At 48.2% G+C, this 140,388-nt stretch overlaps 2 protein-coding genes across 7 annotated transcripts in view; both read left to right on the top strand.

The window, feature by feature from the left end:
• Window positions 1–45,378, top strand: part of STK10 (serine/threonine kinase 10) — a 59,728-nt gene extending 14,350 nt beyond the window's left edge. The window contains exons 2-19 of one of the 2 annotated variants that reach the window (XM_062587141.1): window positions 1,066–1,230; window positions 21,698–21,746; window positions 24,296–24,445; window positions 26,692–26,764; window positions 27,489–27,683; window positions 28,922–29,003; window positions 30,314–30,448; window positions 31,921–32,466; window positions 35,854–35,984; window positions 37,928–38,051; window positions 39,301–39,480; window positions 39,722–39,814; window positions 39,990–40,119; window positions 40,530–40,654; window positions 41,215–41,403; window positions 41,735–41,860; window positions 42,180–42,293; window positions 42,408–45,378. In XM_062587141.1, the coding sequence (XP_062443125.1) occupies window positions 1,066–1,230; window positions 21,698–21,746; window positions 24,296–24,445; window positions 26,692–26,764; window positions 27,489–27,683; window positions 28,922–29,003; window positions 30,314–30,448; window positions 31,921–32,466; window positions 35,854–35,984; window positions 37,928–38,051; window positions 39,301–39,480; window positions 39,722–39,814; window positions 39,990–40,119; window positions 40,530–40,654; window positions 41,215–41,403; window positions 41,735–41,860; window positions 42,180–42,293; window positions 42,408–42,548 (2,748 nt within the window). In that variant the 3' untranslated portion in view covers window positions 42,549–45,378. Of the gene's footprint in view, window positions 1–1,065; window positions 1,231–21,255; window positions 21,324–21,697; window positions 21,747–24,295; window positions 24,446–26,691; window positions 26,765–27,488; window positions 27,684–28,921; window positions 29,004–30,313; window positions 30,449–31,920; window positions 32,467–35,853; window positions 35,985–37,927; window positions 38,052–39,300; window positions 39,481–39,721; window positions 39,815–39,989; window positions 40,120–40,529; window positions 40,655–41,214; window positions 41,404–41,734; window positions 41,861–42,179; window positions 42,294–42,407 lie in introns of those variants that run through there. The other variant, XM_062587142.1, reaches the window with a different exon arrangement.
• Window positions 45,379–52,854: 7,476 nt separating this feature from the next.
• Window positions 52,855–137,334, top strand: SH3PXD2B (SH3 and PX domains 2B). Of its 5 annotated transcripts, XM_062587121.1 has the most exons (15): window positions 52,855–52,977; window positions 66,905–66,985; window positions 90,684–90,759; window positions 103,742–103,818; window positions 106,806–106,897; window positions 118,259–118,284; window positions 118,950–118,985; window positions 123,635–123,769; window positions 125,337–125,441; window positions 126,161–126,244; window positions 128,055–128,172; window positions 129,499–129,725; window positions 130,366–130,415; window positions 131,067–131,192; window positions 132,215–137,334. In XM_062587121.1, the coding sequence occupies exons 1-15, from the start codon at window positions 52,906–52,908 to the stop codon at window positions 133,736–133,738; spliced, it is 2,829 nt and encodes a 942-aa protein (XP_062443105.1). In that variant the 5' UTR covers window positions 52,855–52,905; the 3' UTR covers window positions 133,739–137,334. The 5 variants fall into 5 exon arrangements, with proteins under 5 accessions (XP_062443105.1, XP_062443106.1, XP_062443107.1 ...); XM_062587122.1 differs by lacking the exon at window positions 118,950–118,985; XM_062587123.1 differs by lacking the exon at window positions 126,161–126,244.
• The last annotated feature ends 3,054 nt before the right edge of the window (window positions 137,335–140,388 follow it).

The raw sequence follows: 140,388 nt of genomic DNA, 5'->3' as shown, positions 1-140,388 counted from the left end.
GAAAACATGGAGAACTATCTAGTCTGGGCTGAGAAGGGTCTCTCATGATACTGCCAGTGCTTTCTACAACTCTTTTGAAGCCTCATCTGAAATACCGAGCCTGTTTCTGGTCACTGGTGCTCAAGGGAGAGGAACCGGGTGCTGGAGGTGTGAGGACAGGAGAGCACCCGAGGTTAAGGGCAGATGAGACCTGTTCACTGTAGCAAGACAGGAAGATGCTACAACGCTCTAGCGGTGCTGCTGGCATGAGCATGCTGGCAGAGAATGAGGAGGCATAAACTTTCCACTAGAGCTTTAAGATGGGACACCACAAAAAGTTTCCTATCCACTAGAACAGAGAGGTTTTGACAGGTTTCTAGTTACCTAGTGAAAGAGGCTGCGATAAGCAGCAAGGAAGGGGCAGCCAGGAGAGCGTATGTAGTATTTTTCCTCTTGTGATCCGAGGAGCTCGCTAAAGCACACCACCAGGAGGGCTGGGCAGCCCTGGAAACCACCGTGTGCCCTGTCGCCCTTCGTACCTCATTACCGGCCAAGGAGGAGATCCCTCTGTTCCTCTCGCATGTTGCAGAAAGCTGCCATGGTAGAGACCCTGGTGAAGAAGGGGCCCATAGGGACATTCAGGGGCGATGATGGCTTGCGGTTGTACTGTGAATTTGGTTGGATTTTCTGTGTACTCAGTACCTCTGTAAGATTGAGCTGTCACTTACAGTATTATTGGAGAACCCCTAAAGCGTGAGGCTTTCTGAGCTACCATGTTTTTTCATGCTGCAAGCGATAGGATGAGTCTCCTTTTCTGAAAGCTTCATTCTCCCAGTGGGAGAGTGGGAAGTGGTGCGGGCATGAGGGACTAGGGGGAGGAAGAAGGATGCTTTGGGCCCACAGTGTTCATCCTATATGCAAAGCTTCAGGCAGGTTTATAAAGCACAAATGGAGCTGCAAGTTTTCCGCACTAGTGCCGTATGCGGTAATAGCGGAGCTGAGCATGAACTGGAGTAACTGGAACTGTGCAAATGCTGTGTACTCCCAGCTCCTTGCCTTTGCACTTAACCTGTTTTTGTCTTGCAGGCTAAGAATAAAGAAACTGGAGCTTTAGCTGCTGCCAAGGTCATCGAAACGAAGAGTGAAGATGAACTGGAGGATTATATGGTGGAGATCGAAATACTGGCAACCTGCAATCATCGACACATTGTCAAGCTGCTGGGAGCATTTTACTGGAATGGCAAGCTCTGGGTAAGAGCCTCTCGCTGTGTGTACAGCTGCACATTTCTTGCTTTGCAGAGGAAATGGCTAGTTTATGGTAAAGCAGCACCTCTGGAGCAGTTAGAAGCCTCAGTGTGGGTTAGAAATATGTCACAAGCTGTGCTCTACTCACTGCTTCAATAGTTCCCGGATTTTTCCTACTTTCTCTGATGGGCACAAACTCTTCTAAATCAAGCTGCTTATAAACAGCCCAGGGGAGCTCTTAAGATCCTCATTGTGCAGAGAAAACTGGAGTTGTTGGATTCTTGACCACTTGGAACTTATAAAATTGGAAAGTGCTGCACCTATAAGGTGCATCTATTATTTTTGATTCGGTGTCTTTTATGCACTAGAAGTAGATACTAAGAGATCGGTGGACTGACTGACTTCACAGATCAATGTCTGTGGAGGCCTTTTCCTAGGCCCCAAGGAAAACTTGTGGGCATTTTGTCACATAAAATGGGATCCGGTGTCTTTCTGCAACAGCTAGTCATGCCAAGGATGGGGACAGCAGATTTGTACAACTCTCCTGGCCCAGCAGCTATTTTTTTTTCCTGCTTACTGTTTTCTTTGTTAATTCCCTAGCACCAGAGGAAGATTAGTGTGAAAGAAACCTTCTTGTGTGCTGCCTTGGGAAGGATGAGGAGGGCTGGAGAGGGTGAGGGCATCTCCTCTTGTATGCTTGCCCTTTGCTAGACTCAAATAACGGTTTGGGTGCTTGTGTGCATGCACACACACCTTTGTCAGGATATTAGAAGTCAGGCAGATATGAGGATTTTCAAACCCACCTTCTCTTTCCTCTCTATTCTTTCAACCTGTTTACCAGCTCCGTCTTGTTACGATACTTGAGTAGACTCAGCAGCCATTGAGGGCATGTTGGCAAGATGAAAGTGTCAAAGTGCACCTTCACCTGTTGTTTTTTTCCCTTCTTCTTTTTAATGCTTCAGATACCTTTGTGGCCTCTCGGGCTAATCCTACTAGAGGGGAAAAAAGAGATTTCAGCTTGTGAGATTTGCACTTGTGTGAGTTGGAGTGTCAGAGCCATAGGTCCTTGCCTGTCACTGGGCCTGGCTGGGGTCTAGGCCACTGAAGGACTGAGCCTCTGGGCTGTGACTGGAATAATACAGTCTGCATCTAATTCTTTTCTCAGTTAAGCAATGCTCTAAAGCTATCATTTTATTGGGCCACATGTGCTTATTCAGCAAGCACCTTTTGCAGTGTCAGCATGCATTCGTGTCCCTTCTTATTTAAAAATACATGGAAAAAGCCCACAACTTCTCTGTGACATCCCATTCAGAAGGGTTACAGTATGCAGTGCTGTGCGTTTCCTTCGTTGAGTGGTCCCATTGCAACAGTGAAGGGTTGCATGTTGTCTGGAGACCTAGTATTTGGATGGCTGCTAATCACGATGTTGGCGTCTGGGTGCATTAAGGAATGAAAGTAAATAGGTGCCAGTCTAAGGAAGTGAAAGGTAAACCTATTTCCTAGGAGGTAATTTGGGGCTTGAACAAATTGTGACTGCAGCAAAGCTAAACTTGACAAAATTAAAAAGCCAAACATGGGGTGAGAGGCGGAGCTGGTGTATATTCCACCCTGTTCTGCTGTTTTTACCGCCCTGCTCTGTGCCTGCTCTGCCTGGATGTTATTTGTCGGCCTGACATGCTCCCCTCTCCCCGTCCACCTCCTCGCTGCGATAGGAAGCTTTGCCTTCCTTCCTGTAGGGAAAATGGACTGCAGATCTCCTCCGCTCTGCTCTTGTCCAGGAAGTGCTTTGTAGTGTCGTACGCTTGCCGCCTTGCTAAAATTAAACAGCCTCTTTGAAGCTGATGGAACAAGAGGCTCCTGTATCGCAGTCTCCCGTGAGGGCAGACGTTACAGCCCCAGCTATTGTTATGGGGGAGGATCATCCTCTTCACTTAATTCTTGGGCTGGCATTTGCATTGCGTTGCTCAGGCTGTTCTTATTAATGCGCTAGTGTTTTACTGGCTTTGAGGGAAGTAAATAAGCTAGTGTTTCTAGTCTCTGCCTTCCAGGTTTTCCCTAAAGTTTAAGGCTTCTGCTTTTAAGTCACCAGCACCTCTGGGGAAAATTTGCGTCCAAATATAAATGCAGTCTTTCATTATCTCATCCACCTTCCCGCTTGTTCCACCTCGGTTTCTATCCATACAGTTATTCTCGACAGCATTTTCCTGAACAAGAATTTGCAAGATGGGTGTAGGGAATCCACGGTGCTTTTGGCTTGAAGTGGCTCAAGCTTTTGGTGCAGGAGCAAAGCCTGGGTGAAGCTGCTGGCTGCGCGTGGCTCGCAGGCAACTCGCTGTGGTTTCCTGGTGTTCAGAGTCTCGCGGGAAAAGGCAATGTTCAAAGTGAGAAATGAGCAGGAAACGCAGTGCGTGGACAAGCTGGCAAGAGGTCTGGATATATCCAGCCTCCTGGACAGCAGGAGCTTTTGGCTCCAGCTAAACTTCTGGCTTGGTCTGTGCCACGAGTAGTCTCAGCTGACGGCACTGAGAGGGACTCGCCGTTGAGAAGCGCTCTGGCTAAAACAGTCTGTTGTCTGGTCTTGAACTAACAAGGAAAATATGTGCGGAAACCTGGCCTTCTGCGGTGTCTGCTGCTGCAGAGACTTCCTTGTCCCCAAGAGCTGCGCGAGGCCCCTGTGGCTCTTGTGTTGGAGGGTGGAGGGGAGCTGGCGTTTCCCTTTAGTAACCAGAACATGACATGCAGTATTTATGGAGCAAAAAATCTTTCTAGGCAAAGGGAAGCAGCTTATCCCAGGGCAGCTTTATTTAAATACGCGGCGTTGAAATGAAAGCATAAAATGCAACAAATTCCTTTTTGCTCTTGTACCTGATCTATATAAAGCTGAAGGAAAAGAAACCCAGTTCTCATGCATCTCAGAGCAGAAGCCCATTGCAAGTCACAGGCGAGCACAGGGCTGAGCTTGGAGGACCCCAGTGAGTCTTCTGGACTATAACTGGCGAGAAGACAGCATCCAGCACGAAATTCCTAAGAGTATAAATACATTGCCGAGATGTTGTGCCCTGAGCCAGCAGTCAATATCTTGTTTCATTTTTTTTCCCCTCATCTTTTCTTCTTTGCTTGTGGTGGTGGCTAAGCTGTCTTGTGCTGGTTGAAAACAGCCCAGCAAGGCTTGCAAAACTGCAGTGTTGGGAGCTCTCATGATTTTATTTTATTTGTATTACAAGCCCTGTGGCATTTGATGTTCTTTTGCATAAATCCTAGCTGCTGGAAATGGGGGCACCAAATGAAAGCTGAGAAACTCATGCTATTATATAAAAAGAAAGAAAGAAAGAAAGAAAAAGATTAAATAAAAGTCTGGTTTAAGCCTTGTGGCTGGGTCACATTTTTAAGTCTTTTTCTGAAGTGTGATGTGGGATTTGGAGGCACAAAGGCAAACTTCCCTCACCCATTATATGTGCAATTTTAAAAATAGACTTCTTAAACCTGATTTATGATTAAGGAATGGTACTAAGGTACAGGTTTTGAATGTTTAGAATCAACAGTGCTGAAATTGTTCTGACAATTGCCGTAAGTGGCAAAGAAACACAGCAGACCCAGAATGTTGTATCCCTCTTGAGATTTATGATTTTTTTTTTCCTTCCAAAAGAACAGGAAAGTGGCTTGGAGCGCCAAAGAAAGGAACTTTTGATCTCTGGCTTCTAAGTATCTCTGCAGCTTTTGAGTATGCTTTCTTGCAGACAGAGAAGAGTGATAAAACGACCCAGGGAGGCGATTCTCATTTGCATTGATGAATTTTGCGCTGGCGGATATTCACAGCATTTGGCTGTTGTCAGCTCTCTCGGGGGCGAGGTCTTTCACTCAACGACCTGACCGTGTTTTTTGCAGTCATAAACTCTGCACCCTTCATAAACTCTTGCGAGCCTCCTCTGGAGTTTGACCTCTCTGCAGGAAATCCCTGCGCCACGGGAGGCAGCGGGTGTCCCGGCAGCCAGCCCTGCCTCGGCCGCCGCGCAGGAAGCCCCGAATCCCCCCCGCCGCGTCTGTACAATTCTTGGGGAAGCTGCTGAAAATATTGGCTAGCCCCAGGTGCTTAACATTTGATTATTCCAGTAGTTGTACAAGTTTTCTAGCTAAGCATTGGGATTTTTTTCTCCTTTTCTGTAAACTTTGGTTGCTATAGCAAACGGTCTTTCGAATAAACAAGCATTTCCTGGAGATCAAAGCAGAAATTGTTGCACCATGCAGGTAACCCTTCCTTGCCAGAGCATTTTGGGGATGGTTAATTTAATCAGCTTAGAGTTTCTTCTTACTGGCCTGCTGTGTGGGTATGTAAGTAACTTGAATAGCTTGCAGAAAGGCACCAGCTTCGTGGCGAAGCTTTGTACCTCCCTTATAAAAGCATTTTGCATTTTCTGTGGGCAGGCCCTGACCTGTTTAACCAGGGACTTTTTGGATTGCTATACCTTTGATATGGATTTTGACTGGAGATTTGGACATTCTTGAAAATCCTGTATCATAAAGAAATGTTCATTATTCCATGTGCTGATTGCTGGGTTATGTAAAGCATCTGCGGCATTTAATTATTTTAAATTGAAATGCTCTTCTTTGAAAACGAACAACAACAAAAAGCTGATAAGTACCAGATTTTCTAGGGTTTGAGGATTTGGGTTTTTTTCTAAGAAAGAGGAGGCTTTTACAACTTCAGATTACAGAGAAATAGCGATGTCTTGTACTCTAAGCAGCCCGAGCCCTGGCTAGAGGTGCTCGGGCTGCATGTGCGTGAATGCTACATCAGAGCAGCTTTCTCCAGGCTTTTCACTCATCTGTCCATGAGGAATCCAAGAGCTATTCACGTGTCTTTAAAATTTCACTTGACAGGAATGTTGCAGTCCGAACTGGTCCTGCGTGCTCAGCCTCATGCTTTGGAAACTTTGTGCCAGACTTCTCCCAGTGGTGCTTGAACAGTTGCTAGCGGCGTGCAGGGGTCAGAGCGTGCGTAGTGTTTGGATGTAGCAGAGGAGAGACCCTGACCTCAGCTCTGCTATTGTGCTCCTCCAGGCTGCCACAAAGCAGTGCTTGTGTCAGCTAAGCTGTATCTCGCTGCAGAAAAACAAAGCGACCCCAAGCCTGAGAACTTTGTTAAATAGCTGGCCAGCCTGACGCAGGAGAAAACCTGCCCTTTCCTTTTCCCTTCCCCCAGCTATGGATGCTTAAATAAATGCCTGATTTAGTTGCTCTGTGCCAGGGTCCCTGGGAGCACAAAGCACGGGGCAGAGCTGTGCCGTGTGTGACCTGCATGGTCGTGCTGCTTGCTGGGCTGCTTTCTAAAGTCCTACCAGTGCCTTAGAACTTGGGAGGATCTGTAAAATGGCCACAGTAATTTTTGCAAGGGATGAGTAGGCAAGGAGTAGATATGTGCAGCCCCCCGCCTTGGCCAGTACCTCCCTGCTGCCTGGGAGACTGGGAGTGCTGCAGGGATATCGCTGTATCCCCTCCCTGCTGTGAGGATCAGCCATATGCTGCGTAACACCGGACACCGAAAAACATAACACCGAGCAGAGGCAGGGACAGCAAAAGCGATCTAGCCTAGTGGCCTTTAGGATACATCTCTGAGTGCTTAGGGTCAAACGATTCACTTAGAGTAGCATAAACTGACCTGAATGAGTGTTTACTCCTGCTCAGTCTGCGTTTACCAAGACCTTCAGATTGTGTCTTCACCAGCTGGGGTGTTGCAAAGCATGGACATCATCCACCTGCCAGGTCTCTGGGAGGCATTCTCACTCCCTTCCTCTGCTACTAGGTATCTCCCCAGAGCTATCTGGAGACATCTGTGTTACATCTGTGCTTCTTTCTTATCCACATTGTTTACTGTCTTAACCTCCACATCTTTGGACAAGGTGGTCTCCTGACTTCCTTGCTCTAGCACAGCTGGTCAGGGGATTCTGCAGCAGTAATGACCATGGGTGCAACCTACCTGCTCTGTCTTGTGAACATGAGCTGTAGCTTCAGACTCCTGGCAAGTCTCTGGAAGTCATGTTCTGGGTAAAATTAGGGCCTTCCCTCAAAGCTAAGAATGTAATTGGGTGATCTTGGTCAACCATCAAGAATGACTTATGCAACAGGCAAATTACTAAAGCAAAGCCAAGTTCGAGTGCTTCTACAGGTAGCAACATGATAATCTAAACTATAAAATAAGCTTGTGTATCATTCTTTAAACAGGATAATGTTACCAAAAAAAGCTTATTGAAGCTGAAGTTTGTGATTATATAACCTTGTTGTCTGTAACCTGTGGAATACTTTTATAAAAGAGATCAAGTCTCATTATCGCAGTTATTAGAGGAGGAGCTGAGGCATAGACAATAATTTGCCTAAATTTACCTAGCAGGTAAATGGTACCTGGGAATTAGCCTTACCCACTGAGTACAGGGTTATAACTATTAGACTATAGTATTATGAATAAAAAGCAGCAGACAACGAGCCTATAGGCAAATTAGTTTTCAAAGCATTAAAAAACTTTTGCAATAAGCCATGTTCCCTCTTGGCTAGCTTAGCAAGGGAAATGCTAAGGAACTATGTTTGCATATAAATAAATATTCATGAACTACCTCTGTATGGGAGACAGAGTTTTCATTTGGGATGGAGGAATGTCACTCTGTGACAGGCTACATGGCCCTGGGGCAGGTCCCATTGACTTCAGAGCACTTTACTGGAACAGCTAACTGGAAATATATTTTTCCTGCATGATGGATCCAGGTGCTGTGTGTTGTAAACTTGAGGATGATCCAAAGGAAAAATTGTTTCCAGAAAAATACCATGCAAAAGTGAGATTGCGACATCCTTTGCTACTCCCTTCAGAGTGTCGGTCACCTGGACAGGCAGCCAGGCAAGGTTTTGAGGCTGAGTTGGCACCACTGGTTATTAATAAGATATCAGAAACTTGTCCCAGCTGGAGCTCCACCTATCATGGTAAGCTCTGCCCTTATGAAATGCATTATCTATTTTAGCTGCTGGCATCTTGGGGTAGTTCAGGTTGGCGAATCTTCCCATTGAAGCAGTGGCTTGTTTATTCTCAGTCCCTTTCCCATGCTTAAATAGACTTTCTGCTTTTTGCTGCCTTTTGAGTGATAAATGCTCATGGTGAATGGTTTCTGAATGCTGATTGACTTGGGAGAAGGGAGACTCTGGTCTCATATGTCCCAATAGCAATAGCTTTGCTCCGTGCCCAGGCAGAGGCCCATTGCCAGGGGGTGTTTCTGGCTGCTGCAGCAAATGGGGGTGCTGGCTGTCAACCCACCCGACCTGGCTCTGCACAGAGCTGAGACCAGCGCGCTTAGAGCCGGTCGCAGTCTCGCAGCACAAGCTGCTGGGACGAGCCGCTCGTTCCTGAAGTGGTAGCTCGCACCAGTGCCTGTGCGCGACTCGCTTAACCCGCCCCAGAGTAGCCCGCATCCCAAATACAGCCCTTTAGCTCTCGCCTTCATGCAGCAAATGAACGACTCCTCTTCTCCCCCGGGTGTGACATGGCACGAACAAGTGCCGGCTTCTTGGAGACGATCGATCGCCTCTCTTGGCTGTGCAGACCCTCTCTACTTGGTACCTCTGCAGCTCTTTGGGTTGGTATCTTCACAGGTTTTCCTCCCTCTAGGAAGCTGATTAGCAAGTCAGGAGTGGTAAATTCAACAGGATCACCTATCACCCTCATCAAAAGAAACTAAATGCTATGCGTGATTCAAACATGGATAAAGGATGTTTTTGCCCCCTCAAATCCATTTGATTAGCTGAAACAGTTTTGATTTGTTCTGCCAAAATTTCAGTAGGAATGGGAATATTTCTGCCAACCTGTGGGCTGTGAGTTCAAGGAAATATTTTGTCACCTCAGAGTGACTTAGGTGTGAAAAGCTCGTTGCCAGCCTCCCTGCGATCCCTGAGGAGCTCTGCATTTGAAGAAGGGTGCGGTGTTGCATGACTTTGTTCTCGATTAAGTTGTCCTGTTCTGAAACTGTGTAAGACTTGATTTCCCTCACTTGCTGTCCTGCATCTTCTTAGGGGGACAAAACTTTTTTTTTATTTGACACATTTTTTTCCTCTGTAGGATATTTTGTTCAGAAGAAGAGAGGAAAAAAAAAGATTTATTATATTTAAAGTCCCTGAATAGAGTCCTTGTCTGTAAGGAAAGTTGGCAAGCTTGGAGTGCTCTCTTACAGAGAGCTAATTATTTCACTTCCACCTACAGAATACTTGCCCTGTCAGACAAGCTGTTGACATTTGTTCTCTCCTTGGGTAGCAGAGAGGGCTTCTGTATTGTTTTGTGGCATAACAAGCCTGCGCTGAGGGCTTGTCACAGCCGTAGAGGAGCGTGGAGCTGCTGGCTTTCAGCAGATGCTGGTTGTTTTTCGGGCCTCACTCTTGCACTGGTGCCACGCTGACCTTGCAGGACTCTAGATAAAGCTGCTCAGGAAGGACCGCGTGGATTCTCGGCAGTACTGACACTAGGGCCGTTATGAGCAGTGTCTGACCTGCTGCCTCTCCAGTGCGGTGCCCTGTCTTCAGTCTCCAGCCTGCAGTCAGAGCGCGTCTTTCAGAGATCCCCAGCCTTGCTTTGAACCACCCCTTCGGTGCTCAGCAACGGCTCAGGAGCTACTTCAGCATAATCTTTTTACCTCTTTCTCCAAGCCCTTTAGCATGTGTTGGTGAAAAGCGTTGAGCAGGAGGGTGACAAGTGCCAAGTTTCGTAGGCGTAGGAATGTGACCCACCTCCTCACTCCGCTTCATAATGTAAACTTAATCCTTGGACTTCAGATGGAGCAGGGCGTGCTGGCCAAGATAACAGGGACACCTCAACACAGTTGCCGACAACGCTTCACTGATCTGCGTGACCCTTGACGTAAAAGAGAGAGTATATCTGACCAAATGATATTTAAAAACCAAGACAGTGCTCTCTAGAGACAGCTCTTGTATTCTGCTCAGTCTTGTCCTGGGGAGGGAAGAGACAAAGTCTAAAGATGAGACACTGATAATAGTTTGCAGCCAGCCTGACTGAGTCAACATGCTCAGTGGTATTCCCTGTTGTGTAAGCCACTTCTGGGAGGGCAAATGTTATATTACGTGTCTTGTCTCTTCTTAGGGCTGACAGAACAGCATAACTTCATAGTTAACCATCAGAGCTTGGGTTCAGCTGTTGAACAGACCAAGTAAAGGACATGTGCCTTGACTGTGACTAAATGCAATTTCTGTGCCTAAATATATTTGTGTTGTTTCCATCAACAGAGAATAGCTCTATCCTAGGGGGTTGTATCAGTCAGAAGGGTAGGCCCCTTTCTCAGGAGTTAGGAGTGTAAATTTGTCCAAAATCTGTGCTGGAACCTGAAAGATAAGCTCAGCAATCCTCAGCTCAGCCCTAAGGATCTGATCAGCTTGGAGAGGCAGGGAGTGCCCAGTGGGAAGGAGTCACAGCCAGGATGACTCTAGATCCCACACTCATGTCAGCTGCTTCCCCTGATGTTGGTGAAAGGGGAATACCTCCAGCCACCTCAGTGCTAGATAGGCTGATGTTATGTCAATCTCTGGCTCTAGTAAGGCTCACTCAGTGCCAGATCTGTCAAAACTGATAGTGTAGCTGGATACAGGCTGTTCTGTTTACTTGCAACACTGAGAGCGCGCCTGGCTCCCTTTCGTGTTCAGGCTGTAACCAGGTTGCAGAGGTTGCGCTGGGAACCTGTGTCACACGTGCAGCTTGCTGCCCAAGGCCTGTGTGGTCTTATGATGGTCTGAGGCCCAGATATGTCACTTTTCTGAGTGGCTTTTGGGCAAGTGGCTGCCTCTGTTCTTTTTGCTCCACTTCATATTCCTTGCAGCACTAGGGACTTGCCCTTTGCCTCTTGAGCAGAATTCAGCCTCCCCTCCAGAAGGCTCTGAATTCTGTTGGTGCTGCAGTAAAATGAAGAATTTGAGAACAGAGCGAGTTGATGCTTCCATCTTTTATTATCTACGTTGGGTCTGTTACTGGGTTGAGGAATGGTGTGCAAAGCCCACTACAACAGCTGCTGAGTGACTGGTATTTAAAAAATAGATCAGAAAGCTGGAATTCACCAGCTCATGGGATGATTCTAGATGGTAATGATGCTGTTATTTTTTTGTTCCTCCTGGACTTTTCACTTCTGTTTCTAGAATATGCTTTCCTAAACTGATTCTGTCTCCTCTGCCTCTGAGTCAGGACCAACAGGCCCCACGGGCTATCTGTGCACTCTGCTTTCTGCCATTCCTAGAGGGCTCGGAAAAGATGCTTTCTTGCCCTTTCTGCATGATCTAATGGGTGGGAAGAGAGACCTGTCTTACCATTCTTTTCCCTTACCTTGATGGAGACAGGCAGGTCTAGACCGTTTCCTCCTGTCCTTCACCCCCACCAGCATCGACGCCTAGAAAGTCATTCTTTGTTCACGAGGTGAAATGATGCCAGTGTTCCCTATGCGAGGAGCCTTCAGGAAATGTGGTCCTTCCCTGGGTTTAGCATGCTGAAGGGAGACTCTATGCCACACCTAAGCCTAAGGAAATGTTTTCAGTGGGTTGGGATGGTTTGCACAGGGGGATACTGTTCCAGAGGCATATTCCTCCTGTCTCGCACGCTGCCGCAGGAGATGATGAGGTCTTGCATGCGGCTGGTGCCCGAGGAGCCAGCTCCAAAGTGTTTACTCTGCAGAGCTTGAGAAGAGGGGGAGGAGGAGATGGCCAAAGGCTGCAGCTCCCTTTCTAAGGGCGGAAGCATGGCACCAGGCTTTGCAGCTGAAGACTTTGCCTTTGGCCTCTCGGCAGCTGTGAGTGCAGCAAGATGAGCTCGCTCCCCTTCAAGCAGGGCTGGGGACTCTGCAGAAGGGACTGACCTGACGTGCATCTGCATGTCTGTCCCTCTCCGCAGGCAGCAGCACAAGAGCTCAGGGGAACTGGGTTTGGTGGGGAGAATGGGAAGGCGCTGCTGGGCGTGGGAGACCAGAGCAGCTGTGGAGGCAGCGGGTGTTACCCAATGCAGCAGCCTGTTGAAATTCAGGCAGTGGTACATGACTTGTGGTTTTTGCCTGAGGTGATCACAGAATCATAGAATGGTAAGGTTGGAAGGGACCTCTGGAGATCATCTAGCCCAACCCTCAGCATAGCCCGTACAGGGATTGAACCTGCAACCCTGGCATTAGCAGCACCATGTTCTAACCAGCTGAGCTAAACCTGCCCCCCGATGCCGCTTAGGAGCATTTCTTGTGCTGTATTTCTAGCCCTCCAGCCGTCAGTTTCGCTGCGGTAGGAGGAGGATGCAGACTTCTCTCTTTGGGCAATCCCCTTACAGCAAACGTGGGGCCCCCTCTCTTAGAGCCTGAAAAGCAGCTTTGTAAAAGTCGGGGTAGTGGGGTTTCTTTCCCTTTCCTTCTCCCACCTCCAATGACAGATAGACTTGGAACATGACTGGGAAATTTAAGTCTCCATTATAAGCAAAACAGGGGTCCAGAGCTATGGCAGTGTGCACGGGGCTCCCTCACTCCCATGCATTGCTCTTTGGTCCTGGGGCAGAGGCCCAGCCAGCCGCAGTGTCACCCTAGTGCTTCCAGCACTAGCACGTGGGGTAGCTCTAGGCAGTGGGGTCGGTCACCCGAATGCACAGGAGGGACGAGTGGGTTTCACCCTTCTTGCAGGAGGAGTCTCTCTAGGAGTTGAAGGGGACGAGGGTGTTCAACACGTATCGCTGCCGGATTGCAGGGAACCTCTGCGCTTTGGGGGGCTGTTATTGGGGGTCACTATTACCTGTTCCAAGCTCTTCTCTTCCTCTGCCTAAGGCAGCTCATCTGCTGCCTGTGCAGCACCAGGAGAGCTTGAGGGCAGCCTGGGCCCCCACCCCCCTTAGTCTCTCTCTCTCTTTTTTTCCCCCCTTTGGTTTGTGTGCATCTCCCTTTGTTGCATTTTTGCTGAGTGTGAAGGATTCCTTCCAGCCTGGCCTGCCCTCCCCTCCTCCTTCACAGCGCTGTCTCTGAATCACAGGACCAGTTGCCATTTGCTGTTACTGCTTCTGCTTTTCCTGTAAGTGGGTGTGAGGTGCCAGGAAACCTCCGCTCTTGCTGAGATCTGCCTGGCAGCATGAGCATTACTAACATGTGCCCATCTGGCCCCCAGCACTTTCCCACATCCCTCTCCTCCCCGGAGGTGTGTGCAGGGCAGCTAGTGACCAGCCACCCTGCTCCTGCTGGCCGTGGCCACCTCCAGCAACAGCTGGCCCATGAACGAGGAAGGAGTGAAAGCTCGAGGCTTGGCTGTGGCTTGCTGTTGGTATGAGGAACCTCCAGTGGGCTCGTGATGCAGCAGCTCACTCACCTGCAGCCTGGGCCAGCAGAAGTCACTGTGCCTGAGCCAACCGGCATTAGCTGTCTGTGCGGGTGATCTTAGCCTGGGCAGAAGAGTGCAAATGCCGATCCTCCAACCTGTGGCCGTGATGGGCTGATGCGATGTTGCCTGCATCTGCTGTGCCCAGGAAAGCTCTGGTGTGCTCAGGGACGGAAGCATGACCAGCCAGCACAGTCCTGGCTCCTGCTCCTCGGAGTAGTGCAAGGAAAGAGCATTAGCTTTGGCGAATGTGCAGGGTGCAGGGGATGAGCTGAGGGTGGGGGTGGGGGGCTGAGCACTCATCATCGGGAGCAGGGATGCTGGCACTGGGAAGCTGTCATAGCCTTTTGTACCACCAGGGCCTTGCAGTTTATCGTGGTCCACGGACCAGGTAGCTGCTCCTGTGACAGCCTCCCTTGGAAGTTTTGCACTGGCTTGGCAGCATGTCCTGCAGAAAGCAGAGATCGAAAGGGTGTAATTGCTGCCAGGAAGGGGACCAGAGAAGCTCTTTGCTTTAGCAGCTGCATCAGTAAGCGAAGCACAGAAAGGGTCACTGCTGTTGGCTGGTATTTCCTCCGTACTCGCTGGAAGCATCAGGTGCGTCCCTGGCTTGCCTCCCTCACCCTCCATCACACGTGGTGGCCCTGCAGCTCGCCCCCCAACAGCAGTGGGCACAGCCTATCTCACTGCATATGCTTTATCTCCTCATGTTCCCCACACCAGCAGAAGTGAGTACAGGCCAGGCCAGGGGGCACAGCATGCGGCGGGTGCTTTCCACTGTGTGCAATATCATAAGCGCCCCCGTGAATGCAGCAAACCTGCTGTAGCAAGTGGCTGCGTGTGGGTGGCCACCAGGCACTGATGTGGCCTCCGAGCCTGCCTCCATGGCCACGTGGGGCAGCAGGATGCTGCAGGTTATTTTTTTCCCTGCAGCAGAGAGCTGAGCAAAAGGCTTCGGGTTAAACAAAGAAAACCCTTTGCTGCAGATCAGGAGGGGAAATTGCAGGAGTGCTTCAGTTGTGAAGCGGGTTCAGGGCTAGGCAGGCAAGGGCGATCTGCGGAGAGGCGGATCCTGGGGACACAGGAAACTTGGATGCCCAGTGGCACTGATGTGTAGGAAATGGTATAGTGGGAGGTGGCCTGGTGTTACAGCTCAGTTGCACACACCTACCGGATGGTGCAAACCGTGCTAACGGCATCAACACTCTGAAGCACCGTGGCGGCTCCAAAGAAGTTGGGTGGCGTGACGTGCCGCTGCAAAGGCCGTGTCACCCAGCGCTAAAGCAGCGTCATGGCAAGAGCCAGCAGGCGCCCGTATGGCAGGAGCGAGCGCGACGCAGTCGCAGCCGAGCACGCCTCCACCCTGGAAGGGCCCGCTGGCCTCCGTGCACAGCCCGACGCGCTCGTGGGAAATGCTTGGCTGCCCACCACCGGCACCGAGATGCGCTGCCCCCAGCTTTCCCAGCTGATTTGCCTTTGGCCGGAGCGCTGCTGCGGAGGGAGCGGTTCGTAGGCCTCTGCCCTCTGAAATGCCGATTGGATGAGTAAAGAGCTGTGCTGGGGGTGTGTCCTCTTTTTTTAAATTGGACTTTAATTACAAATCTCAGTAAAAGTTCAGGGACATCAGCTGTTCCACTCCAGGCAACTGTTCAGTGTTTGGTAAAATACCTTTCCAGATAAGCTTTATATGGATAGATAGATAGATGTACATAATTAATTATTTAAATGTTTTAGAAAATTCTAGGTGTTTGAACACACCCCAGACAAAACCAGTTCTGCCCAGAATGGGAGAAGTGAGCAGGCTCTTAAAGTCCTACCTAGGAGAACTTAAGTAACTTGAGAGGAGATGGCATTCCTTCTTGGTCTGATTCAGAAATTGCATAGAGCTCTAATCAGTTCTGGGTTTGGGGTTTGACCGGGAAGGCATCCCTTCTCCACCTTACACCAGGAGAGGGCTGGAGGGCCCAGCATCTGATCTGCTGTTTGGAGCAGCAATGTCATATAATGCTTTTTTCCATAATGTCATATAATGCTTTTTTCATAATGTGTGGTGCCCCTTTGCTCAGATACAACTTGAAGACCCTTGTCTTTTTATTTATTTATTTATTTATTTATTTTAAAGCGTAGTGGTTTCATGCACATGTATATATCTTCTGAGGAATGCCAGGATCATTGGACCCTGTTTCCTTTTATTGCAGGCAGTCACATAATGCTTGAGTAGTAGTCCAGAAAGTCCACTGAAGGTCGCTCTGCACGCTGTCTCTCCAACTCCGGCCACAAAACGCTTCCCAAGACCTGCTGTGCCAAGAGCCAAAATTAGGATGAGCTGTGGGAAAAATCCAGGTCACTGGCAACGTCCTTTAACTTTTATTGATGTGTTCAGCAGTCTTCTATGTGCCTATGTAGAGCAGGCCTTAAAAGTTTCTTGAAAGGAGAGAGGATTATTTGAGTGCCATCTTCCGTGAGGCTCTTTCACCAAAGCTGTAAGAGAAAAGGGCCCATTTCTTGAAATATCAGCTCTCAAACTGTGGTGGGAAGGTTTGAAAGGGAGAGAGAAAGCGTTTCTTTTTCGGCTATAGACTGGGTGCCGCGATCAGTTCCCACATGTGCACCTCGGGCATCCCTGTCATCCGAAAACTAAACCAGTGCAAAGTCCTGCTCACATCTAAATTACCAGCTGCAACCTGTCACCTTTCCACTGCTCGGGATTTGAACGGGAGTAAATTTGGGGAGCGACCAGGGTGCCTGAGGAGGCACTCTCGCTCGGTTTCTGAAGTGTTTGTTAACCAGGAGCCCTGTTCGCCTGGAGGCTGTGCTTGCGGTGCTTTGCGGCCGGTTTCTCGCTTTTGGTGCTAATGCTGCGATCTGCTGCACTCGAGCCGTGTTTGAAAGGTGGTCGTCAGTTTGTCTCATCCCTGCGGTGGCAGTAGCTGGCGCAGAGCTTTGCATGCATCCGTGAGGTGTGGACGCAACTGGCTCTGGAGTTGAAAATAAAAATGCTAATAGTGCATAATCCACAGGATTTATGACTGCTTTTGACATGGAGGCAGACGGCAGAGCTACTGTTGTCACTAAATTTCCTCTCCAGGAAGTCAGTCCAGTAGATAGGCTAAGCAGGCTTCAGCAAGGAAGTCCTTGGATTTGCTGCCTGGAGGAAATCATTATAAACAGGATGTTTGCCAAAGCTCCGTTCCAAGCCGCGAGCGAGCGAGCGAGCCGGCAGCTGGCTCGCAGGCAGGGCTTGCCGCTCTGCCGAACGCGCGACCCTGGCGGGCAGCGTGGAGGGGGTTGCTCGCCCCGTCTCCAACTGTGCTGCGTAGCATGAAAAGGAGCCGCTTTCGGGGATGTCAGCATCCCCACACGTGTAAGGGCTGGTTCTCTCCCAGGCTACGTAGGTAGTCATGGTGCCAAGCTGAGGGTGCAGAGTCCCTCACGGTCTCCTGTCTCTGCTGTTGAGACTGCAGGAGCTTGCTGAGAATGGACCTGGCCTGCTTATGTCGAGGTCTCCAAGGGACGGTGCTGCTGTAGCCCGGGCGCTAGTCCTGGACCCTGGATCTTGCATGTTGCAGGGAAATTGCTCAGGGCAGCCACAAGAGAGGACTTTCCCCCCCTGCTGCCCATACATCTTACCTGTGTGTGTGGTGGGACAAGGGGTTGCCCTGAGCAATGGGAAAGGAAGGGATGTGCGGAGAGATCTGCCTAGCACAGTGCTGAGAGGCAAAGCAGGGTGCTGAGGCTGAGGTCAACAGACTGGTTAAGGACCCAGCCGTAGCCTGGAGACGCGTAAATAAAGGTGTTGTCACCTCATACATGCAAGTACGTAAAGAACCTAAGCAAAGAGTTAATCTGTTCCCAGAGCCCTGTAATAAATCACAAGCGTAGTCACTGCCCAGATGCACAGGCTCTTGTCAACAGCTCTTTTTTATGATCCTCTAAACTTGTTCCTCCTTTCAGCTAGACCACCAGGGTGCCTGCCCCAGGGGGTGTCAGTGACCGCGGGATCGTTACCCGCCGTCCTCTGAACCCGACCAGAGCGTCTCCATGGCATCCAGCCTTCGCTCTCGGCAGCCTTCCTGCCCCTGCCTCCCCTCCACTCGTGTGCTTGCATGTGGACGGGGGTGTTTGCTGCTGACGTCAGGCCTAGATTCCTACCTGGTTTAATGGTAAAATGTTCTTCAAGATGGCCCTGCTCCTGGAAGAAACAGTGTGTGTATGTGTCTATGTGTGTGGACATCACTTTGCATCCCCCAGCAGCGCTGAATGAGGCCGTGTCTCGAGCACCATCATATTAATGATGAGACTGTCAATTGGATTTATTTAAACCAGGATTTCTGGGCTGAAATGAGCCCACGAGTTTTTCGTGCATTCAGACCATCCAGCCACACCCTTAGTTATTCTTTGGCATCTCTGCCCTTTTTGGAAATGCATATTTTTAAATTTTCCATGTTTTTCCGTATTCCCAGTGCTTGGCTTGCAGCCTGCTGCACACGCAGACAGACACGTTCATGCTGTTTTAGATCTGCTAATTTCCATAATTTTCTCCTTCCTAGACTGCAGAGCAGCATGAAAGTCAACAGAGATGAAATGCATCAAATGTCAATCCAGAGGAGGATTTACTGTGCTCGGCCCCTCCCCATCCCATGCAAAAGCTCAGTTTCCCTGACCAGGGCAAATTTTGGCTGTCACATCTCTGCTCGCAGGGCTGAATAACACGTGTGCCCTCAGCAGGGAGGCATCAGCTTAGCACCTACTCGGGAAGGACTAGGCCCTACCTGCAGATGCTCTGCCAGCAGGGCTTTGCTGCCTTGTCCCTTGTCACTGGGCTGCCTGTCCTGCCTATGCCCCAAAGAATTAAAAGTACGCTCCTGACTATGGAGGCTCTCCAAGAGGAGCTGCATTAAATCCCAAAGGACTTCATTCAGCTGGGACACACAAAGAGGCATGGTGGCTCAGCTATAAAGCTACTTTTGGGGCATTTTTACTAAAAGCACACACGTCCCCCAGATGTAAAGGCTGTGTTAGCAGCTGATTCAGACAGGGCTGTTTGAGGCTTTGGGCCTCCTGAGATTGCTTACGTTTGAGAGCTGAGTGTGGGTGGCTGAGCACAAGGAGGCTGCTGCTTGGAGAGAGAGACTTTCTGCATTTGGGGCAGTAACTCCCTGAGGCACCTGGCTCCAGAAGGAGTGAGAAAGGATCACTCATACGAGATGGGGGGGGGGAAGGCTGTGGTTCAGTGATCAGACAGGCTGATTTGTACTGGTGGGCTTTATGCCAGACAGAGTGGGGCAAAGAGCTGATACTCAGCCTATGTGCTGGATCAGCTCTGCACTGCCTGTCTGTCGCTGGCACAGACCCTGCGCTTCAGGCTTGGGTGCTGCAACAAGCAGGCATTTGCTCTCGGCTCATCAGGCCCTGCTGGTGGATTGGATGGTCTGGCAGAGGGTGGATCTCATGTGCATGATCATGGGACTGCTGTCTGGAGTAGCATCTTCCTTCTTGTTACCAGGTTGACCATGCCTACAGAGCCCATCAGCCTGCAGGAGCAAGGGAAATCTTTGCCCCTGGTGTTGGCAGGTTGGGGTTGGAGTGTGGGTTTTGGGAGTTTTGCTTCTGGCACTTCACTGCTGCATGTTCTGTGGATCCCAAGTTTACACTGGTGGAGGTAGCCTGCCTCTTCTGATGAACATGGTGAGGAGCATCCCAAAAGTAATTGGTTGAAAAGAGCCTTTTAGAGTTGCATTCAGATGGCGATGAGGAAAAAGGGATGTGGTGGTGATCCCTGTGTCTAGGGAAATGGCAGCAGGAAACAATTTCTGTTTTCTAGCAAAGCTGGTGATGCTTTTGTTCAAAGCATAAGCTCAAGAAAGAAAAAGTGTGGTAACAACATTACCCATTGCTGTGCGGGCTTTGCTGTCCCACTCCTTTCCTTCCTGCGAGACTTCTGCTCAGCTCTGAGTCAGCACTGAATTGTTCTCCTGGTTTACGATTTCTTTGAGCATCTTTCCAATTACTTCTCCCTATCTGCCTATTCCCTAGCCTACTTAAAACTCTTCCCCAGTCTTGGCCTCTGGTTATTCTTCTCAGCTTCCTCCAACTGTGCCTGTGTAATGCTACCCAACCTGTCTGGATTTCTCTTCTCAGCATTGTCTTTCCTCTGACTTTTGGACTCGGGCCGATTCTCGCAGAGAGATTCGAGACACGTTGTATCCCAGCAGAGAGTACCTGGTTCTGCTGCCACTTCTCCAGCACAAAGGAATTTTGTCTTCCACCGTGGTCCGGGTCGGGAAACATTGTTTCCCTTGTACACATGTGGAAACTGAAGGACAAAGGGGCGGGATGTGACCTGCCTGGAGCCGCGTGATTAGACCCTGGGAAAGAGGGAACTTGAACCTTCTCCCCTCGGCTCCTAGTCCAGGCTCGAACAAAGCAGCATTGAATAACGTGACCTCCACTCGAAGGGCAATTTTGGCTTAGGGAGCCTCACTAGTAAACATTATCTTCAGTTTGTTCAGTCGCTGTCCTCAAAGTAAACTCTGGCATTTCACCCCTCCAGTATGTTGCCCTGTATCACTTTGACAAGGGGAAAAAAGGGGGGGTTGTCAGGGTATGACCCTGCGAAGTATCTCTGCTCTCTCTTAACCTCTGACTGTTTGAAATCCTAATTTGCTTATCTGAGCAGCCTTTTCTGCCTTGAGCATAAGTAAGGAGCCGGGGCGTCAGGAGGGAGCTGCCCTCGGAGGGGCACTGGATTTGGACAGAGGGGAGAGGAAATGGGGATATGAAGTCTTGGGAAGTCTATAAATGTATTCTGAGAATAAGCAGGCTGGGACCCACATGCATGGACAAGCCTCTCTCACCTCCCCCTGAACAACTCTGCCTTGAGTGTACCACATCTCTGAACGACTAAACGCGAGGCTGCTTCTAGCCTTCTTGGCATCGCCTGAAGGGCAAGGTAGCACCATACCTAACCCTGCAGTGGGCTCAGGAGCCCTCTCAGAACCACGCTGGAGTTGAGTCTTGGAGTCCAAGCCTGCAAAGAGCCTTCTGCTCTTGAACAGGGAGCAAAAGCCAGCACGCCCTAACGCGACAGCAAACTAGACTGCCAGCTCAAGGAGTGTTTTGCATGGACATGTAGTGTCCACCTGGCTGCTGGCTCTCTCTGGAAAGGTCCTGGTGGCCAGAGAAGGGCCCAGCCAGTGGGTGTAACACAGGAGAGCTGTGCTGGAACACATTTCGGACAGGGCGAGGAACATCATGCCATTCAGGTGGACTCAAAGCCGCTGGATGCAAGGGCAGCCCTACCTACGGGAATGCCTCTGGCAGCACCAGAGAGGGGAAAGGGTGCCCATTGGGGGACCGGGAGAGATCAGCAGGGCTCTGCTCATGCTCCTGGGACAGAAGCAGCAACAATCTGGCAAATGCACCTAAGTTCTTTACTGACATATTTTCCCCTTAAGTCACTCAAAATCAAGACAGCAATGAGCTATTGAGCAATGAAAGAAGAGGGGAGGGGAGGGGAGGGGAGGGAAATAAAGGCCCAGCTAGCCCTCCCCATTTTTTATTTTCAAAACAAAATCCTGCTTGAGTTTTCCCCACCACGTCAGCTCCCTGCTATGACAGCTATCTCATCCTGTTGGCAAGGCCGTATCTCTGGAACAGCCCTAGCTCCAAAATGCAATTGAAAAAGTTGAAAACAAACATGAAGACAGAGCTGAAGCTGGCTGCTCCGGCTGGTTTTCCAGGTAGGGCAAGCAAGGCCAGGTTTGATCCTTGGGATGTCTCAGCATGGCCAGTGGTGGGGGTGTTTCCCCCATGGTGCAAGCAGGCACATTTCTGCATCCCGGCACTCAGCAGGGAGCACCTCTGGGACCGCTGTGGGTCTCTGTGCGGGAAGGGTCTGTCACCGTGTGGGTTTGTGGAGCATGTGCTTTTGGTGGTGCTAAAGCCTGCCCAGGCAGGTGCAGGAAAGGTGTAGAGAACTGAATGGTGCCAAGGGGCAGCTTTGCTGCACGATGAAGCAGTAAAGCAAGTGCTTTCATTGCCTCTTTCCTACCCTGTGGGCTTTACACAGTGCCATGTGGACCTGACTTTTCAATTCCTCTCTCTGTTTCCCCAGATCATGATCGAGTTTTGCCCAGGAGGAGCAGTGGATGCCACCATGCTGGGTGAGTGCCCCACACGCAGTACTGTCCTTCAGCAATGGTGGTGGTGGTGGCACCAGCCTGGCCATCCCTCCTGCACTCTGCGTGCTCCTCCTTGCTTGGGGTGGATTCCTGCCAGGTATTTTCCAGGTTGTGGCATGCTTTCAGGTGCATCTTTAACCTGGCAGATGTGTGCGACGCAACCTCTCCAGCCACTGTTTCTCTCCTATAAGTTTGCCTATTTTCTTACCTGAATCACAAGGTGTGGCAATCCTGGGGTGTTTCTTTACCTACTTTGATGCCCTCTTCTGATTTAAATGCAGCCGGGATCAGCAGATCGTAAGGCATGGAGAGGGAAGGGGAGAAGGGAGAGTCTGACTGAAGGGAAAAAGTATCTTTAAATACTTGTCTGCCTGAGGCAAGGGAGCTTGGGATCCTGTTCCCACACTTCCTGGAAGGGGAACGGGGGATGAGATATTTAATCTGGGCATCTGCCTTGATGAACCTTTCAGGATCTTCTTGCTGACTTCTCCGTATGGTAGTCATCTGGTGAAATAGTACAAGTATCCGAATAAACTGCAATTTGCAGTAATTCCAGGAATCTTCCCATTTTAACTCCTCCCTTCCATATAGTGCTGCTGGGACTGGGAGCATATGGATGTTCTCCCAAACCACACCAGTGGCTGGTAGCTGCCCTGGCTGCTGGGACAGCCTCTCTGTGCTGGGGCTGGTGCCACCCCTTCCCCCCCCCCAGGTGAACATAGTGCTCAAACTTCTGCTTGCCTGGAGGCCCTGGGACAGTGTCATGTTTCCATTGGGGGCTGTGCTCTCTCTGGTTTCTCAGATATTTCTGAAGACTTTGCTTTCGTTTAATTTCCAAGAAGAAAAGTAAAGCTGAACTCAAATTTGCCATCTTTGTTCCATCCTCCTAATTGGAGACAGCTTCAGAGAACTTTACAGTGGGATACAAATCACTGCAGCTAGAAGTACTTTTGCTGAACTGCTTGAAGAAATGATGCTTCACCCTTAATAACCCAAATGGTGGTGCCCTGTCTCTTGGAACACCAAACCCGCTCTGAATCATCCTAGGATGCCTTGTGTGCTTGGCAGTCAGCTTCTGGGGGATTTGAGAGCTGGGGGGATGCTTAGAAAACAGTCAGTGAGTGGCCTGGCTGTAGTGCCATCACCTTCCAAATGAGGGGCAGTGTGAGTCGGGGGTTCAAGTTCAGAACTGGTCTCTGTCCACATTGACATATCAGTCCCAGCATTATTAAATTCAAAGTTACTGAATGCTTGAGATGAGGTGATGGAACAGGGAGCAACAACTGACATTTGCCTTTGAAATCTTTTGTACAAAATTTGTGACCTGCCACACAGTTAAAAGCCTTGCTTTTGCCAGACACTCTAGGCAGAGTAAATGGAATCAGCATTTGCATTCAGCAGAAATGAGAGCTCAGTGAGGAAGAGGAGAAGTGGCAGAGGAGGAGGAACAGAATAGCTGACCCGGCATCTCTGATTCTGTGATTAAGATCTTGGCTCTGAAAGAACATCTGTCCTACTTGTTGCGGTCCATCAGTCAGCCCCCATCTTAACCGTACAATAGATGCATTCGGGCAGTTGGAGTTGTGTAAGGCTCATTCTAGTTGTTCAGGCATGATCTACTGTGTGCTCAGCTGGGGGGAGGGCACTCTCTGCAAGTGGCTTGGATGGAGACAATAAAGCTTGGACGATGCTAACCATCTGGAGGTTTGATGGTTTGCAGAGGCACTGCCTTGGAGAGCAGTCAGGGAGAGCAAGTTGGCCTGGCAGAGCTCAGTAAGGAGGTAGCTTCAGTTCTTGCATATCCTTGAAAACTGTAGAAATAGGGATAGACATGAGGCATGAACTGGGTCTGCTGACACCTGGTCCTGCAGGAGAAATTAGCTCAGAGCAGCAGACGGGGATAACACTAGCAGTCATTTCTTGCTTGTCGTTTTGGAAGGTAGATTGTCTCTTCTGACAGAGGGCTTGGCTGCAACCATAGTGATAGGCTGTGTTCCCAGAGCTGGGGGACCTCTCCTGGAGGACAGGATCCCAGGTCGCATGCAGAGCTATGAAGTGTGCCTGCCTGCATTTGATCCAACTGCTCCCTGCAGCTGCGCTCAGCTCCTTCCTCTCTGCACCACCGGTCCTCCTGGCTCCCGCACCAGATGAGCCCCAAGCTGCTCTGTAAGGACTCCAGCAGCGACTAGTTTCCCAAACACTCAGAAAGCTTTCGGCTCAGAAATCCAGTTACAGGTTTCCTGACCCACCCCCCCCACTCCCCTCATCAGCTGTTCCTGGGCCAGATGGCTCACTCGTGCACCCTGGGAGGGAGCTATAAACTACCTGCTCAGAACATGAGGGGTTTGCATTGCTAGCACTGGCTCAGGAAATAAATTACCTTAATAGGCTGATTTACATTGGTCTCCCACTGCTGTGACACATGGACAGTGATTATTGAATGGGCTGCTGGGTTTTGCCAAGCCTCAGCTGTTGCTCGGGTGGAGCTGCAGCTCGAATCCCTGTCTTGTTGAATGGCTCTCTCCTCTCAGAGTTGGACCGAGGCCTGACTGAACCCCAGATTCAAGTGATTTGCCGCCAGATGTTGGAAGCCCTTCATTACCTTCACAGCAAAAAGATCATCCACCGAGACCTGAAGGCAGGCAATGTGCTCCTCACCCAGGATGGTGACATCAAGCTTGGTAAGCCGCTCTGCACAGGGAGGTCGGTGGATGTTTTCCTTGCTGAGCTGCAGGTGTCCGACGTGCGCATGCTGTGGAGAGGAGGTGGGAATGAGTCTGCTGTCTGCTGCATGCACAGAGGGCTGAGCTCATTGCAATACTGGCCATCGATGATATTGAGCCGATGGCAGCTATGTGCTGCTGTTGCAGAAGCTGTATTTTAGTACTTAGCTAGGCACAAGTGCAGTTTGGGATTGATGGATGGTTTCTCCCTCCTGCCATGTGTACGAGAGTGGGGCTGTGGGGAGGTTTCTTGCCTGCAGCTCTACTTCTCAATGAGCCTGGGCAGAAATTTACCATGAAGCTGTGATGGTGCTGTGTTATTTGGGGAGTTCTCTTAATATCTGCTGAAAGTAGAAATGCAGGGATGTTTTCTGTTAACTCCTTGGGGCTGAAAGACTAGACAGGGAAAGAAACAGTTGGAAAGGGTGAAAATATCCCTGCTGAGACAGCGTGAGGAGTCCTAACCAAGAGGTTCTGGTCAGCTCTCAGGAACATGCTGCCCCATGGGTTTCTCTAACCTGCCTTAGCTAGTGGAACCTGAAAATGAGGAAGGGAACCCACTGGGCACCCTCTGACTGAGCCCTCAGACCAGGCCACAGCACCTGCACCCCCCTCACTCCCTTTGGGGAACTGCTGTAGTGGGTTTCCACAAGTGCCTCCGTGGTGTTCAATGAGCTGCCTGGCTGAGCACAGCGACTTGGTTCAGGAAGCAGCTCTGGGCAGCACCTGTGGAGCTCTGTGCTCGTGATGTACCATGAACACTGTATGGGAGAGCCACGGGTCTCTACCAGCGTTCAGCACCTCAGTGCAAGAGGAAGAGAGTAGCTGTACTGCAGCTCTTCCTCCAGAAGTTTTTTTCAGTAGTTACATTACGGTAGTACTTCTATCCAGAGTTATTAATGGCTAGATCTTATATTTCACTTATTTTCCCCCTTGGGTATAGGTTACAAGTGCAAAATCATACCCAAGAGCCATGGTGAACAAAAAACAGCTCCTTTGGGTCCATCCATTGTTGCATCTTGGAGAGGGATGGGGGAGGAAAGTGGAAGGACTCTTCGCCTCTCAGACCCCAGCAATGCAGGACCTGGAAACTTCCCAAGCCAGAGCTGGGTCTTGATGGGCTTTTCTTTCACAAATTTGTTTAATCACTTTTTGAACTCAATTTTTATGCTTTTTGGCCCACTGAGCATCCTGTAAAAGGTGCCAGTTGGCAGGACTGGAAGCTGAAAGAATTCGTCTTATCTCCAAAGCAGGTCTGCTAGTGACAGGACAGGGTTTTGCCAACGAGTTGCTTTGCCAACTTGCTATAGGCTTGAGTTAAATTCACCTCTATTTACCTGCTGAGGGATGAGAAGGTAATTTTGTCTTTGTGGCCTGATCAGAAAAGAGGAAATCTCTTGCTGGACCCTGACAAGGTGGGGTGCAGCAGCTGTGGGGAATTCATAGGATGTGTCTGTGGGTGCTCGATGGAGAGTCTCTCCTGTCTTGTAAAATGGGAAACCATACACAGGCAGCCTAGATGGAAACTTTCATGCAACTGTGGGCCGAGCTCCAACACAGGAAATGCCCTGCCAGCTTATACCAAGGGAGACCCTCTGGCAGCAGCACCCTGAGCCCAGGGGTTCAATGGATAACAGCTCCTCTGAAGGCCATCAGATCCATCGGAGAGAGAGCTGACCTGGAGTGGGCTCAATATCTTCTTCATATCCTACTGATTTAGTTTGGGTTGACTTCAGCAGCTCTCTGTTGGAAGGAAAAGTCAGGGAAAGGCATCACTCAGTGACTGCTGTGTATTGAGTTGAAGGGAGGAGAAAGAATGTAACAGTGTTTTGTTTTTTCTGATGTAAAAATAAGACTTTTTGCTACCAAACAGCAGTACTAAGAGTAATTTGTTGTGGATCTGCTGATATTTTTCTTCTTTGCTGGAAAAGATCTTCCCTCTAGATGTGTAGGATTTCGGCAACAGTAAGGACAGCTTGTAGTATATAGCTGCTGCTATATAGTGGGTGGGAGGGGAAGCTTCCTGGTGCTTGTGTTCACAAAAATAGGTTTAATTTCTGATGCTCAGTTTAGAGGAAGCAGCACATTGTATCATGTTCTTGTTTTAAATATGTTTGCTTTTAAATCTGAGTTTCAGCCAAGTGTGCTAATTCAGAAGGGTCTTTAAGTTTTTCTAATGCTTCTAATGTTACCACTCTTTGTAGCTGACTTTGGAGTGTCTGCCAAAAACATGAAAACCTTGCAGAAGCGAGATTCCTTCATTGGAACCCCTTACTGGTAGGTGACCTGCTTTGTAAGAAATCCAGCATTGAGAAGGTGCCGTGGGACCCCTTCACTTTTCTGAAAGTTAGCCTTGCTTAGAGACATGGATCTGCTAGTATTTGGGATCTGCCAAGCCATGCTGCCTTACTGAGCATGGATGGAAGGATTTTACCGAGGAGTTTGGGCCGGCACTATCAAGTCCAAGGTTTTCCCTTGTCCGGCAGGAGCAATGGGGAGCGTCAGCAGAGTGGTCATGGTGTCGTGAGCCAGCCAAGAGGCTGCAGCTCTCGAAACTTGGAGGAACACGGGACATACGTGTTTGCGTGTGTGCTCTCGCTGCTCTCCCTTCCCTGGGTGGCCGCCTGTGCTTTGAAGCAGCTCAAGTACATGAGAACAACTCCTTGCTGCAGAAATGTAATCTCTAAATCAACCAACTTGATGAAGGAATGGATTCAGCAAGTATTAATTTATTGTCTGAAACAATGTCCATGCCAGATGTGAATGGCCTGAGGGTTTTCACAGGCTATCTCTGCTGGTCAGAGGAAGAAGGAGGAGGTTGGATCATTCCCTTAAGAAAAGATACTACTTCTTCCTAAACCTGGAGCTAGGAAGAAAGGCCATTTTTGTGCCATGCTGCAGATTATTTAAAGTATTTAATCATTGTCATGAGGCTCATAGGCATGGCAACGGCTGTGGTGTAATCCCTTACCATCTCTGCTCCTTGCTCTGCCTCTTGCAGGATGGCCCCAGAGGTGGTGATGTGTGAGACCATGAAAGACACTCCTTATGATTACAAAGCTGACATCTGGTCCCTGGGAATTACACTGATCGAAATGGCCCAGATCGAGCCACCCCATCATGAGCTCAACCCCATGAGAGTCCTGCTGAAGATTGCCAAGTCTGACCCTCCCACTCTCAGCTGCCCTTCCAAATGGTAAGGTGGAGCCTGCTGCCACCCACATAGGGCCTGGTCCTGGGTTCCCAGAAAGATGCACACTGTGATTTATACTGTGGGCTGGAAGGACTCCTCTTGGGGGTAGACCTGGGCAGCAAAGCCAGGAATGTGCATCTCTCTCCAACATTTACATAATATTTGAGGAGAGAAAATTAGACCTTTATAACAGGATTACTCAATTTGACATCCTGATGTAGAATTCTAGTTGTATTTTAGGTCCAGTTTGCGTTAGGGCCCCAAAAGCACTCTTGTCTAAAGGCAGACTCCTCAGCTGGGAAGGGCTGATGGAGAAGGAGCTGCCCAGGGCCATGTCTACGCTGTCAGTCAGGACAGCGTGGAGGGAGCTGCTGTCATGCTCTGCAGGGCTGGGCACCTGCAACCCTGAAGCAAGGACGATCCCCTGATCATTTTCAGGGTAAGGAGAAGCATCCCATTCTTGTATGAAAGGCAAATTTCCCTCTGAACCTGGAGATGACCAAGAGAGAGAATTCCAGAATTCCTTTCCTGGAGTTTGGAAAGCTGCTACAGCATTTAAAACAATCCAATCATTTCACTTTCTCCTTTTTTTTTCCTATCATGACTAAATCCACTGTACAATAGGCAGTAGCAAATTACTGGGAGAGCACTGGAGCCACAAGTGTGGCTACAGGGGCTCCAGTTAGTAGGCAGGAGTCCTGGAAAAGTGAGCCTGCCACAAACAGCCTCCCAAGCAGAGTGAGATGCCTCCTCCAGAGCGGTAAAGGAGCTAGAAGGAGATCTGGGAAAAACTTGGTACCTAGGAGGTGCTCTGGACAGGCCCTCACATGGCTTCTGGGTTTCTTCACAGCTGTCGTTTTACCCCAGTGGTCGGGGTGTAAGGACAGGTCCTGGAGCATCCTTGTCCAGCACAGCTCCACCAATGGGCTCTCTCTGTGAAGGCAGTGGTTGGCATCCTCTCCCCATCTCTCTAGCCTTGGCTGCATGGCACAGTGGCTGCGCTCGGTCCTGCCATTTGTTGTCATCACTATTAAAGGAAATGCTAGTCCCTCAGTTGGCCAAATCACTGATTCTTCTGAAATTAATCACAGTAATCGACCACGGCCTTTAGCATGTTAAGAATCCAAGGGTGATTGTGACCAGACACAAACTGAGGGACAGCTTGCAAAGAGAGCAAGCAAGCCTGCATGGAGTTTGAGGCTTTTCCCTCTTCTGAGCTTCTCACCAATGTGTTTTCAAAGGTCCCTGGAATTCAGAGACTTCTTGAAGATTGCTCTGGACAAGAACCCGGAGACCCGGCCAAGTGCAGCACAGCTGCTGGAGGTAGGGACGAGCACCAGCCCTGAGCTGGATCCATGGCTTGTGTGTGTATCTTCACAGGTCTTTAGGTGTCTGGACCACCCATGTTTGTACATCCTGGTTCTCTTTTTGTTGTTGTTGTTGTGGTTTGGGTTTTTTTTTTTTTTTTTGTTTGGTTGGTTGTTTATTGATCAACCCCAGACTGGTTTAAAATCATTTTGTCCTTGCTTAGAAAGTGCTCAGTGCTCTTCAGCCACTAAAATGCTCCAGGGAGGAGTAGTGATGTTTTCCCGATTGGAGCCAACTGCAGAGCTCCTAGAAATGGAACAGAAATGATCTTCCATTTCTTAAAAAGCCAATGTGGCAGCCAGCTTGCATTATGCCAAGTTTAAATTAAACTCTTTTCCTTTACTTCCATCCTGTCCTCTTCAAAAATAGCAATAAAAATCTGGAAAATGCTTTCCTTCTGCTGATTGCAAATGCTCTGATAAATCTGCAGTGCTGTCACATTTGCATGCTGCATGTCCTGCACATTGGTCATTTGGGCATCTTGTCCGACTTAGCGTCTTCTGGGCCTCACTAATCGGCCTCTGATCTGAAAAGCAGATCTGTCCCAGATGTGCCTGAGGTAGGCAGGAGGGGAGCGCTGCGGCTTGCAGTTGTCACACCGAGGAGTTCAAGGAGGCTGTATGTTACCCGAGTCAACAAGAGGAAGTGTACAATACAGTCCGCAAACCAGAGGGACTCCCTGGCCTCTCGACGAAACTTTACACAAACACATTGCTGTGTGTGCTGAGGGATTCAAGCCCAGTTTCAGCTGAACCTCCCCCCAGCTCTGTTTGCACACGTGCTTCCTGCAGAATCCGCTCTTCCCTCCGCTGCAGGAGGCTCCCTGCAGATTCAGGAGACCTGAACTTTAGGCTCCAGCCCTCCTGTGTCATGGAGAGGACGTCTTTAATAGATGGCTTCTGCAGCAAGAGCCCCTTGTTTAAATGGAGCTGTTGCTTTTGTTTGGTGGATGTTGACATAAAGCAGCCTTGCAGAGCACTGCACTTTGAACATCTGTGTACAGGGCTGGTGCTTAACCTCCGCATCCGTTTCTTTCTCTCTTGCATATGTGCTGGACAACGCTGTAAATTCTTTTACAGGGTTATGTCTAGTAACACTGGTAGGAACCACGTCCCTAGGTCTTTATAATTTTTTATATGGAAGAAAGGCTTCTTGCCTGCCATGGTGATGCCAGCCCTGCAGTTTCTGTCCAGTTGCTCCAGCATGGCCTTGCACAACCCCTTCGTTGCCTTCCTAACGTGCATGTGTCATGCTTGGCTTTCCAGCATCCCTTCGTTAGCAAGATCACCAGCAACCGGGCCCTGCGTGAGCTGGTGGCAGAGGCAAAAGCTGAGGTGATGGAAGAAATCGAAGACAGCCGCGAGGAAGCAGAAGAGGATGAGTCGTCCGAGTCCACCTCTGTGAGCACTTTGCCCTCCTCCCCATCCCTGTGCCGGGGAGGTTGCCACTTCTTTTTGAGGGGTGGTGGGTTCGTGGTACAGAGCGCGGCTGCTGTGCGGGAAGGAGCCCAGCACTTTCCTTGGCTCTAAAAGGCTGATTAATAATGATTTCCACACTCCCCCCAAAGACTCCCCTGGACAGAAGGCTGCTGCAGCGTTAGGTCCATTCAGGTGGACAGGAAAGCGGTTGCTCGGTCAGGGAGGGACTGTTTTTCCATGGCTGCCAAGGGCATGGCGAAACAATGGTGCTGGCTAGTGGCCAAGCTTCCCTTTCGTAGGAGACTTGCAAAAATCTGCTGCCGTGAGCAGGAACTGGGCATTTCGCTGAAGGATGGAGGGTCTGGGTCCTCTGCAGCTGCTGGCTGCCTCCCCACCCCATCTGTGCAGGCAGTGCTGTCAGCGTGGGGTTCATGGGTGACTGGCAGCTGGACTGACAGCCCCGTTATCAATTTGTTTCCAGCTGTTGCAGTGTTGCTGAAAGGAGGTGCCTGTGCAAGGGAGGAAGCAGAGGTGCTGCTGTCTTGAGATAGGTCACCTTTACAAAGGAAAATAGCCAATTCTGACCTAGACCAGGACCTAAAATAGGTTGGCTGACCTGGTGACCCAGCAGTACATGGGCTCTGTGTGGGAAGAGCTCTGAACGCTCTGGCATGGAGATGCATGATGCTTTCTAATTCCACGAGAGGGTAGGAAATGCCACCCGCTTTCCTGGCCACAGAAAGAAACAATGACTAGACCTTAAAAAAAAAAGAAAGAAAGAAAAAAAAGAAAAAAGAAAAGGGCCGAGTGCAGGTTTGAGAAGCTGGAGTGGAAGAAGCAAGGATGTGTGGCCATGGCATGACGGTGAGGTTATTGCCAGCTCTAGGACAGAGCCTGGCAAACCCCCTGTGTCAGGTGTCCTGGAAGGGAGATGGGGCTGCCTGAGCAGCTCTGCTGGCAGAGATGCCAGGACTTCCCTGACCCATGGCAAAGGACAGTGATTAGCCCATGCTACTGTTAGCCAAGAGAAAAGGGGTTCAATATGGAAAATTCTAGCTTGTCTCTGAAGAATTTGTGGTTCTCAGAGTTTCCTCTTTCCTTCCAATAATGTCCATAGTGCTCGGGACTACATACCTGTATAAAGATACAAATATCCCAGGGCAGATGTCTCAAAGAGACAATTTTCTCCTAATAACTCTTTAGCTGTGGGTGGCTTCACTCTGAGATGTGAAAACTTATGGCTCTTGCAGTTGTGTTAAAATGATGTTGAGAGCTCAGCAGGGGACACACAGGTTGTATGTTCCCTTTGCCCAAGAGAAAATGGCCATGACGCTTACTTTAGGGCCTGTGTTTCTGGATCTGTGCTTGCATCTGGATTTCTGCTTCCCCATCCATGACCCTCTCTTCCTGCTTTCTGTGCAAAACCCAACATCTTCCCTTCTGTGTTCTTTCAGCCCTCCGGTAAGCACAAGCGGGATCCCTCCGAAGTGAGTCAGCTGAGTTTTGATGGGGAGCAACCTCCAGACTCTTCCTCACCTATGATAGTTAATGGGTCCATGGAGACTGGAAAGGAGAATGCAGATGGACAGAGTGATAAAATGAAGGGAGATGAAGGGATAAGCAGTGACAACAAAAAACTGGAGAGCAGCCACTCCACGAAAGCTATCACCAGCAATGCTGCCACTGGCACAGAGGGTGGGGAAATCACCTCCAGCACCCAGAGCAAGCTGAGTAGCTCAACCAAAATGAATAAGCAGCCAGAGCCAGCCAGCAAGGAGCAGAAAAGCATTGGGGACCGGCCAGAGAGCTGCCACTTGGAAAACTTCACAGAAGATAAACTTGCCAACGGGAGCTTGGATTCCCCGGCTCCATTTTCTAGCAACCAGTGCAAAAGGGATTCGGATTCTGGCAGCACTTCAGCTTCAGAAAGCATGGACCTCACCATCTCGCTGTCTGCTGACCTGTCCCTCAACAGAGAGAGTGGCTCACTGTCTCTGAAGGTGAGTGGTGGGTAGAGGGTATAGAGACAGAAGGAGGGCAAACTCCTTATTAAAAAGAGGTTTTTTTTTTCTTTTTAGCTAAGTTTATTATCCCTGAAGTTCAGATTCCTTCCTTGGGAGGCTGTGCACATGCATACACCTGCAATAGCCCATTAGACTGTCTCCTGGCTCTGTAAGATTTTTAATCTAGATAATGTTGGTCTTTGACTATATGAGGGAAAAAATGAATTGGCCCTAGTTTGCCATGTTCCTGGAAATCCAGGTGTCCTGGTGAGTGGATAAAGTAGGAGAGCACACAGAGGCTGGAGCAGGATGGATGGTCTAGGAATCTGGCTTTCATTCCCTAAGCATGATGCTGAAGTAGCCAGGTGCCATCCCATAGGGAGTTTTTTTTCAGTGACATAGCCACAGAGACTTGCCACAGTGCCCTTGATTCCAGCTTCCAAGCTTGGAGCTCTGCAAATAACTGTAGAGTCAGAAAGGAGGGAGGAATCCTATCTCCAGGCAAAGCCCTGAATGGTTTGTTTTCATTTTCTATGGGATGCTGGTCCCAGCTGAGCGTGGAAGTAGGCTAGGCTGAGCTCAGGATGGTGAGGCTGCCTGTGGCAGCATGGCACAGAACGCAGCACGAGGTAGAGCTGTGCCACAGGCACGTGGCATGTCCTTGAAGGCAAGAGAAGCACTCAGGGGACCTGTTGCAGCTACATATGTCCTTTGCTGTCCCAGGCCACAGAAATCTAATGAAAATCCAACAGTCTGCAGTTAATTTGGGTCTCTGACAAACCTGAAGTAACTGTCGCTGACCTGGCTTTTGCAGTCATACACAGGCTGAGCAAGCTCAAACGTGGAAATCCAAAATATGATTTCCTAAATTTTATATGTTGTCAATCATTCTACTTCTCTTGCTTAAAACTCTTGGTCCAAGGAGACAGCTTGTTTGGACTGGTGCACTTTTTGATTTTTCCAGCCTGCCATATTCTGGCCTGGTTTGCATCAAACTTGCACTAAGACCTCCCAGGCTTCTTGGCTTCTTTTTTAAGGTTTTCTGGAGACTGGGAATGTTTGTGAGCCTGAACACTCCAGGTCAGCATGGCTTTGACTGAAGATGCAAAATAACTGGAACGTTATTTGCTGAGCTTCAGATGAAGTAATGTGTGTGACTTGAAGAGGCAGAGATATGTGTTGCACAAGATCTTTATCTAATTGCCTGCAAGAGTGAGAGTTTCCTGGCATATAAATATGCCCAAATACCATTCTCAGCAAAACGTTCTCACCTCCTCTCTCCTGCTGCGAGCATGATAGCTGACCTCCCCACCAGGAGCCTACAGTTCATGTGGCGCTGTTAATGGGGGAAGCGTGATGCTCTTCTAGAGTAGCTCACCCCTCTTCACTACCTTTGCTTGCATTTTCTCTTTGCCAGGCACATTGTAGCAAGAGAAGGGACAGCAAAGAGTTAAACCATTTCTGATATGAGCATTAGTTGTAAATGCTTTTTATTACATGCTAAACTGCAAAGTTAAGTTGACTTTTTTATTATCAGACTCCTTTTCCATTTGCTTGTAAGTTTGCTTCCATTTTTTTTTCTTGGAAAGATTAGGGATAAGAAATCTACAGGTGAGTTTGGGAGGCTGCAGCTGGCAGGGAAAGCAATCAGAAATAAGACGCAAGCAGGAGGGACAGATAGGGTTTTGGATAGGCAAACCAAGCTTTCTCGGACACAGCTTACTGATTGTGCAGGAGATCTTGATTTTGAGCATCTAACTTGAATTTTGAATGCCTGATCTGCATGAGTACTGAGTGTTCAGAGCTTCAGCTAAAACCCTTGAGAGCTGGAGGGGACATGCAATGATGTACACTGCAAAATGTGCTCAAAGTGGGCAAACACAGTCAATGTCCCAAGTGACCTGTTTCTCACAGTCAGTTTGCTGTGCTTGGAGTATAATTTATCTCACAGAAGTGTCATGAAAATACATTTACTCGTGTTCAGCAGAGGATCTTGACCCTCTACCAAGGGATGACAGAAAAAGCCAGGAAAAAATGAATAATTCTAGTTGTAGATCTAAGTTTGAATAGCCTCATGAATAATATAGGGAGCCATGTGCTCGGCAGCAGAGGAAGAGCCCTGCAGCACGGCTCGGGGCCCCCGCGCCATCCGGGCTGCTAGAGCTCCACCAACGTGAGCTCACATGGACAGGGTCTGAGTCACCGTGCCAAACGGGCACTGAGGGTGGCTCAGCCATGCTAATACTGGCATTTTCTCATTTCTCAAATGACGGATTTTTAGCCTGCTGTTTGAATGCAATTTGGGGCAGTAAGGGCCTTAGTGACCTGAACTAGTCTCACGCCAAACTTTTTGCCCCTGTTTCGCCATTTTGGTTTAACCACGCATGTACTAGGATGTTGTTCCACAGTTAGGCTTGCCCTCAAGGTTTCTTTGGCTCACTACAGCAAGCTCTTTGGGCTCACTAAGCCTTGGGCTTTCGGGGCCCATGGGAAGCTCTTGTGCCACCTTCTCTGTAGCAGTGATGATAGTAAAAGCAAGAGAAGAGCAAGAAGACTTTGGAGAGTGCTTGCCCATTCCACTGCTGTGCCTTCCCTATAGGGCTGTGTGATTTAAGTCATTCATGTCCTTACTTTTCTGCCAAAGAAACTAACTGTCTGGACCCAGTCCTGCAGCCAGGCTCTATATGTCGATCGGAGAGGAATGCGCACTAGCTGTGGTGTTGCTGAGAGAGAACACTGCTCCTGGCAGTTGTTTCTACCTACCCTAGTGAAAGTGAGCCTGGCTGTGCTTCGTGGAGGTCACTGAGGGGCTTTGAGCTGCTTGTGATTAGCTAAGTACTGTAATGAGAGCCAGAGGGACATACGTTCTGCATCCTTAGGCAAGTTTGGCTTGTTTCCACGCAGCTCTGTCTGGAACTGCAAGCCTGACATAGAGGCCTTGCCTGCCTTGGATCTGCAGGTGTGCTGGGAGGACCTGAGGGTTAGATGGCCCTGGAGGTTTAAAGAGTAGCATTGCAAACTTCACGTTTCGTAGATTCCTAGGCACTGCAATTCCCTGCAGTCCCAGTGTCCTCCATCAGTCTCCACTTCAGTTAGACAAAACAGGGAAGGGTCCTCAGGGTGATGGGTTGTCTCTCTTCCAGATCATGTTTCTGGAGGGTGGAAATTACAATATACTGCATCATGATAGTAAACAAAGAATGTATGCTTTGAACTGGAATTCCAAATCTGCTGATGATTTTTGCTTGATGCAGTTTCCTTGCTTATGCTCTTTATTAGCAACAGCATGAAAGTTGCTCTTAGACTTTCAGCTGTAGCGTCCTGCATGGTAAGCCAGGGAGCTCACTTCACAGCCTCTCCCTTTCTTCCCCTGCTGAATATCAGGATTCTCGGATGCAGAAGAAGACACTGAAGCGGACTCGGAAGTTTGTGGTGGACGGAGTGGAAGTAAGCGTCACCACCTCAAAGATCATCAGTGAGGATGAGAAGAAAGATGAAGAGATGAGATTTCTCAGGTAAGCTGGTCACCAAGGCTGAGGGGAATGCATGTTGGCTAGCTGGGATGGGTGTTTTTTCTCCACAAGCAAACCCCAGGGGCGACCAGAATTCTTTCCACTGTCTGCCTTCTTTGTGAAACGTGGTAACTAAGAGGTCCAGCTCAGACAAGACAACTGTCCAACATGAGCATCACTTTAGGCTTTAGCCTTTTCTTGGCTGCATTTGTGCTGAGCGCAGGGCTCTCTGTACCCACATATCCTGAGTTCTCCATACATGGGAATGAGGGATGCATCTCAGGGATAAAATGTGGCAAGGCTGTGATATGGGAAGCTTGTGCTAGCTGGCTCTATCCTGAGTCTGCTCTGGGAATGATCAAATGCTTGTTTCCAGGGTTGTGGAGGCATTAGCTCGATGGAAGTAAGCATAGAAAATTTCTCAAAATGTTTGTATTCCTTTTGTTCTTGTATCTCCCCCTTCATTAACAAGAAGACCCAAGCGGTTGTAAACTCTTGGAATACCACTTAATATTCACAGCATGTCCTCCCCACTTAAACCTTTTTGATTCCACTGCAGATGCCATTTGAGCCTTCAAACCTCAGTAAACCTTTCTCAGGGAAAGAAAGGACTGTTTCTAGCTCTGTTACTATTTGTAGCAAGAATGAAATGAAGAGGCCCATTAAAGAATTAAAATACAAATTGTTTGGCTTGATTCACTGTTCCAGGCTTCATCTGTGCTGCCTAAAGGATTCCCTGAGAATATAATCTGTCCCAAGCACAGTATGTCACCATAGCACCCTTATTTCTAGTCTCTAACGGAAGTACATGTAGTAGCACACATCTCAGTGTGCAGGGACTTCACAGCCAGGGCGCTCTCCTCTTGCAGGTGTGGTTGCATCCCTGAAAACAGGCTCTTCCTTTTAGTAGTCTGCCTCCTCCTGTGACCTACAAGGTGGAAGAAGGCACAGAGAGGCTTGGGTTGAAAAGCATCAAGTCCCTGAACATCTTTCGGAAGCAGTTATTCTGCTGGGGCTAGCTAGCAGGCATAATGAACTCTCCTGCCATATTGTTTTGCACTTAAGGGTCTTATTTCTGACTTTTTTGGAACACACCAAGATACTGATTTGAAGGCGGGATTACAAGTGAGCATATCATGCTGGGCCAATTGATTTAATGGAACTAGAGTTTGTTTTGATGAAAGAAATTGCTCTAAAATGATTTTCCCAACAGGGCTCCTAGAGAGAGTTGTATTAAGTGTGCAACACTAATGCACAGCAGCAGAGGTCATGGTGGGGATTCTGCATAGGAAAGTTGCTACTGCTTTCCCTCTCGAGGGGCACATCAGTGACTTACAGCTCAGTCAAGCATAGACTTGCCAAATGGGCTCAGACACTGGGCAGAGACTCCTTTTTACTGGATGTAAAGTTGCATGAATACATGAGTGGAGTGATACATACATAAGCCAGAATTTGTGGAAACCACCCTTTTTGCCATCCAGTTATGAGCAAGAATGAATGCTGAGCATGAGGGCCAGGCCAGGGCAACACAAGCTTGTCTTGAGCTGTGTTTTGAAGACCAGTATGCACTAGACTGGACAGCAGGACAGGTGTCTTCGATCTTGGCGGGGAAAGTATTGCCTGCAGCATCACTTTGGGAGATTTCTCAAGGCTTGCTTGAGAAGTTTTAAATAGCAATAGGCTTACCTGCAAAAATTAACAGTTGGCTAACAGTTAATGCAATTAACATCTGGTGTCACAGAGCACGAGAGCACGTCAGTCAGTAGGCATTCACCTTCTGCCTGAGCTCATAGTGAGAGTGGCAGAGTGCTAAGGGATGGCCATGCAATTTGCTTTTACTGCTGTAGTGCTCTGGTTATCAATTCTGCCATTCCTGCTCGGGTGCATAGCTCTGAACTTGTCTGACTGTGTCTTTCTCTCTCCCCCTCCTTTTTAACTCTCTGTAGGCGCCAGGAGTTGCGGGAGCTGCGTCTCCTTCAGAAAGAGGAGCATCGAAACCAGGCCCAGCTCACCAGCAAGCACCAGCTGCAGCTGGAGCAAATGCTCAGGCGCTTTGAACAAGAATTGACGGTACATGGGTAGGGGAAGGGGAAGCTCATAAATAGCAACTGATTTGACTTCTCCTTTGCAAATGCCCTGCAAACCCTCTCACAAGACAGTGCTATCTAGGTTGTAGCAATCCTGGGACACCATGTCCGCAGTGAACTGAAAAACCCTTCCGACATTTGAAGGACTGGATGCATTTGTCAAAGACAGAGCCTTTTGTGGGCATTGATCATGTGCAGCCTGCAGCGTAGGAAGCGCTAACGGCCATTGCCCGGGTGGGAGTAGCAGGGGAAGAAGTGCTCTGGACTTTCCCTCTTTAATGCTTTTTCCTTATATGTCTCTTTGAGGCTACTGTGAGAAACAGATTGTAGTGCTGTTGTATCTCATGGGAAAGGGCCCTGTAAATAAGAAAGCAGTGTGGCCAGCATGTGGGAGCAGAAAAACTGGAAAGTCTTTGGGCACAAATTGAATAAAGATCAACAGGGTTTAAGTACTTAGTCCTTCTTTGGGGAGCTTACGTTGAAGTAAAATAATTCTGTAGGTAAGTCACCTCTTTAAAACTTCCAAGAGCCATCTTTTAAAGACCTCTTTCTTAATTCACCTAACGTGTACGTTTGGTAATCCCATCTTCTCCTGGCAGGGTGAGAGAAGCTTCATTCAGTTCCTATGTTCTCTTACATTTCTAAAGTCTTGACATGCCACATCTGTGAATTCCTGTCTTAGCAAGTCACTTCTTATTTGTAAGATTTGTTCACAGCACTGTGCGATGTGCAAAAACCCTGAATGTGCTTCCTGTACTGTTTCCCTGCGGCACTTAGCAGTCTGCACCCATTAACACTGGTGTGCTCTGCCTCTGCTGCTTGAGAAGAGAAAGAGGCTGGACTTGGATGCAGAGGGGCTGTTGGAGTGCACTGCTCTCACACTTGCAAGTCCGCGTCTGCAGAGCAATAAATGTTGTGCTTGAGCACTGTGTGCTAATATTTTCCCAGAGCAACAGGTCCCAGTGGGATGTTGCAGATCAGGACTCAAGCAAGGAGAGAGGATTGCAAGGCATCAGCATGAGAATTTGAATGCTTCCTGCTCCCACTAGAAGTAGTTCTGTCCTGTATGCTTCATGTGTCATTTTTGGAAATATATCCTGCCTGTAAAGAGCCTCAATTCATGCAGGGATCCCACTCTTTTTTTTTTTTTTTTTTTTTTTTTTTTTTAATCATTTGGAAGGAACTAAAGTACAAAGGAGGCTTAGTCTGACCTGTATTTCCTTCCCATATAGGCAAAGAGGAAATTCTATGACACCGAACTTGAGAACCTTGAACGTCAGCAGAAGCAGCAAATTGAGAAGATGGAACAAGATCACTCACTGCGCCGGCGAGAGGAAGCGAAGCGCATTCGCATGGAGCAGGAACGGGACCATGCCAAATTTCTGGAGCAGCTGAAGCAGATGAAGAAGGAGGTAAATATGGGAAAGGGATGGAGGAAAGATGGTATCCTGCATCTGTTTCTTCCAGGAAAGCATCAGTATTTCTCCACAGTAGATCTTGAGGGGAAAGTGTTTGCTGGTGTTTTAGCACTAAGGTCTTGCTTTTATTTGATATTTTTAAATGACTCCTGAGGTCTAGCTGTTTGGGGACATTAGATGGGGTTCTCTTGGCCTAAAATTACCTGCTGATATATCTCCTTTCCTTACCCTAAAGGTCAAGAACGAGGTTGAAAAACTGCCACGGCAACAGCGGAAAGGAAACATGAAGGTGAAGATGGACGATTTTTCCCAAAAGAAGCAAACCATGGTAAGGCTAAGAGAGGATTGCTCCAGTTCAAAGATTGGAAGGAGTGTAGGAGACAGAGGCATGCATCATTTTGGCCTCCCTCCTTTAGGGATTGGCAGATGTTAAAATTCCACCAGATGCTTGTCACGTTGTAGCAGGAGGGAGGGCTCAAGGTGCTACTGCTGTTTTCTTCTAGGAACAGGAGTTTTTGGCCAAGCAGAAAGAGGATTTGGAGTTGGCCATGAAGAACATAACAGCCCAGAACAAAAAAGAGATTTGTGATAAAGAACGCGAGTGCCTGAACAAAAAGCAGCAGCTCATGAGAGGTGGGTGGCAAAGGCTGAAGGGGAAGAAGGCAGATGCTGTAGCAATAGGTTTATCTGATGCTGGCTCTTCCCACGCAACAGATGCTGTGACAGAGTTGCAAGCTGGCAGGACAGGATTTAGAAAAAACATCCTTGCCAGATCCTGTCTAAATGTTTAACAATAATAATGCTTAGCACTTTAATCTTCAAAGCACTTTCCAAATATGAACCAATTAAGCTTCATAATTGCAAGAAATGATTCTCCGATACGGTTTGCAACCAATTTCTCTTGGAAAACAGGTGGTGAACAATCACCCCCTGTGTCTGCTGTGCTGCCTTTGCATGTAGGGCTTGCTTATGCTTGGGATGCTGTGTGCGACCAAGCCAGGATGCTAGGGAGGGTTTTGTCCTGACTCTTCTGCCTTGCTCAGATCGAGAAGCCTCCATGTGGGATCTTGAAGAGCATCAGCAGCAGGAAAAACACCAGCTTGTCAAGCAGCAGCTGAAGGACCAGTACTTCCTCCAAAGGCATGAGTTGCTCCGGAAGCATGAGAAGGTGAAGAGTTAGCTCCTTCCTCCCCTGGTGCTGTGTGCTGATGGGCACAGTGTGGCTTAGGACACCTTGCATGTCCCTGAAGGGGATTTTTCACTTCCAGGCTTTAAATGGAGGGTGGGTTAGAATTTGAGGGATTTGGTCATTCTTAGTGAAAAGGGACAAGAATAATGCTCAGGTCAGCCTGCTTGCTTTGTATGTATATTCTGTACTGTATAGATATAACTTGCAAGAAGCAACTATGCACTTTGGGGGATTTTTTGGTAACTTTTCACTGTTCAGTATGTGGGATTAGGGATTTCCACAGCAGCAAGTGAAGACTGGCAGATTTCACGGTCATTTCTGCCCCCTTCTCCTCTGCGTCTGCAGCATTTTCATTAGCAGCCCTCTTTTCTCATTCTCCTCTGTCCCCTGGGAGATGTTTGTCTCCAGCTACCTCCATGCAACTCCCAAGTCTTGCGCTTGTGTGGAGAGCTCTCCAGCTCCCTTTGGTTTCCTCAGCAACTTGCTTGTTGGCCTGACTTGTCTCTTCTCCTCTGATGATTTTTATTCTGCTCTTGCAGGAAAGGGAGCAAATGCAGCGATACAACCAACGCATGATAGAGCAGCTGAAAATTCGACAGCAGCAGGAGAAAGCCCGGCTCCCCAAAATCCAGAGGAGCGAAGGAAAGACACGCATGGCTATGTACAAGAAGAGCCTTCACATCCACTCCAGCGGGAGCGCAGCTGAGCAGCGGGAGAAGATAAAACAGGTCAGATTGTGTGAAGGGCATCAGGTTTGAGGCTCAGCTTGAGGGTAAAGTATTTCACTGTCCTGCTGGCAGAATGGAGGTTAGAGAGGAAAAGGCAACAGTTCCCAAATGTCTAGCCCAGCGCAGGGAGTTAGGGCTCTCTGCTTTTGTGGCATCAGGTATGGTTTTTAGTGTTGCTCCCCATGTGAGTAGCATTGGGAAGCATCCTTCCCCCACCCCCGCCCTTTTTTTTTAACTCCTTTTAGATGATAGTGTGAGTTAGTCTCACACTATCAACTTCAAAGATCAGAGCACCGATGTTTATATAAGTACCTGCGTTTTCCTGTTCCAGTTTGCTCAGCAGGAAGAGAAGAGGCAAAAGGCAGAGCGGCTGCACCAGCAGCAGAAGCATGAGACACAGATGAAGGACATGCTTGCCCAGTGCGAGAGCAACACAAATGAGCTCCAGCAGCTGCAGGTAACCTTGTATGGTGGTCTGACCTTTTGCAGATGCCCATGTGCTGTTTCTGCACCAGTGTAGGGAGCACATCTGATCCCCTGCACAGCCTATACAGCAAGGGCCTGGCTAGCATAATAAATGTAGCTGCAGAGAATTGTGAACTAGAACTGATGTCCTCCCGCTCTTCCTTTAGAAGCTTTAGTGGCTATGTCTAAATGTGTCCTGGAGCTCAGAGCTCTGAATGCCTCTGGCTGATGCAGGTCCTTATTGAGCACAGGGTTTACAGTCCCTGATCTGGTATAATTAATGGGTGTTTTATCATGTGATCTGTATTTAGAATGAAAAGTGTCACCTCTTGATTGAACATGAAACCCAGAAGCTAAAATCCCTGGATGAGAACCACAACCAGCACATGAAGGAATGGCGGGACATGCTGAGGCCACGGAAGAAGGTAGTTCCTGCTCTGTGTGAGCAGGGTGTCCTGCTCAGCTGGTTGGGAGGGACAGTGTCCTAGCTCCAGTATAATCACAAATATATCTCTGATGTGTGTTCCTTTTTGCTTAAGGCTCTAGAGGATGAGCTGAACCAAAAGAAGCGTGAGCAGGAGATGTTCTTCAAGCTGAGTGAGGAGGCAGATGGACCGACTCCGGCATCCCCAACCAAACATGCCAAGTTTGTCCCATTCAGCTCTGCAGAAAGTTTGTAACACCTAGCCGCTGGCAGGCAACCAGCTGGTACTTGCTCTGTCCTCCTTGGCTGCAGGTGGGCAACCTGGACTTGGAAGACCCTCTCAGCAACCTCTTCTCAGAACAGCACCATCCTATTCTCTCGCTCCGCCTGGGTTAAACACAACCTCTGTCTTAAAGTGTGGGACACTGACAGGAAGTTTTGGTGGCTTTTCCAGGGGTTGGTTTGCTCAGCAAAGCTCCACACTGAGAAGCCTGGGAGGGACCATATCTGTGATCTTCCTTGCACTGTTAGCTGAATTTGAACGCATCACTTTTTATGTTGAGCCTGGTGCTCACTGGGCTTGTTAGCTCTGACTGAAGCAATAACAGCTCTGAACAGGAGAAATGGGCAGTAGCTCTTGTACTCTGTCCAGTGGTTATTAGCCTCTCGTCACTGTGGCTGCTTGTCCTCCTGGTCCTCAGTGTCAGGGTAAATGACTTGTCTGTGGCAAAGCAGCTTTGGCATTCTCTTAAGCTAACTTTGGCCTCATGGACCCCTAACACTTGCCCTGGAAGGATTATTTTTACATATTGTGGCCCTTCTTTGCTCAAAGGAAACACAATGGTTTGGATTTTTTCTCTTTAGAGGAGAGAAGGTTGTGTTTTCTCTTTCCCCTTCCTCCCAGTATAGACTGTGCAGGAAGGGGACCAGCTGGGCTTGCTTTAGAAGATGCCTCTCCCTCTTTGTTTGCCTTGATTGCTGGTGCACCAGTCCCTCTGGCACCTACCTAACGTTATCTGATCAGAGTTTGGAGTACGGCACTGAAGGCTCAGGCTCTCAGACTCACACCCAGCAATATGCGGATCATAAATGAACTGCTCAGCTGGATGAAGGCTTTTGTGTGTTAACGAAGTATGTGTGTATGTGCAGAGGGAGAAGCTTGTAACGGTGTCCAGTTCTGTGGTGACACAGTAAGGTATCGGTCACAATTATGTGCCTTCCAGTCAAGGCAAGTGAGAGAGAGAAGGATTTTATTTCTAGATCTCTTGCAGTCACATGCACCTGCTTGAGCTTTGCTAAGTGCCATATGCATACGGACCATATAGGTCAGCCAGCCTGGTCGCCCTGCCATCAGGGTTACAGGCTGCAAAGCGCTGTTTGAAAGGAATGAATGAGTCTTGAAGGAAGGAATGCTAGGGAAGAGGAAAGACAGTTCACACTGGCTTGTTACTCTCAGCATGACTTCTTCCACTGATGTCTTATCTTCTTATGATGTGCCACAGTCTATCTCAGATCATTCTTCTTGCTTTCTACTTGCAGCAGAGGAACAGTGGCATGTCCAGCCCTATGCTTGTCTTTCTGCTGCTTGATGATGTGGTTCAGCTGGACTGCCTTTCTCCACCTGCACAAGCCACTGCTTGGCTGAGCTTCTCGGTAGGCCCTAGAGCATTGTCCTGGACTAGGGGACAGTGACCTCACTGGGCAGCAGCCCTTTTTGCACAACCCCAGTGATCCATGGCATATGGTAGCACATAGATTTTTCTCTTTCTGTTGATCTCTGGACCACATTGTTTATTTTATGCCTGCTTCCCTAGCAAGAAAAAAAAAGGCTATCTGTAGTGGAAAAAAAAGTTATCTTAAAATCTCGTGTGTTAATTCGGGGGCACACTAGCATTTCAGGAAAAAGGTTTATGAGGTCTTTTGGACTGTATTGGTAAGTATTGGTACTTAGCCCAAGGGGCTGGCCTCCAAGGTCTGTAACACCTCTTTATCTGAGGAGTGCATTAGAGTTTAGAATACATATCAACAAGCTTCATGCAAACCAGTGGGACTGCATCCATTTGGGCCATCCCAAATTTCTTCTGAATCCACACCATTAATATTGTTATTAATAAACACAGCCTAGATAGTGATCAAAGGGCTGGGACCCTTTGCAAGCAGACTGCAGAGGGGCTTTTAAGTAACTAGTCTGCATTCCTAGACAGACCACCTGTCCAGCATCAGCTGTACCTTTTGGGTATGATGATACTGCCAGGCTGGGAGCTGATATAAGAACATATGAATGCAGAGGGTTGTTTCTGAACTGGGCAATGTGTTGGTCTGAGCTTTCTAATAACATTAGAAAGGTGTGGTGGCAGCCTCAGGGATTTAATTCCCAGTCCCATGGATGTCAAGTCTGGAGCTACTGAATGAAATGGTTGTTGTCACAGAAATCAGAACCTGACGCCTGGCACCTGCGATCTGCAGAAGGATGTCTCACAGCATACTGTTCATAACATACCTCGTCTAGCTGAAACGTTTCGTAGCCTCCCTGAATGCCTTCTTGAAGCAGCCCAGTAAGAGTCAGTTCTCTGGATGTTGTGCAGCCCTGAAGGTGGGGGCTGCTTCTGGAGGCTTTTAAAGAGCTGATGTGATCTCCCCCCCCCCATTGTAAATTGGTTGTTCCTTCCTCTAGTCGAGTTTATTTGCAGCCTGGAACTAGCAGCATAAGTTCCCCTTGTGCTAATAAAGGATGGGAATGGTTTTGGCCCCTGCATTTTGCCCCTTCTCTGTCCCTTTGCCAGGCGTGCCATGGCTCTGCACACCGTACCCCTCTCCTAGAAGAGCGCAGGGGAGCACATCTTGCGATAGAAATGTTTACAAGGTGGTAATTTTTTTCCCTGTAAAAAAGGGTATTTTGTTGTTTGCTGTTCGGAAGTAACCATGAATAAACTCAATTTATTTTTGAAGGAGGAAGGGACACTTTTTTTTTTTTTAAACATGGCTTTGAATAAAAGGTTTTTTAATATTTTGTAAAACATCTTTGGTGGGACCACCAAATGTACTATAATGTAATGAGCATTCTAATAAAGTAACGGATTGAGAAATGTGGGCATGTGGCTGATTTCCTGCGCGATCCGATCCCTGGCGACAGTCTCAGACCAGCACAGTTTTGCTTCTCAAATCTGGCTTTTGCTGAGTTACAGAGTTCTCCAGAGCCTGTTCTGGGGTCTGAACCTTGCAAGGCTGAACTTCCAGTTCTTTAAATATAGCTAGTTGTTTCAAAAACACTTCTGCTGTGAGCTGCAGCTCAGCAGTAGTAACGTTTTGCTACAAAGCTGAAACTTTGGTAGAGATAGGCTGAGCAGTAGTTCCCTGTCTAGCTTTGCTTTGTGTTAGAATAGACCACGGGTGACGCTGCTTGGTGGAGAGGGAGCATTGCAGCCCAGCCGGGCCTGAACCTCTGCCCGTATGGGCGTGTGTGGTCTGAAGAACAAAACCACTTACACATGGGTTTGCTTTGTCTTTTTGCTTAGCTTCCCTGGTTTTAACGAACATCCCTGGGGTCCCATGTTTTGTCAGGACAAAGAGGTCCTAAGGCTGCCCCCCATCTCCTCGCCACTAGGCCATGCTGCCCTTGCTGAGGTGTGCTTGGAGTCTGAGGACAGATTATGGGCCTGGGACCCAAACTGCATCTTTCGTTGTGTCCGTGCCAGGGGGACAGCTCTGTGGCTTCCCTGCTGCTCACCCCCAACCTGCTCAGAAAAGCTCCACCACTCTTCAGTTTCTGCTTGCAGATTTTATTTGAAGGTTTAGTTATGATTTCTTTTATGCAGATGCCTTGCAAGTGGGGCATGGGTTGGCTCAGTGCCTTTTGGGGGGTTGGTGTGGTCTTGCCATCAATTTTGGAAGGTTGCTCCAGAACATGCCACCTTCTACCTTGAATTCAGCACTGCAAATGGCCTTGTGACCTTGTGGCCACTGAACAAAATTGCAAGCTGTGAGCTCAAACACAAGGCGGTGAAAGCAGAGGGGAGCTGCTGCTACAGGCAGAGCTGGTCATGCTGGGTGCAAGCTGAGGTGGGGGCTAGTACCGTAGAAAGGGTGCAATGGTGCTGTGCAGAACAAGGTACATCTAATCGGCCAGGAAAGCAGGTGTGTGCCCACGTTTTAAATAAGCAGCACCGCAGTGAGAGAAGGACAAGGGCAAAGCATGAAATCACATCTCCTTGCTTTGTGAGATGGTAAGAAAGGAAGTAGCTGTGGACATATATCCAGCAATCTCCTACGACTGCTTGTCTCTTGGGATGCACTGGTCAGAAACAGCATTAGTGGAGGATCTCATGGGAGTAGTTTAATTTAATCTGTGTGTCCTTGGAATTGCCTGAGGGGAGCTTCAGCTGTGAAGATGCTTTATTCATAAATATGTGGAAGGTATTGTGTATTCCAGAAATAACTGCTATCTACCATCCTGCCCTACTGCAACATCGAAAACAGAGCAAAGGGAAAAAATCTTTCTTAATTTATAAAAATAGAGATGATTGCCCTAAAAAGTTACAGCTAGGGCAGCGCCAGCACCGTTCTCAGCTCCTCTCATTACCTTCTCCATACTTCATATCCTGGCAGATTGGGGCTCCTTAGCACTGCCAAAAAGCTTTCCTAGCATTCCTCCTGGGCTGGGGAACAGGTAACTCTCTTGGGGAAGCAAAAACCCGCCAGGCAGGGACAGTCACAGAGTCAAGGCTTGTGCCTAACCCACCTTTCCACTAATGCCGCATCTGCTCTCCCTCCTTCACTGTAGGACAGCTGGAGACGACCACTGCTGTAGGCACTTGTGTCTAACATCATCCGCGCTTTGTCATGCTAAGGGCTATCGTGCGTAGTCCTGCTATGCTGGCTGCTGGATTAATTCTCCAAATGCCAAACTACCCAGTGCTCAAGTTGAGCCAAATCTCTGGAGAGGCAGGTGCTTCGGCCACAGCGTGCTTGATGCTTGTTTCCTGGGTGGGCAGGGGCAGGCAGGGTGCAGGGGCAGACGTTCTCGTGACCTGGAGGCCATGCCACTGGTCCCACTGTGCAGGCAGGCACCCACCGTGGCCTGGTTTCATGCTTGCCAGGACAGCCAGGAGGATGTTTGCGCTTCTTCCACTTGTTCACTAGATGGCATGCACACTAAACCAGCGGGCCCGGCACTAGGCTGCATCCTGGCTCCGGAGCACGGACCCGGAGCTGCCTGCTGGCACTAAAATCTTTGGTCACTTTATCTCTTTATGCTTTTCATTAGTGCTTCAGTATTTTTTTTCCAAGGTTGTCCTCACTAGTGGCTCAGGTTTCCCTGTCCACTGTCACAGTGTGCAGACTTGGGGGACTGAGCATCCCCACCGTGGGGGCTGAGCATCCGTGCCATGGGGCTGCACATCTCTGCCATGGGGCTGAGCAGCCCCGCGGTGAGGGGTGAGCAGCCCTGCCGTGTGGGCTGCAATGTCTCCATGCAAGGTGGAAGCAGGCTGCTGCTGTGCTGACCCAGTGGTCAGTGTCATCTGCAGCCTACAGGTCAAAGCAGTGAAAAATCATTCGTGGCAGCTTTGTTTGGATCCCCCTTTCTTCAGACTTAGTTAAGGGACAAGCACCCAGCTGTGCTGACTGAAGAGAGAGGCTGAGGAGCAGGGCGGTCTGGTACATAACTATTGCTTTGCTGTGCCTCAGCTCCAAAAATCTGCCCTCTTCACCACTGTGGTAGGCGTGTTGTTTGTGACTAGTGCTCTGTGAGGGAGCTCAGGGAAGATGAATGCGGGAACATTTAGCCATCTAGAACATACTTGTAATTCTTAAATTAAGCAAGCAGAAGAAATAATGGACTCTCTATGCCAGGATGATCATAGGTACTGTTTCCCCCCTCCCACACACACAGTTTTAAGATGGGTGTGGAGTACTGCTCTCTCATTCCAGTACATTTCTGACACCTGACAGACCTCAGGGACAACCCAGCTGTGACCTAACAGCTGAAGCCTTTGTATAGCCAGGCAGAAATCCACCTGCACTTCCTAGCCAATGACTGACTTATAAAAAATCATTTTAATTTGTTCAATGATCTAAAGATCGAGGGTTGAGATCTTTGCAGTGGAGGAGGTGGTAAGGTCTTCTGTGTAGTTATTTTTCTTAGCTTAACAGCACTCCAGGCTTCCTTCAGGGCATCAGGAGACTCCTTGTTTATCCCTAAACTGCACTCAGATACATTGTACCCTTCTACCACATAAACTCGCTGCGGGAAGTGCTATTCCCACACCTCTGCTGCTCACACAACCGTACAGAGATGAAGGCCAAGCACAAGACACCAAGATCAATCACAAACCCTCATTTGGGTTCCCTCAATGAACATTTGGTGATTTTCTTGATAAATTACCAGTGAGCAGTAGAGACCGGGCTTTACAATCAGCTTCGTGGCTAGTCTCCCTTAGGAGGTGATCAGGTCAGCATGCACAGCAGTGCTCCATTCTTCTCAACAGCTCTCTTCAGAGCAGTTAACTAAACACAGGAGCCATTTTACAGCATTAGCTGCAATTTTCTGTAGCCTCTGCTTTGTTCCTGGGCACTTGTAAGCCATTGGCTTGCAGCAGGTGCCTGGTGCTCTTGGAGTCTCTCTGCAAAGGAGTCGCTTCAACCCCATCTAAGCAGATTAGAGTGGTGGGGAGGGGGTTAATGCTGATACTTAAGTGCTTCCTATTGATTTTGTGTAGTCTTTTGGACCTCTGCCAGCGTTCATAGGCCTAGAGTGGGTTTATGCTAGGAGACACAGATAAAATAACCTCATGTGTGCAACAAGCTGGCAATCTAATACACATGATTTATATCAGATACAGAGGAATGGCCCGACATCCTCAGAGTGTACCCTGTGGATGTATCCAGAACTCTACAAAGAAAGAAATCGGAAAGGTGAAGGCAGGAACTGGGCCTGGTCCCTAGACCAGGTAGGTCCAAGATGGTATGACAGCTCATTCAGATGTTTTCCTTTTGCTTTCAATGTTAAGCATCTCTATGTGGGGATCTTGTGGCATTAAGGAAATGGATTTATTAGCAAAGGAATGCCCAAAGGCTTTGTCCACCCCTAAAAAGGGGAAGGGGGGAAAAAAGCTTTTCAAGGCAAAGTATCATCTGTGTCCCTCTGGGCTGCTTCAAGCTCATAAATGAAGTAGCCTTCACAGTGTCACTCTGTGTTTTTCACTTCATCGCTCCTGGGTTCCCAACAGCAGCTGCAGGATGTTGCCCAGAGTTAAATGAAAGAGGAAGGCCAGTATGAAGATCATTGCTGAAGGTTCATGGCAATAAAGTGTTCCACAATGGCTAGGTATGGGCCTCTTGGAGTGGGAGGGCAGGGAATGAGCTCTGTGACTGTAAAAACAGGCAGAACTTGATCCCCCTTCCCAAATTCACCATCTGCCTCCAGGTTAACGTGAAATTCTGGAGTTAGGCTTTCTGTTCCCTCAAGCCTGTGACCAGTATGAGATGACAGAAGCAGGAGCAGGGATGATGCTCCTTTTCAGAGCTATCTCACACACTTTTTTCCCGTGTTCTCATTCTTTTCTTCTGCTGTTAGTCCTTACAGCACTGGTTGTCAGGACAGATCTTCTGCCTTACTGGTCTGCTGTGTAGGGTATGATGTGGTCAGTGGTATCTAGGAATCGGATAGTTCATCAGTTCCTTGCCTACCACCCCTGCCTCCCCTGCTACCCTAGCACTAGTCCACCGTATCTCTGTGTGGCAGCTGTAACTGCTCCTAAAACTAGAACAAACAAATCTGATGAAAAAACATAGTTTGGCCTGTTCTTGGATGCTGCAGCTATAGGCCAATGTGCTTTTTGAATTGCATGTTCTCTATTTGCTCTCCCCAGCTGATTTTTTTTTTTTGCTAACACGCTTGCTTTTTTTCTGATGACAAAGACAGCAGAAACTGAGAACTCATTGCATATGTAGTTTAAAACTGATGTTTACATTCACTAATGTTCCTAGACATGCACAGACTGATCCTAGGATTCATGTGCAGTGAGTCCAAGGTATTAAGATGCTGGACTTCATGTTAATGTGTAGATAGATTGGGCCATTAAATGACCAGTCTAGATACATTGTTTTCGGTGCATGGGGAATGTAGGGTCAGCCTGTGCACTCCTGTAAAATCAAATTACTGAAATTTATTGGGCTGACATACACAAGATCAATGTCCCAAGCACAGTCACCCTCTCTCTAGATGTCTGGCAATCTAGTCACTCCTAAATAGAATAAACCAGCAGCCAAAGCAACAGGGACAGCAGCAGCCGTAGCATTCTTAACTAAGTTTTCTCACTTAATACTTCTCACCTTGCAGTTTAACAACTATTGAGCAACTATTTTGTTTAACATGTTTCTGTGCTTCTTTCCATATCTATCCAGTTATCTTCTGTTTTCCCTGTGATCGCCTTGACCAGGCTTTCAGTACTCAGCCCTCAGGTTACATCTTCCTCTACATTGTTCAGCAGCAGTGCCTCAGCTGTTCTCTACATTGTTTTTTTTCTTTTCATCTGTAGACCAGCATCTGTTCAGGTATCTGAAGACCAGCAATTGTTCAGTTCCTCTCCTGCTCCCACTTTTTCCACTGTTCCACATCTCTTCAATGTTCATTTCCTCTTTTGTCAGCAATGTGATGCACAGTCATTTTGGATGACTTCCTCATTGTCCTTTGGATAATTCGCCTATCCTTTAGGGTTTTTAAAACCAGCAAAAATTCATCTGCCCATGCTGGGGTGCTCCATGTGACATCAACATAGTGATCAAAAGCAGCAGTTCCACTTTCTGTTAGCTGCCTGTAGTGCTTTCCTAGGCTTCATCTCTTGATTAGCACTTGAAGGTTCAGCCCCGTGGTCCCTCCTGAGCTAAGGGCTTTCCTGATGGGAGTTGCATTCATCTGGGCCTCTCTATGAATCCTTGTCCACCTAGCTTCAACTGCTGCCTGACTGAGTAAGAATTGGGCTGGAAGAGTGAGGGCAGTGATGTGCAGCTGATCTGCAAGAAAGCCAGCCCTGCAGACTACACTTGGGAACACCAGCAAGTGCTGGGGAGGAGGGTCAGCAGCGGTGTGGTGTCCGCTTTGGACAACCTAGAGTCCTCCCTAGAGCCACTTTCTCTGCAGATGTGTAGTGGTTTTGTTCTTTGCTGAGGGGAAGTAGGATGAAGATGAAGCCCTATGGGAGGGCAACAGGGGCAATAAAGCCTTGGCAATCTGCCTGTGCCTTCACAAAATAGAGTGCTTTTCTCCAGAGTGGTTATAGCAGTTAGGAGTATAAAAAAGAACCAAATTTAAGGAGCCAAGGAGTGAGATGAGTTGTTTATGATTAAATTAAATTCATATGAAAACTAATGACCTGCTAGTGCTAGTCTTGGGTAACTTTATAATGTAATTAAAAGCCAATAGGGAAGAGAGCTGTGGTTATGCCACGTGTTAAGGAGCTGCCGGGAACATAGAGGCCGTGGGTGGTGCTGATGCAGAAATGCCCCAGGTCACTACTGCCTTGTCCCCTCTGCCACATGAAGAACAGTGGTGGGGACAGAACAAGGTGTGAGGGCATGGGCCACTCATGATGGAGCAGATGGGGTGCTGGTGGCTGAGCTACCAACTCTGTGCATCACTTGAGCTGTCTGGAGTAAGGTGGTTATAATGTTTCGAACACACTATGAAGCCATCACACTCTCCTTTTTCTGGTCACTAAATTTTCCTTTAGAGATGCTGCTGATGATGACCAAGTTAGCAGAGCTTTGGGTTCTTACTGCAAAACTAACAGTAGATGCTATGGGAGAAGAGCAGGGTCAAAAACCAAAACCTGCTTACGGAACTGCACACAGGCCCACCACGCCAAGCAAGACGTGGACCCCAGCAAAGCACACTGGACTGTCATCCAGCCCCTGTAGCCACTTCCCCTTGAAGGGCAAATAGCCACAGAAAAGACAAACTGCGTCCTCCGAGAGCCCTCCCGGGAGGAACAGCCAAGTGACTAGCCCATCTCACATGCCGGCATCAGCTCCAGATGCTGCTTTTCAGGGCATCTCATGACGGAGGGCTGTGGTGGCCACAGGGAGCCCGTGCTGCCCCGGGCTGTGTTTCTGACGTGTGCTGTTCCCGAGGGCCCCTGCTCCTGGAGGGACGCGATCCGGGGTGGGGGCAGCTGGCAGTGGGCGCGCGACCTTGGCGAGCCACAGGCCGCCCCGCGTGGCTGATTCACGGCCTCCAGCACGCAGCGGGGGTTTGTCCCCGCTCGATTTCGGGGCGGGAGCTTCGCGCAGGCGGCGCCGCCGCCTGGAAGAGGCGGAGGGGGAAGAGGCGCCCGTCCCCACGCGGGAGCCGCCGCCGCGCGTGGGAGCTCCGCCGGCCGCGCGTGGGGAGGCGGGGGCGGCGCCTTTAAGCGCGCGGCGGCGGGGCCGCCCCTCGGCCGGGATAGGCCGGGCCGGGCCGGGGCCGCCCCTCGCCCCGGGCGGGCGGTGCTGCGCGGCGCGGCGCGGCGCGCCAGGCTCCGCGGCGCTGCAGGCTCCGCGTCCCGGCTGCGTGCGCCAGAGCCTCCCCGCAGCGCCGCCGCTTCGCCGCTGGCGCCGGGTCCGCGGAGGGCGGAGGCATGCCCAGGAGGAGCATCGCGGAGGTGAAGGTGCTGGACGTGCAGAAGCGGCGCATCCCCAACAAGCACTATGTGAGTGGCACGGCACGGCACGGCCCGGCCCCCGCGGCGGCGGCGCTGGGCGCTCTGCCGCGCCCGGCCCGGCTCGGCCCGGCCCTGGGCAAACAAAGGGCGGGCGCTGCGGGCGGCGGGGCCCGGCTGCCCGCGGGCGGGGGGGGCCGGGGGCGCCGCGGCCCTCTGCCCGCAGCCGCCGTGGAGGGCGCTGCGCCCGCGGCGGCGTTGCGCAGGGATCGGGCTGCGAGCAGCCGCCGGGCGCGGTGTTGGCGGAGGGGTCCGAGGAGGCACCTTGGCTGCTGCCCGTCGGGCCCCGCAGCAAGTGCCTCTGCTGGTGGGCGGGCCCGAGGGGGCTGCGCGGGGCCGAGGGGCTCGCAGACCTGTTGGCTGCGGCGTGCTGGAGTAAGGGACACCCTGGCTCCTTGCTGCTGTGACTAGGACAGTCTCCCTTCTTGTGTCCCTGTGTTGCATAGGAAACACTTTCCTTCCTATTTCAAAGTATCTTCTGAGCACTTGTAATGTGTATGCTATGGTGTTTTTTTTCCTTATTATTTTTATTTTTATTTTACACTTTGGTACATTTCCAGGTGTCCATAGAGACCTTGCAGGTGAACCTTTCCAAATCCTGAAAAAACATGAAACAAAGATCAAAACCGTCTCCCCATCCCGCTTGCGCGAGGCTGGGATGAGCCAGTGACGCTCTGCTAGCGCTGTGCTTGGGTCGAGCAGGCGCACGGTGTTTCCTCAGGCTGACGTGCGTGGGGCTGGCCAGGGTGGGCACCCGGAGCGCTTGGAAGGACCAGGGCTTCCCCGGGGCACCTGGCCTGTTGCGGCAGTGAGCAACAGCAAGAGGAAAAGGGGACAGGGCCAGCCCAAGCTTGGTAGAGGGTAGAGGGCTTTACCCCCCGCTCACGTCTGGCGAGCTCTGCCATGTGGCTGCAGTCACCCTGCTGTCCTCTCCAGCCCTTCTTGTGACCCTGTCAGGCTCTGGCATAGCCTGGCCCAGGCTTGCTCCCATCTGCCTGCTGTCCCTGTCCCGGATTTACCCATCCTGTTTAGACGATGCACTGGACCTGGAGAACACGTACGCAAGGAGATTTCGTTAGCTGCATGTGCTTCTCTTCCTCTCGGCAGACGCATCTCGCGCGCGGCCGTCGGTAGCGCTCGAACAGCGGGCGCTCCGCGGGCTCGCCTGCACGGGTTCTTCCTCCCCGCTCCCTCCTAGGCCGTCTTGTTTTCTTGCTGGGGCAGGGGATTTCTTGCGGCCCGCTGGGCCGGTTAACCCCCATGAGGTTGGAAAGTTGGGGCAGAAGCGTTTTACAGAAACAGAGGCGCGTCGCCGGGCCGCCGGCGGGGTACTCCGGGAGCAGGAACTCCTGCGGCCGGAGCCCCGGAGCTGGGCAGGCGAAGAAGCCGTCCGTGACAGTCAGCTGCGCAGCCTGGCTGCTCCCCGCTCGAGTACTCTGCCTCTAACCTTTGCCTGGAGCCGTCTTGGACGGAAACTCAGCAGCGCGGCCGGGAGCGGGCACGGGTCCCGGGAAGGGAGGCAGCTCGCAGGCAGCAGCCTCCTCGCGGCAGCGCTGGAGTAAACGGGAGCACTCGCCTTGTCTGAGAGATCGATAGGATCCGAGCAGATTCACAAAGCCAGTTAATTATATAGAATCAAAAGCTTTCTTTTTCTCTCTCTATCTCTCTCTTTTTTTTTTTCCCTTCCTCTCTTCCCGCAAAGAGAGGGAGAAGGGAGCAGCAAATCACGGCTGAGTCATCTTGAGAGTCTATCTGCTGGCAAACTGCAAATCAGAGTCAACCACAAAGTACATGTATTAAGCCTTTGCTCTCTAGCTTCTCATTTCTGAGCATAAATTTGCTTTGCTTGGTCCCCTGAAGGCAGTCGCTTGGTGTCCTCGGAGAGTTTGGAGGAGCTCTTTGGCTTTTCCTGCTGGTGCCTCTGCTCTGGCCTGACCTGTCGGTGACCTGTAGCACTCAGATTTAGCCTCCTCTCTCTGCACAGATCCGAAGCTTTTCTTTGCTGGACGAAGGTGTGGTTGTGTTGGCCGTAGTGAGATCACAAGCAGAAAATCATGAGTTCTGGTTTCCCAGAAAAGGGGGATCAAAGCAGGGTTCGAAGTCCTTGTTGGTTCCCACGGTGGGGAGAGCGAGACTCTGGAAGGGTCTGCTCTATTCCCACTCGAGTGGTTTGCCCATCGCCCTGGTAACTGATAGAAAACCTGTTGTGTAGCCCCAGACAAAAGCTTGCGCTTTTGCAGCTCCGATGTGAAACACGAGATGTAGTATTTCCCCAATAGAGGGCTGGGGGAGGGAGGAGGTTGGGAATATTTGTCTCTCTCCTTGAAAAATGATCAGATGCTGTCTCCGCGCTGGGTGGTAGCGTCCGTTGTTGCTCCCGTGGTGCTGCTCGCCTGTGCCGTGCTGCGAGCCTGGATCTTCCGTGCCACTTCTCAGCGTTTTGTCTGCAGATGCCGTCCGGAGCTTTGCAGCCTGTCACATAAAGCAGTTCCCAGGGTCAGAGGCTTCATAGGGCCTCTGTATTTCCATCCTCCTCTAACCCTTCGTGGCCCTTCTTCCAGCTGAATGATGTTATTTTTTGGCTGTGAGTTCCCCGGAGACCATAGTCTCCAAGAGGAGCGTTGTTCCATGGCATAGGGCACTTCCCAAATGATTGAGACTTTGGCTAGGGTGGGATCAAGCAAGGTGCTAGCAGTCCGGTTTGGGTAGCTGGGTGCAGACTCAAACGTGCACTAAACGAATTGTCAGGCTTTAACTGGGGAGCTGAACACAGCTGCACGCCTCTTCCATGCTAGGCCACTTATATGTGCACATGTGTATACAAAACCAATGAAAATCTTCCTTGGAGAGGTACATCCCAGCCCAGGGGGTCGCTGTCGCCCTGTTTCTCTGTTGATGGCCACTGGTAGGCTAAGCCAGGAACAGCCGTGCACTGAAGGACCCCGTAGGGTCCTATTTGCAATACATACTCTCTTATTTTAGTGACAGCACAGTATCTGACTCCATTGCTGAGGGTGTGAAACACTCAGGCTGTGCAGGGTGCTCAAAATAAACCCAGGTGTGCTTGAAGGAGCATGGGTGATAAGGAGAAATGGCGATGGCCTGATGATTGCGCCTGGAAGGCTTTTACCACTCTAATGTTGGCATGGTGAGATGGACATGTCTGCCTCCTGTTTTTATCAAACTCAAGCCTCACAAGCAGAGAGGCTGACAGGGGGAGGGCAGTGGGACCGAGGTCCTTGCTGCAAGCGATAGGACCTCAGAATTTGCTCTGTGAGCTGTGACACCATACGATGGTGCATTGCACTTATACCTTCTCTCCAGGTCTACTAACCCTGAGTGTTTAAATTGCCACTACTTGTACTACTTGTTACGTCCTTTAAGGTCATCTTTTCATGGATGGGAAGTGGAAAGGGCAATTAGAGAGAGGATTTTTCTTCCAAGTGTTTGTTGCAAAATGGACTGCCCTGCTTCTGTCGTGAGGGAACGACGAAGCTGAAGATCTCTGTAGCTCTCTCTCCAAGTGATGAAGAAAGCAATTCCCCTTCGCTGGTGAAGGGAGGTATGGGGTCACTCTGCAGGGACATTTCCCTTAGAATCATATTTAAATGATTAGAGCTTACGCCTAGGGAGTCTGGCGCTTGGGGACACTGACAACGAGGGTCCCAGGAGCATATTGCAAATCTGGAAAGGTAAAGTCCAAGAGCAAGGTTTAAAAATAATCGTTCTGGGCGACAGAGTAGCAGACTGTCATTTCTGTTGTCTGGCCAAGTCTCAGAATCTGATAAATGAATGTTTATTCAAGAAAGACACAAAACAAAACCATAGTTGAAACAGGATTTTTCTTTAAAATTTTCCTTTAAAGGATTTCACACAGCATCTTTTTATAGTTTTATGTTTGTTATTTCTTAGAGAGTCCCCCAAATAAAACTTTTCCTTACTAAATCTAGATTTTAGGTTGTTTTCTTGCCCTTAGTCAAGCTTCAGGAGTTTTCATTTTAATACGGCTGCTATTAGTGTGTTTTGTTCTATGCATTAATAATAATACAATTGAATCTTATCTTTTCTACAGTTCCTTCCACCAAGAATATTTCCATAAGGCTTATAGTTTTAAATGCTTGCTCTAGAGCTTGAATTAAAACTAGTTATACATCTGACGGGGGTGGGGGGAGAACAGCATGCTGTTTGTTTTTGTTAGCTTATTGGAAAACCTGGACTATGCTTTTGCATGACTTCCTTTCCCAGCCTCAATGCACACATATTGCTTTGAAAAGGAATAGTTTAAACGAAGTGTACAGCATATATTTATTTTGCAAGCTCAGTTAACAAGACTGCAAACTGTACTGAAGGTGAATAACCATGCATATTTAACTAGTTCATTTGTATCTGCAGCTGCCTTGCAAAAGTAGTTAAAAGTGCATGTCAATCTAGTGTCTAGATTATAATATTGATATCTGTTTTTAAACATGTTTGACTAAAAGCGTATTCAAAAAGTAAATGTGTTGTATTTTTAATCTAGAGTTTGTGAAGTGCTAGCATCTCTCTTCTCCAGAGTGTTCGCAGCTTCATTCTTTATGGTCGTCCAGCTATTCGTGTTTCATCTGTCATACAAACCCTCCCTGCATTGCTTATCTGGAATTGGTTATCAAGTATTTAGAGAAGAATGCTTGACTTGCAAGAGGCCTGCTGATCTAAAGAGTCACAGTTATTCCTCAGTGGCTAGTTCATATAAAGCAGAAGATGTCTTCTGGACACGTGGATTTGTGTGTCATAGTCTCCTTGGTCAGTCAGAGATCTGAGGAGACCTGGCTCAAAATCACCATGTACAACAGCATTATATTTAAATATTGTGAATCATATCAGCTGCTTGACTTTAAAAGGGCATGGGGAGATGACTCCCTCCAGTACCATGCTCTCTGTGGAGAGTGGCCGTGCTTATGGTATGGCTGGAATGTCCCGAGAGGAAACTGAAGGAGTTAGATGTATTTGGACCAAAGGAGCAGAAGGTTAAAATGAGTAGTGAAATCTGTCTGAAGGCTATTGAATAAAATAGGAATTTTGTAAGAGAATAAAAGTGAAAATACTCCATGTGAAACAAGACTGAACTCCAGAAGCTGTGTTCTCTGCTGCTTTGGGAAGAGTTACTGAGCCAGCAGCTCGTGGCCCTGTGAGAAGGATGGAGCTGAGACCCTGAAAGCGCTCTCTTTCTCAGCATCCTAGACTTTTGTTTTGCTGCTGTGTCCTGTGGCTCAGCTCTGTCTGGTCCCATTTCCCATCAGCTGGCTGATGCGCTCCCTCTCTTCTGCTTCAGGCAGGCCAAAGGCCCAGGGTTTGGAGTCTTTCTGCAGCTGGAGCCTCCAGTGGGTAGAAATTTGGACCCATCTTTATGTCTGGTCCTGCTCTGTTGCTTAGCGTTAAAGGGCTGATTGAGCCTGCCTTCCTGCTCACTTCTCAAGTAGATTGAGGCTTAAGGGAGCACTTTGGCTTTGTGAAAAGCAACAGTCAAATGCAATCCTTTGTTTTTCTTCCCTAGTTGTGTTACTTAAGGCTGTTGAAAACCTAGAATGCCGTACTTCAGTGGTAGGGCCAAACTCTGCCTGGCAGGTGTCCACTGAGGTTGATGAAAAAGCTCTGCCTGCAGACTGTGGAGAGCAGTGGGGTTGCTGGTGTTTGCAGGCAGTTTCAGTGGTGAACTTCAGCGTAAAGGACATAGCTCTGTCCACTCAGAGGTCTGGTGACCTTGATCCCCACAGCTTTGCTTTGGAGAGTATTTCTGTTTTCTGGCTGTTTTGTGTAGCGGTGGGAAAGAGGAAACAAATGAATCCATATGTTTGACCTTTGCTGTGACTCGGAGCAAAGAAACTGGTGTATATGTTGTGCGACTGAGGAGTGCGCAGCGGTTGAGGAAAGCTCAGCATGTTGTCCTTGGAGGTCTCTGTGCTCCCAGTAACCGTGCACACATGCACTTTTCAGACCAGCAACTTCTTGGCTTTGTGCTTGGGCAGAGTTGTGCCCTAGTGAGTTGTAAAGCAGCAGAACATGAAAAGCTGTTACTCTTTGGGGTTTTAAGGAGGGTACAGTAAAAGGGATGAATCAGGGCTGCAAACAGCAGTTGGTTTGTAGTCCAGCAGGCTACAAACAATTTTTTTTTTTTTTGGTTGTTTGCTGTGGTGGCGAGGATATTCCTGTCCTCACGCCACCTCTCTTGGCCTGCCCACTGCATCCCAGTTAGCTCCCTGCAGCACTGCTCCCCTTGCTTCGGTCTCTTCACCGCTAGCTGGGGGAATCCACGTCAGCCTCGAGGGCTGTGCTGCACTTGCCACCTGGTCATACCTCCTTGTTTTCGATGCTCTCAGAACCAGAACCACCCGTCTGCCGCTCGTCCGGTCTGAGCGGGCGCAGGGGAGCGAACAGCAGGATTCCCGCAGGCAGCCGGTCGCGCTGGAGGGCAGAGCTGGGAGCTGCAGTCCCGCTCCCGATCCGAGCAGCTGCCCCGCTGCGCGAACGGTGCCGAGCTCCACGCTCCCCTCCGCAGCCCTGCACTCCTGCTGTGGAAGCGGCTCATGGAGAGGGGCCAAGCGCAGCAGCACTCGGCCAAGAACTTTCTTTGTTTCCAGTCACCTCCCTCCTTTTTTTCTTTTCCTCTTACAATTTCCCACTCCCTCTTCTATATTAAACACTGCTCTGTTTGGGTTAGTTCCCTCGGCTCGTTTGGTTTCTCTGCCCCTTCCCTGCCGTTGCCGCTGAAGCCAGCGTTCTCCCGCAGTACGGCTCTCGCATTGTTTCCCTGTGTTTTGGGATGTGGGAGAGTGCGGGTGGAATAAAGAGGCTGATGCTTTTTCCCTCTGCTGGTGAAAGATGCTTTAAATATGCGGAGTTTTCCACAGAGGGGGTTATTGTACGTAGTCTCTCTGGACCCAAGACCACACAGGCTCAAACCTACTTGAAGCAACTCTTCAGACAGTTCTCTCTTTGCTGGAGGCTGTTCTGTCTGGCTTTGCGTTGGGAGCGCTGGTGAGCGGCCGTGGGTATACACTGGCGCTCTTGTCAGCGATGGGTCGGCACCACGGCGCGTCTGAGGAGCCCGGCTCAGGAAGCTTCTTTCCAGATGACAGCAGTCTCGCGTTCTGATCCACGGTTGTTACTGTGCCTTGGACGTGGCAGGCGCTGACGCGAGGCAGCCAGTGTGACCCTGTCCCAAAGCCCTGGGTGAACGTGCCTCCTGGCTTTACTCCCTGCCGTCTTCCATTGCCGGGCGGTTTCTCTGCGGCCAAAGAGGGCACAGTTCTTGGTGTTGAACCCCTTGGAGTTGTGTTTGCCTTCGCCATAGGTACCCTTGGCCTCCCCCTTGGGCACTGGATGTGGAGCTGTTTTGGTGCCACGTGCACAGAGGAGCCCTGGAAGGGCAGGGAGAGCTGCACAGGCACCCAGGCTGTAGCTGACTTGCAGCACTATGCCAGAGTCCTGCTGAAAGGTTTCTGGCTGGCTTGTCGCATTGTACGAATATGGGTGTGCTGTTCTTTGGCTCAGGCTGACGCATCTGTGTGGTGCTCTGATGGGTGGACTTGCTGTCTTGGCGTCTGCTTGTTCAGAGACCTAGGAGCTGCATGCTGCTGCATCAGGTAGTGAGCTCAAGGGTCCCCACTGAGTCAGTCTCTGCAGGAAAGGGTGAAATTCTGCTTATGAACTAGCCAGTTCTTTCACACTGGTGCAAAACCCTGAAAGCTGGGACTACACAGAGCATCTGCTATTTGTGATGCTTCGTGGGGAAGGAGGGTGTGTAGGGTAGTGGGAATAGAGGTAACAATTGCTGGGGCTTTGCTAACACTGTGCACCACCTTGGCTGTTCATCTGGCTTCCTTACACCAGAGAGCACTCCTACTGGAGGTAGCTGGCAGGTAACCCTCACCCCTGCTTGCTCCAGAAACCGTCTGCAGCCGGGAGAGCCAGCTGCTGCCCTTTCCCCAGAGACTTGCTTTGGGCTGTACCCCTACGCCCAGGATACTTTCCAAGTATCCTTGGAAGACCTGTGGGGAGAAAGAGGCTGAAACTGTTGCTCTAAGTTTTCCTATAACTTCAGTCTCTCCTTTCCTCTTCAGATTTAAGCAGTCCAAGCTGATTTCTGAGTTGTGTTTTGTATATGTTCTTAGTGTGTTTATATAAGCAGTCCAGAAGTGATTATTTCAGAAGGTCATATGGCCCCATGTTTCAAGTACAGTTCAATATTTCCTTGTGTCTGTTCTTAATCCCATTGCCTCAAGTCAGCCACTTGAATCATCTACTTTTTTAAGCCTTTTTTTTTTTTTTTTTTTTTTTTTTTTTTTTTGTATGGGGACAACATGCATCTTGGGTAAGATGCGAGACTGAACATTTGTGAAAGACTTCAACCTCCTCAGACGGTTTGAGTTATGATAATTATCAAAAGCATTGTTATCTGCAGCACTCAGATTTGTTATCAGTCCCTGAAGGAATACTTCTAGGGTCTGACAGTTCCCAGGGCTTATACTTGCTACTTCATTTGTTTAAGGGGTGGAAAAAAAAAGATCCCTGGCTTGCATTCCAGAGAGAGATAATTTGCACTGAATTCTTCTTCCTTCTGTTCTCAGATATTTCAGTCTCAGGGATTCTGACCGCTTTTGGTTTGCATGTGAGCTCTCGGTTCCATCTAGCCCACTCACCTGGTGGCATTTGACGTTTGAGCGAGTGGAGGAACTTTCTCCATGTGTGTGGTGCTGTCTCTGAGTACCATCCCCAGGAGGCTGGGCTCTGATGTTCCCCATCCTCACAGCGTGCTCCCGGTGGGAGGGTGGATCTCCCTATTGAAGTAGTGGAAGGTATTTGCTTGCTGCGAGTTGCCAGCATATATCCCCTGTGGTTGCCAGAGTCCTTGCTAACATGATAGCTGATTGGCAGCTTTTGTTGACAGCTCTGTTATGGTTGGCCAGGTGCCATTTGCATTTCTTTTAGCAACCTGTCATTTTTGACAGTTCCCTTATGAAGGTTTTTAGGCCTACTTTCCACTGGCTCATTCTTGCTCTGAACTGTGTCTCCAGAAATACTGGAGAGGGAGAAAAGCTGCGATATGCATGAGATCACATGAGACAGGCTCCGTAGGGAACAATTTTATGATAGCCAGCAGGATGAACTTGGATAATATGATGGATCTTTTTTCCATCTTCATATTTCCAACTAGGGCACTTTACATCAGAGGTGTTCAAAGAGAATCTTGGAGAACCATGGTCCTGATAGTCTTCCTGACTTGTAATTTTTGAACTGCTGGTGTATGGCCAATTATTTGCAATGTAGAGCCTCATAGGAAGTTTAGTGAGCCAAGGCACTGCTGGGACAGTCAGAGTTCAGCCTTCTGCATCTGTTGGGTTCCAGTTTCCATAAAGGGTTTGTTCCAGTTCTGCCCTCCAAGGAATGGGAGCGTGTGGTGTGTTTTGCTTTAATATGAAGTGTTTCTTTCCTCCAGCATTAAGCAAGATCCCCTGAACCTTTGAAACTGTCACTGTGCCCTCTGAACTTTCTGCCGCCCACAAAAAGCCATGTGGAACTGGAGGGAAGATCTTGTTCCCTCTCCTCAGTGAACACCACGGCCCTGAAAAGATAGCCCAGCCTGATACTGCTTCTGCTCTGTAATTCAGGCTTGCTGCAAAGTGTGAGTTGTCTTGTGCTTGGAGGTTTTGGAATGCATGATGCTGCCTGGCGGACTTGAAGACAAGGGAACAGACGGTTTGGAGAAGAATGAGGTTGGGGAGGGGAGATGTATGGATGTGGCTTTTTTTTAATCCTGAAAGCAGACTTCAAGTGCATTTAAGTATCTCTGAAAACTCTGTACCCCTCCTCTGTGCCTTGTTCTAGTAGGGCAAGTGCCATGAACTGCATTTCAAGAATTTCAAAAGCATGAGCATGAATTTCAGTTATTCTCCTCTGTAATTTGTGGTTCAAATTAAGTGTAAATGTGAGAGGGTTTCAGTCTCAGTGATTTCTGCCTGTTCCAAAGCTCAGTTTGGCCCTTTGCCTTCAGAGATCAAACTTAGCTGCGGTTTCGATGTGACACGTGCAGCGACCTAGGTTGGAGCAGGGCATGGGGTGGAGGCTGTTCTTGCAGAGGTGGGAGTGGGGCAGAGTCAGGCATCCTTTTTTGGAGGGAAAGGAACCATCACTTCCCAGGTTTCACGGAGTCAGCTAGTTTCCCTCCATGGTGCAGACCCTGCTGCTGGCCCGAGAAGGCCTGTAAATATTTAGATAGCTTTGCCTGTTGGTTTTGGCCACTGGCCTAGTCCACATGATGGGGTTGCAGCCCCCTCTTGGATCTCACTGCCTGCTGCCTCCCTGCCGTCTGCTCGGCTCTCCCCACCCCTTGAGGAAATCTCTGAGCTGGATTTGAGTTCTGGCTTCCCCCTGTTCCCTGCAGTTTCCCCTTCAAGCCCAGCTGTGCTTGTCGTTCACGGATAGAGCATTTTGGTGGGTGTGGAGACCCAAGGCAGAGCCAGCTGCAGCCGTAGGAGATATCTTTCATGAGGAGTTGCTCATTCCATGGAAAAGGCCTACTGGTGGTTTCTGTATGTTATTTCTTTGAAGGACCGTAGAAAAGCTGGAGAAGACTCATGAAATAACTGTTTCCACATGCCCTCACCCACACAGTCAGGCGTGGAAAACGCCCATTCTTGGAGCAGTTTCCTCAAAACTGAGCGGCTCCATGCCCCCTCTTGTGTTTTGTGTGCGGGAACATGCTTTGTGTGTTATTGGAACCGGTGCTGAATGGCTTCCTGTGGGGACAAAACTGTTTTTTTTTTTAGGCTGCTTCTTTTACAGCCAAGTTCAGCCAGCAGGCTGGGAGCTGGTGGAGGAGGAGGCATCTCTCATCACAGGCTCTCCTGGGTTGATGGAGTGCAGTGCCACGTTAGGAGATACCCTGCACACAAGAGGAAATGTGAAACTTCAGACTGAGTGCAATGTCTTAAAATTATTTCATCACTGAAAGAGTCTTCCAAAAGCATCTGAGAAAGGGACCATTGCATGTCTGTGGGAGCTTGGTACCTGGCCATCTGTAGTCCCTTTGGAAAACACCACTGTCTGCCTGATTGCACCATTTGATCCCTTTGAAAATCTGCCCCTTTATTGTCCGTTACAGGGTGCCTGAGGTTTGCCTTCTGATGGTTTGTTGGTTTGGTTGTCTTCTGTCCCTAGAGCAGCAGGAACTGGATTAAGTATCAGCATAGACCAAGCTTTGTACAGATTTTGGTCAAGAGAATACCATTGTCATATAGGGCACGTGGAGGACAAAAGATGTGGAGAATCTCCCTTTTTTGTGTGTTTTCCCATCTCTTCATTTTCTGCAGATAGGTGAGGAGGGTAGCTCCACAGAGAGTTTTCTGCTGTTTACATGGGATGTGCAAGAAACCATTATCGAGACATACCAGAGATCTACATGTTAGCAAGATAGCAGTGAGCTCATAAGTTGGGAGAACTGCCCCTTCCCTCAAAGTGTATAATAAAGCCTGGTGTGCCCTCAAATCTCATGGCTTTATTACCCTTCTGAGCTTTAAATTCATTTTATCTTGAGTGAATCCACATCCTGATTAAAATCCCAGTGTAATAAACTGTTGACTCCAAATAAAGGCAGGATAGGAATAAACAGTGAAGAAAAGTTGGCTCTTTCTCCTACCCCAGTGGAAGGCGTTCTCCAGGCAGGCAGCCAGCAGTGATATAACCCCATGAAATGCTGAGGACTGGTAAGAAAGCTGGGATATCAGCTGAAGTTCCAACCAAAATGAGCTCATGTTGGCCTCCCAGCAAGTCCTGGGGTGAGGATAAAGGCAGCTTGGATGCTCTCCTAGCATGAAGTTAACACTTAGTTTGCTGATGATAGGATCTGTCCCAAAACATGAGTGTGCTGGCTCTTGTTCCACTATAGGAGGTGGGTTTGAGAGGCTGGTCCTGGAGAAGCAGAGGATGTACTGAAGCACTGGTGTTGGGGAACTGAATATTCTGTGTAAACCTTGGGCTCAGCTGGGCTGCGAGATTACCTTGTGTGCCTGAGAGGTGGTAAGTGCGTGAGGATGCTCTCAAATTTCAAATACTACCTCATGCAGCTTAAGCCATTTTCACTACAAAGCATGGCTGGTCGAGTCACCTCTCATCCTGTGGAGCTCGAAGAGCATATGCATGTGCTCTGGCAGATGTTGGCTTGAGGAGGTGTGAGGGAATCATCAAGCCACAGTCGCTAGCAACTGAGCATAGTGCCTGGGACCCTGTTATAGTAAACTACTGTCCATCCAGGCCTTCACAGATGTTATAAATGCTGTATTCTAATCTTCATTGTATCAATGGGAAGAAAGTGCAGGTCCTTCAGAAATAAGACAATTTGTGAATGAAGGAAGGTTGTGGTTAGTTGAACTAGGGCTGTGAGATGAAGCTGAGTGATTCTGATTCTTCTGGTAGAAAGCAGCAGTGGGTGTAATGCTTCAACCAGTTTACTGCAACTTAAATAAAGGTGCTAGCAGCTGAGTTTGGGCAGCTCATCTGGTTTAAGAGAAGTTAATTGGATTGAAACTGCTGGAGATCTTTATTTTAGGAGTAAGAACTTACTTCATCTCTCTGCCTCTTTTTCAGTCTTAAAATGGAAAGTGACACCACAGGGAAGAGTGTGTGGTTCCCTTAGTCTCTTCACCTTGCTAGCTCAATATTGCATCAGTCCTTTGAGAAGCAGAATGTCCTTTAATTTAGATTTTTAGTAAGGCATTAGAGTAGCTCGAAGAACTTAGTGTTGCACTATTCATTTAGGTCTCTTGGTGTTTGAGCTTGGATATTGGGTAGGGATGTTGGTTGGAATCTAGCATCTGGAAAAATGTATGTCTCTGTGGAAAAAGCTGTGATACGGTAAGGGATTTTAAATACCAAAACAGCACTGTTCTAGGAGCCCTTGCTCTTCATTTTGTTAGCCTGAAGTTTCTAGCAGTTCAGTTTCCTTGAGTCTTCTTGATGTTTTGTTCCTGCTTTGGTGAACTGATACTTGAATATCTGGTGAAATATGTGGGATGGTGGAGAAAGAATCAAAAATGAACATGCCCTTGATCTGTTTAGTCAATCTGTTGTCAATTAGTGAAGACTGAGGTTTGCAACATTTGAGAATTACATTGGCATCTCATCAACCGTCATCTTTGGTTTCGGCAAACAGCAAATGAGGACATTAAATAAATAATTCTCCAAGTCTGTTGCTTGTTTGTTGTCTTTCATGGAAGAATAATGAAATTATTTCTTTTTCTTGCATTTGCTACCAGTAAAAGCCTTATCACATGATCTGTGAATAACTTACACAATCCTGGCAACTGTATCGTTTTATTGAACAAGAGGGTGACTTGCACCCCAACAAGTTTAAGTCAACAAAACCTTAAGATTACAGCAGAGCTACTAATGGAAAAAATGAACCAAGTTTTGAACCTTCTGGGTTATAAGTTCTTGCAAGCTGCAACTCTGACATCAGTGCTAGCTTATGGTGCACTGCAGGCTGCGGTCTGGGGATCTCTGGGTCAAACTGGATGCTGCAGCTATAGTTGGGATGGCCAAGGCGTATTATTAACTAGTGTCTGTTTTTGGAGAGATTTCTTCCCCGTTCTTATCTAAAGTGCCCTTTCACAGTTTGCATATGGCCGTATTTAGGGATAGGGAGCTGACTAGAGTCACAACTGTGAGTATTTTTCAGATAGACATTTTCCAGCGGTGGAGCTGAGTAACTTAAGCATACATATTTTCTAATATTGTTGAAGTTAATCATCGACTTTAAGTGCTCCCATAGACTTTCCTTATAGATGCCCGTAGGGGGCTGTGTTAGCAGCCCTAGCAGCAGTTTGTGTTTGTGGTGTGGGCTGTTCTCTATTGCGTGGCTGATTTCTTCCTCTGTTCCCTGCAGGTGTACATTATCAAAGTCACCTGGTCCAGTGGGTCCACTGAAGTCATATACCGACGGTACAGCAAGTTCTTTGACTTGCAGGTAAGCGTTTCTCCAGTTCTTGTGCATTTAACTTTGGAGAGGCAAAAGGAAGGGGTAAATTTGGAGAAGCATGGTTTACATCTTATGCTAAAGGTAAGCATTCCTTTTGTAATCTGTAGAAAATGTTTTGATTGGAGGAAATGTAAATGCTGTTTGGACATCCTTGAAAAGGCAAGAACAAAGCACTCTCAAAAGCTGAGCTTGTAGCTGGTGAGCAGTTTCTCCCTTCAGTGACGCTGTAGTTCGGCGTGCGTGCTGTGGGGCTTCGCATGTAGCAGTGTTAGAGGAGTTCTGTCGCTCCCCTGACTAAACACTTGATTTACTAAAATGGGAGGCAAGACCTGTTCCTCAGAAGTGATCCATGTAGTCATTCCTGGCTGAAGATGTTCTTTCAGTGGCTGTGTTCCAGTATGCCTCTCTTGTGTGGAAAGGTAAAATCATTTGTTGGATTTTTATCAGGAAGGGAGACACTAATCTTGCTGGGATCTCTTTCTGTAGAGAATGAGGTTCAGTGCCTGCCTTGAGGTGGGTTTTGGCTTCAGCCCAAAGGAGGCGAATGCTTGCCCTGCCTGTGTGTTCACTCCAGCTGCCTGCTTAGACTCCCATCTTGCAGCCCACAACTCTTCAGGTATCTCCATTGCTCTTTCTCTGATCAGTTCGATTAGGAGTGTTTTATTTCTGCTCTTGCCTACTGCACTGCTTTAGCCCCTTGGCTGCAGCCATAGCTCTGCAAACTGGCCCCTCATGGTCTTGCGAGCTGAAGGCTCGTGACTCACCAGCACTTAGGGCTGGGGAGCCCAGTGAGGCAGTGGGTGCCCCGTGTGCCTCTCCTGCCTTGCCTGCACCTTCCCTGCAGAGCACTCCAATCCCTGCAGAGGTGAAGAGGAAGAACAGGGGTGTATGAATGCCTTGAGGTGAAATCTGTGCAAGTGTGGGTGTTGTGCTTTTTGATTTTTTTAAAACAGGGTTGCTGCCAAAAAGCACTGATACTTAGGGGCTTACCTGTCCTTCAGGATTGGTGTTTCAGGAAGCAGGCACTAGGGAAATTCCCTTTATCCAGTGGGGTACACTGCCAGCCTGGAGGACAGCCGATAGCAGCTAGTTTAGCGATTATGTCCTGGTGTGGGATAGAGCGGGGCAGCTAGGAAGAAGATAGAGAAGAGGAGGAGGGTGGAACCTGGAAATGCAATTGAGACAGAACGGGTTGCAGAAAACCGACCAAAGGCAGTGTCTTGGGCAAGCAGGCAAAGGGTGTTTTCCATCCCCTCCTTATACAGTGGAGATGAGCCAAGGGGTCTGGCTGGGCTTTATGAGCCAAAACACAAACTGAGCTGCTGGAACAAGCTCTGTACAGATGAGAAAGGAAAATGCGTGAAGTGATCCATGGGCCTGCAGCAGCTGCCAGAAAACTCCCTGGCAGCTCCCTCCTTGGCCTGTGCATGGGACTCGGAGAGGAACTCAGCACCCTCTGCCTCCGCTTGCTGGCTCGCACGGGCTCAAGTGGCCCTGTGCTTTCTCTCAAAGGGTATTGCACTTGCCATGGGTGCCCTGGGACAAGGATGCCTCACTTCAGGCTGCTAGGGATTGGATGCATGCAGACCCAAATACACTTTTAAAATTGCAGCACATCTGGGCCCGCATAGCAGAGCAAGCCTTGTGGGAATCCAGATAGCTTAAGCAGGTTCGGCTAGTTTGTTTGCTTCGGGTCAGCTTGAAAAGCTGTTGTAGACGTGGGTGCGCAATTTGTGCGAAACAGTGGCTGCTCTTCACATCCACGGTGCCCTGTGCCCTGCCCGACAAGGCAACCTCTTTGGAGCCATAACCCTGCAAAAGGACATTGGGGTCAGTCCATGTGAAGAGCAGCGAAACTGGGCAGCTCTCCCTGCCGCAGAAAGTAGGAGTACAGAAACGCAGGGTGGTGAAGAGGGTCATGGAGGGGACCTGGAGAGGAAGGAGCAGCTGTAGAAAGATGGGAATCGCTGGTTTTGCTGCCTGCAGGGGGTGGCAGCTTTGCAGATAGGCACATTGAGTGAGCGCTGGGAGTCCTGTGCTTGCCTGCCCGGGTGTCTCGCCCTGGTGAGCCCAGCTGAGGCAGGGTGGGTAGCGTGGCTGGGGCCGCACTGGTGCAGGCAGGGGTTAAGCTGTGTGCAGCTACTTGCGTAACCAAGGATATATTAAAGTAAATAAACAAGGAACAGCTGTTGGGCAGCGGCCAGCACCGAAAGGAAACGGAGCTCAGCGCTTCCTTCTCCGCAGCATCTCATCTTCGCTGATGCTCGGGACATCAGCTGTGTCCGAGCAGCCATGGTCATTTGCCCCAAGAGGGGTAAAGTCTTTTGGGATTTGTATCTACCAAGGCAGTACCAGTGCCATCTCCAGCCCCCTCTTGTTGCACAGATCGCTTTGCTCCTTGTGCATGCAGGCGCACAAGAAAATAGCAGCTATTCCTTCCTCTTTTTGGCATCTTAGCTGGAGCCGTGCGTGCTCCTAGGTGGAAAGCGTTGTCACTGGAGACCGTTCAGAGAAGGAGATGCAAACAGGCTGTAGTATGAGTACAACAAATTTGCAAAAAACCTTGGAGCACTTTTAGAGGAAAAGATGCTTTGTGTCTATCATGGTGCACATAGGAAAGTTTAAAATAATCAAACACCACCCCTCACCTTCCCATTTCCCTCAACTTGCCTTACAAAAAAATAAATTAACCACTCCTTTTTGCCTCTCTGAAAGAATGAATGAAACTGTGGTTTTCCCCTTTCTTCTCTGTTATCACGGATATGCTGCCAACTTTTGGTGCCATATAGTGGAAATTGGATTGAAAGGAGAGGAATGAAACAGATCCTCTTAATACAGTGGAAAAAATGCTCTAGGTAAGCTTGGTAGCACTGGCTATTGCAGATGCTGGAGGTCTTTATTATATGACTCTGCTTTATGATTCCATGCCAGTTTTAGCTCTTTAGGCAGAAATTTTCCATGCTGGAAATTATTCATGCCTCTGGTTATTAGAAAAAAAATAAAATAAACTAAGTAATAGGCTAAAATGATTTGGCTGCTTCTGAAAACAGAGTAAGAGGAAAAATATTTTTCCCATGTCCAATTATGGTGATTTTTTTGATGCATTGGAGCATGAAAGGGAAACCTGAATCGCAGGTGATCTTGTGTCAAGAATCTCTTTTTGCCTTATCTCATGAAAATCCAACAAAACCTGTTCTTACTTAAGGCTTTTTGCAATCACAGTAGATGCATGTTTAAGTAGAGATGTTTGTTAATTTAGTATCTATGATCCCAGTGATTCTATCTGTCTCTTTCTGTGCTCCAACCAGGAGCTTGAGCAGGCCTTTATTTTCAGTAGCAGCTCTGGCCCCATCCAGGTGGAGGTTGGTGCTCCCTCTTTTGCTTTTGGTGACCTTCCTCCTACATGCAGAGAATAGGGCAAGGAAGCTCTCGGATCCAAGTGCAAAAGAAGAACTTCTTGGGGGTATGTCGGAGCGAGGGCTGTGGGGTCAGGGGGACCGAGCCCTGGGGCTGTCAGAGTTCATGTGATGCTGGTGTTTGAGCAGCCCAGGCACTGCTGTGTGAGTTCTTGGGGGTTTTCCTCGTGGTGTTCCCCGAGGTTGGGGCTGAATAGCTTGTCACCTTCCATCGTGACCAAACAATTATTTTAGGATTAAGGCCAAATAAAATATGTGCACACTTATTACCGACAGCCTTGCTGGCTAGCTTGCTCCCACTGCAACCAAAGGGCAAAGGGGCCTTTTTATGTCCTTCCCTCCCCAGCCAGGCAGGGATGACGTGTGACATGCCGTCTGCTGAAACCAAGAGTTAACCTGATGCTCTGCCTCCGAACACAGCGCACACAAGAACAGCTGCATTTCTATTCCTGAAATACATTTCTGTGGTCACTAATGTGTTCAACTCCTACTGCTTTGCGCCCCATGTCAGTATTATGTGCCCAAATGTTGTCTTCCCACTGGCAAGGCACATGCTGGTAATGTCAAAAATGCCAGTTGCAGTAATGCCTGTAGCCCATTGTCACCAGTGGTGGGAAATATTCAGCCTTTTGTCTGAATACTGTGAACTTCTAGAGCTCTTCCCTTAGGCCATCGTTGATACTAGCAGGTTAGGCCTCATTTGTGAAAGCTGCAATTTAGGGTGGTATTTATACATTTGCATTTATGCTATATTGAATGTGAATACCCAGCTGAATCCCATCCTGAAAATCCCCAAGTAATCATCCAGTATTTTCTTCAAGGCTAGAAGGTCTCTTGTTGGGAAGTGCTATCTGCTGTTGGTTATAAACTCCCTCGGGACTGAGCTCTGTTGTTTTCTTAACTGTATACCAAGAAGGTGAAGAGGCAGTGCTTGGAAGATGCTTTTTCCACAAAGACCCCTGAATCGCCCTGCCCTCATCCAGTGTGTGCACTTCAGATGAAGTGGCCCCTGCTGCACTTGGGGCAGAGAGGTCCTCAGATGTTGAGCTCTGCAGCAGAGCTCCTGTATGCTGCTTCTGAGGCCTGTCAGGTCCTTGATACGAAAAGCCGTGGAAGTGCAGTTTTATCAGTGTATAATGTAGGATAAAAGAATTTAAGAAGCAATGGATTTGGAGTAATAAAATAGGTTAATATCTCAATCAACTGTAGGGATCTTCTTCAGCCAGTTAAACTGGCTAATTAGATGCTGTGACTCAAAGCTGTCATGCCTTAGGGATTTCTCAGAACTACATCCTTTTTGCTCTCTTCTGTAAAGGTATTTACTATAGCAGCCTTTCCAAGCACCACCTTGCTTTTCTCTTCCAAGGTGGCAAGACATCCCCAGGTAACTGAGTTTTTTCATCCTTTTGACCGCACTGCAGAGCTCAGCCGGGTAACACAGGAGACTGCCATCTCTGCTTTAAGGTCCAGTGACTAACATTTGTTCTGTAATTTAACTAGTATATTCCTAGCAGGAGGAAAACGTTGCTTTCTCTTATTACAGCTTTTTGCAAAGGCAAAGCATTATACCTCATGTTTTGGGAAGCACGCAATTGATGCCCTTTCTGCTCTGGGGTCATCACAGGAAGGCTTGGTATACTATGCCAGTCAGTGAAATTGGGAAGGGAATACTTAAACTGAGTAATGTTTCCCATCTCATATATCCTTGTAGTTGTAGGAGGAACCAGGTAGCTCTCAGGAGTGTTTTTACTGTTCTGTGTAGGTCCTCAGCTTCTCAGTACCGCTGTTTCATCCCTCTCTCCTCCTTGCTTTCTCCTTAAATATTTTCCATGACAGAGTAATTTACATGAAAGCAATGTTTCAGGGATTAAAAAAAAAAATCTGAGATGAAGTTATCATTCCAAAATTTGAAACCTCAGGTAATTATATGTAATAAAATTTTAACTACGTTAAACTGCAATTCTGCACTAGTCTTTTGGCTGGAGGAATAACTTCTTTAGAACAGGACTGAGGCTCTTTCGTCACACTTAATATGCCAGATGTGGGCTATTGGGAGCAGATGGATGCTGTTCCTAAGAAATAAAGGCACTAACACTGATGCTTGCAAAGATACCAGTTGTATTTTGGACACTAATTGAGGCTGGCAGCTATGCTGGAAACTTCAGCTGGCATGGAAGCTGGTAATCTAATCAGATATATGAATGGCTGTCTCCAGTAGATGAAGCTAGAGGGATCTGGCGTTTGTGTGCTGGTGAGAGATGCTTCTGGCACGGCCTGTGGGAGGGGAGCCATCCAGCGACTGCAGGGCTCTGTTGGGTCGCATCAGATGCATCACCTGGGGGAGGTTAAGTGGGTGCCTTCATAGGATCATCTTGAAACTATTGTCTAAAATGCTTGAGAGGAGCAACCTTATTACTTGGAGAACAGATGCCGGCTTGTTGTTGCATCATTTTTTTCTTTATAACCCCCCTCCCCAAAAGAAACAGTTTTTTTTTCCCTCACTTAGTAGTTATGAGCTCATCAACTACGGTAGTATTTTCAAGTCTTCATGTGACTGAGAGCTGTTGTCTTCTTGCAACACTCCTAATATGTCCTTATGCCCAAGCACAACCCTTTTACATCTTTCATTCTATTGCGAGACACTCATGCTTTCTGTGCCAGGACCCACACTCTGTATCCTCAGCCTCCTCTGCTTTTCTGCAGCAGTTCTCTCTCTCTCCTCAGTCAGGAGTCCTGTGGCTGGCTCCTTGCAGTTCTCTGTCTTTTTGCCTCCTGGATGGTAAAACACACATCTCCGCAGTCTGGAGTGGATCCAGTGAATCACTTGGACTGCTCGTGAGCTGTGATGGATGGACTCGTGGTATCGAGTCTCCCCCTTCAAGCAGGCTTTGCTGTTCACTCAATGTCCTGGCTTTCCGCTTCTGATGGAATAGCTTCTCCTCTGGCAGGCAGCTACGAGACCTTAGAAGTCAAACTGCAGCTCAGGGTGCTCTCTCTGGGGACAGATTATCGCAGAACTTTTCCCTTGCGGCTGGAAGCCTTTGTTTCAGAGCTTGTAGGCTGCTAGGAGGAGGCGGTTGTGATGCTGTGTGCCTGTTCAGCTGTAGAAAGGTTTAGTCCTAAGCCAAGGGAGGGAGATGATGTAGCCCAGAGTTAGTGTGCTTTGCTGCACGATTGAGAGACAGAAGGTTTGAGAATTTAAAACAAACTTAGAATGGAGTGGGCAAGAAAGTCAGATTTTTATGTACATCAAGTATGTTTTCCCAGTCTTCTATTTTCTCCATGCTTAACAAATCCTTCAAGCTTTTAGCTGGAAACTTTCAGCATTGACCCACCTGGAGCTATGTCATCTTGGAGAGAGTCCTGCATCCCTCAGGCCAACAACTTTGTGTGTAAGGAGAAAAAAAATATTGAAGCGCTGTTACGAGAGAATTGGCAAAAGGCAATGGGCCGTGCATGTCATCTCTATGTGAAAGATTAGTTGTTCTGGAGGAGATTCTTCACCTGCTATGCACGTGCAGTAGAGAATGAAAAATAAGGGGAGAAAAAAAGAGTCAGTATCTTAGCAGTTCAGACATTTTTAAATTATAGTATTAAATTAAAATGGGCTCAGAGACACTAGTTGGCACATAGAGGAGAATCATTCTTGTCTTAATGTTTCAAGCTGTTGGACTCTTAAAAATTTTCAGTGAGGCTCGTGCCTTGCTTCCAGGACTGAGCCATGCTGGCTGAAGGATAAGGGACCTGGGAATGACTCTCTTGTTCCTGGTCCCCTCTGCTTATGGTCCTCTTCTCTTGTGCTTTGCGTAGAGCTTCTAGAGGCCTTTGCCTGAAGAGTGTGCGGTTCACAAAGGTGGAGTAAGTGTTATCTTGATTTTCCAGATGTAGAAAGCAAGAGCCAGGAATGCCAAATAATTTGCTCCAAGCTGTCCAAGGCTCCTCCAGGTGGATGTAGAACCTGACTCACTGATTGGATTTCACACAGGCTGTAATTACTGGGTCGTACCATCTTTCCTGATGGCGATGGTGTTTCTGATGACCTCTTTGATGAAAAGGCTCTAAGATTGCTCAGTTATTCCTGCTGATGGGGAGGATGGATTTCTTTTTGCATCCAGAGATTGTAAACAGGGCTCTTTCAACAGCTATTTCATAACAGGAATTGTATTTCAACACTTTGGGAATTTCTTTCTTGCAGGGTTTATGGAGTTCAACAAAACTGTGAATAGTTGAGTATGCAATGTACTTCATGATTTCATCCAGCCACAAAAATAAATCAGCAGGATCTGTTCCCTTAGACAGCTGGATCATGAAAGACAGACACTTGCGTGACCAAAGACAAGAAAAACCCACAACTTCCTATGGTGAGGCTCCTGTTACAAAGCCGAGGCTTTTGCCTTTGTTCCTCTCTGTCCAGACTTTGCTAAGAGCTGTGAATATTAGCGCAGTATGCAAGTATAGGAAGGGTGAATTGCCCTAGTCCAGCATGAGGGGGAAAAAAACTTTATATCAAATAAGGACTGCCTTTGTCTCTAGAAGAAACAGCCTGTATTTCTTCTTCCAGCAGTGAATCAAAGATCTTCATCATTCTCGCTCCTTCTCTCTCCTTGTACAAAGAACACGCGTAGCCCAATGCACTTTGGTCTAGTTAAAAGTTGGCTCCTCACTTCTCTTCTCTCCAAGAGTCTCCCATTTATAGCTTTCCAGTATTTGGCAGCCAGGAGCCAGCACATTCCCGTGCATGTTAGCGCCAAGGCAGGTCAGTTGAGTTATAATTGGCTCTAACTGGCACTCTGACTAGCTGCTAAATTCTTCACCTGGCAGCTGAGCAGGGCTCTGAGCTGTTGAAAGCAATGTCTGCCTCTGGGAAATGGCAGAGTCCTCCCAGAAAGACGATGTTGGATGAGAGTTCCCAGGATTTGCGTACACCTGGGGCAGGCGCAGCAGCACCAGACAGTGCACTGTCCTCGAAGGAAAATGTCTTTGATTCTTGTAGCTAAAGCCTTTCCTGAGCAGCTGGTCATAACAGCACTTATCAGCTTCTGTTTTATTCCAGACTGATGGGCCTTTTCCTTCGCCCTGAGCATGCAACTCCAGGGTGTCTGCACCCCTCAATGTTCCTGCAATCCACTCCTGCAAATTTGCTTCCGTCTCCTTTGCCCCTCACCCTGAGAGCTCCATCATGCCTCCTGGGTCTCATCTCCACCCGCTCTGCTCGGTGCTGAGTTAGCCCCATCTTCCTCCGTGGTTTTGTTACCTGGGGCTGCTGCTGTGGCTCTGCAGCAAAGCAGGGTTGGTTTCTGAGCCTGTGCTCCCTTCATTCATCATTTTTGGCATCTCCTGTTAACCTCCCCTCTGGAAGTCTGGCAGAGCAGCTGCAGGAGATGGCATTAGCAGATGTTGCTTTCCAGCCTGGTGGGAAGTATGTCACTAGTTAAGCATCGCATAGAGGGTGTGATGCTGAGAGGAGACTGTGTTTACAGTAAAGTGTGGAAGGAGGAGACAAAAAGATGAGGTGGGTAAAACAGCAGTTGTGAATCCTCAGAGACTGAGCGAAGTTCTCGTGCTGACAGTTCAGCCTGTTTTCATTTGGTGAGCTTTTCAGTAATGTGATGTTTTAAACTTGCTCTCTGAAACTGGGAGATATGTTACACCTCCTCCCCCCTTCTGTTTCAGCTTCATCAGTGAGCTAATGTCCTTCCACTTTCCAACTATTTAATGAGAAAGCCTAGAAATTTAGCTGCTCTGCTCCCAAGTGAGCTGAAACAGGATCTCCTGGAGGATGAGGACTTGCTTATGGCCTTGCTGTCCTTCCTGATGCATGTGTGCCTCAGTCCGTGAGGACGCTGGCGAGGCCTTGATGGGGCTGACAGCCAGGGGCTAGGCCTTAGCTGTCGGCCGGGGATTTTCGAGGTCTGCATGGCTCTTGGGTGGTGTGAGCCCCAGCATCTTCTCCGTGCACTTAACCTAGTGCAGCTCAATTTTCTGTTGCAAAGACCTGCAGTTTGTATCATGTGGCACCAGCCCTGGATCTAAAATGTGCAAGTTAAAGAAACACTGTCTGACATTACTTGGTAAGGAGTTAAGGATTGATAGTGGTAAATCAGTACAACAGAGTCTGCATTTGAGAGCACTGAATTTTTAGTAAAATGACTAGGACCCTTTTAAATTACTATGCAGTACAGATTTAGCACTGAAAATTACACCCACCGCACAGGTGTCTTGGGTGTCTAAGAAGTAAAAGCATCTGTGCAGTTTTATGGTGAATAGAAGATGCAAATAATTAGGAGAAAAAGGGAGGGAGAGATGGTGGTTTTGGTCTGTTCTTGCCCTTTTGGAGTGAGGGGATGAAGCTGAACGGGACAGTATGTACTTTGGGGTCCTGTTTTTTCACTTTTCTGTGCCAGTCACTTGATCGTTCAGGCTCTCTCAGGTCTAACACAGAGCTGTAAAATACTGCTCCTGCCTTGGCTGTTAGAAATAATTTCTATGAATGCGACCTGGCAGTTGTTTGTTACTTCTCGTTGTGAAGTAAGGTGTGGACCTTTGAGATGGGTCCTCCCCTGGCCTCCCAGAGGGCCTGGGCACCAGTGAAGCGGTTAAGTGCCTGCTGTCCGTTCCCGGCACCCTGCCCCATCTGAGAAGCGATGCTCCTTTCCTGTTACTTTCCTTTCACGTTCTTTTTCCTATACGCTCCCTGCCCTGGGGTTTGTCTGGCTCCTTGCTCCCCTCTCTAGCATGCAGTGCAGGCTTTTCCTGGCTCTGTGGCAGCAGTCCTGCCTGAGGGATGGGCTTGCCTATGTCAGCCCTGAGGGCCAACTGCAGCCGGGCCGCTCCCTCTGCGGGATCAGGGGAGACCTGGCAGGGGGGAGAAGCAGGATGTGCTGGACCTGCCCTTCCTCAGTGATTCACGCGTTCCAGCTGGCCAGCAGTTAACGAGGGGGGACCTCATTACCAGAGTGTGGAGGGGAAAAAGCGAAGCAATGCCAGCGAGCTGGCAGGGGCGGATGCCACAGGGCTCCAGCAGCCAGCCCTTCCCCTCCGTGGTGCCGTGGGGATGCTTTGCTTTTCCTGCCAGCTGCTCAGGCTTGCTTCTCCTTTGCTGCTGGGCTATTGTGCAAGATGTGTTGCACCCATTCTGCTAGTCTACCTGTTTCCTTGTGGCTCCCACACATCCCTGGGCTGCAGAGTGCTGTTGTGCCTTCTGGTCTGTTGGTAGTTTTTATGCTCTGATGTTATCCTGGGATTCCTGTGTGAGTGATAAACTATATGGAAAATGGTGTCCCTTGTGGTCTGTCTGCATGAGAAGAGCTAGTGTTACTTCCAGTTCCTTGGTCATAAGCACTGCAGATGCTGTCTGTGTGTAGGTACCATATCTTGCCTTTGCAATGGTGGTGAGTCACTGAGTAGTGCATTACAAATGATGTTTATGGTGGTCTTTACCTGCTGATGTAGAAATTGGGTCTTGAAGATTAGATTGGTAGGTGTAATTAAGGCTGGAAGATTTATTTTTTAATACTGCCTTTGACAGAATATTTGATGTTTGGGCAAGAAAAAGCTTTCAGTACAACGTCTCTTTCTTTTTTGGTGTTGATACTGTATTAAAATAGCCAAGTCAGATATATTTTAATATGCAAGGTAGTGCATATTCCACCTTATGGAAAATGCCTTGTGCTGCCTTTCTCCTTTATAAGCTAGCTGATCATTTGCTGTCTGCTGTGGTCTGGTACAGTCTCTTTGGAGATGGCATTTTGTCATAGCAGACTTTGGGAATGCCTCCCTCAATGAGTGGTTTAGGAATGAAGAGGTGATGCTACACAAGACGGGTTAAGCCAAGTTTAGCAGTTCATCATTGCTCAAAAGCAGAGTGCTTTTCCACCTCCTTATGCTAGCCTTGGCCCCTGTTGGAGTCTTCCAGGGATGGATCCAATTCACTGATCAATCCAGTGTAGAAAGTTTTGCTGAGATGAACTGGCTCATGTAAGGGTTGAGCAACTGCCAGAGCTAGTATGAACTGTGGATAGAGCTGGATGGCCAAGAATGAGGAAGAGGAGGGAGGAAGCAAGAACTCTTTTTTTGCTGCAGGCCAGTTTCTTGGATTCAATTGTATTGTGTAACTGCTCTCAGGTGTCTGGACAACTTGCCTTGGGCACTGCAGAGCCACTCTGAAATGAAATATTGGGGGGGGGGGGGTGGCTGAGGCATTCAGCCTCACAGAATGCAGCCACCATTTTGGGGGGAGTATTTTTACCCTCCCCAAAAAAAAGTTACTGGAAAAAAATGAAAACTTTTTAGAAAATTTAAGTTGTGGACCTGCCTGCCTCTGAGAATTCCTGCCTCCTGCCTGCATCTGGCGTTGCCCATCTTGTGACCAAGGAAACATGGAGATATGGAAACCACCAGTGCGTGTGGTGGGGGTATAAAATCTCGGTATTCTTACCCAACTCGTTGAATAGATTGTTGCTGTTCCATATCTTTGAACTGCACATGTATGTGAATCTGATGAAATGGCCACTGAAGATGCCTTTGTGTTAGGCCACACAGCATCGGTGCGCCAAAACAAGCGCAAACTGGGAGTAATGTGAGTGTTTAAATTTTAGCACACTAAGAAAGAAATCCAGTTCACTGTGTGTAGAATGTTCTCTTCATTTTTCATTATTAATTAATAATAATAAAAAACCTGCTTGCTTCTTGATGAGTCACTTAAAAGGTTAAAAACCCTTTTAATTTTAGTGGTTAGCTTTTACCATGCAAATTGAAAAGCTGATGGAAATGGATACTGTTCTTTCTTGGCATATCAGCATTTTCCAGTTCCCCTCCTCTTCCCCCTCCCCACCTACCTCCAGGGAAAAAAAACTCCTGCTGGAAAGTTCCCAAGCAGCACTAATGTTTCCTGCTTTCCACCTGCCAACAGGTGGCTTTTTTAAGCCTTGGGATTTGTGTTTGGTAGCAATCAGTGAATTTGGCCAGAGGCCTTTTGGGTTTTCTCTCAAGCTCTCTGTGGTGAGGTTGTGCTTTGAGAGTAACATCGCTCAAATTAAGGTTCTATCAAGGTTCCTGCTGCTTAGAGGTTTAGTTACACTGAAAAATCTTGGCACAGCTTTCTCTCCCTCCATCCCCACTGGGTCCTAAAAAAGCAGATGTAGTTCAAGGTACGCGGTTTGGGTTGAGTTTTGCGTGTGTGAAATCTGCATTCTGGTTTTCATGCTCGCGGAAAGCTTCAGGCTTGCTGCCTTGCCGGGGCACCTCTGGGCATGCCCTGCAGCTGTCCTTGTCATCGCTGACCCCTTTGGTCCTGGGGAAGGGGCGAGTGTCCCAGGCCGGGTGAGGAGGGCCCTTTCCTTGCCCGCCTCGAGCTGCGATGCGTTTCGCCTCGCGCAGTCTGCAGGGCTGTCTCGGCACCCCGGTGTCCCTGCCCCGCTGCTCCCACCTGGCGCGATCGTTCCCTGCGAAGTGCATCAGCTCTCTGAACTACTGTGAGACCAGCGTCCTCCATCAGATATCGTTTAACGGCAGCGTTCTGGTTTTGCAGTAAGTGGAGTTTCTTGGCTAGCCCCGGGCCTCTGGCAAGGCCCGTCTGAGACCAGGAGTGCTGCGAAGCCTGGGGCCGTCGTCCCCGTGGGCGCTGGAGGTGGCAGCGCTGGGCTCCTCGGCCCTCTTTGCAGCATGAGCAGAGCAGACGGCGCTTCAGAAGATAAGCTGCGTGCATCTACTGTCTGCAGAGACTTCCTTGAGAGGCTGTTTTTAGGAGGCTGTTGAACTTAGTGCTTTTAAATGCCTCCCCCTCTGTAAATGCTAGATACGAGGGCAGGTTCTGGTGCTCCTCTTTCTCCCAGCAAGCACCATGCTTTTGCTGCTGAAGGGAGGGGGAATGGAGGTGAACTCTGGTCAGATAACCTCTGGGGATGTTAATCTGTCCTTCACCTGGGAAAACACGCTTATCTAAAACTCACTGGGAGTCCTGAACGTGAAACTCCTGAATGTTTCAGCATTGCGTAAGGTATCTAGGAACAATGTGCTGTTGGGACACCCGGGTGCCTCCTCTCGACACTGACCGAGTTCATGCAGGAACCAAACAGACTGGACTTGTTAATGGGGAAATTCCAGCTGTTGGCTGTGTTGTGTTAGGGCCTTGTTTTATTAGCATTTTTTTCTGCCAGCCAGAAGTTTTTCTTTGTCAGAGGGGAGAGGGCTGATGCAAGCATGATCACACTAAAAAGTAAGGCACGACCATTTCATATGGAGACACAGTTCCTTGCAGATCTCTTGTGATCAGAATGAAATCCTCCCTTGCTTCCCAAGAAAAATCTCTGTAATTAGGCCATTGTGCTGACTGTGCTTGTTTGGAAGATGAGAATGTGTTCAGGAAGGAACAATGAGGAAAATAGAAAGTTAAGAAGAAGTCTTAATTTCTTAATTTCAGAGCAAGCTCATGACTGCTGCTGCTAACCAACTGTGCCCTCCCAGATGAGGAAACTGCAGCTTTTGCAACCCTGCCTGTAGCTCAAATGCCTTTTCTCTTTCGTTTCTTCACGTTTGGGCTTGTCGGAGATTTAAACCCTTGCATTAATTTCAGGGAGGGAATGTATGCCAGTCATCTCTTTCTCGTGTGCTGGAGTAGCAAAGATGTTTGAGAAGGGAGGGGTTGAATAGGAATGGGATCATAAGCTGTTGGGGAGAAGTGAGTGGCAATCCAGCCAGTGTTTCTGGCAAGCACACGACTTGATGTGAACTAGCATATATGTGAAGTATCTGTATTTGATGACTGGTTGCTGGGATGCTTGACTGAAGAGTTGCCTCTTGGTTTGAAGCACAGCGTTAGTAGTAGAACTAGATTTCCTTGGACTCCGGAGCACAGCTCCCTCCACTGTGCTGTGCCTCAGCTACTTATATGAAAGAGGGCAAATGCATTGATACTTCTCTGTTGTCATTTCCATTTCAACAACAGAAACTCAATGTCCTGACTTTTCCCTCTTTCTCTAAACTGATCTGCTTTAGGGTGCTGGAAGATACTGGTGAATGTCTTTCTAGTCATCCCTATGGCTGCCACTGTTGTGACAGCTCAAGTAGTAGGTTCAGTTGTTGCCCTGTTGTCTTTGGCCAGAGGATGAGGCAGGGGACATAGCTCTTTCCTGCTCATGCATGATGGCTCCTTCCAGAAAGTGCTTTCCTGTGTGACGCAGATGCAGGTGCCATGAAGGGAAGTTTCCACTCATGGGATATGATGAGGAAGAGGAAGCGGAGCAGACTGGAGTCCACTCTGTCTTGCTGCTCTATGCCTATGTATGCCTACCAGCAAGAGTCATTTCCCGTGGCTGATTGCAGTGGTAAATCATGGATGCCATATTGATTTTTTTTTTAATGCTATGCTGCTGGTGCCTATACTGAGTGCTCCTCAGTATGGTCTGTGACCTGCATATGCTGCCTAATTCTATCTAGAGGCTGTGCTGCAATTACCACAAATTAAGTGGAAAATGGATTAGTAAAGTACTGTAGACAGAATTATGGCTTCCAGGACGCGGCACCCCCTGAATCAGACACAAAAGCTACATATTTTTATCACCCAAGAACCCGACAGAGAGATCAGCTCTGTGAGGAAGCTGTATTAACGGAGGTTGCTGCTGTGAGATGGTTGGGGACAGAGACACTATGTTCTTCTCTAAATCATAATTACTCTTGAGATTTTCTTTTTGTTAACACTAAAATCTCTTCCTTGTCTCAGCCAAATATATTCTGGGTGGGTTTAAAAAAGGAGGGAAACTAGCAGTGAGTTACAGAAGTTGTTTGGGCCATTCAAAAATGGATGATAAGTCTGGATTGAACTGTTCTGTGGTGTTACACCTGATACCTTACCAGAGCTGCATTTCTGGGAACTGTACAATTGCTTGCCCTCTGGACCCTTTCCGAGATGCCTCAAATTGGGCACCCAAAATTACTTGTTGCTGTTGAAAACATGTGCATGAAACAAACTCTTACATCTTAAAATGTGAACTTCTAATGTTCTTGAAATGTGTTCAGTAGATTAGCAAAGAACAGATACAAAAATCACTGCAGAGACTGACTTAACTTGGGAGAACTGTATCTAGAAATGAGGATATTTCTCCTTTTGTGACTCTTGTCTGTCTTCCATGACATGGCCTGCCTGCTGCAATTAGCATTATGGGGTTTTGATGGTGGTATTGGTTACTGGAGACTCCTGTCTTCTCATCGCTAATAGATAAACTTGATAATCTGTTAGTGTTTTCTGAGGTCTTGAGTTTCATGGCTAGATGATTAAAATAGGAAGTTCCTTATGTTAAGACTAATAAAGACTTTTAGAGGTTAGATACTTATGCCTCCTTTTCTAGGGAGACTCTCTATCCCTAGTGATCATGCAGTGTCCAGTTGCTTATCTCTTGATTGTTTAAGCTGATGAATGAGTCTAGCAAATACTTCTGAGGTTGTACTCAGAGAATCAGTATGTGCTATGGCTGGAAATGGAAATGATTCTGGGTAATAGAAGCTTAATAGAAGTGTTTTTTTTTCTTTGCCTGGTTGCTTTTGGAGACCTCAGTTCTCAGAATCAGCATAGAGGAAAGAGATGGGAGGAGTGGAGAGAGGAAGGGAAGAAGAGGCTTGCATTGATTTTTGCTTTTCCTTTGGAGTGGCACCAAGCTATGTGAGAAGGGAATACAATCACTGCTGCTAGATTTGGAGGCTGCAAACCTGGCCTCCCTTTGCATCTACCACCTATTCCAGTAGCTGAGCCAAGCTGCGCATGCTTACAAAATGGGAGCCCTCTGGTGCGAGCTTGGCAGGAGGAGGAGGATGTATAGGGATACCTTCTTCCCAGACCCTGAACAGCAGGGAGCTGCTGGGCCTCTACCGGCACTGCAGCACTTGGGGGACACAGCAGCTTCAAGTCTCAATGGGTTTGGTTTGTGTGTGGTTTAACTGAGACCTGCTGGGATGGGAGGGTCAAGATAGGGCAGACCTGGCTGTCACTTTTGCTGATGTTTTACTAGCACATTTCTGGAGCCTGCCAAGAGGAGGAAGTGGCAGCCCGTACAGTAGGCCACTTCCTGACCAGAGCTGTGGGCTCACTTCCCTTGCCATTTAAGTAAGCTGTTCAGAGCCAGCAATATCTCCCTCTGTCTAGTATTTCCTGTGATTTCATAGGAAATTTCTTTTGCAGTGACAGCTGCTGCCAATTTGTGTAGCCCTGTTTTCTGACCTCAATTAATTCTTTTTTAATCTTTTGCTGAGCAATGCTTAAAATTTTCCATCAAGTTCTCACAATATGGCCTCTGTGATGCTATTTCCTATTGCTGAGCAGGTCAAAATTGCCACTGCCCTGTAATAAGTGCCTTCGAACTCATCACTTGCACCAGAAAAGCAGAAACTAGGGAAGAACTGTGGTGTTCTAGAAGCTGCTCGGTTGTGCTCTTCAGCTCTAATTAGCACCCCTTAACATCCATATCAGATTCACCATTAAGCAGGTATTATATGATGCAGCCCTAGTACAGTGGGTCCTTTCCCAGGCTTGACCTCTTCAGCTCAGTATTATTCATACTTGGGATCTCAGCTTGCTCTTTTTTGCTTCTTCAGTTTTGTTTTCACCTCCTGTTTCTTCATAGTCACTCCACATGGATGAAGGGAATGGTGCCTCTCATAGGATAGCAGAGACTAGATTTCTGTAAACCCTGAGCTGCTGCCAGATGTCATCCTCTTTCCCAGAGTGTCTGCTTGGCAGATGTTCTCTGAACCAGCTGCCTTTGGGGAGTGAGGGTGCCTTGAGCTGCAGGAAGGCATTTGCAATGTCTTTGGTTCTCAGTGCGTAGCTGTGTTTCTCAGAGCTTCCCCATGGGGCCTTGGTGCTGCTGCGATGACTGCTGGTTTCCACACCTGCATCCCTTTCCCACTGCATTTTGAGATCAGTGGGACACTGACCCCTCTGTGCATCCAATTGGGAGCAGGAATCTTCTTCCCACAATGACACTTGACTAATGCTTTGTATTTTCAAAGCCAGTAATAGAACTGACATCATATGGGAAATCACAGAACACAAGCCCGTTTCTTTTTGCCCACAAAGTACCTTATTTGGGCCTAACAGCAGTGGGTGATAAAGCTTGCATGCCTTTGGATTTCCCTGGAAGAGAGAAGTGAAGGGGAAGAAAGGACTGATGCTTTTCTTTTTGTGGTAATATCTAAATGCTAAAGCCTGGAGCCTTTAACTAGGAGTTGAAGAGATGATGAACTGAGGTCTCTTTTCTGCCATCTTGGAGATCTATGTTGAGAGGAGCTCAGGGCTTGCTGGAGTAAGCAGGGAAAGGGGCTGGTGGTCAGCTGCAATCTCCACGGGGCAAATCCAGCAATCGAGGGGAACGTGAGCTTGGAGAGGCAAGCAGTGCATGGCAGGGCGCCTGCCCCAAGCTAGCCACCATGGAGATAGCTGGGCATGCAGTATATGTTGGCTGCTTCCCACGCTCCCTGTGTCATGAAGGATGGGAGCCAGCAGAGAATTTAGGAGCGAGGGATGAGAGCAGGTTTTGGCAGAGAACCATCTTTTCCCCATGCTGAGCTGCTGGCCCCTCTCAGAGGGAAGGCTGTTACCCACACAAAGAGTCTCCTGTGATTCTGCTGCCACTTGCTGAACCAGATTGTGAAGCCTTTTGTTCAGCTTTTACTTCTTTCCCCTCCCCCCCCCCCCCTTTTTTCTTTCCTCCTTGGGATGGTGTCAAAAACTGACTTCTTGTGTCTGGCTAATTGATGTGACTGGTGCAGGCATGGATTTGGTCAGCTCTCACTTGCTAGACAGGGACAGAGGAATGCGGCTGTGCTCGGCATTCCTGTCGCCCAGCCTGAGGGAATTCTGTTGATAAGAGGAGGGCGAAGGTCCATCTCCCCTTTCCCGTGGTTGCAGCTCGCAGCCTGGCTCTGACCTCTTGTGCTGGTGTTGTGCAAGAGTGGAAGAGTTTGCTTCCTTCGCTCAGCTATTTCATCATTCCAGCCCTCTTCTTTTGTGTGCTGGTGGCATCTGCTCTTTGATGACATGCGCCATCGCCATCATAAGTTGACAAAGACTTGCTTTCTCTTTTGCTGTCCTGGTATGTGCCTGGTATGTGCCCTAATGCTCATTAGTGGAAAACCAGAGCCTCAGAGCGGGCCACAGCAGCTTGACAAAAGCAAGTCCCCACTGACTGCACAGGACTTCCTGCAAGAGTAATCCCATGGGCTGTCAAGGGGACGGGGCTGAACTCTTTTCAATGGCACCATGCAACAGGACAAGAGGCAACGGGCACAAACTGAATCACAGGAAGTTCCACCTGAATGTAAGGAAAAATTTTTCTGTGAGAGTGACGGAACTCCACAACCTCTCTGGGCAACCTGTGTGTTCCGTCTCTGGGGATATTCAAAACCCACCTGGATCCAACCCTGTCTAACATACTCTAGTTGATCCTGCTTGAGCAGGGAAGTTGAACTAGATGATCTTCAGAGGACCCTTCCAATCTCAACCATTCTGTGATTCCATGTCCCTTCAGGTTTATCATGATAGGGGGAATGCAGGACCTACATGTTTCCTATGTTGTCCTGAAATTTCTCTCTCCATCAGACCAGATATAAATTAAAAAGGGCAAAAAAAAAAAAAAAAAAGCTTTTTTACCTTATTGTGGAAAGCAAATGAAAATAAGCAAAGTGATGACATACCTTGTTAGCTACCTGCACTTGACTTGACTTTTTTTTTTTTTTTTTTTTTTTTTTGGTAGAGTTTTCTCTGAGTTTCATGGCTGTTAAGAACCAACAGGGCAGACTTGCAACTTGTTAGACCTGGGCCCTACTACTTCAGCAGATGTGTCCCTCTGGTATTGGGCTGTCTGCGCAATTAGCAGCTCTTCTTTGGGCAAAGCCCTTCCTCAAGCCTCTGCTTCCTGGGAATACTGCTGAGTTGGTGCATTCTCCCCTCTCCCTACCAGCGCTTGTAGCCCACAGCACTGATAATTAATTCAATTATGGTATTATCTTCTTAGCTTCCTGTTAATGAAGGCACTATCTGCCAAAATGCTAGCTGTTGATACACAGCTGCTTTTGAAGGGCTACCTCCCGTGGGTGGCCAGGCAGCATTATCACCTAACCTGTTAATGGACAGCCACAGGGTGATGTGGGAACAAGCAGGTCAGAAAGGAACCACCTCTGCACTGCGTGACATGTGTAAACCTTCAGCTAGGCCTAATTCTATAAACAGGCACCATGCAGATGTTTCTGGGTTAGTAAGAAATATAGCTAATTGCTGACATAAGATAAATTGGTAATAGGAGAAGTAACAGGATAAACTTGGCACTCTGCCGTGTCCTGACTTGCTGTTGGGTAAGCCCTGTTACAAGTCTGCTACTCCTCCGGGGCATCTGTGCCACACTCCAGCTTAGGTGGCCAGGGCCTGGGAGTCACGTAGTAATGCTGCAGTCTAACAATTATTGCAAAGTAATCTGTGCAAAGCCCGATACAGCACTTCGAGCTTCCTGCATAATAAAAACACACCAAAATGCTTTACACTGCATCTAATTTAACTTTTTTTAAAAAAGATTCTTTCACAGATATTTTTAAATAATTTTGGAGAAGGAAAACAATAGGATTATCATTTCTTTTGTTTCCTTTTGTTTTTCTAGCTGACCTGGCTGACTGCATTGCTGAGAGCGAGATTGGCTCTTGGCCTCCTTGTTTTAGCTTGTGCTTTGCACAAGATAGCAGTGCTCAGAAGGGGTCTGCGTCTGTCTGCCTCTCGTCTGTCTGTCCTCTTCCCCTCTCCAGGATCTTGGAGGGCTGGGTAGTTTTGTCTTTGGGGATGTGATCAGTCATGTGCAGAGCTTGGATGGAAACCCTTGCTGCTGACATGATTTGTGGGAGTCTCCTTGTGCCGACTTCCTTGGTTCCAAAATTCCTGGTCTGCCGCAGCGTGTTTTCCCCCCTGGGGCCTTGTGGAAGGGTGCTCTCTGAAGGAACCTGCCCTGTCAGGGCTTGGTGCTGGCATGCTTTGGTTTCTGCAGTCCATCTTCTGATGTGCATTTATACATCTCTCCCTGCTATCAACAACTTGTGGAGTTGCTGCATGTTTTCCTTTTGCCATGCCTTCTCCAGGGTTGGGTGCGCACTCTGGCTCCTGTCAAGAGCTCTGTGCTGAACCCCATCCTTCAAAATCAGCAGAGGCATGAGGGGCCAGAAAGGATTCAGGGAGCCTCAAAACTTAATGACTGGATTTTTCGGGTGGCATCCCTCAGCTCTGAAGTTCACTTTTTCCTATTGCTGTTAAATGCTTGTCCCTGCTGCAGCATTAGGTTGTGTAGGGCTGTGATGAAAGAACTGTAGGCTCATGACCAAGAGACTGCATTTCCACAAATGTGTGCTCTGGTATCTGCTGATGCAAACCGCCCACCATGCTTAGAGCTGGTTTTGGCCTTGTTTTCTTTGGAGTGGGTTTTTAGCTTTGCTTTGACCACAAGCTTATGTCTAGTAAGCGGATGAACTGGCATTTGCTGCTCCCTTCTCCGGTGCTGTGTGATGTGGCAGCCAGGCTCGATGTGCTCCCATGTGACCTGCCCCTCCAACTTGCTCCTTTCCCTTCCTTTCTCCTCCTTCCCAGTATTGCTGAGGGCACACTGGTTTGGGAGATGCCCGCTGCTCCCAGCTAAGGGGCAGGCTGGGCTGCAGAGAGGGGTGTTGCTCGCTTCCTGCTGCTCTGCAGAGCAGCTGCTGCTGCAGGAGGCACTTTCAGTCAAAACGAACAAACAAACAAACTGCAGGAAATGGGGAACTTCCAGGGCTGAAGTTCTGACCTGGCTTGATGGGATCGCATGGTTGGGAGCCTTGCAAAGGATGTCACCGATCAGACAAGAGAGTTATGTCAAGGCACGTGCATATGGGAGAAAACAGAGCTTGCACCACTTGTGCCTTGGAGACTATTAGTACTCCTATGAGCAAGAGATACTCAGCTTGCGTTCAAAAAGGAGAGGAGGGAAAAGCTTTCAGTGACTCAAGTATTCCGTTACTTAACAGTAATCAGATGTGCGGTATTTGTGACTTGTTTTGTTTTGCTCATCCTTCGTCAGTCACAAGCTTTACCAAGCTTTTCCAAACGGGAAGACTGGGGTTAGACGTATTTAGTGTCCTCCTGCATCTGCAGGGGTGCAAGAAGGGTGTTGTGCAGGGTACTGGAGATGTTGTGTAATCCTCTATTTTCGCAAACCTGGGGAACGACAGGAGGGCACTCCATGCCCAGCAGCTCCGAGGAAGCCATCCTGGCCACTGCAGCCTGCAGTGACTCTGCCTCAAGGAAACTATTCCCCTCTCAGCCAGGCTCATTTTGTGGCTTCCAGTAACGTCGGAGCAATCTCCAGTTATTGCTGAGTCTAGATTCATTCTCTTTGTTGCAAACTCTTCAAAATCTGTATTGAAAAGAAGCTGTAAACAGTCTGTTTGTGCTTAGCTTTTGAGACGTAATGTTTTTGTTTTGAAGGGAATATTTGAGAGCTTCATTTGTTTATTCCTGTTGTCTGTGCACATGTTGGGGGAGGTTTATATTTTTCTCAAAATACACCAGGAAAAATACCTCCTGCCCTCCAAAGCTCAAGTGTTTTATCCTGGTGCATTTTGAGATCAGAGAAAAAGAAAATGCATGTATTACATGTGACAGAGCAGGCGTGCAGAAGGTCATATTGACAAAAAGGACTTAGCGTTATGATAACGCTAGAAACAAGATTGTGCCTAGCAATAAAGGAACCTATAGCTAGCAGCAGAGGCGTCCTTTAAAAAGTAGGTGGAAAAATAAATGCCAAAGAGCAAGACCTGTGAAAAGCAGCATGCCAAGTAGGGAGTTGGCCAGGAGGACCTTCTTGGGGGGGGGGTACCCTGGAGCCCTGCCCTCAGAGGGGCTCCCCTCTATGCAGGTGCCCCAGTTGTTTCATGGCCAAACTGCCAGCACGCAGGAGTGTGGCTTTTACAGCTTCCTGCTCAGGGACAACCAGCCTTCACCAGGCCGTGCAAGCCCAACTTCAAATCCATCTCGTGGAGCCAGAGCTGAACGAACATCTCTATGGTTGCGTGGTTTTCACTATGCTTTTAAATGTTAATTGTGTCAGAGGAGAGTGACTGTATAGACTTTGTAGGAGCTTAGGACGCTTACTGGGGAGATTTGTCTCCAGTGCTTCGATACGTGCTTAATTATTTATATGCTCCAATAGGAGAGGACAAGACCCAATTCAGATACCCCGGAGGTCAGTGAGCTTCAAGTGATGGGAGGTGGGAGTTCAGACCAATGTGCCAGAGAGGATGAGGAGTCTGAGTCTTCCTCCTCCTCTTCAGCTCCATGTTAAGTGCAAAGCCCAATCCAACTGGTGTTTTCTGGCAAGAGCAAGCAAAGGAAATGCTGAAGATGTGGATCCTGCCAGGGCTTAGGTGTAAAGCACTGTGGATGCTGCAGGCCTAGATAATTGTGTGCATGCCCTGAAGCAGCAGTGCAGACACCTAATGAGAGTGGGAGTTGATTAGCAGCTCTCTGTGCTGAGGGGAATGTTTTGACTCCAGCTGTGTTGATAGATAAAATTCCTTGCCTGAGGGTTTTGTGCTTAGGAGAAGAGTCCTAAGAGAAGGGAGGGCACCCGGAAAGACTAGACTTACTCCACACAGTCCTCTGCAGTTGTATCAACTGTATTGTTTGTTTACTGCTGAAGATCCCATAAAACACCTCCTCCAATCTTGTGTAGCCCAAAGTGTTTCTCAAACTTGAGGTATATCTTTTTGGTAATTTGCAGGCAAACATGAGTGTGTGCTTTCAGTGCAAGTTAACTGTAGTCCAGGAACTGTGTCAGTGTTGTGCTATGCTTGAGCTAATAAGCCTAAAATATGTGATTTGGAGAAGTTTCCAAGTTCTAGTTATTGAAGTTCATTAGGATGAAACCTAGGAGTTACAGAAATGCAGGTTACATTAACTGCCCGTACTGAACAAAATAATAGTTGTAAGCACCATCAGTGATGAAAAATGACGTGGACCTTGAAAATAGAGGGAAGTGCGGAAACAATGGTAAGATCTCGTGTTTCTGTAGTTGCTTTGGATGTGCAGCGTACTGCAATGGGCTCTGCTATACTCACAGTGCTGCAGGTCACTGTGACCTGACCAGCAGTTACATGCAAACCTCTGAGGATCATACTGGTCTGGAGAACGGGCTTCTCCTGAGGAGAGTGGCTTTGTATTATGCAAGTTAATTATTGACTTTAACCACTTCTCTTGCATTTCCTTTTTTTAGATGCAAATGCTGGACAAGTTTCCAATGGAAGGAGGTCAGAAGGACCCCAAGCAACGAATCATCCCCTTTCTGCCAGGTAGGTGCAGTGGGCTCCAGCAAAGACCATGGTGGTTTTGGCATGGCAGTGGGCTTTTTTACAGTACATGTACACACACATCTGCTTTAGATCTTACCTCTTGAACCATCGGAGTATTAACAAATTATTTGGTTTGCACTCTGCCCATTAGAACATTTATGTTTATTAGAAAGGTGTCTAGTGAGTGTTTAAAACTCCTAGTCATTCCCTCTCCCTCTCGAGAGCACCAAGTGGGGGTACTTCAGCTAAGTCATCCCACGTGCACCACTTCTGTCAGTAATAACCCTTGGGCAGACCAGCTGTTTTCAGGATAAGCGTGGCCAGCGTAGCGCAGGGCTGTGGACGGCATGGAGGCTCCCCAGGAACTGTTCATATGCTGTTTTTCCTGCTGTGTGCTACTCAAAGGGCTCTCCAGAGAGCAGGAAATAACATTTGAAATTGAATTGTTAAATGAAGCTGACTGACAGCCATGGCTTCTTCCCGTGATGTTTGGGACCAGTTCCTCCAGGACGGATTTATGTGGTGTGCCACAGCCCGACATGCAGCTGGGCATTTCTGCTTCCCTAGCAACAAATGTAACGATCCGTTTCAATCTTGTGATCCATTTCAAACTTTGTGAGAGTTGGGGATTGCTGGTGGTTGCCCTTTCGTGCTGCTGTTAAGGAAAGGGGGAAACCCCCCCACTAATATGCCTCACAAAAATACCTAGGCAAAAGGGGACCCTCGTGGTCTTTCATGCACCCATAACTAATGGATTTGACCACAAGGTTGTCTTTATCCCCACCCCCAAGTAGCTAATGAGTGTATTTAGAAATGTCATGGTACCATAATCACTTCCAGTGGCTGTCGAGTCCATTTAATGTAGCCATGTGGACTGTGTTCTGCTTCCTGGCTTTTCTAGAAACAACGATGTTTAGTGGGGTTTGCTTTTCTCTGACTGAAATGAAGAAAATAATTTACACCTCTTTACAAGCAGAAGGAATCTAGTCTGGATTCTCCATAGAGATATTTCTGATTCTCTTATCCCTTATTGGGAAAACCAAAGCACACCTGACATTAATGCAGAGGGAAAGCCATTGCTGTACTGTTTTTGCTACCAGCAAGGAGTGGGGAGGAAAAGTGGAAGTCAAATTGGCAAAGGGCGTAACTTAGAAAAAGTGGAATTACAGTTTGCCTGTGCCCCACTTACGAAGAATTCCCACCAAAATGCTGCTGTTTTTGAAAGGCAGTGATTTGGCTCGGGAAGCCTGTCCTGAACCCTGCTTCTTGCAGCTCATTCATCAATATTTGTTTGTTCTTTTTTTTGAAATAGTTCCCCTTTGTTAAGTGGCATGTCACTGGGATTTCCATTGGAGGAAAAGGGGATGAAGTTGCTGGGAAATGAAGGCAGAGTCTTGTGTCTCAAAGCAGTTTTGGGATGTTAGGATGGCCATCCTCTGTAGGAGCTTATTTATTGCTCCTACAATACTACTGTATTGTATGTACCACAGTACTCCTACAGTACTGTGACTTTTGCCCTTTTGCTCTACTCCCCTTTCTGCTATAGGATTAAATAATACAGTTTTCAGAGGTCACGCATTGACTTTGCAAGCTGCTGGAACATACTTCTACCAGCAATTTTTCTTGACATTTTGTTTCTGGAATGGCTTGCAATAGCTGAAAAGAGAGATAGTACTGCTACGGTGGCTTTGTGGATTTTTTTTCTTTACTTCCTGGTGCAAGCGCAGAGTAAAGGGTAGTTGTAATGAGATGATCCAGGCATGGGACTATGGCCTACTTCTTGACAAGAGGTAGTCACTAGATAGATATAATCTTGAATCTGCCTGATCTCATGGAGCAGCTTCAGGAGTCCTTGGACTTCTTGCTTCTAGGCAGTTGTGTTATGAAGAAGTGGGAATTGTTTTGCCTTTACTGTTCATTGTGGATTGGTGAGGAGATGGTGGCTTTCTTGTGAGCCCATTGGTGAGTGACCTAGCCTTACCTAGTGAGATTGCTTGCAAGCTGTGTCTGCCTCTGAAAAAGGACTTCACTTGGGAGCAGGAGAAGGCTTTAATAGTTACTGGCAATGCTAGAGGGTGCGGAAAACATGGTTCTTTTCTGGATCAGTTCTTGGCCTTCCCAATTCAGGATGGTAGAGAACTTTTTTACTTACAGCTGAACCCAAAACTTTGACTGGCTCTGTCTAGGTATGCCATCAGAAAGAGCTCAGTGCAAACAGGCCAAGGTCTTCCTCTGCAGATTGTACATGGGGTATACTTAAACTTGCTAGATTGGTGATGAGGTTCAGCTTCTGTGAGTACTGTAGTTTGTTCCCAGTCCCCTTTTTAGCAACATTTTTAGCATCTGAATTTCATTACTAGTGGAGATTTGGCTCCAGTGGGCTTACTGAAAATATGCTGCTTTCTGGGAAGCCAGTTCTATGGTAACATTAGATATTGTGGCCACTGAAGCACTGAAAAATGTCTCCTGTTACCCTGTACGTCCTGCTGCCGTTGCATTCTTAGCAAACCCGTAAGCCTCTGAAGCTCAGGGTGACCACCACGACCTGAGAAGATCCCGTCTGGGATTGTCTGTCAGACTGGTTTCCTGGAATGGGAGAGAGCCCAGTGATTGCTCTGCAGTTAGAGTATCCAGCCCAAAGGAACGCTATTCATTTTGTTTTGCTTTCTGTGTTAATGTTGTTTGTTTCATAGATTTAACTTTTTCGGAAATTTCTAGGCACTTCAGGGCCTTTGCAGTAAGTCTCTGATTGCACCAAAAAATACTGTTTTAGGGGGAAATCCTTCAGCCCACTCATCAAAATCATAAAGCTGAGTTCTCAGAAGTGGAGTTTGGAGCCAAGGGTTCTCCTTTCCTGGATGTCAGTACAAAACTCGTCCTGCTGCACAGCTTGGTTTTGTCAGGTTCAGAGTGGCAGTTAATTATGGCACTCGAGCACTGTGCCTGCAAATTCTGTGTTGCCATATAGGGGAACTTGGAAGTGGACTTCTGGCTATTTCTGCTGGCTTTGAGTCACTGACACATCCTGCTCAGCTTCATGTGGTGTTGAGGATGGCGCTTTGAAATGCCTTTGGCTGCACCCAGCTAACGCATGGGATGCACTGTGGACTCCAGGCTGGCATCAGAAGCAGATGATGAGCTTTGTGCAGGACAGTCACAGCAGCTCAGTCCTTGTGTGGAGGAGTTGACCGACTAAGGGTTACACGTTTCTTGGCTGAAGAGATGATGGTACGGAGACCCCAGGAAAGAATGAACTAAGAAAACAAATGAGCTCAGTTGGGCCAGTTGTATAAGGGCTGTGCCAGATCTTTCAGGAAACAGCTTTTATAAGGAGAGTGGAGCCTTCCAAACTTTGTTCAGCCCAAATGGCCTGGAGCTGATTCTGGCCAGTCTGCTTCTCTCGAAATGTGAACCTCAGCAAGGAGGGGTTGCCTGAGGCTGAGCTAACTAGTGTTGGCTGTAAAACTGCTTTTTAGGAAGCTCTAACTTACAGACAACAGCAAACTCCTAAGAAAGAGGGAGAAAAAGGTTTGGTGGGATCCCTTTAGAAAGCAGAAGGATGTCTACTTTTTACTCCCTTTCCCATATGCTAATTGCTCATTATGGGCATCAGTGCTGTCCACATAGTTTGGAACTTTTTTCACAGAATTACTGTGGGGATGCTAGTAGCACCCTGCAAAGGAGAAGGAAGACAAGTTGCCCCTTTTCCAGCTGTGTGACTGACATTCCACCATTTGCATTGTGCCTGCGTCACATCTGTAGATAGAGCAATTACTGTTTTCTGCTTTAGCAAGATGGGCATCTCTGCCCTAGCACTGTTGTGTGGAGAATCCTAGGCTAGCTTGGAGCCCATAATCTGTAGCTGACTTTTCTGTAGGGCTTCAGCTAACACTGCTGAGGTGCAGACAGTATTACCCTAGGGGGAGTGCCATGCTGAAACAGCTGCTCTGCTTCTGACCCTCAAGCTGTCTTTAAACAAACTCACTCATTTCTCTCCATAGCAAGACACTGTAGACCTGAGGGAAAAGGCCTTGGGAACGTTTTGTTCCACTGAACTCTGGCATTTCTCAGTTAACTCCTCTTTTGGTGAGCTGTGGTAGGGCTTTGGAGAAGGTTTTGGAGTATATTTCCATGCAGTTCCGCTTTCATGAATATGAAGATGACGGCCGGCAAGTTGGTGAGACTGATGGCACTACCAAGATTACATGGTACTAGGTAAGGGGCTCTTTCCTCCTCCTTGCCTTCCTCTCAGCCCTTAGTCTCTGCAGTAGTGCCTTCTTTGCAATGGGAAGGATAGCGTGGCCGTTGCTGTCCTACAACAGCAGAGAGCAAGCCCCTCTTTGGGATGGGAAGAACCTCATGAAGTTCAACAACGGGAAGTGCAGAGTCCATCACCTAGAGAGGAATAACCCCAGGCACCAGTACATTCTGTGGACTGACCTGCTGCAAAGCAGCTCTGTGGAGATGGACCCCCAGGACCATCTTGAACAGCAAGTTAACCATGAGCCACTGATGTGCCTTTGTGGCCAAGAAGGCCAGTGGTATCCTGGACTACATTAGGAAGAATATTGCCAGCTGCTCCAAGGAGCTAATTCTTCCCCTCTACTCAGACCTAGCGAGGCCAAATCTGGAGTACTATGTCCAGTTTTAGGCTCCCACATACAAGAGACGTGGAGCTGCTGGAGCAAGTCCAGCGAAGGGCTACTAAGATTTACCATTTTAGCCTAGACCAAAATCCTTTTCTTGTATCAAAGGTGACCAGTAGCATCCTGGGGGACTTGCCGTTCTTTTCTTCTGTGGAGGTTTCAGCTCTTCAGGTTTATTTCTCTGGACAGCTCATCTAAAGCCTGAGAGATAGCTTGCCCCCCATTTCCTGTTTTGCCTATGGTTTTTTCAGTGACCGTCAGGAACAGGTAAGAGTAACTGTGCTCCCGCCGGTATGATCTCAAACCATGAGAGTGCAGGGAGCTGCAGCAGTTTGGAGCTGTCTTGGTAGTGGCACCAATTCAGCTTCACTTTGCAGACATGTGAGACTCCATGCTTACGATATACCCAGGCCATTTTGCTGGTCTCCCCTCTTTTTTTTTGCCAGAGTATCCACACAATTCAGAGCTTTGCCACAGATGCTAAGTGAAGAGCTCCTGAAAATGATGTCTCCTATGCCTGCTTCCCTATCCTAGGAATAACCCACATAGCTGGCTGCTTCATGGGCTGGGACTAATTATATGTACACTCGGGGCTGCCTCTTTTTGAAGTGAATTTGGATCCTATGCCAGGGAAAATCTGGATGTGATTTGAAAGGTGCAGAGAAGTGAATTCTTTCCGAGGCAGTAAGGCAGGGGGAAGAGTGGGGGGCAGTCCTTCAGGGTAAATCAAGAGGCACAGACATTTTTCCACTCTTGAAATATCTGGCTTCTTTAGTGGCTGTGATCAGCAGGGTGATGTGTTTAAGGTTCTTTGCCTCTCTAGCTTGCTTAAGATCCAGTAACAGTCTTTGGCTCAAAATGAGCCTCAACCATTTTGCTGGTTGCAGTACCTCTGCATCATTTCTTTCTACTGCTTGCTCCCTGGTATAACTTTAGCTCTGCCTGGAGAATTCTGGCGGGAGGGAATCATTTGCAGAGCCATATTTTCCTACCTGTCTGTCTGGAGAGATTAACCTCTCTTTAGAGCAGATAGCCCAATCTCATGCTGCCGGAGACCTAAATTCCTTATCAGCCCTTTCCCCATCCTCTCATGACACTTTGCAGGCCTTGACAAATAGCTGAGGTGGCTGGTGGCCCCCCATGTCGCAGCCCCCTCTCCAGAGCTGGTGCAGCACCCGTTGTGCTCACTTACCAGATAAAGCAAAGCAGCTTTGATTGGCCCTAGAGGGAGTTGCTTCCACTGCTGGGAGATCAAAAACTTTCTGGCATTGGATGAGATTTTAGGAGTGGACAGAGCATCTTGAATGAAGCTCTTGTGGCTGTGTCGATGCTAGCGAAAGCAGCCCTGGTGACACAGGTCTGGTGTGCCAGCTTTGCAGGGCGTCTGCATGGGGGACGAGGCTGTGCTCTGCGGCTGGGCGCGGGTGTCAGCCGTCATGCTTGGCCAGTTGGCCATAAGGCAACACTCCGGTTTTATTTCTCCAATTGAAGCTCTGAACCCAGCTGTGTGCAGCTTAACGCAGAAAGGGCAGCCTCTGCTCCAGGGACTTCACTGCTGAATGTGAAATAAAAACCAGTAGACTGCCTCCCAATGTCCTGGCCAGACTATGTTAGTTAAAGAAGTATTGCAGTGCGATTTAGGGGGCCGGGGGGGGGGTGACAGGACTTCAGGAACAGGGAATATGGCCAAGAAGAGTTTTATGGAGGGATTTGAAGGAAAGCACACTGGTGGCTTGACAATGTTTGCAGGAAACCTCTCTCTAGTATGGGACAAAGCACAGGACAAAACATTAAGATGCTTATTTAGAAATTTGACAACCTAAAGTAAGTGTAGGGCAAACAGAAGCAAGATTCACATTTCAAATCAACTGGAAGATGAAGGTAGCCATCTCCTAGCCATGTGTGCATCATCTTTTGTTGCCCTCCATCCCTGCATCCTGCAGGCGCACATGTGATTCCCTGTTTGAGTAGCCAGCTGGGCAGCACATGGTAACTGATGATTCAGCTGTGCTGTCAGTGGCATTTGGAAAGTGCCATGTAATTGCTAACAGACAATATTGTCTGGTGCTTTCGGCTCCTTGCTTTGCTGTTCTGGCAGTGAGGAGGTGGATGGGAAAGGGAATGGGAGGGAGTGAGATTCATGGCAGTGTTAAGGGTGGGGACAGGACAGCATGTGGATGAATGTGTCCAGCCTAGAGGGGTAACAGAGCAGCCATCAATGTTTCGCTGGTACATAAAAATGGACAAGGATAAAATCGCTGGGTCTGAAGACAAGAGAGACTCCTGCCATGGGATACATGTTTCTCCTGATCCAATCCTTGATCCATTGGGAAAGGTAGAGAAGGAGGGGGTTGGAGGGACAGATGGACAGTGAAACCACAATGAAACAAACAGGTTTGTTTCTTACCTTAAGACTAACTGTAGTTGTATTAAGGACATTGTATGGGCTCCTTTGAGGAGCTGACAGGGCCGCACAATGGATCCTGGTACCATCAGTTCCAAATAAAATTGAACTGGTTCTGGAAACATTGTACTGTCTGTGCAGAGCCGCAGGAGGTAACTGGGGTGCTGTGAGCCCAAAAGAGCCAAGGCATCCCTTGCTCTGGTGTGAGGCTAGTGGTCAGCTGGCTGGGGTCAGATGCTTGGCAAGTGGTTGAGCTCCAGGCAGCAGGACTGCTAGGACATGCCATGTGACAGCTTTGGCTCATGTAAGGCTTGCAGGGACACTTTAGATGAATTTGCTACCAATCTGTCATATCAGATGAATTCCTGCTGATGTGTGGTTGGTCTCTGGCCACCATGGATGGAAGCAAATAACAGTGGTGGAAGGAGGGAATGTGCTTGCTGAAGAAGGGAAGAAAGAGGAGTGTAGCTGAAGTGGTAGAATATAGCTAGAACTTCAGAAGTGGAGAGCGTCATGTCCCAGAAAGTCATGAGCTGCATCCACTGAATGGATGGTGTCTCAAAACAGCATCAGGGCTCTGTACTGTGTGTTTTTTCTTTTTCTTTTTTCTCCAGGCTCCTCCCCTAGTAGGGCAAGGAACAATAACGGCTCCCTCCCATTAATTCAGAGCTGATTACTGCTAAAGAAAGGAAATAGAGCCTCTGAAACAAAGCAGGCGTCAGAGCTAGCAAGATTGCATCAGATGGGTCAAAAGAGGAGTCAGAGCAAGGGAAAAAAGCATGAATTAACTGAGGGCCCATAACTGTGTTTCCAGCCTGTTTCCAAGGTCTACCACATTTACCCTCATTCTGCTGTGCTGGGGAGACAGGATGCTTCCTCCCATCTCGGAAGTCCCACAAATGTGGCTAGATGTTGGCTTTGTGGTAGGCTGGGATTTTTTGGTTAGGTTTTCCCCTGTCTCCAGTCCCATCTTGGGAGCCAGCTGTGCTGACCCTGTTACTCTTACTGAGGACCTGAGCACAGCTGCTGAGGGATGGTCCAATCAGAGACATCTCGGAGGATTACGCATGGGTGCTCCCCACCAGAGAAGCATGCATCCAGGTAGCTGGTTAGTTTTAAGAGCAGACCAAGGTCAGCACAAAATTAAAAAGGAATAAACAAGCGCCGGAATAAGCAGAGGGAAGTAGGAGACGTGACTTCTGCTGCTTGATTGCTCTGGGATTCATCTTTTCTTTGGGTTAGTAAAAGCCCCAGTCGCTTTAGCAGGAGCTGTTTTAATCTCTGGGGAGCAGCTTGCCTTGGCAGCAGTCCTGGTGGGACCAGCTGCCCCGCAGCGGTGCACAGCACATAAAGAGCAGCAGGGCGACAACAAGCACACATCGCTCTCCAAGAGCCTTCAGAGCTTCTGCAGAGGCTGGATCTTGTTCTCTGCTCCTTCCCTGTGGTCATCATGAGGAGCAGGAGTGGCAGGGGTCTGTGCCTGGAAACTGCTGTGGCTGGGATCCCCCACCTGCCCCTGCTGCTTCTGGGTCATGTCTAAAGGACCTGGAGATTTTTGGAAAGCACTACATAAAGAGCTAGATATTTTTATTATTCTTGGGTGGTGAAATCTGATTTTTGACTCTGATGTCCTCTTGGGGTAAAAAGTTCTGGTGGTTTACTTTTTTCTAAATAAAAGTAATCCCTGTTACTCCAGAGCAGCCCTACAATAATAAACTGATCTGCCTTGCCTAATTCTCCCCAGCAGCTGTAACCAGTCAATAAGTGTATGAAACATGATACAATGGGAGGACATTCCCTGTGATATTTCCCCTTATTGCACTGAAGATCAGTGAAAAGAGGCTTCATTTGTTTTGATTTATTTCTTTTAAGGAGTTGCATTGATTTCAGCTCTCTCCTTTTTGGCTTTATTCCTTCCAACTGTAAAATGAGAGTTGTGTTGGTCAGACATCTTCATTCAAAATGCTAATGGAGAATAACAATACTTCCAGGTAACACTTACACATCAGATGCTTGCAAAACACCTAGCTGCTGCTGTGAAAGGAAGTGACAAATGTAAATTAAAGCAGGTGCAATGCTTTAGTGCAGCTATAGCTATATGAATATAATGTAGCACTTCATAAAGGTATTTACCAGAGCAAAGTGTTGTATAATGCAGAAAAATGAAGAAAGAACACTTTCTAAATTTGAACGTGCACACAGAGTATCTTCAGACCCATTGCCCTACTCAGAGGGACCACTTATTTCCTTTAGGTGTTTTCTGTTTTTTAAGACCTAGACAGAGCAGGCAGTATGCCCTGTAGTATGGGGTACTTCGCCCTAAGGCTCGGAGACTTGTGAGGTCAGTCGCTCGATGGTGGTACCTTCCCGCCATCTAATTTTCCAAAGTCAAGTTGCTTGGCACGTTCCCAAGTGATAAAGGTTCAGCCCACTTCTCATAGCTTGCTTTGTGTGGATAAAGGACAGTGTGTTTTACTGCATTTTCTCGTGCAGTGCCTTCTGCTAATAGGGAGGAGACTCTGCTCTGACTGCAAGTACATAACCTTATTCATAGGTAAATATGAAAATATAATCATTTCCTTGCAGCCTTCTGAGTGCTTGAGTTGTGGGAACAGTAAGGAGCTAGTGAAGTGGATCCTGCGGCAGTACGTCCTTTCCAGCTGATAAAAGAAAACCACTAGTGAGAGAGACTTGCTAAATTGTCTTCCTCCCCATTTTCCTCTTTGTATTTCTCATGCTGATGTTGATGCTGAGGGTAGGAGCACTGCTATGAGGATGTTAGGATTAAACAGTAACTAAAGCGAATCTCATGCAAGGATGTTCTTACACAAAAGGTTGAGGTGGTTGTTACTGAAGTAATTTTTGCTGAGTTTACAGGCATGCAGGAGCCAAGGATTTGAACGGTTGCATCACGATTGTCATTGCCCTTGTCTTGCTAGATAACATGAAGGCTGCTAACTTTGCTCTCCCTTTCCTGTAGCTTTGCATCTCTTGTGCTCCAGAATTATTGTGGGAACAGTACAGCTAGTTGTGAGACTTTGTGGAAAGTAATCGAGCCCCAGGGACTTCCCCCCCTTTTCTGCTGGCATCTTTTGTTGCTGATGTTTCTTCTTCCTGTTCCACGTGGCATGCCTTTGCCTGCCAAGCACCAGGCTAGGAGTTGTTGCAGGCTCCTAGAGGCAGCCAAAAAAATGTACAAAGCAGAGGACACACAGAAACAGATGTGGGCAATTGGCACCATTGCCTTCACTGTATCTCCTGGAGCTAAAGCAATGATGGATGCAGATTCGAGATAATGACACTGTGCATTTCCTCTGCATTAGATAGTCTTAAGCGATGTGAAAAATCCCAGTGGCAGCAGTTACTCCTGTTTTGCAGATATGGTCAAAGGAAAATGGGCCGTGGATTTCCACATTTGCATCCCCTTGACCCAGCAAGTTGTCCATCCTTCCCTTGCAGGGGGAAAACAGTTTGCTGTTTTCTCGCTCTCCAATTCAAGGTTTAATAGCCGTATTTGGCAGCACTGGGACGATCTGCAGTTTTGTTAATTAGATGTTTTATTAAAAAAAAAAAAAACTTTTTTTTAGAAAATAAACTTTCTTGTTGGAAAGTGTTAGCCCTAGAGCAAATCAAAAGGGAAAATGGATTTCTTGTTGGTTTATACTTTCAGTGCCTGGGCTAATTTAAGATCACTTCATTTGTTGTGATGTATTTATTCCCCATAACTATACTCTTTTATTGTTATTATTCACTAACATCTGTTCATTAAACACTTAAGTATTCCCACACCCAGAGTTTGTTATTTTAGAAATTTATAATGTATCCACCCGTTAGTGATTTCATCTTGGCACACTTAAAAAATACAGCTATTCCTTTCAATTGGCAATAAAAGTACTGTGATCCATTCATCTTTTAAAAAAATCATTGTTCAAATAAAAAACCATGCAGATAATATACCATGATACCTTATGAGAGGGGAAATCAGTTGATATTTACTTGCCTGCTGGAAAATAATTGCTAGAGGCAAGGAAGGGACCTCTGAGCTTCTTACTGCTCCTAGTCTTTCCAGACAAGTTTTGTTCCCAGCCTATTGATCCTCCAAAAAACAAAAGGACAGATTGTACAGAAAGGCATTTTTTTATTTCACTATACCGTGAAGGCTGCCAGATGTGGCTCTGGCAGGCTGCAAGAAGGAATGCATTTTAGAGCAGAGCATTTCCCACCATGAACATCTCAGCCCCTCGCTGTCAGCATGACACAAATGAGAAGCAATCCTTCTGGTATGAGACAATCTGACCCTCTGAATTTCACTGGAGGGCAAGTATAGAGCTAATACTGACTGAGAGTGCTATGTGCTCCTTTTGATAGTCCAGTTTTGAAGGCGTTCTGCATTAGCTGAGCCTAATAGGAGACTTGGCTCCTCCATAAAGTTCTGATTCATGCTCCTTACACGATGAAGTTGAGTTGTTTCAGTTCATCTCTGTTTAAAAAAATGTGTTGGCAGGCTGCAGAAGTCGTGTATGTTCCAGTTCCTGGACAGTTCAGGAAGTAGCAGAATGGTGACATAGCATTGTTTTTAAAAATCGTGACAGATGTGGTCATTTTGACACATCCTGTTCACAGATACCTTGGTATCTCTGAGCTTCTCCTTTCTGCAATGCCTCAGCTCCTGCAAAGGTTGAGCGAGGGTGAAGCTAGCTATGGTACAGCTAAGGGTTGTGTGACTCTCCAGAGTGCTTTTTCCTTTTCTGGTGTTCTTTGCGGAGAGAGTGTTTTGATACTTGGTTATGAGAGGAGTTTGGCTTCTGGATTGCCCACTGTTGTCTGATAGGGAAGGGGGTTGCATGGACAGACACAGCGATCTCAGTGGTCATAACACTGTGGTGAGAAATCCAAGCAGGGACAAAAAGAGATGACTCATTCCTGGCATATGGAAGATGTCAGGAAGAACTTGAGGAAACTTTATTACCCTTTCCCTACACCATGTTTTAGGTTATTGTATTGCAAATCAGTGCTAATATATATTCCTGGTGCTTTGGAAAGTGCTGCTCTGAAATCCTACCACTTACCAGCCCTTTTGATCACTCCATCTATATATGCATCTTTTTCACTGTCTGTTAATGGCTTTTGTCTTGTTAAATGCTAAGAGAGGCCGTTCTCCGGGAAAACAGCTTGAAGCATTTAGGACTCGTTAGACTTCAAAGGCAGCAGGCCTGTACCACAAGTGAGAGGAGAGGAAATGGAATGGCAAGAGGATTCCATTAATGGAGAATAAAAATAAACCCCAGACAGGAAGGAAAATCCTATAGGTCTGACTCAGAGCTACAGTCCGAAGACTGTGGCTTCCAGGGCTGATTCAACACTGGAGCTGCACAAAGAGATGCCCTCTGGGTTGGCTTCTGTCCACACTAGGCTTGAATGCCTCGAGTTCAGAAGCTGAGGCCTGGAGCAAGGCTAAGGTCCATGCTGTCTTTTGCAAGGACATCTGCTTTTTGGGCAAGTGCTTCTATTTGTCAGTTGACCTGTACACCCATGACTCTACAGCAGCAGTCCAGCACGTGTGACTGGTGCAGCCTCTGAATTTGCATGCCAGCAGACTGCAAGGTGTCAGGCACTTGCTTTGATAGGAGCTGTTCTTCCATCTTTACCACATGGAGGGAAGCTCAGCTGATGAGGGAAGATGGGACTGTAGCTTGCTGGTAATTGTTTCTTCCTCCTTATCCCTTCTCCTAAATATATTTGCCATTTAAGGGTGCTTTAATACGGTATTTAATCCATGGGAGGGAACGCACTTCTCTGTAGGTAAGGTGCTGTTGCTAGAACAGGATGTGTAAGGAATCGATCTTGACAAAGTGGTTCAGAGGAGATAATACCTGAATGGAAGCATCTTGCTGACCTGCTCTTCTCCTGTTATTCATTTCTCCTGTTTCAGGGAAGATCCTCTTCCGCCGAAGTCACATCCGAGATGTTGCTGTCAAGCGTCTGATACCTATCGATGAATACTGCAAGGTAAGGGGAGGTTTTAACTTCAGTCAAAGATGCTACCACTTCGATGAGGCTAAATTCTGTTCTGCTAATGGAACATAACTGTGTGCCAGTGCTGGGAAAATTGGAAGTGTGGGCTATCCCTCACTATAAAAACATGTATTTGTACCTCTGTGATGAGACAGCCTCCTGCTGATTCTCCTTTTGTACTGTGTGATGAGCTCTGCGGGCTCTGAGGCCTGCACGTGCTGTGTGCTGGATGGCCCAGCTCCACTCTGGTTCCCACCATGCTGCTTCGCTGTCGCTTTCTTTTCTTCTCTTTCTCAAGCTAGGCATGAAGGACTTGGTTTCTCAGGGAGCCGTTCCTTCTCCTTCTGATCGGACCTGCTGTTTTATGTAGGAGACAGCACTTTCTTGGTGGGATGATCCCAATCTGGGGCGTAAACTCACCTGCAACCATTATATATCTCCACATTCAAGGCATGTTTCTTTGATGTTGAATAATAGTCTGATGCGTGTGTACACATAGGACTATCCCATGTTTCTCCGAGTTTCCATTATAATGCAGCCCAGTCCCCATTTGTCTACTGCACCTTCACCTTCCTTTTGCCGTGCTCTTGTTTCCCAATTTCCCATACCTGCCTGTTGTTAGCTAGCTCACGCTCTCTCTGCCATTTAGAGTTTTCATTCATTTCTCATTGAGTTCCTGCAGGTTTGGTGACCACTCTAAGTTATTTGCACAGAATAAGTTGTTTTTTAGCTGTAGAGACTGGGAGCCATCAGAAATCGTCTCTTCAAAGAGGCAAAACATAGTTGATTATCCATATCTTTTCCCTATAAGTCTGTGATAATCTGCTCTATGTTTTTATGGATAGAAGATTGTGCTTAAGTATAAGGCAGATGATGTTGCTAGGGCATTTTTTTTCTGGAAAAAAAACCCCAAGCAGGAACCGCTGCTTTCATAAGGCAGTGCTCTTGCTGGACTCGGAGAAGGGCTGTATTCTGGTTCCCTCCTTATTGAAAATCTGGGCGATTTAAAGTAAGGTCCAAGAAAAGCAGCAAAACAATCAGAGCTGGTAAGAGTAACCCGTTCTAAGATGAGTTTTCAAAGGACTCATTGTACCAGGACTGACTAGGAGGGGCAGTGGAGGTCTGAATTTTTTTTTCCAGTTTATTCTCTTTATGTTCTACATTCCCCCCTGAATGTGGGAACTGCCTTCCTCCAGCTTAAGGGATTTTGAGGAAGTCTTGATTTGATTATAGATAAAAAGAGTTGTGGTGGTGAGATGCTCTGCCCCTACAAGACTAGACAGACCTCTAGAAAAGTCCCTGCTAGAGAATAATCCTTTCGCACTCCCTGGAGTGAGAAAATGGTAAATGGATTTCAATCTGATACGACCTATCTGTCTTTAGTAAATGGCCTTCTCTTCAGGCTTGTAGGTCACGGAGCAGGTGACTTGCTGTGCTTCCAGCAACATGAACTCAAGCGCTGCGCTGATGGCCCTCCCCACCTGGAGGGTGGGCTTGCTTGGCTCAGGCATCACTGTGTCGAGTGAGTCAAGACTAGGTAGGCTTACTTCAAGGTGCCCTGAAAATTGAGCTGCGGCCATGGATGCCATTTACCACATGGAAATGGCATCCACGAAAATCTGATCTGCTAGACAGCTATTTGTGCACCCAAAAGCCAGAGAGTGAGTAGCTTTTTTTTTCCTCCTGTTTTTCACATGATCTTGATTGCAGCAGGCCTCTGATTAGTGGTTTGACTGTCTGCTGTGTTGGCAGTGAATGACTGCGCAATGAATGGCTGGAAGGGCTTTTAGGGGCCCGCAATTAGGTCAGTGTGGAGCCACATCTGATATGTGTGGTAACCCCAGGGCTTTGCATATGTGGCTTTGTCTCTGGTACAAAAGTAAGCAGAAATTCACAGTTTGCCCATGCTTGTGTCACAAGACTGCTGTGACATTAAGTGGAGGGGAAAAGGAATTCTGTAGGAAATTGGTCAAATATCTGCCCCAGCTTGGGAAGCAGAGCTGCAGCACTGGTCCCTGCTTCCAAATCCTCTTTCTTCAACTTCTTTTAACTTTTAGCAGTCACCTCTATCATGGCCTACGTTCCTTCCAACGAGCAGAAATCAGAACAGTGCACTCTGCACTGGTGTTTGCTCCCACCCTGCTTTCCTGGTACAGTCTTACCGCCTCATCTACAGTCTGAATTGGAAGGCATCTGCAATGGCTCTGGCCCAAAACAAATATTGGTGCTCCAAGCATTGTCCCCGCAGCTCCCACAAACACCACAGTGTAGTCATTCGTACTCTCACCCTGCAGCTCCTGCCTTTGAAGCTTGTCTTTTTGCAAAAGACTTCCTTGAAGGACAGGGGAGGTGCAGAGGCAGCTTAAAATTCCTGCCATTGCCATGAGTAGCAGCCCCTCCAGCCTTTGTCCTGACCAGCTGGTCTCCACACTTTTGCCTGCTGTTCCTTCTCCCTCTGCCTCTTCCTGAGTTGTCATGGCCCAACAGACGATTTCTGTGTTGTGAAAGTCAGGACTGATGGGAGTGAGAATATACCCTGTTTGGACTGCTTATCCTTTCCAGAGGAAAAACAGCTCTGTGCATGCAATGCTGCTGGGAGCTGCAGGAAATAGAGCCCTGCCATAGCTGGGTGGGTGGTGGTCAGGGTGGGCAGCCCCATGACTCCTACACTGCAAGGACATTCTGTCCAACAGGCTAGAGCAGCCCTAAGATGGGCCTGGGCAGTCTCTACTTATTCCCCTTTAGTCTTTAGTTGTGGTCCAACTGCGTGCTCCGTGTGGCTTGCTCCATTCTGGTGTGTATTTGCCATAGCTGTCCCCTCACTGGCTCTGTGCTCCCTGTTTGCTGGGGACTAGGTATGTGCCAAGCTTTTCAGCTTTGTGACTTTGTCCCTTGCGATCCGAAGGCCGGTCCTCACTCAGTTCCTTGCCTACTCTTGAGAGCCGTGCTTCGTGTCACTGGTGTCTCTGTTTCATCCACAGGCTCTGATCCAGCTGCCTCCCTACATCTCTCAGTGTGAGGAGGTTCTTCAGTTCTTTGAGACAAGACCTGACGACTTGACTCCCCCCAAAGAGTAAGTTGGTTGGGCAGCGACTCCTCAGAGCTACTGCAGGGGCAGCAGTGAAATGCATACTTTCCCCAGCCTCTCAAGGAGTCTGGCATCCATAGACAGATCTCCTTGCAACTCTCAGATCTGGGATGTAGATGCTTTCATGATATCCTTGGAGAGGGAATGGTGGCTGTGCAATTTCATCTGGACGTGCCTGCGTGCTCAGCTGACTCCAGGCATAGCCTTCTTCCCGTGCAGAAGTGGAAGCGCTTCTCTGGGACTCCATGAAATGTTTTCTTCTCCTGAGTCAGCCACAGTGCCACTTACTGCTAGTAAAAACATGGTCAGTCTGAAAAGCCTCATTTCACATGGGAACTGCCAAGTTGGAATTGACTTTCAGTTCCTAACAACCTCTGCCTCGTTTGAAAGGCTCGTTCCCTTAGCCATTTCTCTGAGCCATCCATAACAACACTCCTGACTCTTGCTTTCCATTCAAAACAAGGAACCTTTGCAAGGAATCTCGCATGCCTTACGCAACCCTATGTGGTTATAAGTCTTGTGACTATGAGCTGCTTTGGCCAGGAGCCACCCATCTCTTATTAATCATAAGCAGCATAAATCTGACCAGCCGCCTCCATCCCCTGCTATGCTGCTCACTCTTTTTATGCTGCATGTGACACTATGTGCAGCTCTACCAGAGGTTGAGCAATGGAAGATGTTTGATTAATTTTGCAAGAAAAGGCAGTAAATTGATTTGACATTGTTTTGTATTGGAAGGGTGTGGAAGCAGATAGCAGGATTTTGTTTTTCTCCCCTGAGATGGAACACTGAGTCTTTTAGGTCTCCAGCTAAGTGTTACGCTTGTGTGGATTGTATCTTTTCCCTGGGTTTTAGATTTTTTTCATTCACTCACTTAATTCCCTTCTGCCCCCTCCCTGCTTTACACTTTTGGCTCCCATTTCTATTTGCTTGGCCTGTTGTCATTCCTTCTGCAGCTAACAGTCACTTGATTAAATTGGTCTGAGGGCCCCAGAGCCCATTAACTAATCACGTGCTGTCGGCTGGCGTTCTCGTCCGTCCTGCCCCAGCTAGCGCTCACCACTTAACCTGCCACTCTGTCACTTGTCCTTCAGCTAATGCAGTAGGTCAGGAGCAGGAAAGAGACACAAGGAAAAGATGAGCTTGCAAGGCTGTTGGATGGGGTGTACTGCAGGGTTAGCAGCCCCTGGAGTGGCTGGGGGCTGCCGGTGTGTGAGCCTTCAAGCTCTGCACGAGAGGATGATGAGCTGCTCTGTGCAAGGTTCAAACCTTCTGAACCAGTTTGTAGCTGAGGCACCATCACACATGGTAGACTGAAGGGCCCCCTCCCCTTTGGTCTTACAGCCATTTTTATGACCTGAACTTTTGTCTCATAGACTGAGCCAGGTGCTGGCTTGAAGTCAGACAGGGTGGAATGTGTAGCCAGAACAAGGAGCAAATTTAGGTGTGGAGGCCCTCCGGGACACCCTTGGGGGACACCCTGTGTGTCAGCCCCGAGGTCATGTATCTCATTGTGCTCCCTGCGTTTGAAGCTGTTGCTCCTGGTGGTCCACATCACTGCCTTGCCCTGCAGACTGTGTCTCCCAGATCCAAGCTCAGCAGAACTAACTAGAAAAGGAGAAGAGAGGCATCAGCCCAAAGTATAATTCCACAGGAGCAGGTCTGTTGCAGGGTCTGTGCCTGGATGCTGTGTGCAGCTCCCGCAGGCACAGGGAGCTCACTGCAGCTGCTTTGCGTTTGTGGGTGTTTGGCTGTGGCAGCACTGTATGGGTGAGCCAGGGACACGCTCTTGAATTTGACAGTGGGTCAGGCTGCCTCCGGCTGCCAGCTCCTCTTCTGGGAGGAGAGGCGAGTTCGCAGGACCAAGCAGGAATTAGCGGGTGACTCTTGTCCATTTGCCTCCAGCAACAAAATGCCACTGTGTCTCAAGGACGTCTTTGTTGTGTTTCATGTTCCAGCCTGAATGCTCGAGGGGTACTTATTAGCTACAATTCAAAATGCTAATTAATAAAAGTCCTTGACACTCTCCCTCCTCTGGAGAGATTGGTGGGAGCCACTTCCCTAGCCCTGAATGCTGTCACGCTGCCAGCTTACCAATAACGATATGAGAACTATGATAGACGGCTGAGCTTGATCAGTCGTGATGGCGTGTCTGGGGTTTGGCCGGATGTCATCATTCATAAAGCAGATAAATACTTCTCTCCGGGAATTTGAAAGGGAGCCAGGCCATGAACAGAGCAAAAAAAGGCAGCTTTTTATGCTGGGTGGCTGAAAGGCGGGAATGAAGGAGGAAAAAAGGACTGGTCAGCATGCTCATTGCCAAGCCAAGCAGTTGTTCGAGCGGCATCGGGGCCAGCAGGCTCCCTGCTCCCCTTGCTTCTGCGTCCCTCGTCTGGGTGAGAGCCACAGCTCCTCAGCCCGGCGGCTCAGGGCCTGTCCCAGGTCCCTACAGCTCCTGGGGCAGCAGGGGCTGCCCCACGGTGACAGGCTGTGCCTTGGGGCCTGTGCTGTACGTCCCATCTGTTTTCTTTTCCTTGTGGCGTGGGTGGAGAATCCACCCAACTGGCATCACCCAGCAACCTGAAACCGCTTTCCAGAGTCAGGAGTTACAGTTAGCTGTGGTCCGCGGAGCTCTGTGTTTAACTGCAAAGGGTGAATTTAGTTCTTGGATTTGGCAGTGTTTGGGAATGGAGGGAGGAGGTTGGACAGCCCGCACGTCTATCTCTGTGCTCCTCTGCTGTCTGTTCTCCTGCAGCTGGCGCTCTGATTCTGGGCTTTCCTTGTTCTTTCCTGCAGTTCGGTTTTCTTCAGTGCCCATCTGCCTGTGTTGAGAGCACCAACAAAAACAAGTTACAGCTGGCTTCCAGCCCTGTAAGCTGTATATTCGAAGCTTTCTTCAGTCCCTGGCCTGTTTTACAATCCCCTGCTCTCCTTCTGGCACATGCAAAAGGAGATTGAGTGGAAAGGGACTGAACAGAGAGGGAAAGAGTCAAATGCAGCCTTTGTGCATCCTTTTTCTCCTACTGCTTCCAGTTGGACAGTAGATCAAAGCTTGAAACGGTGCTGAGACAGGAGTCTCTAGCAGTCCAGGGATGCAGCAGGGGGTGAAGGCCTTGCTCCATCCCCTCCACAAGCTCGCCAGCTTTCCAGCATCCTTCTTCCTGGAGGGACCACTTCAAAAAGAAGAGTGGATTTAAGTTATGGTGTTTCCACTGGCAGTGACAACCAGTGGCTTTTATTATGTGGATTCCTATCTGGGAAGTTGTGGACTGGGATAAGTAAACTAATTTCACGTCAGAGGGCTGCCCAGTGATGTGTAGGAGTGGGGTTGTAATCCTGAGGGATTGGTTAAATTTGGGAAGAGCTGTTTCCTCAAAGCTCTTGGGGGAGAAAAGAAATGGTTATGAAAAGATAAATCCTCCTGAATCTTAGCAATATATGGGCATGTGGGATTTTTTTGCCCAGTGTTGGATGGAAGCCCTGTGAAAAATGTAGTGTTCAAAGGAGAGAAATCATCAAATTCCTGCTCTCAGCGTCTCTCAGCAGGTCAGACCAGCACCAGGATGCTCGGCTGTTGAGGTGGGAAATTGCTAGTGCACTCTTCCCCACACCCCCCTGCCCTTTTTCAATTTAAAAGCAGTTTTTAGCTGCAACAGAGAGCTTCTGCAATAGGGCTGGGGAGGTTTGAACTCCTGGGCACAAAGCCATTGCTGAGTCAAGGCATTCAGCTGGGAACTCTCTTTGCCAGCTGAATTTCGGCTCTTCAACATGCAGGAACCCAGGTTAACTCCGTAGTGAAGCAATATGCTAAAAGGTTATTAAATAAATTTTCTAGATTATAAAAGTGGGAAGGAAAGGAGAAAGAGTAGTTCACCCAGAGACTTCCCAAAGCCTGCAAAGCTGCCTGTTTTGTAGACTGTAGGTACATCTGGTTGTGGCAGAGACATCTTTAAGGGGCTATTTTCTTTTCAGTAGCTGGGCATCCCATCATAAAGATGATTCTTAAAGTTGTGGTTCTTAATCTTTTAATCTATGAATGCCTGATTTTTTTCCAGTGGAGGCACAGGTACCTGCAGAGCAAATTTAGTATCCTCTAACAGTCTTAAAAGGCGTCCTCATGCATCTCTCCTTTCTCCCTCTGGGGGCCTGTGGATTCAGTTTGAAAGCTACTGGCTTCAGGAGATACTGTTCTCTTTAAAGATGTAAATTCCTCACTTCTTTCTGTAAAGTAGCTTTTTACTTATGTGTCTGTCTTCAGCAGGCCTTCAGAAAGGGGAGGGCAGGGCTGATGGGCAGCTTTGCTCCTTGGCCGCCGGAAGGATGTGCGGAAGGAGGCTTAGCACAGGCCTGGAGCGGGGCAGCAGTCCGGGCACACTTACCCTTTAAAGGCCTTTTAGGAGCTCGTGACCTTTACAAAATCAGATGATAGTTGAGGTGGACAGAGTACGTACCTCACCAGAGGCTGCAGATTGTGTGATTAGATCCGTGCCCATCTGTCCGTCCAGTCTTTGTAGGCTAAGATGAGGAGTTTGGCAGGCAAACTTCAAGGTCTGCTCCTTGCCGTTTGCTGAGGTTACTTGGCTTTCCCAGCTGGCACTGGTTCCTGTCGCTGCCACTGAAATAGGTGTGTTTGAGACAAGATAGATGCAGTGCTTTTAGCTTGCTAGGTGGACTCTATGTGGCGGGAAGTCGAGAAAGCACACATCTAACTTGCTTGGTCTGCAGATAAATGAGAAACCTCCTCAAGCAAACATCCTCCTGGGAAGGCAGTGTGCAAATCAGTTTGGCTGCAGATTCTCAGTTGAGCTGAGCTCAGAGCTGTTTTTTTTTTTTAAGCAAAACTTGTTGTCTTTCCTTACCTATGTCTTAGCTGGCAGCTGCTGAGTTTCCTGGGAGCAGCAGTGCTGCAGGATTGCATTCAGCTTTACAAGATCACATCTTAGACTAGGTTATCTGCTCAATTCTATCAAGAAGTGTAGTGGCAGCCCAGAGCAGCAAGTGTTCGTCCTCTTACCTTGGTGTACAGTCTCAGGTACTATTCACAGCATATATCTTCCCAAGCTTTCTGGCACTCCTGCAGCTCTGCTTGATGCCTGCAGCTTTTATTGCCATGGGTTGTCACTATACATGCAAAAGACATTGAAGATACAGAGGAAGTACTGACAGACTACATTTCGATTCCGGTGGTATCTTGCAACTCTGACATTGAGTAGTACACAAGCACAAAGCCTCCTGAGGATTTCCACCCAAGGCACTGGCCTGTGGCTCAAGTCTACCTGCCTAGGAACTTGAACATTACACGGCCAAGGTCCCTGTGCAGTTGCCTGGATGGCCTCTATTTTGCCATAGCCAGATAGCAGAAGCTGGACAGATTTGTTTCCACTCTCAGCAAAAATCGAGTTTTGCTCCGGTTTTCATATATGTGGCATGAGGAGCAGCCTCTCCTCCATTCCTTGTCCCAGCTTATTTGAGAATGTTTTATCTTCACCTTCCTTCCACATGCCTGGCTTGCTGGATTTCTGTGTCCGCCCTGGGGCAGCAGCAACACGTTGCCACCATTTTGGCTGCCTTGTGTTACTGCAGCTTTGCATCTCCTCTAGGCAAACATATCCTGGGCAAATTCCACTTGCAGCAGGGCTGCTGAGAGCAGCTGGAGCCTGACAGCCTTTGAAAATGATTTTCTTCCTTCCTTTATGTAAATGTGGCATCCTCAGCTTGCATTCCTGTTATTTCTCCCAAAGAGCATTCAGCTAAAGAGAGAGGATTTTGGAGTGTTTCAAGGGCAGTTCAGCTCTGCTGCTCTGGGTGTTTTCATTGCTGGGGTGGAGGACCGACTGCATAGGGAGTAACTGTGATCCTCCATCCCTCCTGCCAGAGGAAGCTGCCATGAGAGAGTGGAGACAGCAGCTGCCACAGCCCTGGGAGGCGATAGTGGGCTGAGCCCTGGCTGCTGCTGAGGCAGCCGAGGGCTGTGGTCGATGGGGGCTGCCTGCCGCCGTCCGGGATCTAAGGTGCGTGATAATGAGCTGTGGCTCGACCAGATGAGGCAAGGGTATGCTGCTAACGAGGTTATGCCTGCAGCACCTTCGGCAGCCCTTCATTATTCTGTGAATACTGAAGTTGTGGTGATGTGCGATTAGGTGGGAGTGGGAATGGTAGTGCAGTAATGGATTGCTTCCAGCACCCAACCTGACGGGGGCTGCAGGTACTCACCAGCCCCAATAAATCAGAGAAGGGAGAACTGGGCCAAAATGAGGATCAGACCTGATGTGACCTGATTGTGTATGCTTGTCTTCCATGTGGTGTGACTGAAAAGTCCTACTTAAGGCCACAATACTGACAGATAAAACTGAAAGATTTGAGTTTCATCCAAAGCAGCAGAAAAGGATGCTAGACTGATGCATGTTTCCACTACTGTAACAGGGAACAAATCTGTTCCTTTCCCTTGTTCCAATGAATTTGCAGTGCAAAGTTGCAGCCAGTGCTTCCGCGGCAAAAGTTTTCCTTGTTGTCCTTGCCTTGTGTTTGGGAGATAATAGGGGCACAAAATCCAAGGCCAAGTGGTAGAGAATAGGAAATAATAATAGGAAAAGGAGATGCTCAGGTTCCTGCTGCAAGATGGAGTGGCTGCCCCACGGAGGAAACTGTTCCAGTAGATTCTGCTGATAAGCTAGAGATCCCTGAGTTGATAGATGTTGGTTTGGATAAGGACTCTTGTTGGCTTGTGGTTTTTGAGCCTGCTATCCAGACAAATTATAGCTTGTATAATGAATTGTTTGTTTTGCAGTTCTGCTGGAGCCTACGTGCAGATTCACCAGAAGCTCAGACTAGATCTCAGCTCCAAAATACTGGTTTCCCTCACTCTCAGCTGAGAACTGTTTTTCCTAGATGACAGCAGAGATAAATTTCTGATACCACTGTGCAAAAATACATTATGCTTAAGTTAGAGCTCCTTGCATGGATAGGATACTTGATTTTCTCTCTAAACTTTGCTAAGACTTCTGATATCTCCAAGGTTGATGAATACTTATGAGATCAACTACCTTCTGGCTATTTTGATGTCGTTGCTGTGTTATGGAAGGATTTTTTTTTTAACAGCTAGATTTTTTTTTCCTGCAGGAAATGTTTTCTTGGAATGATGATTTGAGATCTGTCACATATTGCATGTTGATTGCAAGTCCTGTCGTTGACTTTGCAACAGCTAAAGTTGTGTTCCTCGTACTCATGCACCACAGTATGTCTCCTACTCTGTGAAGTCCCTGTAGCAGGGGTACATGGGACAGCATTTTTGGTACGTGGTATCTCAAACCACCATACTGTGTGTCAGCGAGGCATCTGCTATCTAGCAGGGCACCTTCCACCTATAAGTCCCACTAGAAGCTGGACTTTGTCACCTGGCAATGTCAGAGCCACCTCCCTGGAGCAACCCCGGCAGGCAGCCTAGCCTAGCAGCCACAACCAAGGTGGATGTCTGGGAGAGTTTAAAATGAGGCAAGCATGTAACAGCACTTCTCTAGACACTCTTACAGCCCTTGGTTTTTTTCTGGTTTTATAATTAATAGCTTTTAGTATTTCTTACCTGAATTATGACTGGCAACTCTTGAAGGCCATGAAGGCTTTTAGTGTCCACAACATCCTGCAATAAGGACTTGTTTACCCTCATGTTATTGAAGAACAGCCGCCTCCTCTTTGTTCTGGACCTGTCTCCCTAGATGCTTGTGCTGCAGCCTTGTGCACCCCATCTCTGCACTCCTTCCATTCACTGGATGCAAGGAGATGCTGTCTGATGCACAGAATAAGAAACTTGAGAAACTCAACTTTTTTTCCTAAAAGAAGTGGCATGGAGAATATTAATTGGTCCTGAAAGTTCCCTATTTAGGATTTTCTTTTCATGGGTACTGTGGATTATTATGTGCCTGAAGGACACTGAACTGAGCTCACTAGACCCCAAATAATACCATCTTGTTGACTCAGTGTTTAAGTGCAACTCCTGTTAGACTGGAAACCTTGCTGTGAATGTTCCTGACCAGCAACTGGGAAAGTCTTGGGAAGCAGCTGGAGAAACAGTACTGGGTTTAGCCCTTGGGGCATTTGGGGAGCTTTGTAGGGCTGGTTGGTGATGCATGTTCCCAGCTGTGTAGTGCTGCCCTGTGGTAAATGTGCTGTGACTGCTTGGTTCATCTGTACAATTTGGTTGTCATGCAAGTGAGAGCTAAATGAGTTTCCCAGCAGAAGGCAGACTGGTCTTTCCTTTTTTTCTGACTAGAGTGCCTGGTTTCCAGGAGGCTCTGCATGTGGGCTCTGCTGTGTGCCTTTCCCTGGTCCATAGGGAATGGAGGAGGGAAGAGATGCTGCCAGGAGTTTATTGCCATTTCCTGTCTTGTCTGAGCTCTTGTCCCCTCTGAGGTGGTGGGCTGGAGCTGCTGGTGTCCAGACCTGCAGCTCTTTGTATTCCTGCCAAGAACATCCTGACAGCAAATTGAAATTGCAGCTCCTTCCTTGCCCCCTCACCCAGACGGAGCAACCGATGAAAGGAAACAGGGGGATGAGTTACATTAATACGTTTAGCAGCTGGCAAGGGGAAAAACTTCAAATCTTTCCATCAGAGCCCTTCTGTTAGTGAGGGTATGCATTGCCCACCTGCTTTTCTCCATCGTGCTTATCTGAACTTACTTTTCCTCCCTTTGCACTTGCACCATCAGCAATTATTTTTCTGTGGCAGCAGGAGGTTGCAGGTAGTGCACCCACTCTGCGTGTATGTGGGGAGAGGGAGCACGTAGACGGACAGAGCACTCAGTGGGGCCAGCTGAAACAGGACTGAACTTACCAGGGCTTATTGATAAACCCTGATTTAGCTCTGCAATTTGACCTTTGTTTGGAGACGTCTTTGGGACACCTTGTCTGGTGGATTCCTCTGTTGGTCTCTGAAATGATGTTGTCATATTCAGGTGGCCTCTGCACCATTCCCTGTTCTCTCAACTTAATAGATAGTCTCCAGTTTCTAGGTACAATGTCTCATTTGTTTCTGGAATTTGCTTCATTTCAATTAATTTTATTTACAGCACCATAATCAAGGCCCAGAGGTTTAAGGTGCAAAGGGGAAGGGGCACAGGGAGGATAATGCATTGTTAGCAAAAGCAGTTAACTCTTCAGAGGGTCAAAGAAGAGATTATGGGGAATATTAGTGGGACTGGGCATTGAGCTTGTCATTGCATGGTTGTGGGAACAGCAAGGTGGGCGCTGAATGTGGGAAGGGTAAGCAGCTCCTTCCTCCAGCCTGTCTCTGCAGACTGAGGTGGGGTACTGAGATAAACCCTGCCTGCTGGGAAGGCATTCAGGATATGGGAAGCCAGGAGATGGGCAAATGGAGCCCCTCATTGTGGCTTCAGGTCACAACACCTGAAGGTTGCCCAGAGAGGTTATGGAGTCTCCTTCTCTGGAGATGGTCAAAACCTGCCTGGACACGGTCCTGTCTAATGTGCTCTAGGTGACCCTGCTTGAGGAGGGGAATTGGACTAGATGATCTCCAGAGGTCCTTTCCAGCTTCAACCATTCTGTGATTCTGTGAACACCAGCCAGCAAAGCCAGGCAATCCCATCACACTTAGAAGTTTAGTGTTTTTCCCTGTCCCTGCCTCCCACCTTGCACAGTCCTGCTAATCTCCTTCCCCTGCCTGAGCTGGGCAGGGAGTGCTCTTCTGTGGATGCCTCTGGAGCTGCAGTATCAGCTCTGTCTGCACCAAGCAGACTGGGAATGCGTTGTCAGGATGAACGGCTGGTCTCTGAAGGCATCAGAGTCCCTGCATCACCCGGTTGCTCCAGGGGAATGAAATGTCTGCAGTAATTATATTCTAAAGAAGCAAATAAGCTTAAAAGAGAACAAAGTGGAACCTTTGGCTTGTTTTCTTGCTGAGCATGGAGGGATTTTGCTGCTTGGCCTGAAAACAAATGGAAAGTGGGGGTGAGGGGAATTGTTTTGCAAGTGGAGTTCATTAGAAAAGGAGGGCTCCATCTGCTCTCAGCAGCTCTTGGGCTAGTGCAGCTGCCTTTCCTAGTGGAGGTCAGGCAACTCCTGGCTTGAGGAAGGTGCCCTGTATCTCCAGGTGAAATGTAGTCTTCCTTGGAAGCTGTGCTACCTATTCTGTGCTCGTTACTCTTGCTTGAGGTGACAAAGATTGATGTGTATAGCCTGGTACCAGAATATTTTGCCTTGGCGGGATGGTCTGGCTCTATCACACATGTGAGTTTGAGGAGTGAGGAAAGCGGTTTCCTCTGTAAGCGAGCAGGGAGCAGATTATAGTAGCATTTCAAGGCCACAGTGGCAAATTGTGTAAATGCATTGAGAGTTTTTTTCAGAAACATGGTCAGCTGTGGTCAAAGCTGGTGACAGTGTTGGGGCATTTGTTTCAAATTCAGGCTGGTTTGGTGTCTTAGTTGATTGGCAGTATCTTTGATTTTTTAAAGACTTGTCTTTGCCCATGTTTTTCCTCTATTTATTGTTTGCTTTTTTAATCTTGATTGGTGGAAGCCCCAGATTTTGTTGATTTTGTTGTACTTAGAGAAGGTTGTTTGTGTGCCCTAGGTTTGAGGCAGTTCAGCAACCAGAGAAGGGAAACAGGACCTGTGGTTGCTAACCCATCCCAATAGCTATGCTGCCCATACTGCCGCTAGCAAGAAGACTTGTGCTGAAGCTGCCTCACTTTCACCTCATAACCATCAGTAATTCCTGCTTCCTCTGTCCTTTTCAGCTGCATAGCCCTGGCGTACATCCTCTCTACAACACCCTGCATTAAGTTGTTTTGTTTTGGGGTTTAAATGCTTGCCTTTCCTCAACTGCTTCCCATCCTACCCTTGTCCCTGAGGAAGTCCCGGGACACAGAGGAGCTTCAGCAGTCTTGAAAGTGGTGCCCACTTCTGTGGTGGTTGTGGTCTGTGTTGAGAGTTTTGGGGATTTGGGCTTCCCTCACTCCTGAATCTTGTGTCAGATCATCCCTATCTGTCTGTCTTTTCCAAGTGATCCGGTGTGAGTTGTGGATGTGAGACCAAGCCACCATGGCGGTCAGGCCAAGAGCTGAGCCTCAGCCTATGAAAGACAAAGGCATTAAATTACTAAATGGAAGGAGGGAAAGATGGACTGTTTGTAAGGCTGGTTATACCCAACATCATCTGTGGGAAAATTAACTTGTGTAAAGAAGGTCACATGTTGAGTCGGGACAAAGCCAAAACTAGGTCCAGCGTGCTATCAAGGGAGCCGCGCTGCAACCACTGTACTGCACTGGTTTGTCATTTCAATAACACCCCAACTTCCCCTCTTCCCTCTGCTCATGTTTTTCTTTCTCTTTTTCAGAGAACCCATTGGAAAGAAGAAGTCTGGTAAGGACTCCTTTTTTTCTCCCGTTGTTTCATCAGCTCCTCCTTTTTGCCCCCAGCTTCAGTCAGCTGCTGCTGGAGCTGGGTGTGGGTGCCTGGCCTGGGTGGAACGCTGCCATGCACTGCCTCTGTGTCCTCTCTTGGGGTGAGGGCCATGTCCCCTGCAGCATCACGACATGGTATCTTGTGGGGCTTACCCTGGATTCGCTGAGCTTCCTCCTGATGGCGCAGCCTCTTATCAGCTGGGACTGATGGGAGGGAGTAAGAGTGAGCAAGAGGGCGCCTTCCCAGCAGCACCTCTCCAGGTTTCATTGCAGCCTCTTCAGTGTCTCAGTCCCAAGTGCCTCTGCACCTCTGGTGTCTGGAGAGGGACTTGCAAAGACAGTGTTTCTCCCCTGCTCGTGGGGAAGGAATATTGCTGAAGAGAGAAGAGGCTGGGGCTTTTCGCCAGTGTGGGGTGAGCTCGCCAGCCTTCCTCACTTCCCACGGCTCTGCCAGCAGCAACATGTCCTGGGGAGGGAAGGGTAGGAACTGAAGCGTGCAGCTCTCCAGGCTGTACTGGGCTGCACAGTTTGTTAATCTAATTGTTCCTGCCATTGCTGGCACTTCTGTGTTTGTTTCCTTCCTCCCCTCATGCCTTTTCTCCCGTTGTTTTGTTCCTTCATCAGGGTTTATCCAGAGAACGGCTTCTTTCCTTCAGAGAGGTAGTAACAGCAGCTCACTACCTGGGCCTTGCTCTTGCTTTGCCTTTCGCCTGAGTGACACCTGCTCTTTCTGTGTGGGCGAAATCTCTTGCAAGAAGCTATCACATCCTTTGTAGCTTTCTCTGGTTGCTGGTGGACGCTGGGAAGCAGTACAGAGCTGAGAGAAGAAATGGTGGGCTTTGGGACTGCCACTTGGCTGAGAGGTGTAAGCCTTGCTTTCTGTTAGTACAGCTCAGCTCAAAGGTTGGCAGCTGTTTTACGGGTCCCAGGCAAAGGGCAGGAGTTTGTCTCCAAATAGAAATCAGAGGCTGCAAAATTTCTCAGCAACTTCAAATCTGGAGGAAGTTCTGAGCTGTGTGATGAACAGCATGAAATTGAAAGCGTCCTGATCTCATGATACTTTCTGCTTCATGATTATACCATGATTATAAATTTTGGGTGGAGGACATGGTCTGGGATGCACTACCCCTACTTCTCAAGACAGGGAGACGTATCTCTGTGCAAGATCCCGTAGTTAGTGAATTTTAAGGGTTATCTGAGCTTCTCAGAAACAGGAGAGAGGAGAAGAACCTTCAACCTGTGGATTAGGGAGGGCGTCTTTCAGCTACTGGATTTGCAGAAGCTATAAAATGGAGTGAGAGACTTTGGAAAGCAAGGTCTGAAATTTGGCTGGAGATTCTGCTGAAAATGGTTGCAGAAAGGTTTTTGGCATGAGATTTGGCACTGCGATAAACTGCATAAGAAAATTTACCTGTAGATCAGTGGATTCCTCACTAAGTAGAGATAAAAGGTACAGAGGAGTCTCAAAGACTTAACTCCACTTTTCTTTCTTTTCTTGGACCTGCAGGACATCTCTACTTCGGGAACTCATGGTGTTCAAGCCTCTTAATTGAGATTAGTTCTGGGATGAGCATGAAAAGTTCAGATATTGTCTGCCGGAACGGTGGCTACTGGTTTTGCTCTGTTGTCATGGGCAGATAACTGGATGATCTCCTGACAGACTAGCAGGGATTTGGCAGTGTGGTTAAGACCTTTGAACAGTACTTTCTGCCCAAACTTGGACTACTACAAGATATGTTTGTCCAAACCAGATCTTGTGATGGTAGCTTTCTAGCTCTCAGGAGCCATTTGCAGACTCAGACTATGTGTTTTATACTAGCCTGCTTTCACTGAAACGGTGGCACATCAGCTAGCTTCGTCAGATGAGATTTGTTAAAGATTTTGCTTCAAGTTGAGCTGCTCCTTTCAGTGCAAACATGCTTGGAAGCAGAGAAAAGTATGGGTGGGGATAAAAGCAGGCTGTGATTTTCTTTCTTTCCTTCTTCTTTCTTTTGATAAAATGGAGTTTGAAAAAGTTACGATCTCCCTTGTCTTGAAAACTTCTCTTGTGTGATGGCTCAGTACGAACATCTGGTGAGCAAAAGGCTCCTTTAATTTTGGATCCCCCCCAAGGACAGGACCTCCAATAGCTGCTAGCAAACAATAATAACTATATTTTTGGAAGGTGCAGTAGGCATGGGCTATAGTGTACAGGAAGGGTAGGCCTCAAAGGCAAATACGTCTGTTCCCTCTTTTGTTTCAGTCCTGTCCTTTTTGTTTCCCTCTGGAGGCACTAGCGTCCAAACTCCGTAAGAGTCCTCATTTTTGGCATTTTCTCATACATCTCATGGGTTTGGGTGAACCCAAGGTTCTTACTCCTCTGAGCAGTCCTTGAATTATCATCTGAGTTTGTATTCAAGATGCCACAGCTTGGGTGTGTGCTGCCTGGAGACAGTCTGGCCAGGCAGCAGAGCTAGGTGCACCTCCACCTCAACTTACTCTTTGCTTTGGTGACAAGCATCAGCTCTGCGAGTCCACTCCAAGGACTTCAGTGGATGTTTGACTCAATGAGCATGCCTTCTTTAGGCCATATGTTTGTGCTAGTTTTTCAAATGCATGGGATGTTGTTGAAGATATAGAGTCCTTGTGTTCCTGGCTACACCTGTTCTGCAAAACATGCTCTCTCTTGTGGGCTGTGTACTGTCCCTGACACTTCCACTCCTCCCCAGCCATTGCTATTTTTAAGAGACCGAGTCTGCCCCGAGTAGGACATTTTATAGTTAACTCAACCTTGTATTTTTGTGGTTGAGGATGATTATGCCAGATGAAGGCACTCCTGAAATTAACTCCTACTTCTTCCTCCAAGCTCGATTTACTACTTATATTGCTGCTTTAAAAGGTATATTGAATGGTCTAGAATTGCATACTAAAACTACAAATAGCTTCAGAGCAATGGACATAATTATAGCTAGGGAGGTAGAAAGGAGTGTACTTCTCTCTTCCTGTCGCTGTCATTCTTCTCTCAGTGGCTGAGCAGATGCTCTGATCACTTTAAAGCACAAACCTTTAATTGAGCTAGTAGAACAGATAGTGCCTAAATTCCTAGCATCCTCCATTCATGTTGGAGGGCTATTTTTAACTGTGTCTAGTGTCCCACCTCTGGATTTTGGTATAGAGAAAGCTTTCATTACTGGTAACAGAACCTCTGCACTTGGCCAACTCACCTGCATCTCTGCAGAGAACTGTTTATAGCAGAATAACATGGACAGTTTGTCTCTTGTTCCTTTAAATAAGACTATCCTGAAAATACATTGTTCATTTAAACCTTTGTTGTGGCCTTTCTTTCTCAGAACTAGTTTGAAATGTGGTGACCTTGGCCACAGGAGCATGTCTCTGCAGGAGAGCAGAGCATCCTAGCACTGCTGAAGAGCTGCTATATCTTGTCCGTCTCTGCTAACTCCATATTTTGCTCATTGCAGGATTGTTCCCTGCAATAGGTTCCCACATAGGAAAGACTTTTTGTCAGGTTGAGACCACTCATGTGGTGGGGCAGCCATTGTGTCCTCTTGCAGCATAACAGCACTTGTCTGTAGGAACTCTTTCTTGATACATAGCCTGAATTTGTCTTTGCTGCATTTTACCCTTAACATGCCCAGACTTGACCTCCATTCCCTATGTCATTTCTTTCTCATACATTTCTGAGATCAGGAGGTAATTGCCCTATGTATCAGCCATGCCATAGCAGCTAAAGGCCTGGGCAGATATGATTTCTGTGTGATCCAAAACTTCAAGATACATGCTTGGAGTACACACACAGATAATTTGACCTACCACCAATGATTAGGCCTGTGATTCTTTTGCATCACTTGTGCTGTAATAATTAACACTGCCATATTTCCAAAGCACTTGATAAATTTTAATTAATTCTTACCAGTCCTGGGAGAACTGGGTAATAAAGTAATATCTTCCTCTGACAAGTTTTGAAACTGCAAGGCAAAATCTTGGGCCAGAGGCTAAAGCCAAAGTCTGGAGTGAATGAGGAGTAATATTCAGGAATTTCTGGCATCCTTTTGCTCTTCAGAAGCTTTTACAGGCAGATAGGCAAGTGCTGCTTGTGCTCCGAGCTGACCAGATGCTCTGTGGCTGTTTTAGCATAAAGCTGCTCAGTGAGATTGAAGAGTCTAGTCTAAGAGCTGCTCAGCCCTGAGTACATGTGGTGTTTGCTCACATGGGCCTGCAAAGCACTGTGATTCTGCAATGTCCCTTCATATAACATTACGGCAAACCTCTGAGGGTAGTTGTTGTCAACGTGTAGGGACGAACCTAGCTAGAGATGGATTTGACTTGAAGACGCTGTTCCAGTACTATCGTAGTAAGAAATACCAAGCAAAAGGGATAATCTGTGCTCAGAACACTCTTCTAAATGAAAATGTGCTTGAAAAAATAAATCTATATTTCTGTGATGTGCCGTGCCCTTGTCTGTTGTGTTCCTGGCAGAGGATGGGTTCTGGCATCCACTCAGTGGCAGGTCCCCTTGGCTTAGCCTGTAGTGCCACCTTGAGCCCTGCTGAGCACTGCACCGGGAGTGCTGCTGTGCTGGTTTCTCACTCGTTCAGGAGCTGCCAGACCCTTTTTGCCTTAGCAATCGTTTTGCCTTATGCTATCCTGTCTGTTTGCCCCTTGTCCCCTCCCTATTTTTTTTCCTCAGTTGGTTTTTTTGCTGATGTCAAATTGGGAACCTCTGAGAGGAGTAGCAAAAAGAGCTGAGCACAATTAGTGGACCAAACAGGAGAGCAAAATGTATGGGCAAGTCATGGGAAGGTGGCTGAAATACAGAAGAACAGTGATGAATGGGGCTGCTGCTTTGTCCTGCAAATGCCCATCCACCTGTGTTGCCCAAGCTCTTCAGTCATAAGTGGTGAAGCCTATTGCAGATCATGTGTATTGAGCTGAGGCTTAAGCTGCTCAGTGCGGTTCAGCAGCTCTTTGGCTGGTGTCAATCCACATGAAACTGCCCTGAGCCTCCAGCAGCAGAGACTAGGCAGCTGTTTGAATCTGTGATGGTGGTGGGAATGCTTGGACAGCTCTGTGAGCAGAAGGTGGGTAGCAAGTTCAAAACCTCACCTGGCTGTACTGATCTCACCTGGCTGCTTGTTTGGTCTCTCCCCTCCTCACTCTGCCCAAGTCTCCCGCGCACATATCTCATGCTGGGTCCCGAGGGTGTCCTGGAGCTTCTTGCAGATCAGCAGGTGCTAGGAAGCAGTGGCCTGTGCTCTTGTGAGCTGGTGGTGACCCTGGCACATGGGTCGGTTCTTGTTCCCCCTGTGCAGGAGCTGATTCAGCGTCAGTCGATCCCTTGGTGCTGGAGCAGTATGTCGTGGTGGCGGACTACCAGAAGCAGGAGAGCTCCGAGATCAGCTTGTGCGTGGGCCAGGTGGTGGATATCATTGAGAAGAACGAATCAGGTACAGAGACTCTGGTTTGACAAAGGGCTTTGAATCTACTCTGTGTCACAGAGCAGGGACAGGAATAGCAATCCTGTACTGTTGGCATTATGTTAATAAGAACTTAAGTAAATCAGTCTTTGTGCACCTCAATCGGATGTCCATGGACAGTCATCTTAGGCAGGCCATGGAGGAAGCAGCTTAAACCTGCAGACTTTCTGTGTGAATTGGACAAGATTTAGGGACTATCTCTAAAGGAAGACTGTGATATCCAGCATGCTGAGCACTAGGCGCCGTCCATCTTTTGGAGTTTCACTTCATGTTACTTCTTGCTGAGAGACTTGGCCAGTGAGTCTGGAGGACATAAGCCATTCCCACAACTGACAGACTTGTTTTATTGACAGAGGGGGATGCTGGCCGTGGCTGCACAGCAGCTCCGTGAAAGCAACTATTGTATGTTTTTAATTCCTGCCTCCTGTGAAGGAGAACACTGTGAAGCACTTGGCTGTGGGGCAGGGGGAGTCAGTTGAGCTACTGGTATGCTTAAAACTTAGGCTCCATCTTAACCAGTGCAAAGGGATCATGTCATGTTATGGGTCCAACTTTTGGAGTTTGTTCAGAAGGGTAATTTATTCACTGAAATTAATAGCAGTTGCTTAATGGATTTAAGGATAAGTCACAAAAATAGATTTTAACATACTGGAAACCCAGTCCCAAGAGGATTAATTGAACTAGCAGCTACATTTGAGAATGAGAAAATAAAAGCAACTCTGAAGTAAATGAAACCTATTAGCAGAGCCAATTCAAAAGATACAGCAAATAATTTATTTACCATTTATCAGTCCTGAGTTTCACTTGCATACCAGTAGCTGCAGATTCCTCCCTCAATGGTCTAATTGTCTTTATAAATGATTCTCTGTTGAGATTCTGGGAATGTTGCTTAGTATTTAATTTTTTTTCCCTAAAAACACAAATAACTTGTGCATTTAATAACTGAGGAGAGTGCGTTTATTTTGATTGGACGCTCAGGGTGGCTCAGAATTGCTAGTGGCCTCTGTGGAGCTGGCTAGGTTTCCACTGAGAACATTTGTGTTTGAATGTTGCATTTGCTGTCAGCTTTTAAAATCTGTTGTTTCCACAAATGTAAAGAAGGCAAGAGCGCAGCAGGAATCAGTTATTGATTTGCAGACAGTTTATTCATCTCTGCTAATTAGACGGTGCTCAGTGACCCATACTGAGGGAAAATGAACAATGAAAGAAAAGAAAAGAAAAAAGAAAAGAAAAGAAAAAACGAGGTGGCTGGAGTGTTTCAGTTCTCAAGGTGCCTTGTATTTTTAGTGATGGTTAGGAGGGAACTGTACCTGTAGGTCTCATTCAGCTGCAATTCTCTACTGCTGCTGTCTGTGCTACCTGTTGGATAGTGCTTGGCTCCGTTGCTTTGGGGTCACCCCAAACTCCTTTGTTGGCAGCAAGGAAGGGACAAAACTGAGCAGGTTTGTAGAGAGGGGAGCAGTTTTTGGCTGGTAGCATTTGGCTGCTTGAGCAGTGTGAGTGCCCTCAGCTAAGATGCCTACTGTTTTGTTCTCAGGCTGGTGGTTTGTGAGCACATCAGAAGAGCAAGGCTGGGTGCCAGCGACCTGTCTGGAAGCTCAGGATGGCGTCCAGGAGGAATTCTCTATGCAGCCTGATGAAGGTAAGAGGCAGCTGAGAAAATTGCTCCAGGCTCTTTATGCTGAACTGCATTGAGCCTCTTGCAATACAGCTTAGTCTTTTTTAACCTAACAGGTACAGAGCTCTGGGAAGGATAAACCCACAAGTGCTGTGAGGTCAGGTTGTTTAGTAACACATGCCCATAATGGTCCTGCCTTCCCAGTGCTCTGCTCAAGCGTTGTACCACGAGTGGGGCAGCTGGATACTGACAAGTTTAACTGCTGGCTTTTCTCTGCTCCCCACCAAGGGGCTGAATATGCCACCTCCGAGGAACACCCAGTCCTGCTATCACAATATTTTCTTCAGGTCCCAGGGAGCAGATTTATCTGCACTGGAGGAAGAGGTCCTGGGTAATTCACATGTCTTCTAATCCCAGACAGGAACAAAAAAGCATGCATAGACTTATATCATGACAATAACAAGATTGCAACCTTTGTTTAAAGTAAATCTGAAACACCTCCAGGGAACACATCCTTCCCCTTGACTGCTCAAAGCAGTGCTGAAGCTGGCTCTGCACCTGGACCTGGGGTGATGGAGGTGGGAGGGAGGGATGCAGCCTGGGGAGGGCCTCTCACCTGGGCTCCAGCTGAGTACTCTCTCTGTGCCCTGCTGGTGTCAGCCCTGTTGTTTCTCAGATCTGAAATGCTGCTATCTTATATCCTCTTTTGTCCTTCTCCTGCTTTCCCAACACACTCTTCCCAGTCCCATGGAGATACTGGTCTCTGCCCAGGCACATTGGCCGCCGTCGGACTCTTGGGGACTTGTACACCAGTGGATGGGGTCCAGGTGGACTTTGTGGAGACTTGTTCAGCTGCCCTTGTTCTGTGCTTGCAGCCTTGTTGTCTGCATGTCTGTTTCCTTTGCATGTGATGGACTCTGCTTGTGTCACTTGGGCCATACATGCTCCTCTGCTTTCCATCAGACCCACTCATATCCATCTCTCTTTCCTCTACTGGCAGCTCCTTCTAACTCTTAGAAGCCTGTCTGTTCTGGGTTTAGAGGCTGGAATTTCTGCTTTCCCCAACACATGCATACAGACTACTTGCAACTGCTGCCTTAGTTCCTGCAAGAATAACTCCTGCTCTGAGCCATGGACCTGGCTATTGGTGTTTCATCTGGTGCCAGGAGGAGAAGGGTCAGCTTGGTTTTGCTTAATGTGAGTGGGGAATCCATTACAATATGAAATACTAGGTCTCTTGAGGGTTATGCTCTTCCAAGAAGATGAAGCCAGGAAAATTGAGATGGGGATATATGAATTCCCAGAGATGTGGAGGTTGGAGTTAGATTTTTCCCAAAATGGCCTTTACCCTAATGTGACACTGCTTATGGATAGGCAGTTTCTTTCTTGGCTTTTTGTCCAGAGAGGATAGAGGGATGGATGAACCTGTTTGTCTGATACCTTGTTCACAGGGCTATTAGGAAGTTTCCCCTCCCTATTGAAGGGTAAAACATCTTGTCCCTGCTTACCATGGTTCTGACCGATGGACAGGACATAGGACTCTTCAGGCCAGCCACTTAGCTTTGAGCAATCTCCTGTCTCTCTGTTGAATGGAGACAATCATGAGGACTTGCCTTTGTGGAACAGTTGGAGCTCGTGAGAGCAAATCTGTATGTGTGGAGCTACTTTCTGATATTTATGTGATTTTCTTTACTGTATAGCATACAGTTCTGCTTTAAAGATTCCAAAAAATAAATTCAAACTTAAATGGGTGCATGGAAGGACTTTGATGAAGAGCAGGTGGAGGGAGAGACTCTTACGTGTAAGAAGAGAAGGAGGCTTGCTGTAGATAGCCCAGGCTGAGGAGGGTCATGGTTTCTTTCCCCCAAAAAACTGGGACTAAAAAGAAGGAAGATAAGAACCATATATGTTAAATGACAAAGGGTCAGGAAGCCATTTAGGATGAGGTTTCTAGCGCTCAGAGTAGCACATTTTCTGGAACAGTGACTATATAGGAGAATGAAGGCAAAAAACAACTGGCAGTTAAAGCTTGAATGAGATGTGAACAGGGTAAGGGAAGCTGGTGGTGGTCAAAGTGGATGCGGATCAGGGGCTGCTTCCCATTCAGAGTCCTTGTGAACTGCAAAGAGCGTAAATCCTGGTGCGAGAGTTTGGGCCGCAGGCTGGACGTATGTGGGAGGTGTAAGAGATGAGAGGAGAAAAAGTGGGTACCCATGTGCAATCCTCAGGCTGGCTGTGGCGGGGGAAGCCTCAAAAGAGAAGCTTTTGAAAGGAGCCCTGATTTGTTTGTGCAGTACGAGGCTGTAGGAGTGGATTCAAGGCTACGAATGACTGCATACCTTTGGGGGCTTTAGACACGAGAGCAGACACAGCCCTAAGAGAGAGGAAGGAACTGCTTTGGGCAGTTTTTCTTTGGGCCAGACTAGTTTACCAAAGCTTACATTTCACAACGCAACTGGGTTTGTTTCTGAAAAACATTTCACTGGCATTTCTCTTCAAATGGTCGTGTATCTCTGTGTGTTTGCACCCGAATCACAACAACAATTATTGTCTATGTAAAGCACTTAACAGTTGTTTGACTGAATCCAGGTTTCCATAAAACAATATGTCCATGAAAGTGCACTGTCTTTCCAACAGAGGAGAAGTACACGGTTATTTACCCCTACATTGCAAGAGACCAGGATGAAATAAACCTGGATAAAGGGGCTGTGGTGGTGGTGATCCAGAAGAACCTGGAAGGCTGGTGGAAAATCAGGTATCATCCCTACCCTTTGCTCTTTCAGGGACTGCAGTGGGGGCTATACAAAGCAGTGACCCAGTGTGGAGGGGAGATATGATCTAAACCAAAGTCTAGGATATAGGGGAGGGCGGAGATCAGAATTCAGTTCTCTCCATCGCTGCATGCTAAAGCTAGCTCAAGTTCAGGGCTTCAGCCAATCTTAGATGTGTTAAAACATCTTTAAACCCTCCTTCATTCCTGCACTGGGGAGATATCACTGTGCCACAGCATCACAGGCCCTAGAAGGGTAAAGGGAATCAATGTGGGAACATTAATGTTACGTCATGTGTTGCAGTTGACTAATCTAGTGAGTGTCCCTGAGGCAGGCTGGATCTGCTGGCTCTGCTATAGGAAGCTTCTGTGGAGAAGGGCCATGTCCAGGCCAGGTTTGCTGTATGCAGTGTGTGCTGAGCCAAAGATGCCTGATCATCCCAAGCTGATGCTTGTTTTCGCCTGGAAGCTCGTTTTCTCTCGTCTGCGGTCTAGCAAATGGACTGAGCTGAGCAGGGTGGAAGGATGTGCCACAATTTTCTTAACCTTATGCTGAACCTGAGGTATTGGCAGCAGCAAGGCCCCAGAAAAGTCCATTGACTTTCTAAACTGAGGAGAGCTGCCATGAGAGCTCTAAAGGCAATTACAAGCTCAGCAGCTGGTGCCATCTGAGTGTAATGGCTCCAGCCCGGCCAGCAGGGAGAGTTTTCCTGATGCTGGCGTGAGACCCTCCAGCATGGCAGGCAGACTCCATGGATGTGTTTTTTCCATCACGTCTCAGAGTTGGTTATTCTCCTAAACTCGATGCAGATTTTAGAGCAGGGAAAGGATCCAGGCTGACAGGCCGTGCAGATTGAATGCTTGTGTTCTATCCAAAAAGCAGGTACGTAAGGCCTAGCAGCAACCCTCTAGATTTCCTCTCCGCTTACTCTGCCAGTGTGTTTCATTCCTGAACTTGTGCCATTGCTGAGGTGAAAAGGAAACCAGGCCTCATGGCTTTCCCGGCCCCAGGCCTGCTGGCTGTGGCTGGCTTGCATGGGAGCATGAGTCATTGCTGGAGCTTTCCAGATGCCCACATGACAGAAACGGGGCCTGAGTCTGAGCAAACTCATTTCACCCAGGTCATGTGGTGATTTGGCCTTTTGGTCAATGCTTGTCCTGAACTCTGGCCCCGGCAAGGTCCCCCCACCCCACAGCACAGTGGATCATCCCTCTGGAAAGGGCTAGTGACATCTGAGTCCTGAGGCAAGGGTGGACGGATGGCAGTGCTGAGGGTGCAGCACAGTGATGCCCCTGTTATTACTGTCACAGGTACCAGGGCCAAGAAGGCTGGGCCCCGGCCTCCTATCTCAAAAAGGGGAACGGAGAACTGTTTTCACAGAAGCTGGGGTCAGGCTCCTCCGCTCATTCATGTGCCTTGGATCTGGATGGCATCTCCCGGCAGCAGAACGCAGCAAGCCGAGAGAAGGACGGGCTTGCCAGCCAGAGAGATGGGAGATTTGACAGCCGTCCCCTGCCTAATGCTGACATTCGACGCAGTAAGTGGCCGGTCAGGAAGACATTGTTGGTGGCTGGAGTTTCAGTGCAGGCTGCCTTACGAGCTTCTGGGCAATGTAATCAGGTGTGAGGGAGCCAAAAGCCCTGTGGGCACTATGAGCTTTGCAGCAAGGTCTGGAAGTGGCGTTGCCTAGGCAAGCAAGGCAAGTGAGCAGTGCTGCCCAGGGATCTGCTGGGCTCACTAGATGTAATGGACACTGCCCCCCTCCAGGGCGGCAAATTTGACTCCAGATGCTCTTCTCTCAGGAACTGAGGCATTTTAACCTGACAACTAGAGTCAGGGCTTCTGGTCAGGCCTGCAGTGAAAAGGCAAATTCACCTGGTCACCGCAGCCTCACATCCCAGTGGCATCTGCTGGTTCAAAACTACCTCCTGTTCCAGTGAGATGGCCTGTGTGACCCATGTTGTAGATACCAAGCAGACAGGGCCCTCAAATGGCTGACTTCCCAGGCTTTCCCCCTGCCATTCTGGGAAGTGAAAGGGTAGGAGGCAGTTTTTAGAGCATGGACATGGACATGGAGACATGGAGACTGCCATACTTTGCTCTTCCACGTGTCTTTGGGGAATGTGCATGGGACCCACAGCCAGACCTCAACAGCATCTGAAATTCTTCCTCCACAGAGTCTCCAAAGATGAGGCAGAGACCCCCTCCTCGTAGAGATCTCACCATAGTAAGTATGCCCCAAGCCCTCCTGGAGGCCTGGAGACCCAGAGAAGGGTGGTATTGTGTGTGATTGCCCCATTCTTGATCTTCTCAAAGCATCTGCTTACAGTCACTGTTGGAGACAGAAGACTGAGCTAGAGATACCTCTGGTCTCAGCTAGTGTTGTTGTTCTTATATTCCATTTGCCAGCAGAAGTAGAACAGCAATGGCAGGGGGGAGATGGAGAGAAGCACTGAAAAGGAGCTCTGGTCTCTGATTATTCTCAGCTTGGGCTCTACACCTGTACCATAGTCTCTGCATTTGTTCGGGGTTAGAGCAGGCATATGACCTTCCTGCCATCACAAGACTCCTCTGTTTGCAAAGGTGAACCTTTGGTCAGTTTGTCCTGCAAGGCTAACTTGCCAGTGCAAAGTTGCAAGCCAGCTCCCTCTTTCTGGAGAGAGTAACTTTGCTGTTAGTGATACATCTGACAATCTGGACAATTTCCTTTTCAGCCTGGAAGTGATTTGGCGATCTGTACTGTTAGAATACTGCATGGGCTAAGCTGACCACCCAGGCCTGTGCTAGTGTGCTTCTCTGCAGGCTTTTAGACTGTGTGAACATTGTGTTGCACCTTCCGTAGAAACAAGTTGATGGGTTTTGGTTTTCATTGTCATAGCCACGTGGTTTGAACCTGCCTAAACCTCCTGTCCCTCCTCAAGTGGAAGAGGAGTATTATACCATAGCTGACTTCCAGACCACCATCCCAGATGGCATCAGCTTCCAGGCAGGAATGAAAGTAGAGGTAAGAATATCATCTTCTCTTCTTACATCTCCTTTGCAGGAGAGCAGCACTCCTGACCCCCTTGGCCCTGGGATCCTGTTTCAGGCAGGGAGGAACCCCCATTGTAATCTGGATGGTAACTGAGCACAGTGGTGGATGTTATTGCATCTGTAGACTGTCAGCATCATGGGGCTCACCTAGAGCAGAAGAAAAACTCTATGAGCTCATGAGGCATTGGAGTCCTTGCTGCTCCTGGCAACTTCTTGTCCTCCAAGTGTGACTGAGCTAATGGAAATTAAAATCATATTACAAATGGAGGTAAAGGGTTTCTTATTCAGGCCTGTTCTAAACTTAAAAGCCCTCACAGAATTGCTTAACTAGCATACAGTTTTGCTGACAGAATCCAAATTGTAGATCTAATTGTGCTTTTCTACATGTAAGTTATGTCTCCCTAGGAAAGCTTTTCCTTTATTGCTGCCCAGTCACCCCTTCTCAGTGGAAAGCAGATCATAGTCCCATTTCTGGAGCGTACAGAGACCAGAAGTTTGCTCATCTGTGTGGGAATGCTGCTGGTTGACTGTTGCAACAGTGCCGCGCAGTGGCCACTGCAAGTACTTGAGAGAGCTGTGTCTTGAGAGAGCCTGTCCTGTCTTTCAGTGCTGGATTGTGACAGCTCAGCAGAGCTCTCCTAAGCATTCATGTCTGACATGATTATGTCGTTCCTTCAGTGAGCTGCCCCCCAGTCTGCCCCAGTGCCAGCTCCTGGCACCTGGATCATCTCTCCTAGAAGAGGTCATCAGCAGGATTCCCTCTCCTTAGGATGCCAGTTGTGTGCTTTGCGGGCTGAGTCAGTAGTAACAGCTATATGAAAAGCATTCATACTGACTTTCCCTGTGATTACATGGAATTTGGATACCAGGTTGGGGGAGGCCTAAGCATGAAGGCCTTGTGTCATACTGATCTTATTTCAGAGATACTGAGCATCCCCTGCTGTGCAGAGAGGGCTGATACATGCATGTCTAAGGTTTCCTTTCCTTGTGCAGGTTATTGAGAAGAACTTGAGTGGCTGGTGGTACATTCAGATTGAGGAAAAGGAAGGCTGGGCTCCTGCTACTTTTATTGATAAATACAAGAAAACTAGCAATGCATCCAGACCAAACTTCCTGGCTCCATTACCCAATGAAATGGCCCAGCTCCGGGTTGCTGATGCCGCAGTGGAAAATAGTGCCAATGAAGAAGCCACTGGACCGTGCAGGCCACTGCCAGAGGCTCCTCCAAATGGTATGGACTGTGGTATGAAGTGGGCCAAAGACTGGAAAGGGAAAGAGGCTGCTGAGAGTGCAGATATAGCCTTCACCTCTGGGTATGAGGAGATCTCAGACCGTGATGTGGAGGAGAAGCCCAGCCTGCCACCCAGGAAGGAATCAATCATTAAATCAGAAGGCGAGTTAATGGAGAGGCAGAGGCCTCCTCCCAAGCCTCCAGGCATGATTTTGCCCATGATCCCACCGAAGCAGGCAGCAGCCCCAAAGGACAACAAAAAGCCAGAGCTGAAAACGGAGAAAGGCAAACTGTTCCAACTGAAAAACGAAATGGGACTGGAATGTGGACACAAGGTGTCGGCCAAGGAAGTAAAGAAGCCAAATCTCCGACCTATTGTCAAGCCAACCAAGCCAAAAACTGAGCCCTTGGAGGACAAGCCTGAGCCACTTACCCAGAATCCTTTCTTGAAATCAAGACCTCAGATCAGGCCAAAACCTGCTGCTGCTCCCCGGGCTGACCCACCTCCAGCTGATGATAAACTGGACATTTGTAGCCTGCGAAGCAAGCTTAGACCTGCAAAGTGCCAAGAGAAACCCTCTGAGCAGGATACCGCTGCCAGTGAAAACTCCTTCAGTAATACCACGATCCCCTCGGAGACTTCTGGAAGGTTTCAGGAGCGACCAAGTGTGGAGAGCAAGCCTTTGCCTAAACTGGACAGCCAAATCTCAAAAGAAGCACTGCCCAAATGTCCTCTGGGCCCAGCAAAGATAGCTCACCCTGAGCCAAAGAGTGACTACCCAACTCCTAGGGAGCCCCCGCCTCAGCGGCCTGTTGTACCACCTCGTAGACCACCACCCCCCAAAAAAACAGCATGTCCTGCCTCTGGCCCCATGTCAGAGGTGAAAACCCCAGCACGGGAAGCGCCTGAAATCAGATCTTCCGCTGTACCTGGCAGGCCCATGCTGGTTCCACCGAAAGCGAAACCGTTCCTGTCTGCTTCAAGCCAAGATGAAACCAAAGTGAAAAGCAGCTTAGTCCCAAAGGTAATATCCAAACCAGTGGAGAGAGGGGAAGCCAAGGAGAAGACCTCTGTCCCCTTCTCCAATCTGGACATCTCCAAGGAAGCTCTCTACGTGGCAGTGGCAGATTTTGAAGGTGATGAGGAGACCAACAGCTTTAAAGAAGGGACTTTATTTGAAGTTCGTGAGAAGAACAGCAGTGGCTGGTGGTTTTGCAAGGTCCTGACTGGTGGGCCTTGTTGGGAGGGCTGGATCCCTTCCAATTATCTAAGAAAGAAGCCATAGTCTGTCCTCTGTTTACATGGTTGCAGGTTCCTTGTTCTCTCACCTGAGTATTTAAATAGCTTATTAATTTATAGCTTGCCATAAGACTGGCTTTAAAAACAAAAAAAAAAAAAAAAAAAAAAAAGAAAGTAAAGAGAGCTACCTTACATTCCAATTTGTCCCCTTCTGAGGTAGCATGCAAGAAGCAGGCTCAACACATGCAGCTAGGCCTCTGGTCTGTGTGCCCTCACCCTCCCTCCTCCCCACATCCCTGGAAATACTTCTCTCCTTTTGCCGTGTACAACAGCCCAGCCATGTAGTGCTGTTCTGAACAAGCTTCATGGCATACAGTGGCTAAGATGGTTCTCCCTGCTGGGGAGGACATTAATATCTTGATAGGCATTTTTGCCACCTGTACAGGGAATTCGAAGGAAATATAGCAGGAGGCAGGTCGAGGAAATGAAGCTTGGCCTGATAGCAGTGAAGGAAGTCTGTATTCACAAAATGATTTGCTTCTCCCTGAGACTCAGGGTCATGGTTAAATGTTATACATCATATTGCTTAGTTCAGGTGTGTAGCAGAGTCACAGGAAACAAGAAAATAAGGAGAAATGATTGTTCAGAGCCAGGTCCCTATAGCTCTGTGTGCACGTACAAGCACATATGTACGTTGGAGGTCAGCAGTTATGCTCTAGTTAAGGTCTGTGCCTTGCTTCCCCACTGCGCATGCCATAAGAAAGGTCCTTCTCTGTTCTGTAATGACAAGTGTTAATTTAAACATCTTCCTCTTGGGAAAAACACACACGCGCACACACACACACACACACACACACACACTACAGGTCCTCTCTGTGCTCATCCAGGGCTCTATGCAGACTTATACCTTGTAGTGTTACAACCAAATGAGGTATTTTGCTTCAGTAGCTGAAGAATACTATGCAATGCGCAGAGGACTGGAGTGACCCTATAAGCCCTGGAAAGATGATGCTTTGCTTTCCTTCCAATGCAGACTGTACTGCCTGTTGGACTAACCGGGGACGGACTGTTCCCGTGACCCACCGAGCTTCCCAGGGCTGGCAGGCAGCAGCCAGAGGTGGGTCCTTTAGTAGGTGCTGATATTATGAAGTGCAATCCAGAACGTGGGAGTTCAGCTCCTCATGACAGCCAGTTGTGAGGTGTGTCTGGTGCTCAGGTGTTCTCTGTCTCTCTGGTTAAATTCACTTCCTAATGCTTTCTTATTTTACTTTTCTTCATTCTGCTGAGGGGAAGGGAATAGCATGGAAGAATACAAACTTCTAGTTGACTCCATCTTCCTGACCGTGCTGGTTTGTTAAATTTTCTGAGATGCCTTGTTTGTCTCCCCATCTGTCTGTCTTCCTGTACTCTAAATACTTTCATTACATCCTGTGTGTTAGTCTGCTTGGGGGCTTCAAGTCAAACTGCACCTGTTTTTTTTTTCCATGAAACTCCTACCTGCCAAGCATAATCTTGCAACATTTATCCAGGCTTGCAGCATTTATCCCAGCAGGAAGACAAATGTAGTGTGCCCAGCTGTCATTCCCTTGTGCTCCATCTTCCTGTCTGCACTTGGCTACTTGCAGATTCAGAACAACATTTCTCTATCTGAAGAGCTTTAAACCCAGCACTTCTGTGGGTTTATTGTTGACCAAGTCCATCTGCCCTGTCTGTTCTAATTGCAGCTGTAAGTGCTGTTTTGCTGCTGAAAACAGTTATAGTTTTCCCTCTAATTTGAGGCTGGCAGAATGGAAGACACTGCGTGCTGTAGGAGTATTGTCCACTTCCCTGAACATTTGCTTCCATCTTACTTTTTCTTTCGTGAAAACATGTGGTTAAAGATATCTCTGTCTATGTACAGAATGAAAATGGTCATTTTGAGAAGGTGATGGGGGCAGTTTGTCCCAGCCCCTGTTTTGACCAAACAGAGAAGCCATCCTAGTTCATTTTAGTATCCGGAAGCCCCACGGTTCATTTTTAGCCATGGGAATTCATGCACCCAGGTCTCTGGCTGATTCTTCTGCCTCCTACCTACAGTTTTCTCTGATCGCACGTTAGGGCTGACTCACCTGATCTGGCAATAAGCAATGTATTTGCAACAAGATCCAATAAGCAATGTATTTGCAACAAGATCCAATAACAAAGTTACCTATGTGGCACTTAGAGGTGTTGATGTGCTCCCAGGAGAGTTGCACAGTGGGTTCAGAGAACAATACTGCCTTGTCTCTTTGCATCTCTTGCTCCATTAAAGCTCTTTTGCTGTGGAAATGAAGGCAGCCCTTAGGATGGGTTAAGACAGAGTTGGCCAGCAGTCAAATTCAGCTCCCGCTTTTACTGAGAAGGAGCCATGTCCCTCACCCCTCGTCTGCACCAGCTGCTGTTGGTTGTTCCAAACAGCAAGTTGAAGGGGCTATATGCCCTTTTCCTGGGACAGTGCTTCCTTGCTCTCTCTTCGCCAAACAGTCTTTTTGGTCTCAGAGGTGTCTGTCTCATTTCTGCATCTCAGACCTCATTGATCACAATTTTCCTCACATGGGACAATGCTATTTCTGTTTTTCCATACTAAATGAGGACTATTTCTGTTTTCTTCCCAGACTGAACACTAGAACTGGTAGTGCTTCATATTGCTGACACAAGTACTGTATTTGGCTCATTGAAAGCGTGACAGGATTGGTTCCTTGTTCGTCTAAGAACGTAGGCTCAGTTCCCAGCACGTACTGTATGTGTGGGGTCATCCTTCACAGGATCACAGGCACCAGATGCCTTCCCTGTCCTACTGCTCCTCAGACTGGGGGGTTGCCCCATGCTGTCTTTGAGGTGGGAACGGACCTTGGTCTGGAACAGTGCATCCCAGTAAGGAAGATGCTGAGAACCGTTGTGCTAATAGAATTGTTTCCTTCAGCTGTCCAACACTTCTCCCTTTTGCTTGGTAGCTACATAGGCCCTCTGACACTGAGCAGTGAGGGCTTGCAGCAGGCTCTTATGCCCTGTGGCAGGAGGTACCTCCTCTCTGTACCTTGCACGTAAAATGAGGCTAAGTTCACTGACTACCTCATCAGGAGGAGGAAGGTGGCCTGGGGGCTCGGTTTGCTGGTGTTTGCCATGCGCTTTGAGATCTGCAAGGCTCCAGAGGGAAGGGCCACGTGTTTTCCTACATGTATTGCCCTCCCTCCCCTCCCACAATCACCAAAGCACTTGCCCACCACCAGCAAAACCCTTCCCAGGCAGCCCCGAAGCCAGGACTCGCTGTGTGGGGGACAGCACCACGCCTTGTGGCACAAGAGCCGTATGCCGGGGCGGGGGGGGGGGGGTCCCTTGGCTTGGTGCATCCCAGGCAGGCTGGAGGCCTCTCGCTGCACCTCGCTCCTTCTTGCAGACTCTAGAAGCCTGTTTGTTTGTCTCTGTCGCTCTATATTATGTAAGCGCGTATAAGTCTACATTACCGTGGGCGGGTGGGGGTGTCAACGGAAGATAGATGTAGCTGTGTAAATGCCATATCTATGCTTTAACCATTAGAGGATTGATTTTTTTTTTTTTTATTTGGTGTTTGTTTTTTAATAAACAAAAAGAAAATGCTTGACTGGTTTCAAGCACAATTGTGAACCTGTGTCGGCCTGGCGTGTGTCCATATTGCTTCACGGTGAGTTGCCTTGGGAAGTGTGTTGCTGTCCTTTTTAGAGCGGTGGCAGCTCTACCTAGCTACCTGGCTCAGGTTTTGCATTTGCTTCCCATTCTCATGGAGAGCTGGAAGGTTTGTCCTGTGCTAAGCAGCCATATGCACCAGCTTCTTCTATGTTTTACTGCTCTTTGCCACAGCTCCCAGCCCATATTTTGGCTCTTACCTCTGTAAGAGGTAATCAGCAGAGGAGCTGATCTTGGGAAGACATGATCACCACAGCCATCATGTGTTGCTGCCTCATCCATAGTCCCAGGCAGAGTGGGGAGCAAATGGTCTCTAAAGTATGAAATGCAGCTGTATAACTGAGGTAGGGAGGGTGACCAAATGGTTTGTAAAGAGACGATGCGTATCGCTGACCTGGTGCTAATGTCCAGGAGCTGTAAGCATGACTCATTTTGGCTGAATTTTCTTGTGCTGCAGAGGACCTGTCCCCAGTGTAAAATATTCCTTAGGGCAGTTTTGTCTGTGGGGAGATAAACAGGGATGTTTCTGTATCTGCCTTGCTTGTGTGCAATGCTCTAGTAGAGCAACGTCTGACTCCAGACCCCGCTGCCCTCATCCTCTGCAATGGCAGTTGTGGTTGCTGCCATCTCAGAGCCTCTTAAGCCCAGGTGGAGAAAGTTGGTTGGAGAAAGCATCCCAGCAGGAGTCTGGACACCGCCACTGCCTGTGTTGTATCTCTGTGAAGTTTGGCTGGTGCTGTCTTATCCTCCAGGTATGCCTCCCCATAAGCTTCCTGCAGGTCAGCTCCTTGCACTTCCCAGCACCCTGAGCGTGTTTCCCAGTGCAGTCAGTGGGGCAAGTCCTGCTCCCTGCTATTAGAAGGTCCAGCTACCATTCTTCAGCTGGTCTCCTGCCTACCAGAAAACCAAAAGTAATAATAATGCTCTAAAATCCTGCCTTGAGGGGATAGGAAAGGAAGCAGACAAGCCCCTTGGGTGTGTAAGTGGAAGGGAAAGGGCTTTTCTGAAGGCTTTCTCGAGAAAACGCCGATCCATCTTGGCAATCTAAAGTGCATCTCCTTCCCAAGCACCCATGTAGGTAATGGGGCTGAATGCCCCTTTTGTGGGGCCGTTTGAAGGAGTCCAGTGGCTCTGAGGAGGCCTCAGAAAGCCAGGCATCCCCAATAATCTAGAGGTGACTCATGGTGGGTGCTGCAGGGGCAGAGGGCTTTTGCCCCACTGCTGTCTTAGGCTGCAGATGACAAAGTCGTGCCAGCCCTGAGAGTGACCCAGTTGGTTAGCAACGAGTTAATGACTGAGCTTCTGCATGAGAAGAGTAAATGAGCAGTGACACTGGCGAGACCTGGGCGGCGGCTGGCACCTGAGGCCCGCTGCATGATGCCATGGGGACCACGGGGGGCCCGTGCATTGCTCTGGGTGCTGGGTTTGCACGTTCAGCTGCGGGAACCCGTGGCCACTGCGCGGTGCTGTTTGCTCGGCACAGCAGAGCCCGGAGCCAAGCCAAGGGCTAGCAGCCACAGGCAAGGAGGGGGCTGCCAGCGTGCACAGCTTCACAGGGGCGTCCTAGCAGGACTGTGGCCAGGCAGCTGGCTGCACTGTCCCCTGCAAGGGGGTGGGACAGGTCGCGACGCTTGGACTGCTGACTTATAGTCCTTAGGAGTGTGCAACCCGGTTCTTGAATCGCTCCTGGGCCACATTTCGTCTCTCCACTTCCCTGCGGCCACTGGATGTCACTGTAGGAGCAGGATTTGGCCATAAGTACATCTTTGTGTGAGGTCTATGCACTGCTCTGGCATGGACTTTTTTCGCTTCTTTGCCCCCCCTCCCCTGTGTATCTATGTCTAGTGAAAGGTGCAGCCTTATTTAATGCTAGTAACATGGACATATTAGCCTGGCCAGTGCTCGTGGTCAGGAGCAGCATTGATACTGGTTTAAAAGGTGCTCAGAAAAACGTGTTTTTCTCTTCAATCCCTATGCAGAGCTGGCTCTCCCCAACCGTGGTGGCACTGCCTGTCCTCCTGGCTGCTGGGCTCGTCTGTGCCCATGCCTGGGAAGCTTTGGCATTGCACCCTACCATGCACTGGGAGCACTGTGAATGTCCCAGCCCACCTCAAGCAGTGCTTGGTGCCCATTCCTGAAGCATAACCTGGACTTCTGGTGCTGAGCACGAGGAAAATCCAACCGAGCTCCTTGACTGTGTGGAGCATGGACGCATCCGGCACCATTTGCTACTTCAGTCACTCCTTGTCGTTAGCTTAAGGTGAAGCCATGCCCACCTCTGTCTGCAGATGATGGAAACAGGTGGCTATAGGAACTGCGAGGGCTACTTCAAGCGGCTTTGCAGCACTTTCATGGTTCAAGCCTAGCAATTTAGTCACTTTGAGCTTAAACCAGGCTGAGCCGGCTGATTCCTGAAAGGGCAGTGATGGACCCTGCCCATCCCCTGGGAGGCTTTTTGCTGTTCAGGCTGGCATGGGTATGTGGCCAGGTTGGTTGTAATGACTCGGGCAAAAGTAGGAGTTGGACCTTGGGACCCAGGTGCCTCCTGGCAGAGGGCTGTGGCACTGCCTATTCAATACTCACCTTGGTTATGGGGATGGGAGATGGGCAAAAAAAACGAAGGGAAGAGCCTCTTCTGCAAGTACTTGCAGGCAGAAGGGACTGAGAGGGTCTCGCCCACCACGGGAGCTGGAGTGGCATCGCCCCATGGCTTGAGGGCTCCGAGGCCGGCGTAGTACTGCTCAGCCGCCAGCCCGCGGACGGAGCTGGGCAGCAGCGTTTGCAAAAGGCGTTTTGGCGTAAATAGTCGCTGGCGGGCTCCTTCGCCACCTGCGGCTCCCTGGGGCTCTGGCGCAAACATTCAGCGGGTCCGCGCGCTTGCCAGGGCGCCGTTATGAATGAATTCCCCCGGCGCGCTGTGCTAACCGCATCTGAGGCTGCGCCGCTGGTGCCTGGCTTCAGCCGGCCACGGTGCAGCACGTAAACGGTTTACAGATGGGCCTTCTGTTGGCCTCG

Source organism: Rhea pennata, chromosome 14 (assembly GCF_028389875.1).
Source record: "Rhea pennata isolate bPtePen1 chromosome 14, bPtePen1.pri, whole genome shotgun sequence".
NCBI classification, from domain to species: Eukaryota; Metazoa; Chordata; class Aves; order Rheiformes; family Rheidae; genus Rhea; species Rhea pennata.
The sequence above is the reverse complement of the archived record's forward strand: the minus strand, read 5'-3'. Positions and strand labels throughout refer to the sequence as shown.

Coding starts and splice junctions, on each gene's coding strand:
- SH3PXD2B (XM_062587121.1), top strand. CDS start 52,906: ATGCCCAGGAGGAGCATCGCGGAGGTGAAGGTGCTGGACGTGCAGAAG. Junction 123,770..125,336: donor CATTGAGAAGAACGAATCAG/GTACAGAGACTC, acceptor TTTTGTTCTCAG/GCTGGTGGTTTGTGAGCACA. Junction 131,193..132,214: donor AGGCAGGAATGAAAGTAGAG/GTAAGAATATCA, acceptor TTCCTTGTGCAG/GTTATTGAGAAGAACTTGAG.